This window comes from Trachurus trachurus, assembly GCF_905171665.1.
Source record: "Trachurus trachurus genome assembly, chromosome: 17".
Taxonomy (NCBI): domain Eukaryota; kingdom Metazoa; phylum Chordata; class Actinopteri; order Carangiformes; family Carangidae; genus Trachurus; species Trachurus trachurus.
The window spans coordinates 10,069,345-10,213,523 of record NC_139900.1 but is presented as its reverse complement, the minus strand read 5'-3'; the positions used below and the strand labels follow the sequence as shown (position 1 = coordinate 10,213,523).

Below are 144,179 nucleotides of genomic sequence, written 5' to 3'. Positions count from 1 at the left end.
CATCGGGTTTAAACACTCTGTCTCTTTTTCTCTGGTTCTTTTTTCTGCCTCCCATCAAAAACTCCAGCCTGCTTTCTTCAACAGCATTCCTTCGCTGAGAGCTGAGACTGTTTCGCTCTGACATTCCTCCATGGCCATGGCCTCGGAGATGGGCGTGGCGCTGCAGCCTCCACAGACCCCCACAATGTGTCTGTCATCATGATCTACAGTAAACACACCCCGCCCCCCTCCTTCGAAAGACTGTCACAGCTCTCTTTCTCCTCTGAAATGTGTTCCTTGGTCACACAGGAGCTTGTGGGGCTTTCCACGTCGGGTGATGAAGTGTCTCAGAGCCATCAGGAACGTGTCAGTGTCTATACTGCTGAGAAGATCTACATGAACTGCTCGGGTTGTCATACATTTGAACAGTATCCCCTACCATTTCTCATTTCTGCGACCAACCTTGATGACATTTGGCCCGCCGGTGGATTAGGAGGCAGGCTCAAAGGTGCCCTCTCTAGCTGGGTAGAGGTCAGCCATCTTGGGTGGATCTGATCTCTCTCTCAACTTCCTACACTCTATTCACTTCCTTTGGTGTCGACGCACTGCTTCACGTCCCCTCAGTATCCAATACCTCCTTCTGATTTTTGCAAACACTCTCTAGATGATGCAACCCACTGGTTTGCTTGCAGTTAGCAGAGAAGACTCCTCTGGGAACGAGTCTCTATGTGCCTGTTTCAAGGCTTCAGCAGCAGCATAGTCATTGGCGGTCAGAGGGGTTGAAAGGTCGGCCGCCCCATGCCGTTGGTGGGCAATGACCTTCAGATAGTCACTCAGGGTTTGATGCTGTTGTGGATCTGGCGTCAACAGCACAGCCAGAGTAGATTGCCTCATCTCACTCTCTGGCTCATTATGGGGTAAACATGGGGGCTTTGGCCACTCCTCTGGTCGCTACTTCAGGAATGGTGGGCCATGGGTCCACCTGCCACAATTAGCCAGATCCTGGAGAGTGAGACCTCGAGTGATGTCGTCTGCTGGGTTGTCTCCTGATGGCATGTATCTCCATGTAGCAGATCCTGTCAGCTCTTGGATTTCCGCTACGCACGTGCCTACAAAAACCTTGTAGTGGCATGAATCTGATGACAACCAGGTAAGAATGAATCAGACCATAGGGTGAGACTATGGATGGTGAGGGTCAGCTCTGTGGTAATGAGTGCGTGTGAGTGCCTGAAGCGCAAGCCTTGTGCTTTTTTCGTCTCTCTGTGGTAATGACCTTGGAAAGCTGCGCACCAGTGAGGACCGCACACAATTCCAGAAGAGGGATGGACTGCTGTTTCTTGGGGGCTGCATGGGACCGTGCAGCAAGGAAAGAGACCTCAACCGTGCCCTGCTGGTTCTCAGTCATGAGATAGGCCACGGCTCCATACGCCTGCTCTAATGCATCAGATATGGACATGGATATCTTTCACACTGTAGGGATGGTGCATATCATCACTGGAGTAGCACCTGGGCAGGGTTACCTTTGGCAGGTGTTCAAGCTCTGCCTCCCACGAGCACCAGGAATGCAGCAGGTCCCAGGTCACTACCATGCATTTACACATGGCAGCAATTTTGCACTTGCACTTGTACAACTTTTGGTGTAAAGTGTCTTATCAGTGTGATTGAACCACCAACCTTCTGATAAATGGATGATCCACTCTGCATCCTGAACCACAGCGGTCTATGTGAACCCTGTAATTTGAATTCATGTTAAAGTTTGAAATCTTTACATGGACTCACCAATGTAAGACAATATTCAAATCGTTACTGTCAGATCAGATGACCTCAGTAGTGATAGTAAAGAGGTAGTTGTGTACAGTCAGCTTGTCTTTGAGTCTGTCCTGTTTTGGTTGTGCTCCAAACCATCAGCTATTTTCTTTACTAGAAATATGTTAAACACAACATCTTTGTATCACTTTTCAGAGACAGTGACTATAGCCACGTAGGAGCATTAGCAAATCAGGTGGGAGCAGCATCACGGACAGCAGGCATCTTAGCATAGGTATGGAAGCTCCCGTTAAACTCAGCAGGCTAACGTCACAATGACAATGCTTACATCCTCTACACTCAACTTTTTAACTTACTTTATATCTTATAGTAGACAATATGCATCATAAAAGAGGTTAGAGAGGCTTCAGTTATTTCGGCGGCTCAGTCTTAGTGAGCTCACTGCCATGCACACATCTCAAATTAATATCGTTATCTTGGGAAAATTGAGGAAATAAACTGAACTATTAGACAAATTAAATCTAGTAAGGTAAGTAAGTTGTAAGTCTAGTGAACTAGATGTGAATGTCAGGGCTTCTTTAGGTCATAAAAAAGTATTTGACCGATTAAAATCCTTTCATTACTGGTTGAGGTCTTTGAGTTGATTTCAAAGTGGTGTGCGGACCAACACGCCTCCAGCCGCGCCCCCACTGTGGTGAGAGACTAAAAAAGAAAGTTTATTAAAGTTGATCATGTGACACCTTTAATCAAACCAGAAAATAACATGACACACGACACACACATGCACACAGCAACATCTGTTTACCATGTGGCTTTATTGAAACCCTGGGTTATCTTTTCCTACAACACTGATGTGGTAAGCACACGTAAAACATGAACAGTGAAATATAAAAAAGTTAGAGAATATAACAACATCTAGAGAGAGAGAGAGAAAACCGTCTTCTGTGGTTTCTCTCCCTGAGGTTTTGTCTTTTTTGTATTTTATTTTACAGCAGTATAAAAACCAATAGACCCAATCAACATGTGCGTGTAAATTTAATGGTGTGAGTTTTGTGTTAATAGATGCTTTGATATCTGGGGGACACCAGGCACAGAAAATACACAACATTAAGTGCACTTGAACCATACATGTTTTGCAAATCCTGCTTTATGTTCTTTTTCCACATATATATATTCTTGCTATATGATTGTAGCTTGTAGCAGATACAGATACAAATACCTCATAACAGGAGCAAAAAAAGGAAGCAGGCCATTAGCATTCGTCTTAACGTCATGTAAACCTTTTTTTTTTTTTTTTGCACTCCTTCAAGTCTCAAATCTCAAAACCCCGGAGCAGAGTTAAATGCACTAATGAGGGGCACAACCCGCGCAGCTGCACCGGGAAACCGAAACAATCAATTACATTAATGAAACCATGAAAAATAAACTTTCTGTGTAGTCTTAGATCTCCAATTGTTAATTTTTTCTCGGCTCCATACAGCTTGTATTCAAATTTATTTTTCTACATTTCATCCACTAGAAGAAAAACTTAAGGCAGAGCATTGACATATACATTATGCAAAAATAATAATAATAATCAGAGATAACAATATAGAAAGCCGCCATTTACTTTGGTTTTTCATCATTTGTCATTATGGACTATGTTTACATGCACATAGTATTTTGATTGTCAGTTTCTCGTCTTCTGTTAAAAAGTTGCTCATATCCAGACATCACAAACGTCCCATGAAGTATAGTAATCATGTAATTATTTGAAGTATTATGATGGGCACTGGATAAACAGCTACTTTGATAGTAATCATCATGGCTAATATCAGCATGTTCCAGCAATCACATTCATGGTCTCTCATAGATAAGATAAGATAAGAATCTATTCAGGTCACCGGAAGCAACGTTACAGGACAGTTACATGCTCCAGCACGTGAAGCCTCAGGAATTTAAGGGGATATTGTTGTACGTGTAAACATAGCCATTGACCTCTTCCTCTTTCTCCTCTCTTTGCCTTCTCTCTCTCTCTTTAAGCTCCTAAAGCTGGCAGGATACTTCACACAAAATCAAATCTGGCAGGTTTGCAAGTGAGTTTTTGACACAAGGAATTACAAAAAACAGAAAACAAAAAAAAATTGGATTTGTGTTCACTATATCTCATCAGATACACCTTCAGTCAACCATTACTCAAGTACTAATAAACAAATTTCAGAGCGTATTTCAAACAGAGTGACTGTGATCATGTCCCTCAAGCTTTTTCTATCCGGTGCGTGCACCATTAAAAGTGCGACAGCGCCATATTTGATTTTATTTGGAGTATACTGCTGGCCTGTAACGTCCGTTCTCCTCCCTCAAGCGCTGACGAACACCAGGCGAGTGGAGTAGATCAGGTCAGCCAGGTAGAGGACGAAGTTCACGCCGGTGAGCACGGCCACCGCCATGCACCTATCCCATTTGCACAGCCCCTTAGAGGAGCTGCAGCCGTACGGCCTTTGTTTGTCTCCACCGTGCTTAGTGTCAAAGTTGAAGATTGGCCAAACGATGGTCGCCGACAGGTAGAGGATGACAGCCAGCATGGCGTAGCCAGACAGGAAGCGGGCGAACGGGAAGGGCAGGCAGCTGGTGCACTCGCCTATGCACAGCAGGATGATGGCTGCGGACAGGATGAAGCAGATGCAGTAGACGGACATGCAGTACTTGAGCGCATCGTGGCGGTCGTAGAGCACGGGGTCGCTGATGAAGACGAAGATGATGCAGGCCACGAAGGTCTCGCAGACCTTCAGGAGGCCGGGGGCCGTGGCCATGTAGCCGGCCACCTCGCCCGGACGCGCCTTGCTGATGCTCACCTCGCTGATGTAGGCGATGGTGGCCAGGCAGGAGAAGACGGTCGACACGATGCGGAGGTTGCGCGTCTCGCCTTGGTCGCTGTTTCCCTTGAGGAAGATGAGGGGGAGGATGATGGAGGCGGACAGGCAGAGCAGGGCGGCGTAGCAGGCGAACGTGATGGGGAAGTTTTTCCAGGAGACGGGGGCTCTGGTCTGGAGGCCGAACAGCTCCACCAGGATGACGAGCAGAGTCCCGGCGAAGCTGAAGGCCCAGCAGAAGATGCACCAGTCTCCGGTGCCGTGCCCCAGTCTGCCGCCGTGCACGGCCACAGAGAAGGCCACGCAGGAGAAGATCAGGGCCGCCAACCGCGTCCACAGCAAGGGGCTGGAGTGGAAGACGATCGCCATGATGCCAGATGTCGTGGGTGATGTCTTTTATCTTCTTTTGGAGAGTTGCCTCCTCAGATGTTCACCGTCTGCTGCTCAGAGCTGCAAGAAGAAACAACAAACGATCAGCTGGGCAGGTCTAAGGGCTATTTGTCATTTGTTGTGAAGAAAACCTGCATTGCAAGCTACTGATGGTCTTCTACCGCTCTACCATTGAGACCATAATCACATACTGCCTTACGGCGTGGTACTTATTAGCTGAGCTCTGCAGAGGGTCATAAGATCTGCACAAAAAATCACTGGCTGCCCTCTTCCCACACTCGAAGACATTGCAGACACCCGCTACGGTACCTCTCCAGGGCAAAAAACATCACTGAGACCCCCCCCACCCCAGACACGTCCACTTTGAACTCAACAAAACTCCAACAGGTTCTTGCACAGTTTTTCCCCCAAAGCCATTCAGACTCTCAACAAACACACACAGTAATTCCACAACTCCATACACATTCACCCATATCATGTCACCAATTACAAGTGCACTCACAAGCACTTTATCCCATGTAACCTGCCATGTTGTGTTCATCTCCTTATTTTAATCTACCTTGTTCCTTGTTTTTCTGTTTCCTGCTTTTATGTTGTGTGATGATTGTAATGTATGCCACCATTGTGATGGGCAGTTGCAATTTCATTGTATTTTAATGCAGTGACAATAAAGGCCTCTTAATCTTAATCTTAATTTACATCTGGTCAAATCATCTGTCTCCTTTTCTCTGGTCCTTTTTGGCTTTTTGGTATTGACTCACCACTTACGTAATACTTTGAGCATCTTACTCTAGACTACTAGAATACTAGAATATTTAGAGATTAAACTTTAAACAAAACATAATACTACAGGACATTGTTTAGGTCAAGATAAGCACAACACAAACAACAAAAACACATTTTTTTCCATCTTGTACGCTGATTTATTGGAGTGGAATTTCTATTAAATTACTATTTCATTTGCTGAGAAGTGGCCACAACAGCCACTATTGACAATACGTCTCAGTCAGGACAATGGTAAATGCTTAAACGTGGTGTAACAATGCCACACAACTATGTACAGCAATATCTTCAATTAAATTAACTTGAATTTGCCAACAACAGCCAGAGTGGCTACGAGTCACGAGGGTGTAGCAGTTAAACCAATGAGTATATTGCGTTGAGCAATGGTGCGTTTAATTGCCCAAGAATGCGGCTTTTCATTTACAATCGAATGACTGTGTGATGATTGCGTATGTACTGAATCATTAACATCACTAATACCAAGAGCAAAATAGTAAATAAGATTAATGCTTGATCAAAGCTTTGTTTATTGATAGATATTGGACTATACTACTCTTTATACACTGATGGATCTCTTCTCTCAAAGCTAGATTTTTAGAGGCGACTAAAAAACCTGAGAAAATGGTGTCTAACTCAGCTTCAGACTTTAATGACGCACTTTCTTAAAAAGTCCAGGTGACGTCATGTTTTCAACAAGGGCCCAGAGGCGAGCGACCAGGTGTGGACAGCTGTGTTCAGCGAGGCGGAGGTGAAGGGTATTTCCATTTGAGACAAATTAGTCAAACCACAACTCGTTCTGCAGATGCACCGACCGCTCTGACTTAACAACACGATATGAACGATACGACAATCATTTACACACTGCAGCTCGTGTCTTCCTGCTCCTCTACAATGGCTTCGTATTGAATGTTTGAGCATAATGGCATCTATAAGGAAGGATGGACACTGGAACAACCAACATTTGTTTGATATCAGCATCAGAATGTCAAATTTGCTTGTTTTAAAATAGAAAATAACATCTTTACAAGTCAGAGTCATCAAAATACCAGAAAACTTTGAACATTTTCAGGTGTTTAAATCCTTTCTGCTTGCGGCCATAATGATCAATAGTGTGCAATAAGTTGCTCTTATCTCAATTAGAGTTTTTAATTATTATTATTTTATTTAATGGTTGTATTTAATGGTTGCTGTTTTCTTTTGTGTCTGAGATACTGCTGCTGTGATACTACAATTTCCTTTATGGATTAATAAAGTATCTTGAATCTTGAATCAGTTGCTGGGGCGAGAACCCTTTTCTCTCCATGGCTGACAAATCCCAACTCTATCGAGACCCATAAAATGTGGTTAGGAAACTTTTTTTCAATTTAAGTGACTAGTGTATTAAAATTTTAATGGGATTTTCTGTCCATTTCCAACACTTATCTGCACAAATGAACTGTTCCCAAAACTAAATCACAGTTGTATATAACACACCTGCACGTACATAGCCCAAATGTAGCAGCCACCACCATGAGGACTGGTGATGGCAGCAAAGACAAACACACAGTTTAAAACCATCTCAACACTTACAAATGTTACATCTTAACGTAGACGTCTAAATAAACACTTTGGACCAAACGGTGCTCAATAAATTTGGTCGCCTTCCCAGAGAACACGTATTGCTTTTCAGCAACAGGTCACCAAGCCAACGCCTCTCACCTAACTACAAGAAGCTCATTTTCTGTTTTCAGTTTGTTCGTCATGGCTGGAGAGACTTAAGAAAGAAGTTGGAAGAAGAGAGAGGAACAGAAATCTTAGACTGGATGTTACTCGTTGGCGAGAAAGGACAGGATGTAAGACTGACGCCGTCTTGTTGCTCGACTAGAAAGTACCCCAACGTCTTTAACGATGACTAATGCTGCCTGTGAGTGAGGCTCAATTCACAACTTTAATTTTTTGGCAATACTGTAAAAATCCTAGAGAAGAAACAAAATAAAAAAGTCAGAAACATTTTTGTCAAGATTGATGTTTTTACAGTTGAGAAACACCCCGACCCGTCCGCCTGTCCTCCCTCCCATCGCCCACCCTGCTCAGCCAACGCTGCAGTGCTCGTTCCCAGTTTACACAGAGAGACAGATATAAACATGGAGAAAATGCCTGTTTACATTAGTCTCTTTAAACACCTGTGAAACAGTCGAAGACGGCGGAGAAGGAGGGAGGGAGGAGGAGGGAGAGAGGGAGGGAAACGCCGCTCTGTGTCGACTATAGGAATACAAAGAAAGAGACAGATTTGGGGGAAAAAAAGAGAAACTCTCAAAAAATCCTGCAGGATGACTCACATGAAGCCAAGAGGGAGGAGGAGGAGGAGGAGGAGGAGGGGTGAGGAGGGGGAGGGACACGGGGGAAGCCCTGTGCCTCGGCCGCAGAAGAACACACAGTTTAAACACAGTGATGGAGTGGAATAGCAAAAGAGTGAGTCACCAGCGGGCCCCTCTGTCTTTCACCACTCCTCTCTCCCTCTCTCTCTGACCCCCACCTCCCCCTCCTCTTCCCTTATTTCTTGTAAGATTTTCCAACTTACTGATGTGTTCCAGATGTGCTACAGTCTGGCTGTTGCCGAACAACTGGTAACTTTGTCATATTTGCCAGCTCCTTTCCTTTCCTTTCCTTTCCTTTCCTTTCCTTCTCTTTCCTTTCCTTTCCTTTCCTTTCCTTTCCTTTTTCTTTCCTTTCCTTTCCTTTTTCTTTCCTTTCCTTTCCTTTCATTTCCTTTCCTTTCCTTTCCTTTTTCTTTCCTTTCCTTTCCTTTGTCCTGTTACCTTTTCACATCTCTTCTGTTTTCCTTGTCATCCTCGTCCATCCATCCTTTCCTTTCCTTTCCTTTCCTTTCCTTTCCTTTCCTTTCTTTTCTTTTCCTTTCCTTTCCTTTCCTTTCCTTTCCTTTCCTTTCCTTTCCTTGGCCCTGTTACCTTTTCACATCTCTTCTGTTTTCCTTGTCATCCTCATCCATCCATCCATCCATCCATCCACCCATCATCCATTCATCCTTTCCTTTCCTTTGTCCTGTTACCTTTTCGCATCTCTTCTGTTTTCCTTGTCATCCTCATCCATCCATCCTTGTTTAACCATCCTTTCGTTTCCTTTCCTTCTCGACTACTCCCTCTCTTCTCCATCAACCCTCCACCTCCGCCCACCCCCGCCCACCCACTCACTCCAGCCTTAAACTCAAGGTACCAATTATACCTCGTGTAAACCACTCAAAATAAACGTATATACAGAGCGCCGTAATGGAAAAATCAATCGCGCCACTCCTGCTGCCACCATTACTCTGCTGCTTATGGAATCAAGTCAGGAAAGAAACGGGAGAGGAAAATGGCAAACGAGCGGAGAGGAGAGGAAGAAGAAAAAAAGAAAAAGAAACAAGAGCTCAGTGTGGAAAAAAGTGTCTTTTCACAGCACAGCATGGAAAACACGACACGATCTCACAAACAGGGACACACTTCCCCAAATGGAAGAGGTGCTGAAAATAGGTTCACCCATCAGGCATTGCAGCAGGACAGCAAACAGGATGTGACACCATCGTGCTCCTCCACACAGTCGCTCAAACACACACACACACACACACACACACACACACACACATACACACACACACACACACACACACACACACACACACACACACGTGCAACATATAAGGCCAACAACAGTACACACTCAGGAAACAGTGTTTGTCTCAGGCTGAGAGGTCATGAGCGCTGCGTTGTTTGGTTGTCATGACACAACATCACTAACTTAATTTTACCCATAATTCACTTACGGGGGATCCGTGGGTCGGAGCACAAGACGAGCTCTGTTGGGAAACCATCCCAACATGTGTGTGTGTGTGTCAGGAAAACCTTAATTCACCTATATTAGCTTATTAAGGTACAACTCTTGTATTTTCGAAAGATTTCACACATTTTTTTCACCTTTTTAAGACAGAAAAATCTAAATATTAATAATTGTTCCCACTGAATGCCAACGACATGAACCCACCATAAAATACACACTGATTATTTCTTAAATCATCATTGCCTTTCTTTCTTTCTTCCTTTCTTTATTTTGCAAGGCAGACTGACTCATCACATCTAATCTACAGGACGAAAAAAAAAAACTTGATTTAGTTCCTCTTTCCAATAAAGAACAATGTGGGACTAAGAGTCTAAATCATTATCTTGATTAAGTCAAGTAAAGAGTAAAAGTCCTCTCTGAACTGCAGTGACAGCTGAGCTGTGTTTCCAGGTTCATGCAGAGGTTCATTCATTGACAGTGAGGGTGGGTGTGCCGCCTGCCGCACCCAGCTCCCACCACACACACTCTCCACAGAAACACACTCACACACGTACGATGCATTTAGAAAAACATACTGCACACAGTCACACACCAAACATAACTATGGTGGAAAATCATTTTGAGTAGTATAAACAGTATAATAAAGTTGCTGAACTCTCTGAGAAGCAAATAAGAAATAGAGTATTTTAAAGATACATTTAGATTTTTTTTTTTTTACATGTATAATCACTTTTTTGGGTTTGGTCACAATAAAATCTCTGTAGCTGTAGCTGTAAAAATAGATTTTTTTTAAAAATGTTGTCTGATTTGTTCCCATAAGGCAAAGATGCAACAAGTGGATGCAGAAAAAAAAAAAAAAAAAAAGAAATCTCTTCCCCTTGTCACAAGTTTTCACTGAAACTTCCCTGACACATAAATAATCTCTGTAGTCTGTATGAATGTGAGAGTTGGTTTGTTACCTTCGTGCTGCTGCTGCTGCTGCTGTGGCTCGTTTCTCTCCTTCTTGTTCTCCAGGTCGCAGACAAGTCGTAGTTTGCACCTCCTCAGCTCCCTGACTTGGATTTACTAGCAGCTCCGAGGAGCAGCTCCCCGCCCAGCAAAACCAAATTAGGCATCAAATGTCCGCACCGTTATTCACATCTGTCTGGATTCCTCCTCCTCCTCCTCCTCCTCCTCCCAACACCCAGCCCACAGCCGAGGTTCACCCTCCTTTACACATCACATTTCTGGAGCACTTGGACACAAGTCTCCAGGATGTAGAAACAAACCTCGAGTTACACTAATGTTATTATAATTCCAGTCTACATTGATTTATGCGTTAAATATTCACGCGGAAATGTGAAAAAGAAGAGAGAGGGGGGGAATAAAAACAAAAAAAAAAGTTTCCCCCTCCCGCCCTTTTGTTGAATTATTAATGAGGATGTCGTCATTTTTTATTTTAACGCCTCTCCATCAGCGTTACTATCGATACGGGCCGGATAAGCTAAATATTTGTCATCGTTGCGGCCTCGTGTCATCGCACTCCGAGAGAACTGTTGTTATGTGTGTGCGCTGCTAAGCAACGGCAGCAGCTGTAACCCCTGGCAACCATATTTATTTCCTGAGAGTTATGAATCGGCGCGTTTCCTGTGCGCGCGTGAAACAAGAAAACCTGAGAGAGAGATGGAGAGAGATGCAATGTTCTTTAATGCGCTTAAACTGCACATTTCACTGAGTCATTATTATTTATAGGTGCACAATAATGTAAATTTGTGCTCCTGTAAATACATTTAGATCTATTATATTCTTTATTTATGATGGTTCATTCTCAAATGTGCTTTTATAAAGTTTTATAAAGTTGGTTTTGGTTTCTCAAGAAGGATTACCGGTATACTTTTTTTTTTTCCACATCCCTTTGGCAAAGATAAGATAAGATAAAAGTAACATTGCCACACACTGAAAAATACACAGAGAAGGTATGTAGGCTGAGAATTGTCCATGTGTGATTCTCTGTTGATCTTTAACCAGCTAAATAAATAAATGAAAAAGATCCGAGATGTTAATAACACTCCTAAATCCTCACCCTTTTTAGCATGTCTGAAATTAAAAGCCCGTAACACTGTAGCCTATATTATAGTTTAAGGAATATTTTTGAAATTTTTCTTCGAGCAAATTATAGGCTTTTTTTGTTTGTTTTTTTCGCCGATATCCATATAAGTTTGTCGTCTTGTCGTTGGTCTTTCACAAGGTAGCTACATTTTTATGTCTCATACCAAGGTCACATTACTCTCTCAATATCAGTTATAACACAGTGTTTTATAGGCCTACTATATACACATATACATAAAACACAGATAACAGATATACCTCCATAAATAATGGTTCTATAACTTTCCCTATGTGATTGAATAATAATGTATTATTTCAAGTGTGTTTTACTGCTTTTTAATACATTATTTGTTTGTAAAGTCAACTGCTCAGTGTCCACTAGTATCGGAGCAGTTAAAGTTGTCAGCAAATACATGAATAAATTGTGAGGGTGGGTTCAGGTTGAGTGTGACACTTAATGGATAGTCCACTGTGTGAGTGCTGATGGCTGGTCACAACAACAGCTCCTGTGTTTTTTGCTGAATGCCTGCAGCAGGACAATAAACAGAGGTCCTGATTGGTGAAATGTCACAGCTGTGGAAGTTATTACCCAGGAAAGTCTCACGGTGAGCGGGCCGACAAATCTACTAGAGTGATGAGACCCTGCAAACAATTTAGCAATATTCTAATTTATACTTTTAATATTCAGACTCTTTGTGTGTGAATATATTAAAAGGCTGATGAAGAACATATAAGAAAGAAAAATACAGCGTCTCACTGAACATGTGATAGATTAGATGGTGTTGTGATTAGATTACATGGGACTATGGGGATTTCAGGTTGAGCGTGACTAAGCAAAAAAACAAAACAAACATTTAAAAAACTCATAGAGTAATGATGTGTATATTTATTTTCATAGTAACATTTATGTGTAACTATCGGTAACTATGCACACGTAGAGTGTGTAGCTATGTGTATGTAAATGTGTATTTATATATTTATATTTATTCTTTTGACTTAATCATATTCTTAATGATACTCTATTACAAAAAAGTATAATACTTTATACCAGTGATTAATTAAAAGCTAGAGTATAAAAATAGGTCTTCAAATAAATAGGCTAAATGATTATCTTATTTTATCTTATCTTTTATATTAGGCCTATTTATCCTTCAGGGAATGACATACACATTGCAAAAAGTGAAATATTAATACAATCTTAATAGAGGAAGTATAGTGTATGGACTATATTCTTATGTAGTTAGATGCTGTATTAAACAAGTAGTGATAAGTAATCGTTATCTGCGTAATGATATGTGTGATGCTGCTGCTGCTACATTCTGTATCTATGGTAACATCTTCTTGTGCTGCAGACTGGTCCTGAGTAAACATCTGTGAAGTGGAGCCTCAACATTGCGTGCATGCACCGCTAGGCTACTTCCTTTTAAATATATGTTGTTAAAGACACAACATAGAGATAAGATTAAAAAAGAAAAAAGAAAAGAAAACACAAAGTATATATTAGCCCACTTATAAATGCTAAATATTGTGGTAATTTTGCTGGTGAAATTATGTAAATGCAAATATTTAGGTAGGCCTACTACAATGGCATAAATAGTCACACAACTATAACATCTGGCAGAGAGTATCTTGACACATAGGGGGAGGCATGAAAAAAAGATTCTGGGGTTTGTTGCAACTCAATTTTAAGATATCACCCTCAACATCCCAAAAAAGACAAAAAAAAAGTACTGTTCGCCTGACAAATTCTCATGAAAATTATTATTTTTCAGCACTTTATGGAGAATGTCTATGCTTAACATGTATATAGAACATTTCCTTAATTCATAAGCTTCCATTTGAGTCCAAGATGCCTTTCTACTAGCTACTGGAAAGCTACAGGCTGTCTCCAAACAATGCAACACCTATGGTGAAAAACTCCATGTTAACTGACATGATCAGAAACCATTCTATTTCTGGTCTCCCCAAAGTGAACAGATAGATAGAGAAGACCGTTGGCCACAGCAAGTGGGGCTTTTGAGATAGAAAGGCATCTTGGACTCAAATGGAAGCTTATGAATTAAGGAAGTTTTCTATATGGGTAGCATAAATATTCTCCATAAAGTGCTGAAAAATAATAATTTTCATGAGAATTTGTCAGGCGAACAGTACTTTTTTTTGTGTCTTTTTTGGGATGTTGAAGGTGATATCTTAAAATTGAGTTGCAACAAACCCCAGAATCTTTTTTTCATGCCTCCCCCTATGTGTCAAGATACTCTCTGCCAAATTTTATAGTTGTATGACTATTTATGCCATTGTAGTACCTAAATATTTGCATTTACATAATTTCACCAGCAAAATTACCCACAAAGAGGGGTTTTGGCCCAGGCTGTAGCTTTCCAGCAGCTAGTTGACCGGGTTGTCCACCCAGGTTTTAATCCTTGAAGTTCCTAGATATCATTTCTGGTGTGTCTGTTTTGTTTTCCAAAAAACTGGGATTTTGCCCCCTGGGTTGTGTATAAATAAAGTTGTACCTCTGTGATTCTCGCCGCTGCCACCAGATGACGCCACGTCAGAGTTCCAGAACGTCCGGCCAGCTCGTAGCTATGACGACCTAGATTCCGCGACGTTGTCGTCAGTTTTCGGGGACTCGCGCTCGGCTGCTCGGTGTTTGTCGGTGTTCACAGCAGAAGGAAGGTACCATCATGGCGTCGGGAGCAGGAGAGCCGTCCGCTGGACACGACGCAGAACTGGACGAATTACTGGACAGTAAGAGATGACACCCAGTATTTACTCCCACTTAGACGTTACCGACGTTAGCACGGTCGGTTGCGGTTTGAAAAGAAAAGAAAGGGCCCTGGCGTCGTACTGGGATCCCCACATCTCTCTCTCTCTGTGTGTGTGGTTAGCTTAGAGGCTCAGGGGGACCTCCGGATTGAGTCCCTAAAATCTATAGATTATTGCCAATATTCACTTAAATAAATAAACGAATAGGTTACGAGTAGCGTTGCAATAAAACCCCGTGTGTGGACAATGATAGCTACCGTAGCTGTGATCCAGCTCTAACGTTACACAGCGATTTTTATACATGTTTTATCTTTGCCCTTGAATCAAGTTGCTCAACAGAGAGTTGTTGTATAAAGTTCATTAGATCTGCTAATGAATGCACCAGTGTTTCTGTTTGAGCTCCTGTATCTGCTTGATGTGTTTTTGTGTTTTTGGCTGCAGGTAATGGTTTTTACTTACTGTAAACACGTTGCAGTGAACGCCTCATGGCTCCACTGACAGTGCAGGAAGAAATGCTCACTCCAGCCCTTTACTAAAACACATACCAATACAAAAACAATGTGAAAGTACTTTATTACAAGTACAAGTCCTGCCTTCTTAATCTTTCTTCTTTTTCTTTTTTTTAAGTAAAAAAAAAAGATCTGTATTTAAACATTTTCAAGTAAAAGTGAAGCACCCACTCTGCAGAAATCAGTGAATGTACCATCTTTTATGATGCATTGTTGTGTTGTAGCTGTCCCATATGCAGTGATGATCCCTCCAGAGACCCACAAGATAAATCTGAGGGATTCAGCAAATTATTATTGAGGCTTTGACAGATGCAGATTTATTGTCATTTTATGAATTATTTGTCTGAGTTGTAAGGCTGTTTGGACATTGGACTGCAGTTGGTTTAGTGTTGTGCCTCTTGAACTGACATCTGAGTGCATTTCATGAGATACTTTTGCTGTATAAGAAGTGAAAATCATTATAATAGCCTATATGTTTGTGCAAGAGCTGAAATGATTGTTAATCATCAATTGATCATTAGATGAAACAAAAATGAGAAAAACTCACTGGTTCCAGCTTTGAAGCATATTTTCCAGTTTTCTTCGTCTGTTCTGAAAAATATTTGGGTTTTTGACTATTTGTGAGACAAAAACAAGCAGCTTGAATGTGTCTGAAATTATGATGGGCATTTCCTCTATTTTCTTACATATCAGAGACTGACAATAATCTGTAAAGTTATCTTTTTTATAAAAACGATTCTTAGTTGCATTCACCTCTCAACTTCTATTTCCTAATATTGAAGGAAAGAGTCATAATGTAGAAATCATGTGTAGAACTGTTTCTTAGGTGGCCCCAAGGCAGGAATGAGGACCACCACACTATAAACTGTATTACTGTATCATACTGTATAGGGTTAATGTTTAGCTTTAGGCTCAACTGGAAACCAACTGGAACATGCTGCACACGGCGCTATAAAATGGAAATGAGTAGAAGAGCCGGTCTGGTTTCTGGCTGTGGTTCTGATGCTGTGTGTTTCTTTCAGGTGCGTTGGATGACTTTGACAAGGTAGCGGCGCCTCCAGCTCCTGAACCTGCAGCTGCTTCCTCCTCTGCCAACAGCGGTGCTGAGAAGGTCTGTATGTAGGAAAATGACATAATCATCAAACAACTAAACTTTTCTTTGACTTGTTGCTTTGTCATTTTGTTGCTTGAATTTATCTCAAAATATCGTTAGTTAAGTGTCCAACGTCATTTCATTATGTCAACATCAGGCGATTCTCAACCCAAAGATCAAGGGGGTGTGAGTATAGTGAACTGTGTAAGGGAAAGGTTTTGTTATTGTTGTCAGTTTTTATGGTCTTAAGTTTCTAGCTGTGCTGTCTGTGCCTCATTTTCATTAGGAAACAATAGATTGTTTTTTTTTTAGATCATGTCATGTTACTGTTTCCAGCCCCGACTGATGGACAGTATTAGTGTTTGTCTGTTGTCGGGAGAACTTGACTTGGTCGGTTCCTTGTTCTCTTTTGGTGTTTGTTTTCTAAACTTGCCCCTGCCATATGTTTAAAGGGATAGTTCAAAATTTTGGCAAATTGGCCCATTGCCATAATCCCTATAGTTTTAGGAGTAGGTTCGTTACCTTTAATTGTCGGTGCAAGCTATTTTTAGAACGGCAGAGCAGAGCCGTGAGCTGCAGAGTTGTTTTCGAGGCAAATGCAGAGACTGCTTGCGGGAAAAGCTGCCCCCGACGGGAACACGCATCAGCAGTTTTGCATGAATTTACCTCTAAAACAACTCTGTCTCGTAATGTTCATTATTATCTCATAGCGTGGTGAATGTGCAGGTCATAACTTGTCCTCCAGAGCGTTTTGGAGTTGTTGGATTGTGTATTTGATGAGTTTGATGAGGGAAACCAAGAAATCCCATGAGCCTCCGTAGCGTAGCTCTGAGCAGCTCACGGCTCTGCTCCGCCGTTCTAAAAATAGCTTGCACCAACAAATAAAGGTAACGAACCTACTGCTGTGACTAATGTGTAATGCTGTAACAAAATTTCCCAATTGGAAAAAACTGAACCTTTGCAACATCTATGGAAAAGTGCAGCTTCCTCCAGGTCTTTAGAGAGACCCTCATCTGTCCTGTCCCTGTGCAGCCCCCCCTGCTGGAGGACTGTAAGCTCTTTGAGAGTCTCTTCGAGGGAGAGATGGCCTCTCAAGCCAAGGAGGAGTGGGAGAAGGCCATGACGGAGCTGGCCCAGGAGGAGCCGGAGCTGCTGCAGCACTTCCAGAAGCTGTCGGAGGCTGCCGGGAAAGTCGGTGAGGGCTTCCTTCTTCATCTGCATCGCTGTTGTTAGGGGCGTCGTCGTGTTGTTTTTGTGTTTCCGCTCTCAAACCGTTGCCTGTGTTTTCTGTGCAGGCAGCGACACGGCCTCCCAGCAAGAATTCACCTGCTGTCTTAAAGAAACCCTGCGTGGCCTGGCCAAAAATGCAGACAACCTCCAGGTGGGTCAAAGGTTTAATGCAGTGGTTCCCAACCTTTTTTGGCTCGTGATCCCATTTTGACACCAAGATGCGCCAGCTGAGATATTTATATATGCTGCATTTTATTTGAACTTGATTTATATTTGAGAAGGTGAAAGTATAGAATACTGTTGTTTAAGATTGTGTGTGGTGTTTTTAATCATCATTTTAAAAAGAAGAATAATTAGTAAAAAAAAAAAATGTTATTAGTAATTTTATTTTATCAATTACTAGACATTTCAGGCGACCTTATTTGAATTCCAGGTTGAAAAACACTGGTTTAATGTTTTGAATCTCTTCACTGCAGTAATAGACGATACAGGGCCTCATCCCGACCGTCATAATGACCTTGAACAAAAGATTAATCTTAAGATCGATTGTTAGAGTTGCCCCAGTGTTAATGGATGTGAAATGAAGAGGTCCTGTGAAAAAGAACTTTCTTAAAGGGACAATTAAAGCCCAAACTAAAGTCTCTTGTCTAACCACATGGTCCTGTTGTGTCACAGTCAGCGGGACTGGCCGGGGACGATCTGGTCAAGGCTCTGGAAGGCCTGGGATTGGAGGAGGGAGGTGAAGCAGGCGGCGAGGAGGGAAACATCCTGCCCATCATGCAGTCCATCATGCAGAATCTTCTCTCTAAGGAAGTGCTTTATCCGTCTCTCAAAGAGATCACTGCCAAGGTTTGTCCTCACAGCGCTCGCTTTACTCTAGGATTTACACAATCAGCTTTTTTGGGGCTGATCACCAATCACGATCCGATCATGTGAGGGAGCAATATGTCTATTTAACTAATGTGTTTATTTACTGTATATATACGTATCTACTGAGTATCAACAATGAGACATGTCTATTTTGCTTTGTTGGTTTGTTTAAAGCAAAACAAACTCGTCTCATTGGTTTAAATGTTTGTTTTATGTCTTTGTGGCGTTTATGTTTTGATCCCTGTCACTATGTGATGGACAATAAAGCTTTTTGAATCTCGAATCATTAGCTAGCAACATCATCACTAGTAAACAAACATGTCGGTGCTGTGGAACTTCTTAAGGTGCAGCCACATTATACCCGACTAAATTGCAGACTGTCGCTCTCATTGAAAATACATTGGGTTGCACCTCCGGGTGTCGCCGTCGCTGCACTAAGCATGCTGGGATACCCGAAGGCACGACTCAATGTATTCTCAATGAGAGCAAAACGACACTCCACGATTTAGTCAGGTTTAGTGTGGCTGCACCTTTAGGAGTAAATGGGACAGATTAAACACAACTGTGAGAAAAACACGCACATCAGGTAGGCCCAGTTGGGATGGGTGCTGGATAAAGGAAGAATCAATGAAATAAAGAAAAAATCCGCACACCATAGGAGCTCCCTTCAGAGGATTTGATAGCGTGACGTTTCGAGCAGCAATGCTCTTTTTCAAACTGCTGTGTAGCTGGTACAGACAGGAAAAGTACAAACAATCATCATTCTGTAGAGAATAAATAAACATTCTGTAGAGAATAAATAAACAGGGATTGTTTGTACTCTATAGATTTATGATGCTTTTGTCTACAAAAAAAATGTTTTTCTCCACCATGTACTTACCTCATGGAAAATGTATTTTTGCTTGTATTAATTTTTTCTTTTATATGGATATTTTGTGGAAGTCACACCCCCCTTTTTTCAAAATGGTTGACTCCAAATTGGTTGATTGCTCACCTGGGCGGGGTCACTTTGTATTTAAGCAGTTTCCTGTCTGTACCAGCTACACAGCAGTTTGAAAAAGAGCATTGCTGCTCGAAATGTCACGCTATTAAATCATCTGAAGGGAGCTCCTATGGTGTGCAGATTTGTTCTTTATTTCACAGATTAAAGCAGAAGTGAGTGATCCGGTCGTTTTCGCTAATGCTGCGTTCCAGGCAGGCTTTTGAAATCGTAAATTACAGCTTCAAGTCACAACTTACGACTTTGTAGCGTTCCAGGCAACCCACTCGTGTTTTTCCGACCTGTTTTACCGGTGAAAGTCACTATAACGGCCACTCGTAACTTCCGACCGGTGAACTCGTACCAGATCGAACTGGTACCACTTCACGGTCGGAAAAATACGAGTTTCCTTGAACGCACCATAACAGTCCTCGTCGCTACGTCACCACATTCACGGCGTTCCTTGGCTGCACACACAGCCCTGCATGCCGTTCTCTCTCCTCATTGGATAAAAACTGTAGGATACGATAAATGTTTTCTCTTCGGCTCAGAGCAGAGCAGAGTGACTGACAGACCCGTGTTTCAGTCCAAACACTCTATGTAAGTGATTGCTGTCGGAAGATATAACTATTTAAGACTTATATTAACACAAATATATCACTCACTTCTGCTTTAAACACAAGCTACCTGCAATCGAATCTGCAAAAAGTTTCAACAGGACAATGACGTCATTGATCGAATCGGTCACGACATTTTCCTAAAATAAAATCTCAAAAATATTAAGGGAATAGCTGTTGGGGTATAAATTATATGGCATACGGCCGATCTCACGAATTGCGTAAAGTGCAAAATATCGGCCGATCCCATATAGCCGATCAGATCAGCAGAAAGCTACTTTACTCTTTATGTTACTGGAGCTCCTGTAGTAACTGTCCCTCACCCTCTCAGTACCCAGACTGGCTGGACGCCAACAAGCCGAGCCTCAGCGCCGAGGACTACCAGCGCTACGAGCAACAGTCCAAGATCATGGGAGAGATCTGTAAGCAGTTTGAGAAGGAGGGGGAGGGGCCCGAGGAGAAGGAGAGGACGTTCGAGGGCATCATGGACCTGATGCAGAAGGTAGAGACGACGCCAAAGACGGTTTATAAACCAAGACCTTCCATGACGAGTCAGCTTCCTGTATTATGTCACTAGGCTTCTGCTCGGCCACGCCCCTTTAGGGAGACCAGAGGCAGCATAGAGTGTATTGACTCCAATGGGAAAACTGAACGTGAACACAGATTATGGTCGAGTCTTTCTCCCCACAGTCACTGAAGTAAATTTTGGACTCATTTTTCACAAGCCACATCTCTTCTGAACAGTTTGACACCAAAATGGCAATTTTCAGACGGACACATCAGGAGAAAATCCACTTTGTTCCAGACCTGTCTCTGTCTCTACGACACACTCTCGCCAGATTTGGCACAGATCTCCTAGGCAACGTCAAACAAACGGCCGCGAACTCCCGTGAAAATGATTTAAATTATTTTTGTCATGCTAAATATTACTGTTAGTAGTGTAAATATTTAATGTTATCATAAGAAAATATAAATATCTCACTTTCATCTACCTACAAATTGTATAAATCCACACACACGTTCACAGACGAGGTGGGGTGACGGTTGGCCACGCCCCCTTTTAGAGAGACAGGAAGTGTAAACCATTTCTATCACTGGAGCAGCCGCTCATGGAGTATCTTTCCATTTATTGAATATCTTTGACGACGCATCTCACTTCCTCAGTGGTTCATTAGGGTTAGGTTTGATACACGTGAGTCTGTGTCTAATCAATACTGTGATGGATCAAATACTGATATGATACAGATACTTACATTAAAGGGCATTTCCAGTTGTAATCAATGTTTACCTCAGATATCATATCACCTATGATCAGTTAATTTCATACCATCCATACTCCTACCTAACTGCATAACTGCCATCTATATTTTTTTCAATATTCTTTAATGGGCTCCGGACTAATTTTAAAATTGTTCTGTGGTCGCAACTAACGTCCTTTTGACCATCATGTACAATGTACAATTAAATTAAATCAAAATTCGGACCTACCGCGGTTTCTGCATTGTTCTTTTCTGGGTCAGAGAACAAACAAACGACACTGTGCCTCAAATTCAGCGGCTTCAGCCTTCAGTCTGTTGTGTTCTCTGACCCGGCAAGGAACAATGCGGAAGCCGCGGTAAGTCCGAATTTTGATTTAATTTAATTGTAAAGCAAATTTTAAAATGTAAATGATGGTCAAAAGGACGTTACTTGCGACCACAGTTTAAAATTAGTCCGGAGCCCATTAATGAACATTGAAAAAATGACAGATTCTTGAACAAAAACAAATATAAACGTCCACACGCTGCAGTTGGGAGTATGGATGGTATGAAATGAACTGATCATTGGTGACCTGATATCATTCTGAGGTAAACATTGATTACCACTGGAAATGCCCTTTAAAAAGCTGTTAGTGTGAGAGGAAGCCCTTTACATTGACAGTGGAGGGCATCGGCTTACAAACTGTTGTACATGATTGAACCTTAAAGCAGATATCAGCTTCACGGCCGTTTCGGCTAATGCTGCGTTCAAGGCAGGCTTTTGAAACCGTAAGTTACAGCTTCAAGTCACAACTACGACTTGGTAGCGTTCCAGGTAACCCGTAGCTCGTGTTTTTACCATCCTGTTGTCTGTGAAAGTTCCCTATAACGCCCACTCGTAACTTCCGACCCGTGAACTCGTACCAGATCGAACTGGTATGACTTCACAGGAAGGAAAAACACAAAGTACGAGTTTCTTTGAACGCACCATGAGTTAGCAGCCCCCGCCCTTGTCAGGCATCAATTGGTCCTCGTGCTACGTCACCACATTCACGCGCATCCCTTGGCTGCACACACAGCCCTTCATGCCGTTCTCTCTCCTCATTGGATAACACTTGTATCCCACAAGGAAAATTTTCTCCTCGGGTTACAGCAGAGCAGAGTGACGGAGAGACTCGTGTTTAGGCTGAAATACTTCATGTAAGTGATTGCTGACGGAAAATAGGACTATTTAGGACTTATATTAACAAAAACATTCCACTGATATCTGCTTTAAAGGGATAGTAGCATTTTTTTAAAGTGTAAAAAAGTAAAGTATAGCGAACAATGGAACTGTGTATTTTCTTTTCAGGTAAAACCTCTTTTAGGCCACGAAAATGGGTTGTTTCATTGGGTCTGTTCACAACACTGTATGTTGTAAATCTCTGGGCAGGGCTATGGGCTGGCGTTGCTAACGGGAGGAGTGCAGAGCGTCTTCTACTGCAATTAAAGTACTTGGGGGCTATTTGTAGATCATACAACCCCACTTTAAAAAAAATGCTACTATCCCTTTAATGTGAAGAGACTTTGTCTTGTTGAGAATGAAACGCATCAATGTGTTTGTTGTGTTTTTTGTTCACAGCTGCAGGACCTGGGCCAGCCACCCAAAGAGCTGGCAGGGGATGCGGTGAGTTTTACTGTTCTCAGTCAACAACAGCAGCAACAACAACAAAAACTGTTCTATGTATATGACAATTCTTGAACAACATGACATCACTTTTACAGCATGTCTGTGTTTTCTAACCTCATTTCGAGCAAAGGAGTTGTTTTTTTTCTTTTCTCTCACCACATGGTTTTAGTTGGACACATTCCTCTGTGGGTATTTGGTCTCAGCTACAGACTGTGACAGAGCTCAGGCTCCACAGAGGACGGTCATGTTGACATTTCAAGCAAAGAGTAGATACGGTCGCGGACATCCAGTTTAAAAGGCGCTGGCCTCAAAATTGTAGACAGGAAAGGCAAAAAAAAGGAGACCGCACACATCAGCTCCCTTATGTGCAGATTTATTAGCACATCAACAATAGTAACGTTTCGAGCGTTGCATTGCTCTTCATCAGACTAACTCATACAAATCAGACGCCCCATTTTTGAACCTTCCCCTGAGGGTCACATGATGAGTCACATGGTAAAGGGAATGTATAAATCAGAACACACCTTGTGCAAAATAAAAACATACAAAACTATATCAGTCAAAACTCCATCATAATTTAAATAGATCAACACCCATCAGGCCGACTGGCCGTCATACAGATCTAATAAATTAGAGGTGCCTCTTAGTAATAGGATGGCTAATTTTCAAAGTCTAAAACAAGGTTATCACATTTTTTACATTTTAATCATGTTTAGAGATTTAACATATTTTAGATTTAATCATATTTTAAAGTTCAATTTCCTATAACCTTGAGCTAGATAAAGGACCAATCCAACCACAAAAAAATGGAAAAGTTAACATTATATAGAAGACCAAACATGCATATAATCCAACAGTAGGACTCCCTCATGATAAGTATCAAGAAGCAAAACATGAGAAGTAACTACTACAATGATCATACGCTACGACATTTCAAGCAAACACATACATTATACAGTATATCCCTGGATCAGGAATCATACTTATGTTCACATCCATGTGTCCCAGTCTTCACCTTTTATTGTTTTGACCCATTCTCAAACCATTTGTACATGTAGGTATATTGCTTTTTATATGTTTGTTGTTTTTACAGCCACTGGTTTTTTTTTATTTCAAAACATCACACATCTTCGGGAAAGCTTTCACTAGTGTTTTTTTTTAGTTTTTTTTTTTTTTTAGAACAATTAGTATAAAGTTTTGTAATAGTTTAGAGTTGGGAGCTACTGTGAACTTCAGATTGGACTTGCAATGTGCTTGATTGTTGATATTTGTTTGCATAGATCAGGACTGTGTATGTTCAGTTAATAGGTCAAGGTCACAGTTTATTCAAATAGCAATAACCTTCTCTGCCCAAGCTTGAAATTAAAAACAAAACAAATATGAAATATATAAATATATATATATATATATATAAATATATAATATATAAAATTGCAATTATTAAAAACCTACTAAATAAATAAATACTAAAGCAAATTAAATATCCAACAAACACAGGTATTAAATACCATTAATCTTAAATGTATTTTCCCAAAAATATAATCTTATATAATATTAAGGGAATAGCTGTTAGTGTATAAATTATATGGCAAAATTGACAGTTTTGATGATTTTCAGGGTATATAGGAATTTTGAAGTTCATTTTAATACCTTTTTAAGACTTTTTCAAGACCTTCTCAACATTTTTCAATACCTCACCGCCACTTCAAGCTGTAAACATTTACATCAGTGACACTTTTAATGTAACAGTTTTAGTTTGTGATAAAGATTATAGACCAATGTGATGCTACAGAATTCAAAATAGGCTGGGATAAAGCAAAGTTTATCAAAAAAACAAAACAAACATTGCTCCACTCTCAAAAAACAAAAACAAGCATCTTCTTTTCTTTTTTATGTACCGGTTCATCTTTGTTTTTTAATAAAATTAATAAATTCACACACTTTTACAATGTTTTTTTGGACTCTTGGACAGCTAGGCTAATTCAGAAAAAATACCTTCAAAATTTAAGACTTTATAACGTCGTGAAAATACTTTTTAATACTTTTTAAGGGTCTTAATTTCCCCCAAATTGATTTATCACCTTTTAATACTTTTCAAGACCCCGCGGATACCCTGATTTTGTTTTTGTTATTTATATATTTTTATATATATATCGATTTTTATATTAATCGCGATTTATTTCTGGCGATTTTTTTTTTTTTTTTTTGGACGACCAATCTTTATTGTACGATCATGTATTCTGTGCCATTACACTCGACAAAGTCAAACCGGCTTGTTGTGTTCGTTTGTTCTATATCTATGTGAACAAATGAACACAACAGACAAACTGATGTGATGTGTGTATTGTTTTTTGTAAATATGACTTATGATGTATTGTCAAGTGTTTGGTTCAACCTGCTCTTGTTTAAGGAAAGAAAATCACAATAATTGAAATATAAAATCGCAATACTTGGTAAAATCGAATCGCAATACTTGGTAAAATCGAATCGCAATACTTGTTTAATCAGAATCGCAATTTAAATCGAATCGGGACCCAAAAATCGTTAGAGAATCGAATCGGCACAAAAGCATATCGGCCCAGCCCTACAGTATATGTAGGTATTGTAATGTTGCCCCACTCTTAGTGTGTTGTTCCTCTTTCTTCCTCCTCCTCCGCAGCCTCCTGGATTTAACTTTGACATGGAGTCACTGAACCTGCCTGGAGGGCCGGGGGCCGGTGCGGCAGAGCAGTGCTCCATCATGTGATGATGATGAGGCGGCGGCGGCGGCGGCGCGGTCCATCAGAAGCACTGGAGCCAGAGGGTCACTCTGTGTGTGCGTCAGCGATGAAGAGGAAGAGACAGAAGCAGAGAGTCGGGCAGGAGTGTGACCAGACCGTCGACACTGTTCTCTCCTCAAGCAGAAGGTGTGTGGACGGCAGCAGCAGCATCATCATCATCATCATCATCATCAGGAGGAGGAAGAGGAGGCACGACAAAACCACCAGGAGCCACAAATACACACACCAACAAACCAACAACAAAACAAACACACTCTACTCTGTAAAAATCACTTAACGCACAACTGAGAACATCTTAACATCTCTGCATTAGTTTGTCAGCAGCTCCTCCACGGTTTAGGTTTAACTGCATTCCTTCAAAAAACAAAAGAAAAGAAAAGAAAATGCCACTGCCGTTTCCATTTCGTTTTCACGTACTGTTTAGCCTCAAGGTAAAAATCTATCAAACCACTTCACGGGTATAAACGGTGCCTTTACACACAAAAAGAAAAAAAAAAGACTTTAAGTTATTATTTTAAGTCTCATGATGAAGTGAATACTCTGCTGTCACTCAGCTCAGCACCTCAGATCATAGTTTTAGAGTAGAGTGATATCATCCACCAACGCTCATGATCATTCATTGGTATTTTAACGCACCTCTGTCTCTCTGTGCAACGCGGACAGGAGCCAACGGTTTATAGACATGTAGAGAAACTGGAAGAAAAAAAGAAAGAAAAAAACGTGTGTACATGTGTTAATTATTTAAAGAATTAAAAAGACTAAAAAGGATTCGTGACGAGTTTCCCAGCACTTACTGTAATTCAGCCAACTAATAACGACAAGAAGACCCATTCCCTGAGTGTTATTCCCTCATTCCCAGGTGTTCATTTGAAGTGTTTGAGATGATTGATTGATTCCCGGATGCCTTTGCTGTGGTTACAGTGATCATTATAGTGTAGAGTTTCCAGTGCAAAGTGCTTCCCTTGTGATTTTCCCCCCATGTTTTTAATGTGCAGAGTGGTGTTTTCTTTGCTATGGGGTCTCCCCCCTGCTAGGAAAGAAAAAACACTTTGAGTGGCGTTCAGGAGCGTTTACGTATGTAGATCCTCGGTACCCTCCATTTTAAAAGTACATCATGTTCTTTCCTGAAAAAGCTGACCGACAAGAGGAGGAGAAACACGACTGTAATCGATGCTGATTGATAACTCTCGATGAACCACGCTGGGCTGTGGTGGTCGCCGGGTTTGTTTACTCAAAGCGGCCGCTACTATTTTGCCAGTGAACAAAAGTTAAACCGCAGAGAGAGAGAGAGAGAGGTCTGGAAATCACACGACCATCAGCTCATCAACAACTGTATAATAAAAGGGGTACTACTACTGTGAAAGGATTCAGTCAGCCGTGCACTGAAGAGAGATCAGATTTACTTCAAACACAGCTAAGAGGAGGGGGAGAGGGGGGTGGGGGTGGAGGGTGCAATCGTTTGAACTCTCAGGGCCGATGCAAACATGCCCAGAGCACCGTTACAAAAATGCAGCCTGTCGTTTGACACTATTTTGTTTTGTTTTGTAAATATGAAATAAAATAACGATATATTGCAAATTAATTTTGTTGTTGTTGTGAATTATTATTATTCATGATTGCTTTGATGTTTTATCGTATTCATAGTATCAAGTGGAAGAATATAAGAGGTAAATTTATTCACATACACTACTTACAAAAAATTAGGGATGTTTGGCTTTTGGATAAAAATTTCAGAATGCACCTGAAATGCACTATAACCTTTACAGGTGAACTTAATTTAACTTTCTCTAAACTTGTTTGAGTTGTTTCAGTACTTATTGAATAACGTGCTGTTCTCTAACAAGGTGATTAACCACAAAAATCACAAACACTATATAGGATATGTGCAGTTTGGTGGATTGGTTTGTGTGTTTGTTTTGTATTTCATTATTACGATTATTTATTCTAGCTTTTTTTTAATGCTCTTTTTCAGTTTATTTTTTATTTATCTTCATGGTTGCACCGTTTGGTTTGGCATTTATACCTTTCTTTTTTTTTCCATTGTAGAAAAATTTAATAACCTTTTTTTTTCTCTCAAAATAAAAGGGTTAGGGTTACTAAAAAGAATTTAACCAGCCGGTGGTAAACCTCTAAAAACCTGCGGGTAAGTTAATTAGCAACCGTTTTCTCCGCCGGGATCGACGACAGAGGTACGCCGACCGAGCACGTCAGCAGACCGGCTGCTGCCGCTGTGATGTCCCGGTCATTGCTCCACAGGTGGAGCTTCACTTCTCCGAAAACATCGGAGCAGACTTCTAAACAGCCGTCATTTGGATAAACTGACCGCATATTGGGAGACTAAACAGTTACTTTCTCGCTTGAAAAAATATTAAAAGTTAATAAAGTGCATAATAACAGCGTTACAGAAGAAAATAAAACTGCTTTTCGCCCGTTTTACAGCTATTGTGTCATCAGGTGGGATCTCTGGTCGTAAATAGTCGCAAGTCCGTCACTGACCAATCAGCATTCATTAGCAGAATGCTAGCGTTTTATGGGCAACAACAGCCCAACCTGTAGGAAATTGAAAGGACGAAACTTCTCAACAATTTCACTTTTAACCTATAATCCATATTGATCTTGCAGAAAAGACAACAATATTTGCGATTTTTTTTTACTATTACCAGGTGAAAGGGACAAATGTAGCCTTCTAGCTCCATAGGGCCCCATTCATTCTGCACTCGCCCGCGAGCACTCCTAGTGGAATTCTGGTGGAACTGCAACCAAGTTCGATACAATGGGGCTAATGGAGAGTGGCAAGGCTCGTCAATAGGACGAATCGCCTTGTTGTTTACAACTACTTCCGGGTAGAAAACCAGCATTCGAACAATAGTGACGGACGAGAGTTACGCCATATATATCTACATATCAGCTTTTCTATTTTCAAAAAATCTGTTTTGTTTGTGAAGGTGCATCAGACGGTTCATGCCTCCACATCGTCCATTAATTTCTGATCAGTCAAGTTAAAGGAGCCTCTGTGTTGTCTCTGACCACTGGGAGCACTGTGGACAAGTTTGGGCTTTTTATTTTTATTGTCATGTGTGAACCTTTCTCTAGTTTGATGCATGTGAACAAGAAATTAAACCTGGATGTAAACTAGTCAGGATTTTATTTCCTTGTTAAATCAGCTTCTAAAATACATGAAACTCTTTTGTAAAGCTTCAGTGATTCTCAGCTTTAACCCAAATCCTGCTCATGATTTGATATATAATTTATATAATGAGAAACAAATGAAATATTCTCTGAATGCAGCAAAGACACAAGATGCTAACAATGATAGCTGGATCAATGAACCACAATTATCAGCAAAGAGCAAGAATAAAATCAACTGCTGGCTTCTGCAGAACCTGAGGCTGAACTGTGTGATTTTTATGCACATAAACATTATAGAATATCTTTGAATTTAGTTTATACATCTTTAGAAACTTTTTTTTAGTTTTGTTACTTTTCAGTTTGGACTCTGAAGCAGGTGAAGATGGTTTCTAGTATTTTATAATATTGATTCTCTACAGAGTGATGTCAGCAGAGGACACTCCAGTGCTGCAGGGATGATGTATGTTAGCATCATTCAAAGGTTATGGCATTTTTTCCACTGGCTTTTTGATCATTGTAGTAGGCTAAATAAGGTCGGTGACAAACAAAAGTTCGGCAACATAATCTTCACAAATGAATAAAGATAAAACTACAAGAAATACCAAGGTAATATGTCATGTTTCTCTAGAAATTAAAATGTTCCACTGCTGTGATGAATGTGAAACTAAGTGTAGGAAGGAAGGAAGTTTAAAGCAGTAACTTACCCACCACCTCACACTGGTTCAGTTTAGTCTGAGAGAAGTCAGAGAACATGAAGTCTGTCTTTGTGATACTGGGACTGCTGGTCTGCACCGAGGCTGAAGGTAAGACATGAACACTGTTTGATGAACTGATATTGATGATAGATCAATGATAATGGAGAGAGATAGGAAATGTTGAGACAGAGAGAGAAAATGACATGTAGCAAAGGGCCGCCGCAAGTGGAATCGGACTGGGACCGCTGTGGCGAGGCCTAGCCTCTGCATATGGGGAGCCTGCTCTACCCACTGAGCTAAACAACAGATTAACAAATTCAACATTCAACAAATATGCAAATAATACAGATCAGACAGATACTGAATTAAAATAAATGGTGTACTGTTAAATGAATTCATAGCAATGGAGAGGAAGAGGTGGTGTGGTTGTGGAAAAACTTGTGAACAGGAAACTGAAAACTGCCCGCAGAGACCTTTAGAAGGGTGGGTGCTTTTCTTTTTTTTGAAAGGTCTCTGCAGGCGCCCGGTCTTCAGTTTAGTTTAGTTTCCTGATCACAAGTTTAAGTATTATGCTCCTCTTTGGTGGAACATAGTACTTGATGGTCTGCATTTCCATTGAGGTGGTGAAGGGTGGAGGTGGGCCGAGAAATGTCTTGTGCTGGATGAGGGTATAGAGAGAGAGAGAGAGAGAGAGAGAGAGAGAGAGCACTTTTAAAGGGATAGTTCACCCAAAATTCAAATTTCATTCACTCATTTTCTACTGACCCTCATGTGGACTAAGGGCTGGGAGAAGTTTCAGAGTCCTCCGCGCCTTCTCTGAGTTACAGCGGGGCTCCGTGCAGCACTGCATGTCCATATGACGGTTGCAAATTGATTTTCTTCATCCAAAAAGACACACCAAAAACCATCCAAATACCTCCACACAGCTCGTCTGTAATGTCCCTCTTGTATTGAAGCCCTGATATGAGAAATTGTTCAGAAAAAATTTAATTTAATAAGTCTATATTTTAAGCTTGTTTGTAGCGGAAGCTCCTCGTGTCTCAGTTCACTGCTCTGCCTGTGTCAATTTGGACGGACACAGGAAGAGCAGTGCTGGGAGCTTCCACTACAAACAAGCTTAAAATATAGACTTATTTAATTTTTTTGGGAACAATTTCTCATGTTGGAGCTTCAATACAAGAGGGACATTACAGACGAGCTGTGTGGAGGTATTTGGATGGTTTTTGGTGTGTCTTTTTGGATGAAGAAAAGTGAGCCTCGTCCGCTACCGTCATATGGACATGCAGTGCTGCACGGAGGCCCGCTGTAACTCAGAGAAGCCACGGAGGACTCTGAAACTTCTCCCAGCCCTTAGTCCACATGAGGGTGAGTAGATAATGAGTAAAATTTGAATTTTGGGTGAACTATCCCTTTAAATATTGACAGCTAAAGACTGATTGGTGAGGGAGAGGAGGTGGGGGATTGTGATTGGATGAAGTCAAGTGATGAGAGGTGGAGCAAGAGGGAAGCAGGAGAGTTGGATTGAGACTCAGTTCAGTCATGTGTGTTTTGTTTTCACAGGGTCCAGAGCTCAGACTCCTGTGTTTGTGAAGACAGGAGAGGATTTACACCTGGAGGTCAAGAAGACTGATGTACCTGAGGATTATGATGATCTCACCTGGCTACTCAATAAAACTGTTGTTCTAGTCAAATTTTTTTCAGCTGGTAGAGATCCAAGAGTTTTGCCCTCTTACAGAGAAAGGGTTGAGGTCACTATGGAAAATTTCTTTGTGAAATTGAAGAATCTACAAAAGTCAGACAGTGGAGTTTATACTGCCCTAGTGACTGGTGATAGAATTGATCAACTATCTGAATACGTCGTCACAGTTGAAGGTGGGTTTGTTAACTCTTCAGACGCTGCCAGAGAGAATCTGCTGCTGTTTCTAAAACTCTTCCTGTAAACTCTCCCCTCAGATCCAGTGTCTCCAGTGAAGCTGACAGTCGACTCTGTGACAAACAGCTCAGACTCCTGTGACCTCACTGTGACCTGCAGATCACTGGACTCACATCAGATCAGCATCAGCACCACTGTTACCTGTAACACCACCACCTGCAGTCAGGGGTCAAAGGTCACAACCTCTGATGCTACTCTCCATCATGTTTACCTGCTGAATGACACGATCATCTGTAACCATAGCAACCAGGTCAGCAGGACCAATGACAGTATGATGATTGATCACTTTTGTCCCCGGCACATTGGTAAGTCTGACAGAGAAAACATCCTGTTGATAATATTACACAGTCAATTTAGAACAAATAACAAAATTATTCATCATCATATTAGATAGAACCTATAAGATAAGTAATTCAAAGGGACATTAAGTTAAAGCAGAAGTGAGTGATCCGGTCGTTTTTGCTAATGCTGCGTTCCAGGCAGGCTTTTGAAATCGTAAATTACAGCTTCAAGTCACAACTTACGACTTTGTAGCGTTCCAGGCAACCCACTCGTGTTTTTCCGACCTGTTTTACCGGTGAAAGTCACTATAACGGCCACTCGTAACTTCCGACCGGTGAACTCGTACCAGATCGAACTGGTACCACTTCACGGTCGGAAAAATACGAGTTTCCTTGAACGCACCATAACGGTCCTCGTCGCTACGTCACCACATTCACGGCGTTCCTTGGCTGCACACACAGCCCTGCATGCCGTTCTCTCTCCTCATTGGATAAAAACTGTAGGATACGATAAATGTTTTCTCTTCAGCTCAGAGCAGAGCAGAGGGACTGAGAGACCCGTGTTTCAGTCCAAACACTCTATGTAAGTGATTGCTGTCGGAAGATATAACTATTTAAGACTTATATTAACACAAATATATCACTCACTTCTGCTTTAAAGTAGTGAATTTATTAGTCAATAATCTTCAATTTGGCTTCAATATTATGACTGTCATCATTTTCCTCGGTCCAGTTGACCCTGGTAAATTATGGGGCACATTATATTTAAACCATCTCTTTCGTGAATTTTTGAACACCCATTTATTATTATTATTATTATTATTATTATTATTATTATTATTATTATTATTATTATTATTATTATTATTATTATTATTATTATTTAGATCTTTTACCATGAAATTTGTGAAATCTGTCAATAGCACAAGATGTGTTGGTAGAGTAGGACGCTTTAAGAACAGGTGCACATTTCTAATCAGGTTTTTATCCTTTATCACAGGTCCTGAACCACTTCGTCTCTACGACTCTACTCTTGTTGTTGTTGCAGTTGTTGTTGTTGTTGTTGTCGTTGTTGGTGCAGTCGCAGTTGCAGCTGTTGTTTTTTCAAAAAAAGCAAAAGGTGAGTAGGAATGTGCTCTGTAACAGAATACACTTTTAAATCTCCAAATCCATAATGTCCACAGGAATTCAGCATCCTCAAAGTATGTGTGCGTCATTTTCTTTACCTATACATTTAGTTGTGTAAAACAATAATTACATGATTAACAACTTTTCTTACTACTTACAGGATCGATAGGACTAGTGTTGTGACGAACGTCTGTGTAACTCAAAGCACCTATTTTAGTACAGTACATGTGGGTTTTACAGTATATCATTGATTATTATATAATTTAAATTATTCTGTTTAATGAACTGTAGCAGAACAAGTCAATGTCAGAGTTGGTGCCGTTCATTCATTCTGCGTCTCCAGGCTGCATCGCAAATTTAAAATACTAGAAATAGAGGTTTCAAGTGTGATAGGTGCAGTTTGTATAATGTGAATATTAATGAACTTACACAGTAGAAATCCAAAGGTAAAGAAAATCTAAAAACATTCTTTATGACTAACTTGCAGGTAACAAAGAGAGCATCGAAAATACAATTTATGCCGAGGTAAGTTTTTCCAATCTGTATCCCAGAGTTCAGTCAGACAAAGAAATCTGAGAAATGTAATAACAAAAACCAGATTTGAGTAAAGAGGAGGAGTAAATAAGTGTTTTTTAAAAATCAATAGGCCTACCTACCACATCCCTGTGTCCCTGCTCCATCAGCTGTTCCTGGTTCTGCCACATGTTACGTCACTGGTCTCACTGCTTGTTAAACACTCTGCATCAGATCAGCCTGTTGCGTTTCAACATGTGCAGTAACTGCATAGGTTTCTGATAATTATATTACTTCATATGTATCATAAAGGCACCTTTAAAACTCTCTGTGGTTTATCTTCCAGACTGGAACAGTCCGACCAGTGGATCAGAGTCAAACCAATGATGCTTCAGGTATTTCTACAACCTATGATTCACCAGGACCTCACAATGTACCCTGTGTGTTCATTCCTCATTGCACAAAAAAGTTACAATCTGTAGAAACAAGACAAGCATAAAGCTCTGTGTCTCTTAACGGAAAATCATCGACTGTACATTTTATTAAGTTCTTTTGAACACACTAATCGGATTACAATAATAGATACAGAAAACAATTAGGCTATATAAATATACAATACACAAGAAAGAGCTATTTCAGAATGCAAATGAAGAAATAAAAAGTTCCTGATGTAAAAAATAGTTGAACTATGACACATATTTCACAGCTTCTGCTCTCAACACCTTCATCATAACAAAAAGCATCAGTTATCATCATTTTCAGATTTTCTTTCAGACCATTGAAGGTTTATCTACTGAGGCTTCCCTCCCTTGATGTAGCGGGGGAATGTAATTTGGTTCAAAATGTTTGGTTCTGATATGTTCGTGTTGTGATGATACGTCAATTTTGTGTTTGACGATGACAATGTGTTTTTTGATTCTGCTATATTGTTCCTGTTGGTATCAGGAGAGCTGTACACATGTTGCCCACATTTTTGCACATTTTACGTTGAGTAGCATGGTCATGTTTTTCTCTATGGCTGAAATGGTCGTGTATCTGCACGTATGATTGATGAAAAATTAATAAACAATGCAAATACAGTACAGTGTAAGTGTGTTACAGTTCCTGGTTAACCTCAGCATATGGGTTTTCTGGTGGAGAGTTTCCTCCGGTCTCAGTGGATGTTGTGTAAAATGTTTTGGTAATTTGTTAGATATTAAATACTGGCTCTGATCAGAGTCTATTGACGAGCCTATTGACGAGCCTTGCCACTCTCCATTAGCCCCATTGTATCGACCTTGGTTGCAGTTCCACCAGAATTCCACTAGGAGTGCTCGCGGGCGAGTGCAGAATGAATGGGGCCCTATGGAGCTAGAAGGCTAAAATTGTCCCTTTCACCTGGTAATAGTCAAAAAATCGCAAATATTGTTGTCTTTTCTGCAAGATCAATATGGATTATAGGTTAAAAGTGAAATTGTTGATAAGTTTTGTCCTTTCGATTTCCTACAGGTTGGGCTGTTGTTGCCCATAAAACGCTAGCATTCTGCTAATGAATGCTGATTGGTCAGTGATGGACTTGCGACTATTTACGACCAGAGATCCCACCTGATGACACAATAGCTGTAAAACGGGCGAAAAGCTGTTTTATTTCCTTCTGTAACGCTGTTATTATGCACTTTATTAACTTTTAATATTTTTTCAAGCGAGAAAGTAGCCTAACTGTTTAGTCCCCCAATATGCGGTCAGTTTATCCAAATCCCGGCGGAGAAAACGGTCGCTAATTAACTTACCCGTAGGTTTTTAGAGGTTTACCACCGGCTGGTTAAATTCTTATTAGGAGATAAATGTTGGTCTCATTGATGAAATCTAACAATTGTAGCAGTAGCATTAGTTTATTGTTTGAATGAAAAGTGAAGCTTCATTTGTGTATTGGACAGAGAGCAGTGCTGCCTGGGGGCTCTGTAGCCTCCTACGTTCACCACATTTACATAAATAAATAAATGTTTTACAATGAACCGATCATCTGCATTAAATGTTTTTTTTTTATTTTTATTATGTTATATTATATAACATGGTTACGGTCCGCGGTTCCGTAGACGGGCTGGACAGGCTGTCATCGTGCTCTGAGGTGACTCAGAAATTACCGTAAAGCAGCACCTCTTGTCTGTGACGTCATCATGTTTTTTGAACAGCTTTTTAGAACAGAAAAGTGAACTTAAAAAATCCAATATTCAGCAAAGTGTATTTTATTGCTTCAGTCTTTTGATAATAATCTTCAAATTGCTTGACAAAAAATTATTTCCAGAGAAAAGTGGATTTTTAGGGGTGTATCCCCATTGACTCCCATTCATTCTGCACTCGCCTGCGAGCGCCCCCACATGGACAGAGACGTGTTCCGAAAACCCGGAAGTTGGACGAGAAATTCTTTTTATTTATTTTTTTTATATATATTTATTAGAAATACAAATCTTACAAGCAGCAAATTTCAATATAAAATGCATTTTGAAACTGAGCTTAACATGTCAGCATTTCAATAAAGGTTTAACATAGTAACAGATGGGACAGGAAAGCCATGAAAAAAAATAATAATAATAATAATAAAATAAAATAAAAATAAAAGAAATATATAAAAATTATAATTTGAGGTAAAAATTCAAATAAATAGATATTTGATACAATGAAGGTAAATGAAAATTTACAAATATAGAAAATTAGGATCATATACAACATACCTCACATTAGTTTTCTGGGGTCTGATGGGTCTGATGAAGGGAGAGATCAAATAAATGTTGATATAAACGTTGTGCATTCTTGGACTTAATGTTTTTGAGTGAGTCACAGAAAATAGATAGCTCTTTTAAGAAAATAAAAAACAATGGGGTTACATTTAGAAATTTACATTTATGAATAAAATATTTTGCCAATATTATGAGGTTATTTAAGAGAAATTCCAGCTTCGAGTCTTTAAAAAAAACACCAAACCTTATGTTACTGTACGTTAATTTTGACAAAGACAGGTTGTTATTCAGAAAACAATGACAAAATGCATCCCAGAATAAAATAGAAAAATTACAAGAGAAGAAAAGATGTTCTTGTGTTTCAATTTCATTTTTACAAAATGTACATTCATTTAATTCAATAATAATCTAAGGTGCATTGGACGATAAATTCTCTGCTCTGATCTATCTGACGCATGGATCTGACGCGACGTCGCCGTGGCGATTTTTGCGTCACAGTTTTCACTCCACAACTTTATTGTTCACAACCGGAAGTCACAACGGACTACGTGTCAGGAAAAAGAGAGGAGTCTCGGCTAAATGGGCGAAGGCGATCAGGCCGAGTGACTTCACCCGTTTCTGGAGGATTTAACCTGTTTTATGCTTGTTGTGGAGTTTTATTTTACCGGAGCATTGCAACTAGGAGACGCAGGAGCGCGCAGTGACGATGTTAACGAAGTTTGAGACGAAGTCGGCGCGTGTTAAAGGTGAGACAACGGCTGTTAGCATGGGAGCTAACGTTAATTAGCTGACGTTATCCGGCGCAGGAATATACTGCGATGAACCTGTTTTTGTGAATTAATGCTCATCTTAAATAAACGAGTCGTGTGGCACAAACTCTTTCGTTAAATTATCTCTATCATATCCTATGTCCATATGTTGTGACATTGACACCACCCTGTTATTTCCTAAGCTATATAAGCTAGCTAACGTAACAAACTGGTTAAACTTTACCACTAAACACTGTTGTTGTGGGCTTTTTTCCCCCATATGCGGTTTAGTAAAATGACTTCTCAAACCACCAACGTTATCATAACATAGTAAATGATTATATATTGTATTTTCCAGGCCTAAGTTTCCATCCCAAGAGGCCATGGGTTCTTGCAAGTTTGCACAACGGAGTCATCCAGCTGTGGGATTATCGGATGTGCACCCTGATCGATAAGTTTGATGAGCACGATGGTAAAAGCAGTGATATCATTATTTTATTTATCGTCATCACTACCCTAACATCCAGGCTGTCATCTTGATAGATTTGCATTTGACTGACGTGTCTTCGCCCACAGGTCCCGTCAGAGGGATTGATTTCCACAAACAGCAGCCTCTGTTTGTGTCTGGAGGAGATGATTATAAAATCAAGGTGAGGCTGCTTTTTGTGATGTTTGATACAAACAACAACATGGTTTTATATTAGATGTTAGAGATGATGAGGCTGTAGAGACACATGCTTGGGTTTGTAGTATTGTTAAAGGATGTCTGTGTAAATTCTCATTTGTCCAGGTCAAAGGCATCTCTAGACAATCAAGTCAACTGGACTCAGTTTTGATTGTTAAATGATGGGAAATTATTCACATATCCTGTCAGTGGGCTGACTGTTTAGACAAATGAAATACAGAGTGAAAGAAAGCTCCCCATAAGTTACTATCAATCACAACTGTGTGTGTATGAATGGTGTATAAGTGATACACAAACAAAAATGTCAAATATAGAGCTGATGCAAATTACAAAGATCAGTGTTTACTCACCTCTGTCACACATAATTAGGCAGGAGAATAAACATCACTAGTATGTGTGTAAGTGACTGATTGAAATTGACCTTATTACGCTTTCATCTACTGTCTGTCTCATGATAACATTATTTCATTCAGATCATTGCTAGATTTCTTCAATATATTATACCAATAAGTGCTGACTAAATATTCCTGTTGTGAGCAGGTGTGGAACTACAAGCTGCGGCGCTGCCTCTTCACCCTCCTTGGACACCTTGACTACATCAGAACCACCTTCTTTCACCATGTGAGTTTATTATGCCTCTATAAAATACAAACATCAGTTTGATCACTGATTTGAGATCCAGGGTGAATAAATGAACTGCATCGTCTCACCGTCTCACCGTCTGTAGGAGTACCCCTGGATTCTGAGCGCCTCTGATGACCAGACGATTCGCATCTGGAACTGGCAGTCCAGGACCTGCGTCTGGTAAGACCCACTGTCTCTGGTACTGTTAAAGATGCAAGCTTGATGCTGGTCTTGTTTACCAGACAAAGAACTTGACTACATACAGTATAAATATATTTAAATATATGTTAATTACATTTTCAAGAGATAAAACAAGAACACATATGACAAAACAAACATACATTTGGCTCACACACACATTTAAATTCAAATTTATACAGGCGGGAGATTCAGGAGTCTACCTATACAAATAAAATGAATAAGTAAATAAATAATATACAAATATATTAAATTATTTAAGTAAAATAAACCAAGTGTACGCTGCCATGCATGGTACATTCCCATGATCAAAGAAAGGTACACAGAAACAAAAACATATCAGTTAAACGATAGGGTGAGAGCATCCTCAGCTATGATACAAACCCTCTTGCATGAATGGTAGAAATTTTCAGGCCAATATATGACAAAAGGTTTCCCATGTTTAACCAAAAACATCATCTTTGCTGTGTAGTTTACACGTCAGATAGTCCAAAGCAACACATAAACTAGGGATGCAAACAATTAATCGACTATCGATTAATTGTCGATAAGAATTTAATCGATTAAATTAAATTACTTGCAATTAATCGTTCCTTTTCAATGGGAGTTTTACTGTGAAATGTAAACAAGCAAAGCCGACATAATGTAGCGGATCTCTGTGTAAACGTGTGCAGCGCTGCGCACTGCAGCACACAAGGGAGAGAGGGAGAGGAGGTGAAAAGAGACAACACTGTTACCTGTTGTAGCTATATGGGACTCAGGCTGTACCATCGCTAACACACAGACGACCAGTGAGTAACGAGTCAAAAAGCCGCCGACACGGAGCTGCCTGAGGAGTTGTAATGCAGCCTGAACGCAGCTCAAACCGACCCGGTGCCTCAGCACGGCAACCAAGCTTTGATAAACACACCGGATCCGCGCTGGTTTACAGTATCCTTCCGTAGTTTAGCCGGTCGCTACCGGAGCTTAATTTAAAAAAAAAAAGAAAAGAAAAAAAAAGCGCTCGTTGCGGAGCCGCGGAGAACAGCGCGTGTGTCCAAGCTGTGTTGGTTTATGTAACTTGAGGGGACAAATGAACCACATGTTTGTCATGCATTGCTGACCTGGGCATTGTTTCTCAATAAATTAGAAAAACCTTTCCTATCATTCCCCTTTTCCGTGCATGGTTGAAGGAAATTTGGCTCACATCCACACTCCCACTCCCTCCTGCGCCGAAATGTCACCTTAAGTCACATAAATAAGTACGGGTGTGTGGACACAACCACCTATGTTGTTGTCAGCGCCTCATCACCGCTGGTGTTAAAAGGCTCCGTTCTTTCTGCAGTCAGGTTAAAGCGCACATCCGCCGTGTTGGTAAACAAATAATCCCTCTGTATCAACGGAGGAAACCGTGCTTGAGCAGCTTGGGTTGGAGGTGGTGTGAGTGCGGGCCAGCGGGGGACAGAGGAGGGGCTGAAGCACCGTGGGCACCGTGCTGAAGCGCGGAACAACTGGCCGTGTGAGTGCGTCCTTATCTGTGGCCGCTGCAGCGCCACACGGGCTTTGCCTTTCAGCAATCAAGCGCTGTTTTTGTCAATGTTAATAACAATAACAGCAACAGCTGTCGGCAGCTGAGATCGCTGTGCCGTCACCATAGAAACGCAAGACGCATTACGGCTCATTCGCAAAATACCTTTCAATGGAAACACCCGCAAATAGCAATTGCACTTTTTCTAAGTTTAAGAAATATCGCTTTTATTTTGCGAAAATCTGTAATGGAAACGCAGCGGTGTCTCTCATCTCATCTCATTATGATAGGACTTCAACCTCAGAGCTCTCTGTCCCAAATAACGTGCTACTTAAACATTTTCATTGTGCTGTAAATTAATAAATACTAGTGTAAAGTCCATAAGGAATGTTGATCTTAAATTTTCCCCTTAAATTTAGGTTCTCAGGAAAATCGCCGCTTATCAATTAATCGATCATCGATCGATAAGGTCTATCAACTATCGATTAATGAATTACTCGATAATTTGCATCCCTAACATAAACGTGACTATATTTTAATAAACCTCGATCTTTCCCTCTCATCCGCAGCGTGCTGACCGGTCACAACCACTACGTGATGTGCGCCCAGTTCCATCCGTCGGAGGACCTGGTGGTGTCGGCCAGTCTGGACCAGACCGTGCGAGTGTGGGATATCTCCGGTGAGGGCTTGGGGGATGGTGGACAGAAGGACAGCGAGCTGGGGGTTGTTTTGGGGGGGGGGGGGTTGTGGTAGTGGGGAGGGGGTAGAGTGGTACAGAGGAGAAGGAAGAAGCTGGTACAGGACGAACATTAAGTCTTGAAACCAACGTCTTCCATCTCTTCAACTTGTAGATGACAAATCTCTGTGGGCTGTTTGCAGAAACACTTCTCCAGGCAGAGAAAGGCCAGTAGATGTGATGTCATGTGTGACGTATTTACAGTGTGGTATTTGTTTATGAATGAATTAGGGGTGGGTATTGCCAAGGACCTCACGATACGATACGCATCACGATACTTGAGTCACGATACAATACGATATTGCGATATCCAAAGTTTGCGATATATTGCGATATTCTACGATATTCTACATAGTTCACTGAAAAATGTAAAAGGCATTATGCATCTTAAAATTTGAGTTGTATGTACATCAGATGACAGTGATAATTTATGGGACAAACTGAGTCAAAACAATGTAATTCTAATTATCCATGCCATTTTAGTTATGATGCGGTCTTCCATTGCCTTCAGAAGTTTCTCCATGTCGGCTAACGTTAGCGGCGAGTTGCTAGCATGTTGCTCGTCTTGGCTAGTTAGCATGTCGTCGCACTTCGACGGAGATTGCTCAGGTGTAGGCTGGCTCTGTTTTTTACTCTTGCCCATAGTCCTTGGCACCCCACACCGGTCCACACAGGTTTGCACAGGCTGAGTGATGTACGGAAACACTTATTGCACGGATTTAGACAAGATTTCAACAGAGCTCTCCCGGTGAGCGACCTACTCCGCCATTTTCCAAAACCGGAAGTCTCCATGCCATTTTATACAAGTGCAAGTTACAACAACATATTTGCATGTACAACACACTGTCTGAGGTAGCAGTACAGTGACACCTCGCGGAGCAGAGGTGCGGAAGTCGTACTGGATTTACGTCTGAAACATGATTTATTATTTGAAAAAATAAATCGATATTTAAATATTGAATATCGATATCGTATCGTGATATAAAGTATCGCAATATATTGCCATATCGATATTTTTGCCCACCCCTAGAATGAATACACACTGTAAATACGCATTCTGAATGAAGATACAGACCAGAAAGCTGCAAGACGTAGCACAGAAAAGACACAAACTAGAAATCGGAGAGGTGTTTCTGTGCTTCTGCATGCTCTTACAATTTTTGTTGTTGGTGTTTTGTTTAGTTTTTTTTGCTTCTTGTCTCATGTTCTCTCCTCTGCTCATCTTCTCAACTAACTAAACCATTAATTGGCTCATGTTTCCTCCTGTCACCGTCTCTCACACTGTCACGCCTTAAATGTGGATCTGCTGTCTCCTGTCGTGGGGATTTTATTTATGTATTTGCTGTCACATTTCCTCTCTTTGAGCATGATTGCATCCATTAGATCACATAAGGACGTATCACAGTTTGTCATGGCTACACCTCCATGTTACCTGCACAGCCTTCATTTATATGTTTAAAGAAAGACTCACTGCACTTCAGAGCCCATTCTTCTTTCTATACTGCTATTTGTTTTCGTTTATTTAAAACGCATCAAATATAACTTATAACTAACTGGTTTTGAACATGTATTCTTCACAGACTGAAACTTTCTACTAAAAACTGATGTTAAAATATTCTCATACTCCTCCTGGCATGAATGACGTTTTTGCGCAGCTAGCTTTTACTACTCGACGTATAACATGAAATATACAACAGTGTTTATATATTTCCTGTAGCATTAGCTGCCATATTGTCACCGACTTCCATTTCCTAACCTGTAACCGAGTCTGTTAAAGGGATAGTAGCATTTTTTTTTAAAGTGGGGTTGTATGATCTACAAATAGCCCCTAAGTACTTTAATTGCAGTAGAAGACTCTCTGCACTCCTCCCGTTAGCAACGCCAGCCCATAATAGCCCTGTCCAGAGATTTACAATACAGTGTTGTGAACAGACCCAAAGAAATTGCCTATTTTCGTGGCCTAAAAGAGGTTTTACCTGAAAAAAAAATACACAGTTCCATTGTTCGCTATAATATAATTTTTTCCAGCCCTTCAAAGTGCAGGAAAAACTCAGTTTTTATTTGGACCTAACCAACTGCTGATCGGTGGGCGCTAACCTTGGGCGGAGGGATACGTGAGTTGGTTAGGTCCAAATAAAAACTGTGTTTTTCCTGCACTTTGAAGGGCTGGAAAAAATTATATTATAATGAACAATGGAACTGTGTATTTTTTTTTTCAGGTAAAACCTCTTTTAGGCCACGAAAATAGGCAGTTTCTTTGGGTCCATTCACAACAATGTATGTTGTAAATCTCTGGGCAGGGCTATGGGATGGCGTTGCTAACGGGAGGAGTGCAGAGAGTCTTCTACTGCAATTAAAGTACTTAGGGGCTATTTGTAGATCATACAACCCCACTTTTAAAAAAAATGCTACTATCCCTTTAACTCTGCATGTGACTCTTAAAACTTCCTGACATGCACGAGCCTCTAATAAGAAAAACAAACTTCCAGCTGACATCCAACGCCCCATCAGAGCACGTCTTTACAACAGCAGCCACCAAACCCACCACCACCCGACCACCCAGCCACTCCACGCCCATCAGCCAAGTCCACATGCGCTCCCTGTGTCCTCCTTATCCCATCCTCTTCCTTGGAAACATCCACACCCGCACATGGGTTCCTAGTGCCATCTCTTCCCCCCGCGCTGTGTCATCTATCCATCTCTCTCTCTTTTCACTGTTGAGCTATCTGTTCACCACGTCAGTTTAACGGGCAGGAACCATCAACTCAAGCTGTGTTTTCTCACATTTTGTTTTTCTTGGCCTCATTTGAGTCTGGGAGGAAATCGCTTCCCTCACTCTGCTGATGAGTTCAATCAGTAGTCATTTTTGTGATTTTTTTTTTTTTTCCTCTCGATGCAAATGAATCATTAACCCAATCAACCCGATTGTTTCCAGACTAGGGATGTTGCGTTACTTGTTTTCACAATTAATCATGGTATTAAACGGCAAAATAAATTAATCGTAAAGATTCCTAAATACCGTCACTTTCCAAAAATGATTATACAAATATAAATACAAATAACTTTATTACGGTAATCCCCAAAGGGAAATTCATTTGTCTGTCAGGCCATCTGCCATTTGCAGAAAAATAGCTTCTGCAGATTACGCAACGACGCCACAGATACTGGGTTTAATTACATTAATGTCAATTAATTTTCCCAGCATAACACTGAATTGGTAGGAAATTAAATGTTAGCAGCATGTCATTTGTAATAAAAGATTAAAATAAACTTAAACATTTATATATAGATGACAATTAATGACTGTAATATTTTAAACATTTTCTGAAGGATTAATAATTGGTCCTATATTAATAGAAACTTAAAATATTTTGTGTACAGAATGATTAATGTAATTAGATATTTTTTTCACTATATTTGATTTTAAACATTCATAGTGTTGTAAAATCAATTAATGCATATTAACCGTGATAATCGTGATACCGCGATTGTTTCTCTGACAGTAATTGTACCAAGAAAATCTATAATTGTGAGTCGACATCCCTAATCCAGACTCAAGTGAGGCGGGATCGAGAGAGCAGAGGTTGTGTTTGTGTGTTTCGACCCCGTGTGTGTGTGTTCAATAGTCCAACAGTTCCTCCTCTCTTTAAAATGATCATCTGTCGTCTCTCTGCTTCTTTTTATTATTATATTGGTTTACATCCGATTGTTTTGTTGACTTTTGTTGTCGTGTCTCTCTTCTTCCCTTGTACTCGGGTTGTGCCGTGTGTAACATGAATATGGCTCCTCCTCCTCTTGTGCGCGCGCTGCTCTGAATGTTGGTTCCAGGTCTGAGGAAGAAGAACTTGTCTCCTGGCGCCGTGGAGACGGAGGTGCGAGGCATCACCGGCGTCGACTTGTTCGGTGCCTCGGACGCTGTCGTCAAACACGTTCTGGAGGTGAGCAAAAGCTTTCACATGTATACAGGGTATCCGCGGAGTCTTGAAAAGTATTAAAAGGTGATAAATCAATTTTGGGAAAATTAAGACCCTTAAAAAGTATTAAAAAGTCTTTTCACGACTTTATAAAGTCTTAAAATGTCATGGTATTTTTTCTGAATTAGCTTCTGAAAGAGTTTGAGTCCTAAAAAACATAGTCAAAGTGTGTGAATTTATTCATTTTATTAAAAACCAAAGATGAACCGGTACATAACAAAGAAAAGAAGATTGTTGTTTTTTGTTTTTTGAGTGGAGCAATGTTTTTTTGTTTTGTTTTTTGATAAACTTTGCCTTTGATTTATTATCCTAGCCTATTTTGAATTCTGTTGTATCATAGTGGTCTTTATCACAAACTAAAACTGTTAAGTTAAAAGTGTCACTGATGTAAATGGTTACAGCTTGAAGTGGCGGTGAGGTATTAAAAAATATTGAGAAGGTCTTGAAAAAGTCTTAAAAACTAAAAGACATTAACTTCAAGATTCCTGTATATACCCTGGTATGGCTTTATTTATTTTTATTTTATTGTTTGTTTTTTTTACCTTGTTTTTTATTTTACCTTTTTTCCACTTTTTACAGCTGCACATAATTTTACACTTATAATCAAGAATCTTGTAAGAATTTTGAATTTATATATAAATAGGACAGAGGATCATTTATATTACAGTGAGAGAAAGACAAGAAATAGAAGAAAATAATAATAAAAAAAATATATATTTATTATTTTAACTTAACTTATTTCAGATTTATTCAAAATCCTACATACAGAATAATATTCATCACAACAGCTGTCTTCTCAAGTAGTGCTTATAGGGAGATGATGACAATTACAACAAACAACAATATGATCATTAGACACAACAAAGGAGACTTTAATAACACAAGGAAAAAATAAAATAAAACAAAATAAGATAAAAGAAAATAGAATCAAAAATATCAGATTAATAGTATAGATTGGATTCATATTGTGTATTTGAGTTCCTCAGTGTATAACAGTATAACCATGGCAGAGCTCCACCTTCTAATGAAGATAATTATCTTTTTGAAGTCTCAGGGAGTGTGTTTTAGTTATTTTTGTGCAGATTGCCGTTTGTCAATGACAGGTCAGTGGTGGAAAATGTCTCCTTCTCCCAAGGTGCAGTGCTCACCTGAAGCCTTATTTTATAAAATTAATTATTTATCAATTAGTAAATCACAATAATCTGAATCCAGAGACGGAGAGAGGCAAGTTGGCTTTATACAAAGATTTTCCATTTGGACGCTGACTTGACTTCCAAGTTTCACTCCTGTTTGTGGAGAATACGATGAACATGGTTTAAATTGAATCACATCATGTTCTTCTCGGTTTCCTTTAGTCCTAGATTATATTACTTCTTAAGGACCAGACATGTCTCAGGAAGGAAATAAAATTACAACTCCTCCTGGTCTGGGTTGTACCATCAGTAACAGAAGTCGAAAGCTGTGAGACATTAGGACACAACAGTCAGACTCACTCTCATCCATGGACTCCTTCACCTCTGGAGGTGGTGACGAAGGTGACAAGGGAACAAGACTTCAGCAGCTTAGAAAGTTTATAATTAGATTTTTTTAACATCAACATGTGACATAAATCTAAAAATAAATGAGTTTATTGGAGAATATATAATGGTAAGAGTTTATTTATATTCAAGCTGTTGGTGTTTTAGTTTAGTTTTCATGTTTCTGTTCACTCCGAATTTTGTCTGCATTCTGGTTCCCGTCTTCTAGCGCAGGGGTTCTCAACTAGTCTCACTCTCATTTTCCCATGGTCATTAAGTCGCGACCCACTTTTATAGAATTCAAACCAAGATTTTTTTTTTAAAGCCTTTAAAAACTCATTTAGCTCTTTATTGAGCAAAGTGCATTTCAAGGCACATGAATGAAACTGAGGAGGACCATGACAACTGTACGGAAGTGAATAAAAAAATATCAAACTGCACAAAATGGAGACCAACAAAATGATATATTTGACTTCTAATGCATCTCTGCATTCAGAGCATATTCACAAAAGTGAATAAATATCAAATTGCACAAAATAAAACCCACAAAACAAAACAAGATTCACTGCATTCAGGCCACATTAATAAGAAACTGATATCTTTGCATTCAGAGCAAATGGAGCAAATAATAAGAAACTGAGGAGGAGCATTACAACTGCATGTGTTCACGTGTCTCGTGCCTTTCAAAATAAGTTATTTTTCAAAATAAAAGACATGTCCAACATCAGATGTGCATTAAATATTATTTACTTTTTTGACCAGCTGTCCGCGACCCACCAGTTGAGAACCACTGTTCTAGCGGATCCGGAAATCACCAAATTCACCAAAGTAAAAGTGTTCACCAACATAAAACGTATAAAATAGACAATAACTTGGAATACAATTAAATACAATAAAAGAAAAAGGTTAACTTAATGGCTCAGGGGTTTTCTTGTAAATTATATTCCTTAAATTAAAAAGATTCACAGCATGTTATTAGCTTGGTGCTTTTATTTTGACGGAGAGGCCTGTCTCTCTCTCTCGCCCTGGATCAGCGAGGCAACGGCCCCAGACTAAGTTTTCACTGAGCTGTCAGTGTTTACAAGGTGAGGTGGAGGTTTTTGTTTGGACGTGTGTGAACTGAGGTCGTGTGTCTGTGTGCAGGGTCACGACCGTGGGGTCAACTGGGCGGCTTTCCATCCCAGCATGCCTCTCATCGTGTCTGGCGCTGATGATAGGCAGGTCAAGATCTGGAGGATGAACGGTGAGCTAAAATATATTTTAAAAAACCAGATACTGCTGACAGAATTTATTTAATTTGTGTATTTTTCTGATTTAAAGGGACAACTAGGAGTTTGTATTTGGTTATAATAAAGTCTCACATTAATGTGGATGAATCTACACTAGCCACACTTGCTAATGGCTCTATTTTCGATCAATATATCGTTTTGTCTCTATCGTTATTTTGTTATTTTAATTAATGGTGGAAATGCTGGGCGAGCCGACCAGCATTTCCTTACTTTCGGTTTCGTGGCGAGTCATGAGAATAACGCCGCCGAATCGCCGTTTATGGTGGGAACTACGACGGTATCTGATCGTCTTTGAACCTCTGACTTTAATTCTTGATGAATGAAACCATGAGTCTGTCTTGCGCCGGTCAAAGAATTTCACGGTGCGCGGAGGCTCATAAATGTAGTGTGAAAACGCTTCGCTTTTCCAAAACTCCTCGTTGTCCCTTTAAAATGAAAAGTCATCGTCCATCATCAATCAGGAACAAACGATGAACAAACTTATCCTTTTCCAGAATCCAAGGCCTGGGAGCTGGACACGTGCCGCGGCCACTACAACAACGTGTCCTGTGCCGTCTTCCACCCGCGTCAGGAGCTCATCCTGTCCAACTCCGAGGACAAGAGCATCCGGGTGTGGGACATGTCCAAGAGGACCGGGGTGCAGACCTTCCGCCGCGACCACGACCGCTTCTGGGTGCTGGGAGCTCACCCGAACCTCAACCTGTTTGCTGCTGGTGAGTGGAGGCGCCAGTCTGCGTCATAATGTTGTTTCTGAACGAGGAAAAACCTCTTCTAACCCCTACCTGCAGGGTCTTAAAAACATGAATGTCTTAAACTTGATAACCGTGAAGTAAGGAGGCTTTGAAAAGGTCTTAAATTTTGTTTACAAGTCTTAAATTTCGTTCTTAAAGGTCTTATTTCTTCCCTTTCTTATCTGCATGTTACAGCGCAACAACATAACTGTATACTAAGTAAACTAACAAAAAAATCATGGAACGTTGCGTTGTAAAAAGCTTTTTTCTCCGACTTTTTCGATCGCCGACATGAGGTTTCAACATGGTAGTCAGAGTTTTCTAGAACGCTGACCCACTGAAATTTCATTTAATTTATTTGTAACGGGACTCTGCGTATTCATGAACATCCAAAATGTAAATACACCAGATTTAGCTCTAGGCTAATTTCATTGCTCGCGCGGCAACTTCGAGATGGTCAAGTGCCAATGTAAGGCTGTAGGCTCCATTGTAATGCATGTACACACAGACGTTCACTCATTCACTCACACACACCACAGGCTTCTTCTTCTTTCTTTTTTTTGCCATGGCCCGGCCCCCGCCATAAAAAAAAAACGAAAGAAATCTCACTCCAAGCTAAGTTCAAAACAGTGTTGAGAGATTGCAGCAGAATTTTGAAGGATGAATGCTCCATTGTAATACATTTGCACACAGGCGCGAGCACGCACACACTGTATTGTTTATTAAAGAAAGTTATAGTTATTTGTCCCTGTGTTATTCTGTTATTCTGACAGATTTTTTTTGCATGATTTCATTCATGCATGCCAGAACAGGTGCGAGGCTGGTCTTAAATTCCATTGGATGTGGTCTTAAAAAGGTCTTAAAGTCTTAAATTTGAGTTGAAAAATCCTGGGGGTACCCTGTTCTTACTTTAGCGACTGCCATTAGTGCACAAGACTAGAAGATGCTGATCAGCAAAATCAAGAGAGCAGATATATGTAATGTTTCCAAAAGAAGAAAAATGTGTGATATGTGGATGTTTCACTAATAGATGACTTCTTGTGTCCTTTAGGTCATGACAGCGGCATGATTGTGTTCAAGCTGGAGCGCGAGCGTCCAGCGTACGCCGTGCACGGAAACATGTTGTACTACGTCAAGGACCGGTTCCTCCGCCAGCTCGACTTCAACAGCAGCAAGGACACCGCCGTCATGCAGCTGCGCAGGTTGGGACTTCCTCCTCATTCTGTAAAAGTCTTGTGGAAGCATTTTGAAAGTAAAATATTAATGTTTTGTGTCTTGTTTTGTCCCAGTGGATCTAAGTTCCCAGTGTTCAGCATGTCCTACAACCCCGCTGAGAACGCTGTCCTGCTCTGCACCGTACGTAGCGCTCAGTCCAACACACACACGCTCTTCTCTCACTGCAAACACAAACTCTTGTTTCAGGGTTCTTACGGATCCTTAACAAGTCTTAAAAGGCATTGAATTCATTAATCTAAAAACAAGGCCTTAATTGGCATTAAAATGTCTTAAATCATTTTTTCAAACGTCTTAAAAATGTTAACACTTGGTAAGTGGTATTTTATGGTTGTAATTAGTCTCAAATCTCAAAATAATTGGTAACATTTCGACATAGAGAAGTTAGTGGCGGCCGTCAACGCTAAATTTCTCACCGCCTCCAGCTCCCGAGTCAGTGATTTTTTTTTTTCCCGGACTTTTTATGCATTTATTTTGAAAGGACAGCTGGAAAGAGACACAATCCAATGTTCATGTAGCAGTCACTTTACCTTGGATCACATAGGAAAGTGGGTAAAATTGTCCCTATAACCCTATGTAATTGATGTGGGGGTTTTCTTTTTTTTTCTGCATTTGTGTTTATTATGAAGTCAGTCTTAAATTTAATTTCAAGTGGCTTTAAAAAAGTCTTAAAAAGTCTTAAATTTAACTTGGCTTAAGCTGTAGGAACCCTGTGTTTTCATGTTTTCCTGTGTGTTTAATGTAATGCTGTGTGTGTCCTGCAGAGGGCGACCAACCTGGAGAACAGCACCTACGACCTGTACTCGATCCCCAAAGAGAGTGACTCTCAGAACCCCGATGGTACTGAAACCTCACAACACAAATCCATTAAAACCATTTCCCTCCAATTTTTCTTTTTTTAAATCAGTGATATATTTGTAATTCAAGATGTCGATCACATACAAAGTTGAATCCTTTTTTAAACATCCTGCACTTGACGACTGTAATAACACAGATTGTGTCTTGTCTCAGCTCCGGAGGGGAAGAGGTCCTCGGGTCTCACAGCCGTCTGGGTGGCCAGGAACAGATTCGCCGTCCTGGACCGCATGCACTCTGTAAGTGTATTTACAGGTTTATTAATATATATTATAAGTAGAAACACATCGATAAAGATCAGAGTGACATCATGACCAGGATTTCTACATGAAAACTTAGAAAGGTATAGATGGAGGTTTTGATCTTTCAATAAAATCAAAGGCCTGTGTGCATTCATTCAAGCTGAAATAGGTAACCAGACGATGTAAGTCAAAGGTGTTTTTATCTTTTTGTGTATGATATTTCTTCAGATGCACGTACAGCTAGGGAATAGGGATGTCACAGTTACTTGTTTTCACAATTAATCGCGGTATTAAACACCACAATAAATTGATCGTAAAGATTCCTGAATACCGTCACTTTAAAAAAAAAAAAGATTAAGTCTGAACCGTATCGGCAGATGTGCGCCAAAGTAAAGGTAAATGCACAGATACTGGTCCATTTACCTAACGTAACATTGAATTGGTAGGAATTGAAATGCTAGAATGTCATTTGTAATTAAAATTTTTTTTTTTTTAAATAAATGTCAACATTTGGTATAGATGGCAATTAAAGACTGTAATATTTCAAACACTTCCCCTGGGGGATTAATAATTAATAAACATATTTTAATAGATACTTAAAATATTTTGTGTAAATAATTAGTAATGTAATTATATTTTGACTATATATTTGATTTTACACATTAACAGTGTAATTAATGCATAATAATCGTAGTACTGTGATTATTTCTCAGACAATAATCGTACCAAGAAAATCTATAATCGTGACATTCCTAAGTAGCTAAATTCATGATGAGCATTATGCCAAAAACGAAAGAAAGAAAGTTTTTATTATTCGCTATGAAACAAATTTTAGACACCCGCTCACTAAAAGATGAAGTGAGTTACAGATCAGCTCCTCTAAAATGAACTCCTTCCTTCCTTCCTTCCTTCCGTCCTTCGCAGCTGCTGATTAAGAACCTGAAGAATGAAATCGTGAAGAAGGTCCAGGTGCCGAGCTGCGAGGAAATCTTCTACGCGGGGACGGGCTCGCTGCTGCTGCGCGACGCCGACGGGGTCACGCTGTTCGACGTGCAGCAGAAACGCTCCCTGGCCACCGTCAAGATCTCCAAGGTCAAGTACGTGGTGTGGAGCTCCGACACCAGCCACGTGGCGCTGCTGGCGAAACACGGTGAGTCGACTGGATGGATGGATGGATGGATGGATAAGGAAGATCAGGGTTCTTACGGATCCTTAAAAAGTCTTAAAAGGCATTGAATTCATTAATCTAAAAACAAGGCCTTAATTGGCATTAAAATGACTTACCGGTAAATCAATTTTTCAAAGGTCTTAAAAATGTTAACACTTGGTAAGTGGGATTTTATGATTGTAATTAGTCTCAAATCTCAAAATAATTGGTAACATTTCGACATAGAGAAGTTAGTGGCGGCCGTCAACGCTAAATTTCTCACCGCCTCCAGCTCCCGAGTCAGTGTTTTTTTTTTCCGGACTTTTTATGCATTTATTTTGAAAGGACAGCTGGAAAGAGACACAATCCAATGTTCATGTAGCAGTCACTCTACCTTGGACCACATAGGAAAGTGGGTAAAATTGTCCCTAACCTTATGTAATTGATGTAGGTTTTTTTCTTCTTTTTTCTGCAGTTGTGTTTATTATGAAGTCGGTCTTAAATTTAATTTCAAGTGGCTTTAGAAAAGTCTTAAAAAGTCTTAAATTTAACTTGGCTTAAGCTGTAGGAACCCTGTGGATGGATGGATGGATGGATGGATAATCCACCGCCGCGGGGAGAGGGAGATGCTTATCAGAGAAAACACAACGTCTTTATCTTGTTTGTGCTGCCGAGGCCGAAGCTCTGAAACGTTTCTAACTCACTGAGCTACGAGCCCAGTTCGGACAGACTGATGATAAGCAGAGACAGGAAGTCATTGTAAAAGCCCCTGCTCTTATTATTTGTGCTTAAAGGGATAGTTCAACATTTTGGCAAATTGGCCCATTGCCATAATCCCTATATCCACCACGCTATGAGATAATAACACAACGTTACCAGACAGAGTTGTTTTAGAGGTAAATTCATGCAAAACAGCTGATGCGTGTTCCCGTCGGGGGCAGTTTTTCATCAAGCAGTCTCTGTATTTACCTCTAAAACAACTCTCTCTCGTAACGTTGTGTTATTATCTCATAGCGTGGTGAATGTGCAGGTCACAACTTGTCCACCAGAGCGTTGTGGAGTTGTTGGATTGTGTATTTGATGAGTTTGATCAGGGAAACCGAGAAATCCCATTAGCCTCCGTACCGTAGCTTTGGACAGCTGTGTTGAATGTGTGGAACTATCCCTTTAAAACTAATGAAAGATGATTCTGTGTCATGGAGGAAAAAATGTGGTTTCATTAATTCAAACAAGTGCAAAAACACACATCAAGACGGCACCTCCACCGGATAGTTCAAACCTGACGTTCATCTCTGTATCTATCTAAATCTGAATCTAAATCACCTTGTGTCTCTTCGTATCCTGCAGCCATCATGATCTGCAACCGTAAGCTGGAGAGTCTCTGCAACATCCACGAGAACATCCGCGTGAAGAGCGGCGCCTGGGACGAGAGCGGAGTCTTCATCTACACCACCTCCAACCACATCAAATACGCCCTCACGTCCGGGTAAAGTGCTGCAGAGAAACACTCAAACACACTCACCTGTATTTGACCTTTGATCAGGGAATGCCACATGTAGAGCAGCAAGACTGGAGCTGTAAAATAACTGACTCACTGGTGGTTGGTTCATGTATGGATGTATTTTATTAGTCCACAGATATGATTTAAAGGAGCTATATGTGTAAGAAATGTATGGCAGGTAATAGAGCTGCAACAATTAAACGATTAATCGAACAATAATCGATTTTTAAATTAATCATCAACTATTTCGATAATCGAATAATCGGTTTGAGTAGTTTTTTTCAGAAAAAAAGTCCAAATTCTCTGATTTCAGCTTCTTAAATGTGAATATTTCTGGTTCCTTTGTTACTTTATGACAATAAACTGAGTCTCTCTTTGGTTTGTGGATAAAATAAGACATTTGATGATGCAATCTTGTGGTTTGAGAAACACTGATTGACATTTTTCAACATTTTATTGACCAAACAACTAATCGATAAATCGTTTAAATAATCGACAGATCAGTCGATAATGAAAATAATCGTTAGTTGCAGCCCAAGCCGGTAATCATAAAATCATCCAATATGTCACCAGAGACTCAGGAAACATGTTAATTTAAAATACTGATCTAACAACAATGGTACAGACAGAATATTCACATTTAAACGTTGAGATTTTATCTACAGCACTCAAATCATGTTTATGTTTTGATTTTGTGTTTTGGCCTGTTGTTCACCCACTGCTCTCTATGAATCACTAAGTTAGTAGCATTTGGGCATCCAGGTTGACAGTTACCACTAAAGCATTGAAGATCATGTCTTATGTTACTAATATTAAAAGCTGTCGCTTTGACTCTCAGAAACGACTTAAACAAAAGCAGAAACAAAACCAGGATCTGCATAGGAGGAGATCTTACTTACAGCTCCTGTAATATGAGAGGTGAAACGTCTTCCTAGACAAATAACTAAGTCCAGTTGCTTTCGATTTAACCTCCTTTGAAACATAGGAGGAGATGCGTTTGAAAGATGGTGACGGCTGAAAGCAGAGAAGAATTTCTAATGCTTCTTATATTCAAATTATATTCAAATGTTGAATTCATTAAGCTCATTATATACACCTGTGCCATTTTATTATTATGTACCTCGTTCACTAAAGGGCATTCCAACCAAATCTGTTATGTAGCATTTGCAACACACATACGTTTTATCAACTCAATATAAAACTTCGAGAAAGCCAATCGAAATATATAAGTAGTGGTGCAACGGATCACAGTTGATCCGTGATCGGCTCATGCGTGTAGTGTGGGAACACGTAGACCACCGCCCCAGCCGAATAAACGGGCAATAAAAAAAAAACACGCCACTCATAAATGTTAAGCTGCAGCTCTACTGTACTTCGCACACAGCAACAACAAAATAGTTTGTTTTATCAACATGTTTACTACTGAGAACGTCGCAACGCACTACGTTAATTTACGTTGTTGCGGAAGGCACGTGTCCTGACAGCCCTACTGGACTCACACCTACAGTGGCTTTTTGCACAATAATCTGTTTTCCCAGTGCATGTAAGCAGCTTTATCCGCTCCATTTCCTTCTGTTGCTACCGGTTGCTACATTATCGTGGTTCAAGTGGCGTAGAGACTGTGGTTGTGTCCGAAATCACTCACTCATTCGCTCCTCCCTACTCACTATATAGTGAATTCAATATAGTGACTATATAGTGACTCACTGGTCAAATAAAAAAACACTTTCGGACACTACTCCGCCGCACAGTTAATGACGTATTACGTCGCGTAATTAAAACGTTCCGACCGCGATCATAACGGCCAGTGCAGGTACCATGGATACAACCATGGTAACGGCCGGTGTAGAGGAGTAAAGCAATATATTAAGCGGTAATATATATATATATATATATATATATATATATATATATATATATATATTTAAGCATCAAAGATGTTCAATCAAACCCACATAGTTTGAAACAACATTCAAAACACACACAGCCAGTGTCACAACTAAGCATAACGTCCGCTAGCTTAATGCTAACGTTAATGTAAAACACCATAGACGGGCTAACAGAAATGAGCCTCGCTATCCAGAGTCTGTGGTCAGTTTATAACGCTTGTTAGGAAATTTGCTCTGACGTTTGTTGTGGGAGTCTGTGGAAGCCGCGACCGGACAACTCTGGCAGCTGGACACATTTATTGAGAGGCTGCTGCACTACTGCATAGCTACACCGGTCGTTCTGGGCCGGTGTCTTAACGGCGTCGATCCGTGACCGCAATGCATGATGGGATATCTTGCTCCGGTTAGTGACCATCGGATGCTCACTACATTTCGCGGTGAATTGTGGGATAGATTCAGTGCACTATATAGTGAACATTAATAATCACTAAACATTCGGACACCACTACAAAATGGCCTGGTGGTCACTATATAGTGAGTAGGGGGTGATTTCGGACACAATCTGTGTGAGTGAGTCTCGGGGTACCAGAGCCACAAAGATGGAGGTTAAAGCTCGACTCCAGGGGGGAGGCGGAGGGAAAACAATGTGCTGCAGTATTTTGAATTTGACTGCAGCAACAATTTTGGCCACAATCTTACTTACAGCTCCTGTAATATTATTATGTTATTATATTATTTCCCTAACATGCTGCTTTCCATGGCGTCCCTGCAGTGACCATGGCATCATCAGGACCCTGGACCTGCCCATCTACGTGACCCGGGTGAGGGGCAACAGCGTTTACTGCCTGGACCGGGAGTGCCGGCCGCGCGTCCTCACCATCGACCCCACAGAGTACCGCTTCAAGCTGGCGCTGGTCAACCGCAAATACGATGAGGTCAGTCAGTCTCCGATGGGATTTTTTTTAAAGACATTAGTTGAGTTTAGTTTAGTTTATTATCACAGGACAGTGTACAATACCATTAATCAATTTTAGAACAAAGAAGAGATGGTTGTACCAGATTTAGCCACTAGGGCTAATTTCCATCTGTAGTCCCAACATAAAACTCACAATACAAATCACAATAAAATACAGATCGCAGAAAAATACAGATCACAGTAAAATACAGGAGAAACCCAAGACATAGAACGACACAGGTGAACTCTTGGACGGCACAGAGGCAACACACACACCGCCGCACAAGTAGCCACATGGACAACAGGGGGACAACATAGAAAACACAGACATACATCTCCTCATTCAGAGTGGAGGAACACAGAAGACCAAAAAAGAAATAGTAGGCAAAGTGCTTATAGCAGCAAGATGTTGATTGTCATACACTGTATGTGTGGTGGACATATCAGTGCAAAGTGCTCATAGCAGCATGATTATTCACAGTATTGATAGTAATAAATAAAGTAATAATAAGTAAAACATGAAAGTGGCCACAGTGGCAGATTTTTTTTTAGTTTAGTATGTTTATTTCGGTCTCATAAAAACAAATACAATAGACAAATATAAAGGTATAAATACAAAACAAAACAAATCAGAACAAAAACACAACAAGCAAAACAATTTACTTTGACCGAAAAGGTGTAGGCTGAAGCATCAGCTTATTTTGCCTACCCTTCTTAAATTAACATTTTTCGTTCACTCAATTTAAAATTTTTTTTACAGAGCAACAACAAAAAGAAAAAAAACCCTGCATATTCTACATACAGCAGTTTATAAGCACACTGGTATTTATAAATCAGTTTTATATTTATTAATAATATTATTTTTAAATAACTTTTTGAATCTATTAAGTGTGTTGCACAGTTTGATTTCTAATTCTAGATTATTCCATTGATAAATGTAATACCAACGATGGTAGTTCTCAGTTACAAAAAATAAAAAGTTACCAGCTATGGTAATGTGACAGGTGTATCTATGGATATCAGATGAAAACAGAGACAAGAAGTGCTAACGAAGAAGAGAAACAGCCCAATGAGTCGGGCAGAGAGCCTGACAGCGCCATCTAGTGTTGGCAACTTTGATGGCAAAGGAGTCATTTCTTTGTGGCAAGATAGAAGCTGCGATAGTTTTTGTCGGTCTTCGGGTCATTAGGGAGACTGTTCCATTCACCAATGGCCTTGACCCGAGTGTTTTCCCCCCTTGTGCTTGTTCTGATGTCATCATCCCTGTCTCCGTGGTTTCCTCCAGGTGCTCCACATGGTGCGTAACGCCAAGCTGGTGGGTCAGTCCATCATCGCCTACCTGCAGAAGAAGGGCTACCCCGAGGTGGCGCTGCACTTTGTCAAAGACGAGAAGACGCGCTTCAGTCTGGCTCTGGAGTGTGGCAACATCGAGGTGGGTCGCTGTTAAATTTACTACTTGTGTCTTTTTTCTTTTATGTACGTACATAGGCGTAGGCCCAAGACTTTGTACTTTTAACTTCAGTCGTAGCAGCAACTTATTGTCCCCATGGGGAAATTGGGTTGCAGCAGATCACACGTGGCATTTCATCTATTAAACAACACTAAACAATAAGCAAATTTCATAAATAGTTCGACAACGAAACAGTAACACTCATCAGCAATAAGAATCACACTTGAAGTATCAATATGTTAAGATATTAGTCTCAGTCTTAACTTGAGACTTAACTAGATTTCTCTGACTCTTTTATCTTTTCCTTCTTTTCACATTTTTTATCAGATTTATACATTTTTTTTATTTTATTTACCTGGCTTACATATAAATGTCACATGTTTTTCCTATCCTCAAGTCCTATAGTGCTATATAAATAACTAAAGTTTAAGTTTAAAGGGCAATTCCAGGCAAATTCAATGGAGCCAAGTTGACACGTTTACTGGTATAATAAACATTATCCAGATTTACCCTCACTGCTACGAACACGTCGTTTCTTCTGAGTTGATATTCCTTTGTTGATAAAACAAACGGGAGCTTCAGACGACCTGTAAACATAGTGAGACGTCAACTTGACTCTTGCGTGAGACTTCGAGACTTTGTATTACAGCTCAGTTTACAAACATGTCATCTTTCTTGGAGTGAACAAACCCCTCGTTGTATGTTTGAAGCCATCTGACGTTGTCTGTGGAAAACAATTGCAGTTTTGTGAGATGTAAACAGCCTAAGATCCGTCCGCTCCCATTAAAGGCTGCTGTGGCGATGCAGGGACAGAGAACTACTGCATACATTTTCAGATTCATTCTTTTAGACCTAAAATACTACGAAACTAGAGCCCCAGGTTGAATTTGCCCGGAATTGCCCTTTAACCCTCCTGTTGTCCTCCTAGGTCAAGGAAGGAAGGAAGGAAGGAAGGAAGGAGGGGAAAACGAAGGAAAGATAGAAGGAAGGAGGGAACAGATTGGGTCAATTGGGTCAAAAAGTAAGGAAGAAGTAAGAAGGAAGGAAGGAAGGAAGGAAGGAAGGAAGGAAGGAAGGAAGGAAGGAAGGAAGGAAGGAAGGAAGGAAGGAAGGAAGGACAAAGGGAAAGATGGGACGAAAGAAGGAAGGGGAAAAGGGAGGAAAGATAGAAGGAGGGAGGGAACAGATTCGTTCAAGGAAGGAAGGAAGAAGGAAGGAAGGAAGGAAGGAAGGAAGGGAGGGGAAAAGGATTGTGGAAAGAAAGATGGAGTGGGAGGGTGGATTCGTTCAAGGAAAGAAGAAGGGAAAGAAGGGAGGAAAGAAAGATGGAGGGAGGGAGAGGGAACAGATCTGGTCAATTGGATCAAAAGAGGAAGGAAGGAAGGAAGGAAGGAAGGAAGGAAGGAAGGAAGGAAGGAAGGAAGGATGGAGGAAGGGAACAGATTGAGAAGGACAAGAGGAGGGTTAACAGGGTCCTTACGGATCCTTAACAAGTCTTAAAAGGCATTGAATTCATTAATCTAAAAACAAGGCCTTAATTGGCATTAAAATGTCTTAAATCAATTTTTCAAAGTCTTAAAAATGTTAACACTTGGTAAGTGGTATTTTATGATTGTAATTAGTCTCAAATCTCAAAAATTGTCCCTATAACCCCATGTAGTTGATGTGGTGTTTTTTTTTTTCTTTTCTGCATTTGTGTTTATTGTGAAGTCGGTCTTAAATTTAATTTCAAGTGGCTTTAAAAAAGTCTTAAAAAGTATTAAATTTAACTTGGCTTAAGCTGTAGGTTAAGTTGTTTTTTTTTTCATCATTTCCTGTGCTGCTCTTTACCTCCAGGTGGCGCTGGAGGCGGCCAAGGCTCTGGACGAGCGCAGCTGCTGGGAGCGTCTGGGCGAGGCGGCGCTGCTGCAGGGCCACCACCAGGTCGTGGAGATGTGCTACCAGAGGACCAAGAACTTCGACAAGCTCACCTTCCTCTACCTCATCACGGGAAACCTGGCCAAGCTGCGCAAGATGATGAAGATCGGTGAGCGAGCGGTGGATGAGTTGTTGTTTGTTGTGTTCTCTTAGAGTTTATCTAAATACTAGGGGTTGGGAGAAAAAATCGATTCACATAAGTATCGCAATATTTTTGACGATTTTTTTTTTGTGATCAAATTTTTATTGAGATTTCGAGGACAACAATCATCATTCAACAGCACATAAATAAAGTAATTACCGTATAAACAAGTGCATACCCATGTACACACACACACACACACACACACACACACACACACACACACACACACACACACACACACACACACACACACACACAAATATGCCGAGTAAAAATGATAATAAAATGAAAACATAAAAATAAAATGAAGATATGACTGAAAATAAATAAATAATAGAAATACAAAAGGCAAGTAAGTAAAATACATCAACTGTCACAAATGCAAAAGGAAAAAAGTGCCATTGAAGCATAACTTAGTTAGATCTATCAAATGGTTATATGCCATCCACAGTTTGCAGTACGTAGTAAAAACCCAAACAGGGAACATAAACCAAAGAAAACAAGACCAGAGGGGGGAAGGGGGGTCTCAGCTCACATTTTTTTGACGATTTTTAAATTGATTTTTTTTTTCAAAATCATTTTTTTTTTTTTTTTTTTTTTAAATATTGTGCAATGTGCATTTGTTCGCCTTTTTTACATACAGAGATTCTGGGTTTTGAAAAGGGTTTACGTTCACTTTATAATGGAGTATGTTAATTTATAGGCTCCTACAGCATTTGTGTGCAGATAAATGTTAAAATGTAGCAGTTTACCTCAGTCTATGTCTCATTTTGTCAGAAAGGTTTCTGAAGCCTGTTTTTTCTATACTCTTTTATTTTTGCCTCTTTTATGCAGTCCAGGCTTTTGAAAAGAGAGTAAACATATACGTATATTGCTGCTGAATATATCTTAAAAACTGACTTACATGTGATGTGTATTTTGGGGGGAAATATGGTTCCTGGAATAGTCTGTAGACAATCATAATCATTCAACTGTTTCACTGGTGTTAAAAATGCTAAAACTAAAAATCGAGAAAATCTGCAATATTGTAGAATCGCAATTTAAATCGAATCGGCATCCAAAAAATCATAGAAGAATCGAATCGGGAGAAAAGCATATCGTCCCAGCCTAAATACTGTATGTGTGTGTTGTGTTTGTGTGCAGCTGAGATCAGGAAGGACATGAGCGGCCACTACCAGGCGGCGCTCTACCTGGGAGACGTCAGCGAGAGGGTCCGCATCCTCAAGAACTGTGGACAGAGTGAGTCAGAAATCATTCAGCATTAATAGTTCAGGTTCAGTCGGTGGATATTTTCCTTTCTCCGTTCTTCTTCTGCACCTGTAAACGTGTGTGTGTGTTCATGTTTGCAGAGTCTCTGGCCTACCTGACCGCCGCCACACACGGGCTGGACGAAGAGGCCGAGGCGCTGAAGGAGACCTTTGACCCGGAGAAGGAGACGGTGAGTGTGGGGGGAAGAGGAAACATCCTGTCTCCGTAAAACCACTTCATTATTGTATAAAATAAATACACAACTTTAATGGTGATAATGACGGTGAACACTGTCACTCAGGTGCCAGAGGTTGATCCCAACGCTCAGCTGCTGCAGCCTCCTCCTCCCATCAACCCTCTGGACACCAACTGGCCTCTGCTCACCGTGTCCAAGGGCTTCTTCGAGGGAGCCATCGCAGCAAAGGGTGAGTCGTCAAGACACATAACACATGCACAGATACTGTACATACATGCCTGTGCAGGGTTCCCACGCCTCATGGAAAACGCATGGAAAATGAGATTTAAAAAAAGTTAAATGTCCTGGAAAAGCTTGAGCTGCCCCGGGCAATTATTTATCACACTGTGACATCAGCTACCAGAGCTCAATTTGACTTTTTCAGACCCCACCAAGGATGCATTTTCCAAAATGCTTGATGAGTGTTTCCAGTATTGGACCATGAGCATTAGGTTTTTCTCTCCTCTGCTGAGTGACAGATAGAGGAGCTGCAGTGAGCGTGGTTTAAAAACAAAAACAAAAGCATTATTCTATGATAAATTTGTCATAATTTATCCCTTTATACCCTTATTTCACTTTATCAAATGTAAATTAGCATTTTTATGATGCAACATTTATATGATGATATTATTTCTGGATGTTTTGTTGATATTTTTGTCTCTTTCTGTTAAAATGAACTCACCATAAAAACTATAGACCATCCATTTCTCACTTCTTAAAAAATCAGCGGGGGATCAAATAATTATTTTCCCCTTTCAATAAAGACCATTGGTCAATTGTAATACGTTTGATTAAGTGTTTTCTCTTTTTTTTAATGTGCTGAAAGTCAAAGTAAAGTCAGATTATTTGTGGAAACCTGCTGTCAGAGTGAGAACCGTGTTTTTTTTGTTTTTTTTTCTATTGTAGGGAAGGCAGGTCAGATGGCCGCCGATCCGGACATGGAAGCTACAGGAGGCGAGGGCTGGGGAGACGATGCCGAGCTCCAGCTGGACGAAGGTGAATTACACTTAGAAATATTCTTTAAAACAGGACCACACCGTCAGCACTACAGTACAGCGTTGTATAAATTGAATAAATTAAATAATAATTAATTCTCTCTCCCCCGTGTTTCTCTGTCTCTCAGATGGTTTCATGGACGCCCAGGAAGGATTAGGGGAGGAAGGGATAGCGAGAGAGGAGGGAGGAGGCTGGGAGGTGGAGGAGGACCTCGACCTTCCTCCGGAGCTGGTGAGAGGAGCGACATCGTTACACATCCTTTTGTTTGGTGTTATGGTTTTGCCATATTTGTGTTACTGTGTGGAAGTCTGGGGTAATGCGTATAAAACCAACCTGTTGCCTCTGTACATATTACAAAAACGAGCCATAAGAACAGTTTTTAATGTTAGGTTCAATGATCACACTAAGCCACTTTTTTTTGAAGGCATCTGCGTTAACATTTTTTGACTTGGTAAAATTTAAAACTGCATTAATCATGTATGAAGCAAAAAGTAATCTTCTTCCTTGTATAATCCAAAAATGATTTCATGAGAGGGAAGGTTGTAAAAGATATGACTTAAGAGGAAAACTCAAATTGCAACAGCAAAGTGTAAGATCGACTCTTAAAAGTATGTGTATTTCTGTCGGAGGGGTTATTCTATGGAATAGCTTGGATGTAGAGATTAAACTCAGCAAAAGTGTTAATCAATTTAAAAGTAAGTTTAGAAAAGGAGTGTTTGAAATGTATAGCAGAGAGGAGGAGAGATAAATGATGTAAACTAATGAGATGACTGTGGGGGGGGAGGGGTTTTGGAGAGTGACCTTGTGTTTTGGTTGTGTTGTATGTGTGTTGTCTGGGCTTTGTTTTGAAATAAATATGTAAAAAATAAAATAAAAAAACATCCTCCGCTTTTACCGACGGTAGATGTTGCAGATGTTGTAATGAAACCGTTTCTCTTGTTTCTGCCCCTTCAGGACTTGCCGTCTGGTGCAGGTGGAGGAGCGGAAGACGGCTTCTTCGTGCCGCCGACCAAGGGCATGAGTCCGACCCAGATGTGGTGCAACAACTCTCAGCTGCCGGTGGATCACGTCCTGGCCGGATCCTTCGAAACTGCCATGAGAGTAAGATACTTTTTTGCTTCTTTATTTTCTATAAAATCGGCGCTGGTCATATAATTAAGCAATATATCACGACAGGCCGTGGTATATGCTCATTATACCACGGCTAAGGGGCGTTGTTCAACCCCCTTAGAGTGGTATAATGAGCATATACCACGGACTGGAGTGATATATTGCTTTTATAAAACGGTTACCAATAATGACAATATAAAAGAGGGATACGCAATCAATTTCATGTAGTTTTATTCAACCAGAAATACATATTATCCAATAAAATAGCCTCACTGTGAAAAAAAATAGTCCCACCTCTCCAGACGTTAGCTCCAAGTAGCTCTGCATCTTGTCTTTACCTCCGCTTGTTTTCAGGTGAAAGTCACTGCTCAGTCCCCTCTACCATTGTTAACTCTCCCCGGAGGTTAAAGTTCACCTTAAACATGTGAATTTAACTACTTTAGTCCATTTTTTAACATCGTAAAAACATCAGCTGTCTTTGGCTACGGACTGCAACAGTCCGTTGTCATGATACATGACACCAACTTCCATTCATACCAGTCATACGTGCCTGACGCGGAGTGATAGCCTACGCTGTGATAAGGCTTTAGAATAGTAGCCGTGGTATATGCTCATTATACCACGGTTAACAACCAATCAGATCGCCGGATTTCACCTTTCCGTTTTATAATTTGACATGATTTTTCTCATTGGCACGTTTATACTGATGTTTCCTGTTTCCTCCTCTTCGCTGCAGCTGCTCCACGACCAGGTGGGAGTGGTGAACTTTGGCCCGTACCAGACGCTGTTCATGCAGACGCTGTCCCGAGGCCGCACCTGCTACCTGGGGCTGCCGTCCCTGCCCTGTCTGCGCAGCCACCCCCAGAGGAACTGGAAGGTACAGCTGATAGTTATTGGTCATTTATTAAAGGGATAGTTCAACATATTCGGCAAATTGGCCCATTGCCATAATCCCTATAGTCATAGCAGTAGGTTCATTACCTTTAATTGTCGGTGCAAGCTATTTTTAGAACGGCAGAGCAGAGCCGTGAGCTGCTCAGAGCTACGCTACGGAGACTCATGGGATTTCTTGGTTTCCCTCATCAAACCCATCAAAGACACAATCCAACAACTCCAAAACGCTCTGGTGGACAAGTTGTGACCTGCACATTCACCACGCTATGAGATAATAACACAACATTACCAGACAGAGTTGTTTTAGAGGCAAATTCATACAAAACCGCTGATGCGCGTTCCCATCGGGGGCAGTTTTTCGGCAAGCAGTCTTTGCATTTACCTCTAAAACAACTCTGTCTGGTAACGTTGTGTTATTATCTCATAGCGTGGTGAATGTGCAGGTCACAACTTGTCCACCGGAGCATTTTGGAGTTGTTGGATTGTGTATTTGATGAGTTTGATGATCCTATTAGCCTCCGTAGCGTAGCTCTGAGCAGCTCGCGGCTCTGCTCCGCCGTTCTAAAAATAGCTTGCACCGACAATTAAAGGGTAACGACCTTGGTCTGGTTTTGGACACTGACATACTTTTATTTTCTAGTTTTCTTTAGGATATCTGAGTTGTTGTTGTTATGTTCATCTTCTTCAAATCTAACGAGTCTAATGTGCGAGTTATTTTGTATTGTTTTGCAGGACTGTGGGGCGAAGCAGGGCCTTCCCGCTGTCGGCCTGCGCCTCTCCGACCTCATCTCCCGCCTGCAGCAGTGCTACCAGATGACCACCTCCGGGCGCTTCGAGGAGGCCGTCGAGCGCTTCAGAGCCATCCTGCTGTCTGTGCCTCTGCTGGTGGTTGATAACAAGCAGGAGATCGCAGAGGTGAGAACCAGACCTCGTTTGAATTTAATGTTTTTTGTTTTTTTGGTAGCTCGTTAAATAAAGTATTTCCGCTCAAACGTTCACCTGGTGACTGTGGTTCGTGTTTGTTTCAGGCTCAGCAGCTGATCACGATCTGCAGAGAGTACATCGTCGGTCTGACCATGGAGACGGAGAGGAAGAAGCTGCCTAAAGACACACTGGACCAGCAGAAGAGGCTGTGTGAGGTAACGATCTGTGGTCATAGTCTAATGCTGTGTCCAAGACTCCTCGGGAAAAAAATCTAGCTCCAAGTTGTGAAAAATTAATTGAACTCAGAAGTTAAAGGTCGGAAATTTGGGTATCATCTCAGAGCTCCGACTTTTCCGACTTGACGTCAGTGGCGGCAATAAAACACGGCCGCCCCTCATCGTCAAGGGAGTGACTGGAATTGTAATAAAAGTTATTTGTCAATGTTTTCATGCATTTTCATCTGCTTTCAAAATAAGAATAAATTACTGATGCATATACTGTATTATTCGTGTTCAGCGGTCGGCCACAATATGCAAAACTTTTCTTTTTTTTTTCCTCCAAGTTAACCTGTAAAGTGATGCAGTCAGAAATTTCCAAGTTGGAGTTTTGACTTCTCAGTTACTTCCGAGTTGTCTTAATGCAGCGTAAATGTAGGCCTACACCTCGGTGATAAGTTGTGATACAGTTGTGTCATTCCTTGGCCTGATTTTTTCTGATCTGTGTGTTTTTTTTGTTTTTTTTTCCTCTTGCAGATGGCTGCTTATTTCACCCACTGTAATCTCCAGCCCGTCCACATGGTGCTGGTGTTGCGCACAGCTCTGAACCTCTTCTTCAAACTGCGTAACTTCAAGACCGCAGCCGGCTTCGCGCGACGCCTGTTGGAGCTGGGGCCGAAGCCAGATGTTGCACAGCAGGTTGGTTTTTGCAACAGCTATTGAAGTGTTTTATCTCTTTAAAAAGACGGTTCAAGGCTATTTATTTCATCTTTAATCTCTCTCTCTGTGCCGTTCAGACCCGTAAGATTCTGGCTGCTTGTGAGAAGACCCTGACGGACGCCCACCAGTTGAACTACGACCCCCATAATCCGTTTGACCTGTGCGCCGCCTCTTTTGTCCCCCTGTACCGCGGACGCCCTGTGGAGAAGTGCCCTCTGTCCGGCGCCTGCTACTGTCCTCCATACAAAGGCCAGATCTGCAGGGTCACACAGGTACGTTATACACACAAAAATATTGTTGATTCAATGAACTAGAAGACTCAAATCTATACATTGTCCATTTAAGTAGACACACCTGCATCTTCTAACTTTAAACCTCCAATCTCACCTTGTTTCTCCAGGTGACGGAGATCGGTAAGGATGTGATCGGTCTGCGTGTGAGTCCGCTTCAGTTCCGTTGAAGAGGACGTTGTGGCGGAGATGAAACACATCCACTCTCTCTATAGAAATAATAATACAGTTCTTCACATGAGAAAAAATGAAAGCAGAAATACAGTATATATGTTTGCTCACAGTGATGTGAAACCTATTAAATCCTTTCATTGATCTATTTCCACTCACTCATCTATCCTGCACAAAAAAGCTTCTTCATCTTTTTTTTCTTAACTGCTGCTGCATGAGTTCTGTGCTGTGGCTTCATTAGAGCTGTTAAACCTAACTTGTTGTCTCTTTTTCTGACTTGTATGAGATGAATAACACTGCTCCAATACGTGTATCTGGGTAAAAATAAAAATAAAAAGGCTCAATTATGAACGGAAATATTGTGCGTATGTGTGTTTCTGTGGTTTTCCCCCCGGATGTAACACATTGTGGTTATGACACTGAAGGATGTGGAGGTGTATAAAAGTGCTACAGGATTAAATCAAAGTTCACCACAACAGGGCTGAGTCATCATGGCCATAAAGTGAGGACAAAGTTGACTCTTTGGATAGCGTTACGTTGAAAACTAGGTGGGGATGTGTTGGGAGGAGTTTAATTAGGTTGCTACAGGTAAATATATTAAAACTCACCATTTATGTGTTTGTTTTAGTTACTCCTATTTTATTTGTAACATCATTAGTGGTCATGGTTTTATTTTTCTCTCCTTTCTTTCTCTATTTCTCTTGAAAGCGGGTGGAAAGGCCGTTCTGGCTTAGGCTAAGGTTGTTGTCGTTCTCAACACACCAAACTTTTTCTTCTGTCAACAAGATTACCTCGATATACTGTACACATGTCAAGTACTATTGTATATGAACTGAAAATCTAATTAAAAAAAAGATTTATTTTAAGAAAAAACAAAGAAAAACTGACCATGAAATTATGTTTTACAAATACAGAAAAAAATCCCTGTGTCACTACAGTCATAAAGTGAGGACAAGGTTGACTGTGTGGATAGCGTTATAGATTAAAAAACAAGGTGGGGACATGTTGGGTGGACTTTAATTAGTTTGCTACAGGTAAATGTATTTAAACTGACCGATTATTTTTTTTAAATACAGAAAAAAAAAAAAAAAATCCCTGAGTCATCACAGTCATAAAGTGAGGACAAGGTTGTGTGGATGGCGTTAGCTTAAAAAACAAGGTGGGGACATGATGGGAGGACTTTAATTAGTTTGCTACAGGTAAATGTAGTTAAACTGACCAATTAGTTTTTTTTTTTAATACAGAAAAAAAATCCCCGGTGTTGGAAACTGAAGATGCCATTTTACCAGAGTCCGCCCACCAGGTTTGGTCCGTCTCTTTGCGGGGGCGGAACCAAAGAGCAGCGGACCCCAACCCGCCGGACGTTTATCCCGGGAACACTTCCTGTTGTGTTTTTCAGCCTTTTTTCAAACCAGGAAGATGGATTTGCTGTCGAACAAATGGATTATTAATTTCCTACTTTGTTGGTTTCTCGTCGGTAAGTCGTGTCCAGACGCCGCCGAGCCTGTGGTGTTTTAAACCCCGTATCGATAACGAACAAAGTGTTTTTCGTGTCTGTTTGTTTTTTTCTTTTTCTTGTTGCTTTTCCTCTTTGTGCTCGGAGCTAGCCGGATGCTAAGCTAACGCCGCTCGGCTTTAACGTTAATCTTCCCCATTTGCTGCTTTGACACAAGTTTCACAATGAAGTTCAACATTTACAACAGATCTTAGCCCGTTTCTAACAAATGGCGGCTCAGAAAATGTCATATACATCTTTTTTTTTTTAATATATATAAAGTGCTTTCAGGGACTTTTCTCTCATATGAGCAGCTCGGCATCAGCGTGACTGCGCGTGACCCCCCCGCAGCTAAATAAAGAGATTAAATGTTTGAACTTAATGAGAAATTATAGTTAAATGTTGTAGTTTGGTGTTTATTTTATTGTCACTGGACAAACATACTAGACGAAGTGTCTTTCACGTCTTTGGGTTGCCCTCCTATCTAAACTCGGGACACACCTGGTTCACTCAAAGTGGTTTAATTAAATCCACTTTCAATTTCACATTTGGAGTAGAAAATAAAAAAAGAAGTGACACCAACAGGTGGAACAAGCCAAAAATAAAATACATTAATTTTATAAATTCACAACAGTGGTTGAAAATAGTTCAAATTGAGTCTTCATATTTTGATTAATGTGGTTGGTATAAAATAAAGAAAAGTTGTGTTTTTTCTTTACTCAGTCCATAGAGGGAAATTTTAGACAGTTACTTGTGTTTATTTATTTATTTATGAGTATACAACTCTGAATTATTAACATCAGAGGGGAAATTTTCAGACAGCATTTGAGATAATACAGTAAAAGGTAAGGGAAAAAAAGTCCTACACTTAAGATTTCACAAGATGAAAAATGCAAAAGTTATAATAAAAAGTAGTAAATGTATTTTATGTACTTAAAGCAGAAGTAAGCGATCCGGTCGTTTTGGCTAATGCTGCGTTCCAGGCAGGCTTTTGAAACCGTAAATTACAGATTCAAGTCACGACTTACGACTTTGTAGCGTTCCAGGCAACCCACTCGTGTTTTTCCGACCTGTTTTACCTGTGAAAGTCACTATAACGGCCACTCGTAACTTCTGACCCGTGAAGTCGTACCAGATCGAACTGGTACGACTTCACAGGTCGGAAAAACACGAGTTACAGGTTGCCTTGAACGCACCATAACGTCTTGTCAGCAGATGGAGTTAGCAGCCCCCGCCCTCATCATGGATCTATTGGTCCTTGTCCCTACGTCACCACGTTCACGCGCATCCCTTGGCTGCACACACAGAGAGGACCGCCCCTTCATGCCGTTCTCTCTCCTCATTGGATAAAACTTGTAGGATACGATAAATGTTTTCTCCTGGGCTCAGAGCAGAGCAGAGTGACTGACAGACCCGTGTTTCAGACCAAACACTCTATGTAAGTGATTGCTGTCGGAAGATATAACTATTTAAGACTTATATTAACACAAAAATATCGCTTACTTCTGCGCGTGGCAAGCAAAGACAGGGCATAGGGTTTTGAGCATGGCTGAGCCCACAGATGGATCCTGGGATTGCAAAAACCAATGGGCAGCCGGGCAGCAGGAGAAACAGCAGCAGCGTCCTGATTGGGTGACGAGCATGTGATTGATCAACTGATGAGGGTGGGCACATCTTTGAGATGTCTGCCTGAACTATAGCTTTGCATCATTTACAGAGAGGGTAACTTTCTTACCCTGTATCCTCTGGAATTTCATGGATTTCTGAATCACTGCTGTACTTGTCATCCTCATCTTCCACAGTGGGTGCATATAACGTTGTGTATGTGCTGAGAAATTAACACAAATTAATATGAATTCAAATTGTTTCTTTCAAAATCAATCATACTACCTGAAATTGATCTGAACTGCTTGATCAGTGGGACTTAGATATTCTCCAGCGTCACTGGCACTGATAGAGGTAGTGTCAAATTCCTAGAAAAAAAAACATCACTGTTGCACTTTTGATTTGTTTTGGGGAAAAAAGCACTACAAGAATATAAGAAATGTCAGTATCTCTCATGTGATGAGCATCCTGACACAAACTGGAAACAGGCATAAAATAGTAGAACATAGTTCATTCATCAGTCGCATTGAATTCTGCTGCTTGTAATCATTACCTCCGAGTCTGAGTCCGAGTCGGTGAGTTGCTCAGCTGTGAAAGACAAGAAGGAATCTGAACAATGGACCAATTGGGAAACTATCTCTAAACTATGTAAATAGATAGAGCTTTTCTTGAATGGTTGTTAATTTCAGAATCACTTACAACTAATAAGGAAGTCTTTCAACGTGCACAGGTAGACTGTGATTCGTTGATAGGCCTTCCCCACTCCCTCCTTGTAAAGTTTTAAGGAGAAGGGTGTATCAGTCCCTGGTACATTTTTTATTTTTGATCCATCAGGGTAGAGCAATACGTAAGGGCCACAGCTCAATTTCTGGTTGAAATCCCTCATTTTCTGCTCCGCCGCTTTCTTGAGGTTTTCCACATCTGACTCTGCTGACACTACCAGTGGTAGCACAGACCCTCTGAGAGGTTTGAATACCTCGTCTTTCATAATATACATTACTCCCACTGAGATCTACAGGAAAACACAAAGTAGACTTACTTGATCACTGATGCACTTATAATACACCGCCTACAAAAAGTATTCACCCCCCTCAGATGTTTTCCCCTTTTATTGCTTTTATACATGAAATCATGGTCGATATGATTAGGCTCCTTTTTTTTTTTTTTTTTTACAAGAATTTACCAAAAAAAAAAAGACTCTTTTATGTCAAAGTGAAACCGGACTTTTACAAAGTGATGTCAATATGTCAATGAACTGAAGAGAGGCTGATTAATAGTAGATGTGACCCCAAGGGTGCACATCTGCACTGTGGCTGTGACTGTTGACTCTCTGTTCTGTGGTAAGATGGAGTTTTGGGGTTTTTAGCTTTGTTTTATAATCAGGATGGTATTTTAATTGTTAGGGTAATGTAGGGGTGCATGCACCCTGAGGTATTTATATCTTAATTTTAATTGTGGGTCTGTCATTTGTTTGTAGGACTGAAACCTTGAATGCCTTAAAGTACAGAGGTTTGCAAAATATCAGCATTTACACCTCATGCTATATGTCCTACAAACTAACAGTGCTTCTTTGTTTTTTGGGCACAGCACTGACTGCCGTTTATTTTAGTTTAGTGTTTTATATTTTATTATTATTTTAGATTTAGCACTTCCTGTCCCGAGCGGTCTGACACTGGAGGTCTACAACCAGACCGTCTTGACATGTGTTGCCACTTTCACACCTGCAGCAAGACCCCAGATGTGCAAGCCTGATTGAGACCTATCCACACAGAATCAGTGTTATGATTCAAGCCAAAGGTGCATCTTTTAATTGCTAACTTGAAGGGGGTAAACATTTATGCAATCATTCATTTTATACTATATAGTTTTGATAAATTTACATTACTTAAAGAATCCAGCTTCACTATAACATTAAAGAGTTTTTTTTGTGGAAAATGTTGTCAAGAATTCAAATGTTATTAATCACAATTTCCTTCAAAGGAAAAAGCATCCAAGAAGGGTGAATACTTTTCATAGGTAGTGTACATGACAGAAAAAATACCGGCACAATGAGTAGCCTATTACCTTCACATGTTGGTCATAACAGTCCTCGTCCCTACGTCACCACATTCACGCGCATCCCTTGGCTGCACACACAGCCCTGCATGCCGTTCTCTCTCCTCATTGGATAAAAACTGTAGGATACGATAAATGTTTTCTCTTCGGCTCAGAGCAGAGCAGAGTGACTGACAGACCCGTGTTTCGGTCCAAACACTCTATGTAAGTGATTGCTGTCGAAAGATATAACTATTTAAGACTTATATTAACACAAATATATCGCTTACTTCTGCTTTAAGATATGACGGAGCAGAAATACTTTTTTACCAACTTTATATTTAATCAAAGGCCATATTATGTTATTTTCAAACTGAGAAAACTGTTAATTTTGATTAATGGCAACAACAACAACAACATCAAAGTCAGAGCTACAGAGTAATTTCACTTTCCCTTCCTCACTGGGAGGTCAGAGGTCACGGTCGGCTGCACAACAACAAACCTGGAGGCAACGGAGCTCAGATATCTGGTTCAAGGACACGAGGGCCCAGTTTCTGTAACGCTGCCGCCGCCGCTGTCGCTCTGGTTACAACGTGTATGACGAACTGATAGAGAAAAGTTTAACAAATCACACAATCACAGTTTGTGAAAATGAACCGCGTCTGAGCCAGAAATTATAGATGCATGTTTTTACTTGTGAGAGATAAAAGATAAAACTTTAACTCTTCAGGTTTTAACCTCTGTGTCAAACTGATCTCTTGTGGTTTCTCTCTCTCGCTCTGTTGCAGGTGTCGGCTGTAACTCGGTGGAGAAGAAGATCTATGTGGATCTGAACAACACGGTCCCGTGTGTGCGACTGCTCAATGCAACACATCAAATAGGCTGCCAGTGTGAGTAAAGCTACAGCAACACTTCTTTTATTAACTTTTATTTACATGTATTTATTATTGGGGAGTTTTTAGGCCTTTAATTGATAAGAGATCTGTAAAGTGTTTTCCTTCCTTTCACTGTACGACATAATGAACTTTTACAGAGTTTTATTTGTAGGTTTTTTTTGCTGATGGCACTTTTTTTTTCTTCGTCTTTGTGGCTTTGAGGGTTTGTGGCAGAAATGTCCAAAGAAAGAAAGATAGAAAGAAAGAACATCACATCAAAAGGCCACGAGATGCAAATAAAATCAGGCGTTTCCACGACACACTTAAGTGCTCATCAAAAGCTGTGAGAATAAAAAGCGTAAACTGTTGTCACACCACAACAACAACCGCAGCAGCAGCAGCAGCAGCAGTAGCTTTTCTGTCGTCGCTGCATCAAAACGTTTCTTCATCTCAGGACTGAACCAGCAGACGACGACTCTCTCTCCCTCTGAGGACGGTTTTTAACTCGGTTTTAACTTCCTCTTTTCTGGTTTCAGCCTCTCTGTCAGGTGATGTGGGCGTCCTCCACGTGCTGGAGTCGGAGGAAAACCTCGACTGGGTCCTGCGCTCCGGTCTCAACCCTCCTTACATGGTCATACTGGAGTCTGCGCTCTTCACCAGGTGCAGTAGTAGTCCAGTAATTTTAAGCCAAAGGGGTCAACGTTAAACAAATTGGAACAGAAGCAAACTCAACTGATTTTGTATCCTCAGCATGTCCTGACTGAGTGAGGGAAAAATTTCAAAAAACTTGTAATACATTTTTTGTTTGTCTCTTTGTAAGTAATCAACTCAGTAATTTTCATGGAGATATCTAAAGGTTAAAAATGTTACCCTATTCATGTGAAAAAAATTTTTTACATGCGTATAAATGGGATATGTTTGGGTCTTTTTCTAAACTTTCCCCTAATGGGATTCTTCGGGGCTTTTTTTCCCTCACTCAGGACATGCTGAGGATACAAAATCAGTTGAGTTTGCTTCTGTTGCAATTTGTTTAACCTTCTCATAAAATGACTGGACTATAGTGGACGTGTTTCTCCCTGCAGGGGGAGCAGCACCGGCTCCTGCTTGGGACACACTGACACACACCTACTGAATTCATTTACACAGTGGATGAAGGATAATATTTGACCATTTGTTATCATGTTAATGTAATAGGAGTTCATACCAACACCTCATGTAACAGCACCTTCAGTTTGCACATTATTTATTATTATTACATGCATGTTGCACATACAAAACCTTCTCTACTACTGTTTACAACTCTTACTGTACCTCTATCCGTGTTTAGCTTTTACGGTAGTTTTGTCTTTTTGTCTTTCTATTTTTATACTTTCAGGGCTCCAGACTAGCTTTTTTTACTCAGAGCACAGTAGCCCCTAAGTTTAAATTTGAGGAGCACAAGCAGAAGAATTAGGGGCACAAATCGTAAATTGACTTGCAAAGCAAATATTCACATTTTATTTTCATTCATTGATCCTCACAGAAAAACCTGGCAATTTTACTGGTTGCAAAATGAAAATCTTACTTGCTCACTCTCAATTTTTAGGGGCAAAATGGCTTTTAGTTTTTAATTTGCTTACGCTGGCATTTGTGTCTGGACAACAAAGAAAGAATTTCACTGAACAGGGAAACATGTTTCCTACTCTGCAAATTACAATAAACCCCAGTATGTCCAAGCAAATTTCTGGGAATAAAGGTTGAATTCATACAATACATACAAACTGTCACAACATTACTATTTATTGTACTGAGGTAAATTAGCTTGGACACACTTTATCTTGAATTTTGAATGTATAAATTAAAAATAAACTAGTTAATGGGTTATTAGTTGGTTTTAGTTGCACTGTTTTCTAATTTTTCTCTTTGGCCCTGAGAAAAGAAGCTTGAGCCACGTTTCAAACCCACGTCCAGGGCCGGCCGCTGGTATAAACCCTCTATGCGGTTGTTTAGGGCCACAGCCGTTAGGTGGGGGGCCACATGATCAGAAAGGTACCGGGGTTCAATCAAGTCATTTAAACATCCTGAGGTCTGCACATGCACGCTATGAGCTTTATATGTAGTGTGAAGTCAATATTCAGCTTCTTTTATCTCACATTTAAGACATTTGGTGAAAATAGAATGGCAGAATGACAACATTTGTGCTCAAAAAGTAATCTTACTGAATTTCATTTTAGACTAGTTTTCTACAGTTCTATATTAGTGTATTCATATCCTATTTCAAGCACCAAAAACAGTTCATTCTCATGACTGAAGGAGTGTTTTCACAAGGGATTTGAAATTGTTCAAAAAGCAGACCTCAAATTTCCAGCATTTGGCCTAAATTATTTCTTTATACAGTGTTCTAGGAGAAATTGACCTCAGTGTGCTTACAGCGGAGGTTCTAATATTTATACATAAAACACTTGAGTATTGTTACATCTGCAAGTATCTTAAAAAGATAAATTTAAGAAAATATGTAAAAGTCGAGAAAATGGCCTCAAACCTCAGAGGGCATAAACACGTCTGTATTCAGTTTTAACCAGTGATTTGGTGTTTGCGCTTAGAGTGCAGGGCCACAAACAGAAATCTTGTTTAGGGCCACCAAAATCCTAGGGCCGGCCCTGGCTATATCCACTTATAGTTTTTAATTTGCTTACGCTGGCATTTGTGTCTGGACAACAAAGAAAGAATTTCACTGAACAGGGAAACATGTTTCCTACTCTGCAAATGACAATAAACCCCTCGTTAAGTGTGTCCAAGCAAATTTCCATCAGTAGAATTTCATGAAAAACTGTATTTTTATTTATTTAAATTTTATTTATTTAAACCTTTATTTTAACTTGTTGGTCACTGAGGTTTCCCTCATTTACAGGGACGACGAGTTTACAAGCAGCAGCAGAACATAACAATTACATTTAATAACAGTTGCAGGATGATTTACAAAGGTCAGACACCATATGTTTAAAATCAGCAAGAGTAGGAATAATCTCCAGCCCCAAAGTATGTTGGAGAATATCCCATGAGTTGGGAGCATCAAAGGAAAAGGCAGATTTACCAAACTCTGAGTGCACAAAAGGGACTTTAAGAAATAATAAACCACTAGAGCGAGTAGAATAAGATCCAGAGTGCCATTCTAATAAAGATGAGAGTATGGGGGCTGTTTACCAGTAAGGGCCTTGAAGATGAACATATACCAGTGCTTCATGCATCTGTCAGAAAGGGAGGACCAACCAACTTTTTCATAGAGTAGGCAATGATGAGTGTCATATCTATCCCCGGTTATAAATCTGAGAGCAGAGTGATAAATGTAATCCAGAGGTTTGAGGGTTGTAGCTTCTGCATGTCTGTAAATGATTTAACATTTAATTTCTAACTTTTCTCTTTGGCCCATGAGAAAAGGAGCTTGAGCCACGTTTCAAACCCACGTCTTTGTATCTTGTATTTGTCCTCACGTCGCCTCTGTCTCCGTCTCTCCCGTCAGATCCATCATGATGAAGCTGAAGAACGGCTCCAGTCGAGTGGCAGGCGTCGCTGTCGTGGTGCCAAACTCCAACCCGGCCGAGGCTTTCTCTCCCCACACGTCCTGCCCCAACGAGAACACAGGTGGGTGGGGATCTGCGAGCTGCGACTCGTCCTTTAGTTTGGTTTTGTTTTGTTTTGTCTTGTCTTGTTTTGTTTTTATTTTAACCCGAGTTACAGGAGTAAAATAAGTTTTATGATCCTCTCGGGTCACACGCTGCTGCTGTCGACTCAGGTTGGATGTTAATGTGAAAGATTTCTGAAACGTATAGCGGCGTCGACACTGATTCGTGTTTCGTCCTCACGGCAGAGATTTAATGTCTCAGTGTTTTTATGTTTCATCCGAGCGTGATGAAGTATTTACGGCCTCTTTACTCATGTGGAAACGACTCACACACAATATAAAAACACTTCCTGACAAGTCGAAACACTGTCAGTTTATATTATCTATTGAATTATGATGATGATGATGATTTTTTATCAGTATCACATTAGGATGTAAGCAGTAATATAATATATCTGTTAATTCTGTCGGGCAGTGACAGCATCTATTATGTTTTTTATTACTGCTACCTATATATTATTAAGTATTTTATAAAATCTTAAAGGGATAGTTCAACATTTTGGCAAATTGGTCCATTGCCATAATCCCTATAGTCATAGCAGTAGGTTTGTTACCTTTAATTGTTGATGCAAGCTACTTTTAGAACGGCGGAGCAGAGCCGTGAGCTGCTCAGAGCTACGCTACGGAGGCTCATGGGATTTCTTGGTTTCCCTCATCAAACTCATCAAATACACAATCCAACAACTCCACAACGCTCTGGTGGACAAGTTGTGAGCTGCACATTCACCACGCTATGAGATAATAACACAACGTTACCAGACAGAGTTGTTTTAGAGGGAAATTCATGCAAAACCGCTGATGCACATGGCCTTCAGGGACAGTTTTTCAGCAAGCAGTCTCTGCATTTACCTCTAAAACAACTTTTTCTGGTAACGTTCTGTTATTATCTCATAGCGTGGTGAATGTGCAGGACACAACTTATAGGGATTATGGCAATGGGTCAATTTGCCAAAATGTTGAACTATCTCTTTAAATCTGAGAAGTGTGTGTAACTGTGCTGTAGGTCACATGAGCTGTCAACAATATGTAGTGGAGTAAAAACTAAAATATTTCCAGCTGAAATGTGTCAGAGGGGAAAACGTCAAGTTCCTCTAAATTGTTCTCAAGTGCAGTTTTTCTTTTTTTGTGATGACGCTTCAGTTTCCACCCTGGTGTTTTTCCATAGTTTTGGTTTTAAATTCAAAGTTGCACGTTTGTGTGTTCATAGGTTTTACATTTTTTAAGATTTGCATCAGGCACAAAAAAAAAAGTCGGAGCATTGCCTTTGAAAGAGCTTCATGGTTTAATATTTCACCGTGTGTGAACATATGTTGTTTTGATCCTGATCAACAGAAAGAATGAATAATTAATGAGGCAGAATAAATCTTGACTCGTCCCGGGGGGGGGATGTCGTCGTGTGTTACAGACGCTGTAAGATGCATCACGACTGATTTAATTTCCATGAAACTAGAAACGAGGAAGCTTCAGTTTGTGGTCGTGACTTTGAAGAGACAGAAGCGTTTGATGCTGATGATGTTTCTCTGTGTTTCTCTCCGCCAGGTGTTTATTCAGAGACCTACGACCCCGCCTTGGCCAACTGCAAGGCGACGATGTGGAACCCCCTCGGCAGCGGTTTGTCCTACGAGGAGTTCGACTTCCCCATCTTCTCGCTCAAAGACGACAACGACACTCAGGTCATCAGACAGGTGAGAGTTCATCTCGGTTGCTGCGTCGTTGAACTTTGTGGACTTTGTCGTCTGTCTGAGGTCCGCCACATGAATACAGGTTCAGGAGTATCTGCCAAAGTCTTCTCTCTTTTTTTTGTCTTTTTGTCGTTTTGGTGTTTTGGGAGCCCTAAAACGTTTGTGGAAACTGTTCCCAGAGTGGGTCAATCTCAAAACAACGACGATGGTGGACTAGCGCCTGAAACATGTCCATTAAATAGTAGGGTTGGGTTTAAAAAAGTCGATTTTCTGATTCATATCGATCTTAATTTGAAAGATACAATATCGAATCATAAAATCCTTGTTGGTCATATTAAATAAATGTGCATTAATGCAACTGCTTTCGGGTCAATCTTTAATGTAAGCATCAGTTTTTTTAAATAATACACCAGGTTGGAGAGTTTCATCTTTGTACAGTTTGCAGCCTTAGTTCTGTGTAAATCTCTTTCATAACCAAGCAAAATTAGTATTGAAACTGAAATTTCTCAGAATGAATCAATATACAATCGAATCAGGTAAATTCATGCAAAACCGCTGATGCACGTGGCCTTCAGGGACAGTTTTTCAGCAAGCAGTCTCTGTATTTACCTCTAAAACAACTCTGGTAGGCTAACGTAGAGGCAAATGCAGAGACTGCTTGCTGAAAAACCGCCCCTGAAGGCCACGTGCATCAGCGGTTTTGCACGAATTTCCCTCTAAAACAACTCTGTCTGGTAACGTTGTGTTATTATCTCATAGCGTGGTGAATGTGCAGGTCACAACTTGTCCACCAGAGCGTTGTGGAGTTGTTGTAGCCTCCGTAGCGTAGCTCTGATCAGCTCGTGGCTCTGCTCAGCAGATCTAAAAATACTAAAATTAAAGGTAACGAACCTACTGCTAAAACTATAAGGATTATGGCAATGGGCCTATTTGCCAAAATGTTGAACTATCCCTTTAAATAGCCACATTTTGACAGTCAGGAGTTTGTTTACAGCACAAAAATCTTCCCACGTCTTCTTCTCCGTTTTTGATGCCTGTGTGTGTGTGTGTGTGTGTGTGTGTGTGTGGCAGCGTTACAGCGCCACACACAGGCCTGACATATGTACTACAGCGCTTTGAGTTGTTTTCAGTGGATTGAATCGTGTGTACGCAGACGGTTTGTTGAAACGATGCCGTGTTTACAGAAGAACAAACAAGAAAAATATCTGTTTTTTTGAGGGAGAAGCTCAGTTTCTCTGGTGGTTCCCCGTGGCGCCGGAGAACAGAGGAGCTTTTCATGGATCTGCAGAATCTGATCTGAACTTGTCCCGGTTGGTGCTGCTGTGCTGTGCTGGAGGAGATTATAGGACTTGATGCCACTCGAGCTGCTTCAGCTGCACTGAGACTCGTCTTCACGGTGCAGCCGGGCGTGTTGCGGCACATTACAACAGGAGGAGGAGGTGGTGATTTATCGGTAGAGCCACGGAGCATTTACTGCTTTTCCACTACTGTGTGTGTATGTGACAAAAAAAAAGAAAAACTACACAGATCGTATTTCACACGGTTTTCAGGCGTCCTCCTCTGAGGTAATGTTCCTGTGTGTGTGGGCGTTATGTTTTCACAGATTCGACCTGCAGCTTTCAGTTCCGTCTTTTATCTCCGCTCACAAACGACGACTGTGCTTTTTAAAGTCCGGTGTCCACACCAGGGCCGTTGTATAGGGGAGAAAGGTGATGATAATTCTAGGGGCCCAGCGCCCAGTGGGGCCCATAAAAAACCCCAGTAGTCTAATCTTTGTATGACTGATTTATTCTGCGTAAGACCCTGACTAATACTCATAGTACACTGTAAAAACTCAACATCTTTCCAAGAATATTTGTCTTATTTCTTGTCCAAATGTCTCATTTCTAGTCAAAGCTAGTCTCTTTCCACTTAAAATAAGACTCATAACCTAAAAATGTACTTGTTTTTAGATAATTTTCACTTGTTTCAAACATATTTTAGTAGAAAAATCTGCCAGTGAAAGCATGTTTTTTGTGCTTGTAGTAAGGAAGAAAAACTTGTTCCACTATCAGATTTTTTCTACTTATTCCAAGTGAAAATATACTTGAAAGAAGTAAAAAGTGTCTAAAAACAAGCTACTTTTAATATGATGTGTCTTATTTTATGTATAATGAGATTTGTTTTGACTAGAAATTACATTTTGACTAGAAATAAGACAAATATTCTTGGTAAGATACTTGAGTTTTTGCAGTGTAATGCTGCATTAGCATCAAAACAAAGTAGGCTAAATAAAAAATGATAATACATACGTAGTCTAAGAAAAAAAAACTGGAAAAGTTAGGCGGAGGGGCCCACTTTAGTATTCTTTAAGGGGGCCCAGAATTCCTAGCAACGGCCCTGGTCCACACAGGTCGGATCGTGTTGTAGTTTATTTAAGCGGTCGATCTCCTGCTCCTGATAAAGACAGAAAGCTCTATGTAAACGCAAAAGGTTCAGGTTCGATTCCCTGAAGCAGCTGCTTTGTCTAAATGATGAATTTTAGATGTTAGATGGTTGAAACCAGATCCACCCACAGACACTAGTGTATGGGTTCAAAAGGCATTATAGACCTTTTTATGGAGGAAATTACATGTTATTCTACTTTTACTAAACAATTGAGTCCTGTCATAACTTTATTGATTATGTTAATTATCAAATTACACTCAGTCAGTTCCATATAGTCTATGTGCTCCTGTTTAAGTTATTTTACCTCAGAGTGGATAAATCTTTCTCTTTCTCATCGATGAGTTTGTTTAATAGATATTTCTGAGTTTTTTTCCTCTGTCTTGGTGTTGTTTTCTTGCTTAATACTAGGGATGCAGCGATTGTGAAATTCTGGGCTGATGCCAATACCGATGTTTAGAATAACAATTTGGCCGATGTCTATGCTTTTCCTCTGTTGTTTAATCATCTTTTGAGTAAAGGAAACCAAGAAATCTTCATTACTCACAAAAAAATCTATAATTATTGCCATAAAAACATTTCTCAGAGGAAGAAAGAAAGAAAGTCTTAGAAAGTTTATTTTTATATTAATTATTGTATTTTTATTGAAGAGGCTACAGTTTAGTTTGAACAGTAGGCCTAAGAAAAAGACCTTATTATTTACAAAGCACCTTTTAAAACACAGGTCACAGAGTTCTTCACAACAGCATCAAATAACAACGTCAGGCAGAATAAAACACCAGAAACATAATACATGCATCAAACCACCAGGTCACACCCAGGAATAAAGAAAGAAGAAGGTGTTTTTGATTATTTTTTGAAACTCGACTGTTAAATAAAAGAGGGGGAGTGCCATCTAAGTGCCTCTGTTGTGATGTTAGGGGTCAAAAGTTTGCAAATATGTGTTGTGTCTTGTCCTTAAAATGCCTTGAAAGTAATTAAAATACAATGAGGATGGAGAGATTAACTGCAGATGTGAATTACAAGAAGGACTTTTGTTTGTTTCACATGGGAGGAAATGGATTTAATGAAAATACATCTGATACAGGATTTAAATCCTCTACATCAGACTCAAAATAATGACAACATACAGAAAATGAACACAAATGTACCATTAGAAATATCACTTAAATACATGGTTGGCCTATATAACACCACGCAGGCCAGATGTTGACTCTGTTAACTCTGTTAGATAACGTGTGTGTGTGTGTGTGTGTAGCAATAACCACACCTCACTCCTTACGTGTTCATGTGTTTGTTATGATTTTCTTTATTTATGCTCTTTTAGTCCTAGAAAAAGGACATTCATGCTGACACTCTATGACTAATAATTGAAATCGGTTGTTACATGTGTAACATAAAATGTATATTTAAAAAAAAAAAAGAAGAAGAAAGTAATTAAAATAAAAAACTTGAAATTGATCCTGAACTTCACCGGTAACTAATGCAGTGAAATCAGTGTGTGATCTGCTCTGGTTGCAGCATTTATAGTGGCGGCTATTGTTGCTAAAGGGAAAATAAAGTAGAAATAAAGTTTTAAAAAAAGGAAAAGGAAAGGAAACCTTCAGTGCTGCCTGTCTCTCCTGAGGAGCAGGAAGTCGGATCCACTTTATAAGTTTTAACTTGATCGAAGGAATGAAAACTATTTTAACCTTCATTAAAGTATCACACTGTGATCCTGGTTCTGTGGCTGTTTAAACAAACTCACTCTCGTCTGTTTTCTCAGTGCTACTTGGACCACAACCGGCCCGTGAATGGTAGCGGCGGCGGCAGCAGCCCTCAGTACCCGCTCTGCGCCATGCAGCTCTACTCCCACATGTCCGCCGTCACCGACACAGCGACGTGCATGAGGAGGAACGACATCAACTTCAGCATCAGCCCAGGTATTTACACAGCATCAAATCTAATCAAATCAAAGTTTATTTATAAAGCACTTCACAGCATCACAATGATGATCAAAGAGCTTCACATAAAATAATAAAACTTAAACTCAAACTATACTAATTTCCATTAACAGGGCATGAGGGTTAAAGGGATAGTTCAACATTTTGGCAAATTGGCCCATTGCCATAATCCCTATAGTTTTAGGAGTAGGTTTGTTACCTTTAATTGTGGGTGTAAGTTATTTTTAGAACGGCGGAGCAGAGCCGTGAGCTGCTCAGAGCTACGCTACGGAGGCTAATGGGATTTCTTGGTTTCCCTCATCAAACTTTGATTGAACGGAGTTGTTTTAGAGGTAAATTCATGCAAAACAGCTGATGCACGTTCCCGTCAGAGGCAGTTTTTCATCAAGCAGTCTCTGCATTTACCTCTGAAACAACTCTGTCTGGTAACGTTGTGTTATCATTTCATAGCGTGGTGAATGTGCAGGTCACAACTTGTCCACCAGAGCGTTGTGGAGTTGTTGGATTGTGTATTTGATGAGTTTGATGAGGGACACCAAGAAATCTTATAAGCAATAATGAACCTACTGCTATGACTATAGGGATTATGGCAATGGGCCGATTTGCCAAAATGTTGAACTATCCCTTTAAGATTGGACTTAAAGCAGAAGTAAGCGGAATATTTGTGTTAATATAAGTCTTAAATAGTTATATCTTCCGACAGCAATCACTTACATAGAGTGTTTGGACCGAAACACGGGTCTCTCAGTCACTCTGCTCTGCTCTGAGCCGAGGAGAAAACTTTTCTCGTATCCTACAAGTTTTATCCAATGAGGAGAGAGAACGGCATAAAGGGGCGGTCCTCTCTGTGTGTGCAGCCAAGGGATGCGCCTGAATGTGGTGATGTAGGGACGAGGACCAATAGATCCATGACGAGGGCGGGGACTGCAAACTCCATCGGCTGACAAGACGTTATGGTGCGTTCAGGGCAACCCGTAACTCGTGTTTTTCTGACCCGTGAAGTCGTACCAGTTCCATCTGGTACGAGTTCACGGGTCGGAAGTTACGAGTGGCCGTTATAGTGACTTTCACAGGCAAAACAGGTCAGAAAAACACGAGTGGGTTGCCTGAAACGCTACTAAGTTGTGACTTGAAGCTGTAATTTACGGTTTCAAAAGCCTGCCTGGAACGCAGCATTAGCCAAAACGACCGGATCGCTTACTTACATGGTGCGAGTTTAAGCAGCTCCGTATCCGACGACAACCCAAACAATGTCCTGATTTCTTCTGTTGTGTTTTATTTTATTTTATTTTATTTCATTTATAGAAATGGTGTGCGACCCACTGGGCGACTACAACGTGTGGGGCGCGACGCGGCCGATCAACAACACGGCCAAGGGCCACAAGGCCGGGGAGAGCGTGGTCATCGCGGCCGCCAGGGTGAGTCTGAAGTGACAGAAACAAACAGGCTCATGCAGATGTTTCACCGCTGTCCAACATCTGTTACACATCAGTTTACAGATGTTCACGTTGAACTTTGTTTCTCTCCTGACGGTGAAAATAATCATCTCAGAAACTAAAAGAGGAGGCGGTTCATGTTTGTGGATGGAGCTGAACCTCACTGATGGATTATCTCCTCCTTTTATGACCTCCTCTCTCCTTTTCTCTCCTTCTTTCTCCTCCTTTCTTCTTCTCCCTTTTCCTCCTGTGTCCTCCTCCTCGTCTCTCGTCTCTCCTCGCTCCTTCTCTCCTCGCTCCTTCCCTCTCCACTTCCTCTCTCGTCTCGCCTCCTCCTTCTCTATCCTCACTCCTCCTCACCTCCTCTTCTCTCTCTCGTCTAACCTCCTTCTTCCCTCCTCTCCTCCTCCTTTCTCCTTCCTTTCTTCTTATTTCTCCTCCTCCTGTGTCCTCCCCTTCTCTCTTCTCCTCTCTATCCTCCATCCTCCTCCTCTCACCTCTCCCCTCCTCTCTCATTCTCTCCTCCTCTTCTCATCCTCCTCTCTCCTCTCTACTTTCTCACCTCTCCCCTCTTCTCTCATTCTCTCCTCCTCTCTCCTTCTCTATCCCCTTTTCTTTCCTCACACCTCCTCTCCTCTCCTCTTCCTCCTCCTCTTTCTCCTCCTCTCTTCTCTCCTTCTCTATCCTTACTCCTCCTCTCTCCTCTCCTCTCTCTCTCCTCCTCCTCCTCTCCTCTCCTCTCCTCATCCTCCCCTCTCCTTCCTTTCTTCTTCTTTCTCCTCCTCCTGTGTCCTCCCCTTCTCTCTTCTCCTCCTCTCTATCCTCCATCCTCCTCCTCCTCCTCCTCCTCCTCTCTCCTTTCCTCTCTCCTCCTCCTCCTCCTCCTCCTCCTCCTCTCTCCTCACTCATCTCCTCTCTCCTCCTCCTCCTCCTCCTCCTCCTCTCTCCTTTCCTCTCTCCTCCTCCTCCTCCTCCTCCTCCTCCTCTCTCCTCTCTCATCTCTCATCTCCTCTCTCCTCCTCCTCCTCTCTCCTCTCCTCTCCTCCTCCTCCGCAGATGGACAGCCGCTCCTTCTTCTCCAACGTGGCTCCCGGAGCGCAGAGCGCGGCCTCGGGCTTCATCACGCTGCTGGCCGCCGCCCACGCTCTGCGTAACGCCACGCAGTCGGCGCCGCCCGACCGCACCATCCTCTACGCCTTCTTCCAGGGGGTCAGTCAATAAATCTGATCGATCAATAACGTTTAAAGGGGACATGTTATGCAAAACTCACTTTTTCATTGCTTTAGTATGTGTATTTGTGTATATTTACCGTTTAGAGCAGGGCTGTGAAACTGGTGTGTAGAGAACCCAGCTGTGCTCAATCTTTTGTTTTTTCTGACCAAAGCATGTTACTAACATTACTTTTAGACATCAAGGTACCATGTCAAGAAGCAGAAATGAGCAGAATATGTCCCCTTTAAGTCCTGAGCGATCGATCGATCGACCGGCTCTTAATCATCATGTCTCGACTGTTTGACCACAGGAGGCGTTCGACTACATCGGCAGCTCGCGGATGGTCTACGACATGGAGAACGGCCAGTTCCCGCTCGACCTCGACAACGTGCACTCGGTGCTGGAGGTCGGACAGGTGAGTGGGTGTCGCAAAACTCGACCCTAACCCTAACCCTAATTTTTCTAAAATTATTTATTTTTATTTATTTTGTTGTTGTTAATTTGCACAATATTATAATAAAGCAAGCAAAACAATTAAAATCCGGTGAGCAGGATGTGTGGAGAGGTTTCTAAAGGCTACACCTCACCTCAGTTACATGAAAACAAAAGAGAAGGGATCACAGCAATAAACAAAACAAGCAAACATAGAAACATAAACTCAAGAGGCAAGAGTAATTCAAAAATCATAATATAAAGCAAAAAATATCCCAGATATATAGATAGATAATTTCTTTAGTGACCCATCAGAAGTTATTGATGGGTTTTGGTACAAAAACCAAAATTATACAGTTGAAAATTGTCCCAAATCACCTTTTAAGAAATTATATGTATGTATATAAGAATGATCAGTGTTGGCAGAAAACGGGGTTCAACAAATATTCATTCATCAAAATTATACTTAAAAAAAAAAATTGAAACTCTTTCTTTGTACCAAAACATATTTAGGTTTGATAAACAACTCTTCTTAACAACTTTAAACTTACATTAATGACCTGAAACAACTCTTTCCGATTGGTTTAAAGTTACGGTACAAACATGTTGATGCCTGAATAATTGTCGCTTCACCTTGTACCTTTTACATCTGTTAACAGCACGTGTTTGATCTTTTTATTACTGTATGAGCTGTGCATCATATTTATGTGTGTTTTTATAAATTGTCACATGTGAGTTTTTCGACTCTCTCACCGTAGGTCGGACTTCGTCTTGACAAGAAACTGTGGCTTCACACCGACCCCGTGTCCCGGAGGAACAGCAGCGTCGATAAAGAGGTTTGGATCTGTTTTAGCACGGGAGAAAGAAAGCTATAGTTATAAAACTTAGTAATAAGAACTGAAAATGACTCCAAGAAGCCAAGATCATCATCATCAGATTCGATAACTAACAGTAAAGACACCACAAATCTGAATAGTAGGGTGGAGTAAGTATAGTTGAGACATGTGTACAGTTGAAACACCCTTAATATCTTGCCAGCGCTGCAAGGCTGAGCCACCATTTTTACTCAGCAAATGCATATTAGCATCCTCTTTGGTTGTGGGAAATTTGAAGAGTTTTAGCATCTCCAGTCCAAAGATATCAGCAAAAGTCTTTTTACTAGAGTAAGAATTTCACTTTACCATGTCCCTTCCACAACGAATAGCTTATTATCCTTTTGTGACCATCAAACATAACTTACATCATTGCAAACGTTATTTTGTTACATCACATCACTGTTAAATTGTGCAGTGTAGGCTACGATAGCATGTTATAAGCCATAATAAGACCAAAAACACAAAGAAAATGGGAAAAAAAACTAATATTTGTGATACCTGAACAGTGTTATATTAATATATACTATTAATATTATAATTTTATGTGATATAATAATATTTATATTAATAATACAATAATATTCCATTGTTTTTAGGAATACATTTATTTTGAAATATCTTGTCAAATTGTCATTTTTTTTTAAGTTTATTGCATTTACAATTGATGTTCAGTCATCATCAATGGGTTTCAATGGTGTCTCAACTGTACCAAGGTACCGTCTCAACTGTACACGTATGGGGTTATAGGGTTGAGACGGGACCATGGTAAAAATGCACCTCATGTTTATGACCTGATTGTGGAAAAAATAAACAAATAATAAATTATATTCTTCAATAATAACTTAGTATACAAACAAATTAAACAGCATATGAAAAATCACTTATTTTCAGTGTATAGTTTTTTTTGCAATATCTATTAAAAAATGGAAAATCAAAAAGTGTCTCAAACGTACTCGGTCTACCCTAGATCACAGATTAAGACCGAGATATGAAAGAGGAAACTATAAAAACAACTTGTATATAATGTGCATTTATTTTATTAATATTCTTTGTTGTTTCAGGTGGAGGACCTGATTAACAACGTGCGCTCCGTGGCCACAGAGTTAAACATCTCGGCTCAGGCGCCGGCGTTCTCCCAGGCGCTCCCGCCCTCGTCCTTCCAGCGCTTCCTGCGAGTCCGTCAGATCCCCGGCGTCGTCCTCGAGGATCACGAGTCTGCGTACATCAACAGGTGATTGTTGCCACCAACAGAGCTGAACGCTGTAACAGGTTATACAGGGTATCCGCGGAGTCATTAAAAGTATTAAAAGGTGATAAATCAATTTTGGGAAAATTAAGGCCCTTAAAAAGTATTAAAAAGTCTTTTCATGACTTTATAAAGTCTTCAATTTTGAAGGTATTTTTTTCTGAATTAGCTGTCCAAGAGTTTGAGTCCTAAAAAACATTGTGAAAGTGTGTGAATTTATTCGTTTTATTAAAAAACAAAGATAAACCAGTACATACAGTGTTGTTTTGTTTTGTTTTTTTGATAAACTTTGCCTTTGATTTATTACCCCAGCCTGTTTTAAATTCTGTTGTATCATAGTGGTCTATAGTCTTTATCACAAACTAAAACTGTTACGTTAAAAGTGTCACTGATGTAAATGGTTACAGCTTGAAGTGGCGGTGAGGTATTGAAAAATATTGAGAAGGTCTTGAAAAAGTCTTAAAAAGGTATTAAGATTAACTTCAAGATTCCTGTATAAACCCTGTTATAGACTCTTTCTTTAACCTGTGGTCCGTCTGCTCTGTGTGCAGGTTTTATGAGAGCATGTACGATAACGGAGAGAACCTGAACCTCACCTACTCGCCCGACATGACGCCAGAGGCGAAGCTACGACATATCACTCAGACCGCTATGGTATTTCTATCGATCGCCACTTATTACCAGTGTTCACACAAAGCCAAACCTTTCTTTCAACTTTGTTTATTATCAGGGTCCCCACTTGTCCTGGAAAACCTAGAAAAAGGTTGACCAATTTTCCAGTCATGGAAAACACATGGAAAATGAGAAAAAAAAAGTCAAATGTCCTGGAAAAGCTTCAGTTGTCCTGGAAAATTATTTACCACATCAGCTACCAGAGCTCTATTTGCCGTTTTCAGACCTCACTAAGGATTTATTTTGAAAAATGTACAAAATAAGGTACAACTGTCGAAAAGAACACGTCTCCAAATCATGAACGGGACAGAGGATGTATAATAACAAGTCTGTCAGACTGTAGCCGCTGAAAATGTCCTGGAAAATGGTTTCAAGGATAGAGTGGGAACCCTGATTATGGTTCAGACATTTAATCGAACGGCTCTGATGAATATTTTATTTATATTTATTTGTCCTCGTGCTTCCTTCCTTCAGGATTTGGCGGAAGTCGCCACCATGGTCGCTCAGGCTCTGTACAAACAGGCCGGAGGAGCAGAACCGCAGCTCAGCGACATAAAGGCAGATCCTCAGATAGTAAGTTTGATTTTTTTTTATCTGTTGTGTAAATCAACTTATCCTCAGTTCATTATTTCACTTCCCCCTTTTATCTTCTATCTCCACCTTTTCCCTCTCATTAAAATATTAGAAGTGTCACAGCCAACATGAAGAACGTTTCTGTAGATTGTCTCTCTCTCTGTTGCTCCGAGTCAATTTACCACCTTTGCTTCACTTCACACATGAAAATGTCTTTTAAAAAAATGTTTTATTTATTCATAACAGTAACATGACATATACATTTCCTTTCTTTTACATTTTTTCCCCTTTTTACAGCTGCATATAATCTTTACACATATAATCAGGAATCGTGTAAGAAAACAGTATAAATACATTGCTATAAGTTTATGATAAGATAAAATAATATAAAAACAGAAAAAAAGTCTTTAAAATTTTGTTTTTTGTCCTTCTGAAACTTTGTTTTTTATTGATTTTATACCTTTTTTTTAAATACAAAGAGTGAAGAAAAAAGCACAGACAAACATAGGACTATAAATTTATCCCAAAATGAGACAATGTGTCCCATTGGTATCGCTAATAATAAATTACAGAGAAATAGTTAAATTTAGGAGTTGTTTAATTCCACACAACTTCTGTTTCTTTTATACATGAAATTATTGTTTTTACTGAGAATGAGTGTTGTAGATTTTCCTCTTACTTCTCCAAAATTAGTTTCACTTTCTGTCGTAATTGTCCTTGAAATAAATGAAGTTCTTTTCCCTTCATAGTAAAACTCTCTCTCAGTTCATTCAGTTTTTCTTCTTTGTGCTTGTTTTTGATTCATTATTTATTTATTTTACTTTCTGATAGTTTTTTCTCTCTTGCTGAAGTGACACTGACGTTTCTGTTTCTGTTTCTTCCTCTCAGGTCACTCAGCTTCTGTACGGTTTCCTGTTTCAGTCGAATAACTCCTGGTTCCAGCAAATCGTCTCCTCAGACCTGGTTGGTCACCTCAGTAAGTCTGGACAAAAGCTCATATTTAAAATAATTACATTTGACTTTTAATTACACTCAAGAAAATCACATTTGTACTTGAAATGGGGCAGTCAGCTCCTGTTTATTATCACCCATGTGAGCAGGGCCGTTGCTAGGAATTCTGGGCCCCCTTAAAGAATACTAAAGTGGGCCCCTCCCCCTAACTTTTCCTTTTTTTTTTTCTTAGACTACATACTGTATGTATTATCGTTTTTTATTTAGCCTTCTTTGTTTTGATGCTAATGCAGCATTACACTGCAAAAACTCAAGTATCTTAGCAAGAATATTTGTCTTATTTCTAGTCAAAATGTAATTTCTAGTCAAAACAAATCTCATTATACTTAAAATAAGACACATCATATTAAAAGTAGCTTGTTTTTAGACACTTTTTACTCCTTTCAAGCATATTTTCACTTGGAATAAGTAGAAAAAATCTGATAGTGGAGCAAGTTTTTCTTCCTTATTACAAGCACAAAAAACTTACTTTCACTGGCAGATTTTTCTATTTATTGTGAATTTAAGTGAAAATGATCTAAAAACAAGTTAATTTTTAGGTAATGAGTCTTATTTTAAGTGGAAAGAGATTAGTTTTGACTAGAAATGAGGACAATTTGGACAAGAAATAAGACAAATATTCTTGGAAAGATGTTGTACTATAGTCAGGGTCTTACGCAGAATAAATCAGTCATACAAAGATTAGACTACTGGGGTTTTTTATGGGCCCCACTGGGCGCTGGGCCCCTAGAATTATCATCACCTTTCTCCCCTATACAACGGCCCTGCATGTGAGGACAAAATAGGACCGGCTGATGAACTTCCCGACACAAAAACTTAATTTTCCTGTTTCTGTTTTCTCGCTCTCAGCCGACCGACCTCTGAACTTCTACGTCGGCGTCGTGCAGCAGTCGAGCGAGCCGACTCTGCTGGTCCAGTACCTGCTGGCCAACCTGACGGGCAGCACCGTCAACGTCACCCAGGAGGACTGCAAGAACCAGAGGCTGGACAAGGACGACGCGGAGAGCAAACACGTAGGACACGTCTCTCTGCCCTGTTATTGAGTTACTGTGATTGGATTTGGTTTTTTACCCAATGAGAGAAATTATATTGCAACAAAAAGACGAGTCAAGGACACGTCTGAGGAAAGGGACCTAAAAAAGACGGAAAAACATGATGATGAAGGGAAGAAGAGAAGTTGTGATGGATGCAACTGATTCTGTTCATTCATTAATTCATCAAGTGATCATGTATTTTATTAGAGACTCATTTCCTAAATTGTTTCAAACAATAAAAAGTCAGAAAGGCGAGGAAAAAATGCCACAAATTTCAAGAATGCAGGATGGAGTCCTGAAAATTACGAAAGATGTGAAATTTATTTTCATTTAAACCAATGAGAAGCAGCAGGTTTTCACATTCGACACGGTGAAACTTGTAAAACTTTGATTCCTTAGCTTGAAAACAGATTGAAGTGATTGATAATCTGTTATCAAAATAGTTTCTGACTCATTTTGATGAATTAAATTCAGCTCTGGAAATGTTTTTCACCAAACTGAATTAACTACAAACCGTCACAACAGTTTAACAGCTGGATTTAAAGGGACAACGAGGAGTTTGTATTTGGTTATAAAAAAGTCTCACATTAATGTGGATGAATCTACGCTACCCACACTTGTTAATGGCTCCATTTTCGATGAATATATCGTTTTGTCTCTATCGTTATTTTGTTATTTTAATTAATAGTGGAAATGCTGGTCGAGCCGACCAGTGTTTCCTTACTTTCGGTTTCGTGGCGAGTCATGAGAATAACGCCGCCGAATCGCCGTTTATGGTCGGAACTACGACGTTATCTGATCGTCTTCGAACCTCTGACTTTAATTCTTGATGAATGAAAACATTCTTGGCGAGACGTCCGTCTTGCGCCGGTCTAAGAATTTCACCGTGCGTCCGGAGGCTCATGGTAAATGTAGTATGAAAACACTTTGCTTTCCAAAACTCCTCGTTGTCCCTTTTAAAGTGAAATTATATTATATTTTAAATTTCTTGATTAAATACAGAATAACCCACTTTCACCTATGGATGATAATAATATGTTAATCTCCTCCTCCGCCAGATGTTCTCCTACTTCTGGGTCCAGGGGGCGGCGCCGCCCAACAGCACGGAGCGGGAGGGTTACTGCGTCCGCTCCAGCGCTCGTCTCTCCAAAGCCGTGTCGCCGGCGTTCGATCTGCGGCAGTTCAGCTCCAAAGATTACTCCACGTGGACGGAGTCGCGGTGGAAGTTCATCAAAGGACGCATCTTCCTGGTGGCCAGTCACGAGCTGGAGGTGAGGGACAGTGAAGCTGCTGCACGACGTGTATTTATATGTTTACAGGGTTCCTACGCAAGTATGGAATTTGATTTTACACATTTCTAGGTCTGGAAAAGTATGGAAAATGGAAACTATTATTTGGGTTAATTATTTTGCTATTGTGCCTAGCTACAATCTCCTGGAAATTATTTGGTGACATAAAATAGGCATACAAATTCAGAATAATGAAAACAAATGATGATTTATTTACACGATATACATCTATTTACTCAAATGTCACAAATTATTTGAAATTTTTTTACCGAGAAGTATTGAAATTAGGGTTTGGAAAAAGTATGGATGACTGAAATTTCAAATGTGTAGGAACCCTGTATTTATATAATTGATTATAGTTTATCCACAGGTTCACTATGACGTGTTCACAGCTTGTTCTACTGACCCCAAGTTGTCAAAAAAAGAAATATAAGAAATATGAATAAGAAAAACAACAAAACATTTGTTGTTGTTTTGGGGAAATAATATAGCTGAAATCACGTTTTATCACGCGAGATTCTGTGAGATCTCATGTCACTTATCACCAACTCTCACCAGAGGCTCCATGATGACACGATCTTATTGTGATTTAAACATTTATTGATATCCTGAGTATTGCGGTAACATATTGTGATACTGTCTTGATTTATTACTTCACAGTCCTGACAGGAAAACTTAGTCAACATCTGTTTTATGTAATGAGATAAAGTTCTCAGGCTCTAATGATTTAAATGAGATGAACAGACTGAGAGCTGTTCGTCATTAATATTATTTTACCTGTTTGAAGTAAATCACCCCTATAGAGGCTCTACGACGCCTCCGCATAGGAGTTATTTTGGAGTAGGTGAATGAAATTCGGTGAACACATAGAAGATGTCCAGACGCACAAAAAAGTCTCCGGCAGCCGTGGTCTAAAACAAACAGGAAGTCGGCCATTTTGGTTTTTTAATTGGTCAATTTTGATGTCATTTGGGCGATTTCCACACCGTGTTAAAATCAGACTCACCAACGCAGTTATAAAAAGTACTCTAGTATTCTAGCGCTAAAAACAATAAAACTTAAAGGGATAGTAGCATTTTTTTTAAAGTGGGGTTGTATGATCTACAAATAGCCCCTAAGTACTTTAATTGCAGTAGAAGACTCTCTGCACTCCTCCCGTTAGCAACGCCAGCCCATAATAGCCCTGCCCAGAGATTTACAACATACATTGTTGTGAACAGACCAAAAGAAACGGCCCATTTTTCGTGGCCTAAAAGAGGTTTTACCTGGAAAAAAAATACACAGTTCCATTGTTCGCTATAATATAATTTTTTCCAGCCCCTCAAAGTGCAGGAAAAACGCAGCTTTTATTTGGACCTAACCAACTGCTGCGGCGGGCGCTAACCCTGGGCGGAGGGATACGTGAGTTGGTTAGGTCCAAATAAAAACTGTGTTTTTCCTGCACTTTGAGGGGCTGGAAAAAATTATATTATAGCGAATAATGGAACTGTGTATTTTTTTTCAGGTAAAACCTATTTTAGGCTGCGAAAATAGGCCGTTTCTTTGGGTCCATTCACAACAATGTATGTTGTAAATCTCTGGGCAGGGCTATTATGGGCTGGCGTTGCTAACGGGAGGAGTGTAGAGAGTCTTCTACTGCAATTAAAGTACTTAGGGGTTATTTGTAGATCATACAACCCCACTTTAAAAAAAATGCTACTATCCCTTTAAATTCACATTTTCAATTTAAATAATAAGAGAGTGATACTTTTTTCCGTCTCTAGTGCATCGTCACGGTTACACATATCAATACTTTCCTGTATTATTGATCCGTCTGTTTCCCTCCCGTCTTCCTCCTCCTCCAGATGTTGACGCTGGGCGTGGGCGTGGCCGTGCTGCTCACCTCGCTCCTGATGACGTACTTCGTCAGCTCGAAGGCCGACATCCTCTTCAGCTCGGGGAGGGAACCCACCAACGCCACCTACTGATCCACGCGGCGGCGGCGGCGGCCATGACAACGACGATAATGATGATGATGATGATGATGATGATGCAGCTCCACGACCACTAAACTACATCACTACTTCTTCTTCTTCTACTTCAACCCCCGACACAGACAGATCCTTTTTTTTTTTTTTTTTAAACTACACGCCACGAGTAGAGTAGGTACCGACAGGTTAGACACAGCTGCAGCAACAACGACAACAACAAACGACAATAAACAACGACGACTCGGGTGTTGATGGACTCACTCAGGTGAGGCGTGACGACGACGTACATGACGACCGGACTGGACTGGACCGGACTGGACCGGATCGGCCTGGATGGATCTGGACTCATCAGGGTCAGAAACCACTGGGCCTTCACCAGTGGGGGAAAAAAAGATGTTTATATTTCTTTTATTTTAATTTTTAGTTTTTTGTTTTTTTGTTTTTTTCCCTTTTTATTGTCGAAGAATGTTTTGTTTACTGTGTCATGGGATAGTAACTAATCAATGAGCATTATTATTGGAGAGCGTGCGTGTGTGTGTGATTGTGAATATGTAAATGTGACAAGAGTGAGCGTGTGAACCGGTGTGCACGAACAATGATGTGTGTGTGTGTGTGTGTGTGTGTGTGTGTGTGTGTTTGAGGTTTATATGAGGATTGCGATGGTGCAATACTGTAGCTGTCTTCTCTGTCGTGTAGTTAACTTATCACTCAGCTCTAATGATGAGAAACCACTTTATGAGTCGGTGAACAAGTGAGAAACATTTAAAAATTAAAGGTTATTGCAAAAAAAAAAAGAAACATCTGGAACACATGTGGTGAGGTTTTATTTTATTTTTTTATTTTTAAGAAGTTCGAGCTCCAAATGGAAAAATGAATTTTAGGAAAAATATTTATATAAATCAAAGCCCAGGCAACACATAACTACACTTGTATATAGTTGTTAGACCCACCGCAGGTTCACATTGATTTTTGATTTTTGATTTTTGATTTTTTTTTTTTTTTTTTTTTTTTTTGTGGAGAAGAGGAAGTTTCCCAAATCGACGCGAGTCTGGAGACAAACACTCCACTTTCATATCGATCAGCTGCCAAAAACCTTTTCGGCTGCAGTCAGGACGTTCCTCCTGTTGTGACTGTGAACTCGTGCGCTGGTACTCGGACTGTGCACGAGGTTTAACTTCTGAGAAAAATAATAAGGAAAAAAAAAACTAAATAGTGACAAAAACACATAAGAAGGTTTTCTTTTTTTGTTGATGATGTAATGGCTGGAATCAATGACCAATTGTGATGCCTTGATGAAGAAATAAACATTGCTTCTTTTCCAGTTTTTTTTTCTTTATTTCAGTGGTTTAACGCAAACAGAAAAACAAAGGAGGAGATATCTGAGAAATGTTCCTGCTAAAAAAAAAAATACTAGGTCAGAGTGGCCTCGGCTTATTTTGTTTCATATTATTTGACAAGTTCTGGCAAAACAGCAGAATGATGATGTCATCCTGCTTTTATAGAGGATAAGTAGAGGAGGAGCTCATGTCTGTTCAAGTTTCCTCGAGGCTGAGATAGTTTTCACTTTGCACAACTCGCTCACAAACACTGAAAACTCCCAGAAAAGGTATTTTCTATTCTTTATACGTAGCATTATGTATATATCAGCATTAGAAACAAAATGGTGAAGTGAGGCAGAGATATTAGTGTTTTCACTTTGCACAAATCGCTCATAAACACTGAAAAATCCCAGTTTTGTAAGTTTTCTATTCTTTAAACGTAACATTATGTATATATTATTGATTTTAAAGAGGAGAAACTAAGCAGAATTTCACATAATCCACAAAGCAAAAAGAAAAGACGGTGGAGTAATGTTTAATTTACATATTTTTTGTTATCCAGCTGATTTCCATGTGATCCCCTGGGAGCCGTCCTGACCTTCAGGCTAATCTGAGCTAAACCCCTGGTAAATACTGTAAAAGTATTTAAATCAGCACATTGATATTTAAAATGTTACATTCAACTCTTTCAAGTCCAGGTCTCAGTCAGCTGATCACACAGAGAAACACTGATGAGAGGCTCAATTTATTGTTTATTCTCATGCTTTTCTCTGGGAGGTTTCTCTCTCTACTGTGTAAGTCTGTGAATGTGTCTGAACAAAGAAGGGTTAAAAAAGGACAAAGGGTCTGACCTGAGAGCTGCAGCAGTTTTTTCGATACAAAATATCATAAATCAGAGGGAAAATGAACGTTAACTAAAGAAAAGTATGAACATAAACAACAGAATCTGTGAAAGTGGAGCTGAGATACAGAACGGTGCAAAACTAAATGTTGCATATTGATGTCGAGTGGTCAGAGGATCATGTACAGTTTCTTGATTTTTTTTTTTTTTTTTTTACTTTTTATCATATTTAATAGTGATTTCTTGATTCAACAGGTCTGGCAGTGATGAGGCCTCGGTGTGGAAATAGTGAAATTGATGTCAGCGTTCAAAAAAATTTGGTTTATCACAGTTAGTTCATGATTAACAAGGGGGGGCGGTTACTTTTTCACATAGGGCCAGGTAGGCTTGAATAGCTTTTTTTTCTCTTTATAAATGAAATCCTCATTTAAAAACTGCATTTTATATTTAGTTGGGTTATCTTTGTCTATTATCAAAATGTGTTTGATGAAGTCTGACAAATAGGCTATGCAAAAAAAGGGGGCAAACACTGTAGGAAGTTTCTCTTGGTTAGAAGTCAAAATGGATTTAAAATCCTCATCTTTACATTATTTTTTGCTATTTATCTTTACAGTCTCATAAAAAGTCAGTGTGAATTTCAAAACACTTTAATGATGATGACGGTTTTTGGCTTCATTTGTTTTATGAACCAGTGACACACACAGAGATCCTTTTATTTACGAAATTTCAAAGACCATTGAATAGAAGTCCTCATAGGGTTAGGGGCGAGAGAAACAACAAATACAACAAAGATAGACAGACAGATAGACAGATAGATAGACAGACAGATAGATAGATAGATAGATAGATAGATAGATAGATAGATAGATAGATAGATAGATAGATAGATAGATAGATAGATAGATAGATAGATAGATAGATAGAGTTAGAGTTTATTTATTTAGCACACAAATTTCAATGGTGCAAGGAGGGAACGAAGCCTGTACATAGGTTCCACCCCTATAACAAATTACAGCAAGACAAATTTCAATGGCTAACAAATGAACATGGAAAAAAAAGAGATAAAGTGCATACATAATCAATGTTATATGAGCAAAATGAACAGAAATTAGAAAAAAATAAAGAGATAAAGTGCAAAGTGATTCGGTAGCAAATAGAGACAATAGAGATAAGGTACAAAAAAATGTTATTAATTAAACTCATAAAGAGACAAAGTAGATAGATAGATAGATAGATAGATAGATAGATAGATAGATAGATAGATAGATAGATAGATAGATAGATAGATAGATAGATAGATAGATAGATAGATAGATAGATAGATAGATACTTTATTGATCCCAAGCTGGGAAATTACAGTGCAGCAGCAGCATTACACACAGTGACGATAACAACATAAAGGATAAGAATATAAAGAACAAACTATACCTAATAAAATAGCAAATGAAATGTAATGTGCAAAAGTACAGTATATACAACAAATTGGCAGTGTTGATTTTAGTGCAAGAAGAACAGAGAGTTTACATAAAAGAAAATATGAGGAAGATAAAAAAAAAACACAAATCACGATCAGGTCCAATTAAAACAGCCACAGTCCAGTGATCCTGACATTGTGTGTGTATACAGTCAGGGCCGTTGCTAGGAATTGTGGGCCCCCTTAAAGAATACTAAAGTGGGCCCCTCCCCCTAACTTTTCCTTTTTTTTTTCTTAGACTTCTTTCAAGCATATTTTCACTTGGAATAAGTAGAAAAAATCTAAGTTTTCTATTTATTGTGAATTTAAAGCAGATATCAGCTTCACGGCCGTTTCGGCTAATGCTGCGTTCAAGGCAGGCTTTTGAAACCGTAAGTTACAGCTTCAAGTCACAACTACGACTTGGTAGCGTTCCAGGTAACCCGTAGCTCGTGTTTTTACCATCCTGTTGTCTGTGAAAGTTCCCTATAACGGCCACTCGTAACTTCCGACCCGTGAACTCGTACCAGATCGAACTGGTATGACTTCACAGGAAGGAAAAACACAAAGTACGAGTTTCTTTGAACGCACCATGAGTTAGCAGCCCCCGCCCTTGTCAGGCATCAATTGGTCCTCGTGCTACTTCACCACATTCACGCGCATCCCTTGGCTGCACACACAGCCCTTCATGCCGTTCTCTCTCCTCATTGGATAACACTTGTATCCCACAAGGAAAATTTTCTCCTCGGGTTACAGCAGAGCAGAGTGACGGAGAGACTCGTGTTTAGGCTGAAATACTTCATGTAAGTGATTGCTGACGGAAAATAGGACTATTTAGGACTTATATTAACAAAAACATTCCACTGATATCTGCTTTAAGTGAAAATTATCTAAAAGACAAATATTCTTGGAAAGATGTTGTATTAGTCAGGGTCTTACGCAGAATAATTCAGTCATACAAAGATTAGACTACTGGGGTTTTTTATGGGCCCCACTGGGCGCTGGGCCCCTAGAATTATCATCACCTTTCTCCCCTATACAACGGCCCTGTATATGTGTGTGGTGGGAATGTGTTGCGGCTGAACCACACAGTTTCACAGACCCCCCCCCTCTCCTCCTCCTCCTCCTCCCCGCGGGGGGAACCGGAGGAGGCGGGGCCAGTCCGGAGCGGAGGGAGGCGGGGCCACGCGCGGTGCTACGGCGGCTGAGTGGAAAGAAAGTGGAAAGTGAGAAAATACCTGAATGGAGAATCTGGAATAATAAGTAAGTAGTATTTTATTTCTCTACAGTGCGTGTGTGTGGGTGTCGTTTGGAAAAGGCCGCCGGTGGAGCTGCTGCTGCTGCTGCCGGTGCGTGCCGTGCGTCGTGCGTGGTGTCTCTGTGTAATGTGTGTGTGTGTGTGCTGCGGAGACAAGAGGGGAGGATTTGGGGCGCCGGAGATCTCCGGTTTCCCCAAACAATAGTGGAGAGGACGCGATGGTCGCCTTGCCCTTTTTTTTCTCTCTCTCTCTGAAGCGCAGGGAAGTTTAGGACCCTCATTGGCCCCTATTGTTGTCCCCCCACCGAGGCCACGTAGCTGCGTGGGGCGATTTTAAACGTGGGGAGGAGGAAAAGGGAGAAGAAGAAGAAGGAGGAGGAGGACGAGGACGGTCGCCGCGTCTCTTCTCCAAATGTTTCCAGAGGATTTACAATTTTGAAAATAAGAGACGGATGATGATGATGCGTCTGGAAGGAGCGAGCGCGTCCTGCGTGCGCGTCTAGGCCGAAGGAAAGAAGGAGGGTTTGAATTTTTTTTTCTCCCTCGGTGGAGAAATTGAGAGCGTCCATTCATTTGCAGCGAGGAGAGAGAAGGAGAGAGAGAGAGAGAGAGACGAAGGAGGGGAGAAAAAAAAAGAAAAAAGGTGGAAACGAAACGGGCGTTTGGATCATTTGGCACCAGGACGCGACCACCGTGGGGCCTGGGAGTCTCCCCCCATTGTCCACTACAGCAACTCCTTTCTCCCCTTTTTTGTTTTTTGTAGGTCGCACAAACTCCGGCTGCTCGCAGTAAGTTGGCCTGGTGTTCATGGCTCTTTGTGCATGTGTGTGTGTGTCACTGTGTGTGTGTGCAATATCCTGCTTATGAATTATAGATGCGAGGTTTTCTGACTGTTGATCCGCGCTCAGGCTGAGAAGAAATGTGTTGATCCAGAGAGAAACAGTTGAACATGGAGGTGTAAAAGGCCCAGATCCCCACCAGGCTTCAGCTGCTGCTTCACCACAACTTCTCAATGAAACAGTGTAGGAAGCCACTACTGTGTTACACTGTAAACTGCTGCTGCCATTGTTATTATAGTCATAAAACATACAGTATAAGAACAGGATATAAAACCCTTTAAAAAAAAGAAGAGCTGTAACAGTTGAAATCACAGTGATGCCATCAAACATGGAGAACTGTAAAAAAGAAAAAAGAAAAAAAAAAGGTTTTGTTGACACATGCTCAGAGCAGCCTGCAGGGACTCCATTAACTCTGACTGTTAATTATAGTTCAGCTTGTTTATGCTTTCATCTCCAAAATGTCAGAAAATAGTGAGAAAAGTTTCAACCAGATTCACAAAAACTGCTTCTTTTTGTCAAACCAACCAACTCAAAACAGAAATATACGCAATTTCTAGTGATATTTTGCATGAAATTGTCTTGTTATAGAAGTTTAAACCAGTAAACATTGGTATTTTATAGAGACTATTAATAATATATTATGACATTTAATCCATCAAAAGTTTGTATTTCTACCTAATAAATAACTAATAATCACTGGTGGTAGCATTCAATCCATCAAAGTTGGTATTTTTACTCAATATATGACCATTTATGAAAGATAATACACCATTATTGACCATTAATCACTGATTACAGCAAGTAATCAAAGTGAAAGTTGGTATTTCCACCAAATAAAAGACAATAATTGTAGATGAAAGCATGTAGTCCAACAAAAACTGCTATTTTTTTTACTTCATAAATGATAAATAATATCAATACAACTGAGTTTCAGCCAGTTCCTTCAGCCCTGCTGTCCAGGCAGCTTAACAAAATCAAACAATGATAAATATATTCCAATCGGTGTCCCAGGTGTTTTCACAGATCAACAGCCTCCATCAGTGCAGACACATCTGATGTCTGTCTGTAGATGTATTATTAAGTAGCCGTATAAATGTGAAAGCTTCAACCACGCGATCAATACAACGTGTTTTTAGTGGTGATGGGAGACGGAGAGCAGGCAGGACAGGCATCCCTCCTTAAATCTACTGTGTCACATACCAACTGGAACTAATGGATGTTTCCCATTAGAGCTGTGTCATCCATGAGATATAAAAACAGATTTATGAGTTTTTTAAAGTAGAATGAGATGTTTTATAGAGTCATATATCCAAAACACAGTCATTTTTTAAACCAGACCAAAACAGCAGATCATCACACATGAGACAACTGAACCATTTGATGTTTTTGCTCAGTCACAGGAGTTAAATGACTGATCAGTGGTTAAATCTGTTTCTATTCGATGTTTTAGTTTCAGCTCTGGTGCAAAAGTTAAAGACTGAAACATGAATTCAGACGACCACAACAATATGTCTCTGTATGTGTTGTGTAGAGTTTGTGTGGATCATCTAGAGAGTCACTGACAGACAAGTTGTTGTTGAGTTTTCAGGTGATATTTCTACAATGCAGTTTAATTTGTGTTGAATTGTGGGTAGAAATCTGAAAACCAGGGTCACTGCACAATGAACAAAAATGGACAAAAAAACATTGTTGCAATGTTAGTGAACAACCAAACATTTATTATGTTTAAAGCCGAGGCAATTGGTTGATTGATCAGAAAGGATTTTATTCAAGTAATGTCCTTGTTTCAGCTTCTCCTTTGTTAATATCCACTGTTTTATTGTTAATTTATCACGGTAACCTCTATATCTTTTGTGTTAACAGACAAGAAAAGCAGATTGAAGACGTCAGCTTTCAGTATAGGAGCTTGTAATAAGTATATTTCCTGATCAATCGATTAGAAAAGCAGCGGATGAATCGATGGTAGCGGTCCACTTCCTGTCCTCTCTGAATCACAGCGCTGAGCAGAGGAGAGGACGGCCTTGTTGATTCAACCACACCCTGTTACAGTTGCACACACACACACACACACACACACACACACACACACACACACACACACACACACACACACACACACACACACACACACACACACACACACACACACACACACACACAGGGACACACACACCTGCTCTGGTTCTCTGGCCATGTGTGTGCATGACAGCAGCAGTTGTCCTGTTTTTCTCTGTTTTTTTTTTTACTGATGTCGTCGCAGGCAGCAGCAGTGGGTGGTGGTCACTCAGCCCAGTGTGTGTTTGTGTGTGTGTGTGTGTGTGTGTGTGTGTGTGTGTGTGTGTGTGTGTGTGTGTGTGTGTCCCTGGCACACTGATGAGCCTCTTCCCCTGCTGGAGCCTGCATGGGTGTGTGCACGCTTATTTTCACAGTTGGTATATCAGGCCTCAAATGGCTTTTGAACGCAGCTCGGTCATTTCGGAGATGGCCCAGATTGCTGTTCCACCCTGACAGCTGCCGGCGCAGCGCCAGCGGCTCACACCGTCTGATGACGACGGCTCGATTTCTTTTGTGTCTCTTTGGGAAAATCGACGCTGTAAAAATCCCACATTTTCCCGTGTTTTTTAAAAAAAATGTGTTATTCTTTTTTTTTTTCTTTTTTTTTTTTAACGTCTCGTGATTTGATTCGTATTTGCGGCAGAATCCTTGATTGAATTTGTTTGGTTTCATTAGGCATACATTTAATGGTTTGTTGAGCGTGAATTAAGTTAAACTTGGCTTTTTTGGGGGGGATTTAATAACAACATCTTCACAGTTTTAGAAGAAATGAGACGGATTCAAACAGAAACTGATGCGCAAGTTCAGAGGAAGAGATGAACAGTTGTTTAATTTTCCAGTTTTCACCAGAACTCATGAAAGCAATTAAATAACTACTAGCTCTTATATGTGTGTTAACATTTAATGCTAAAATCAACAGACTGGGGTGGATTAAGGACATTTAGCTACAGCACCTGGTTTTTGGTTCTTGAATAAAGCAAACACTTGTAAACACAAACCAGCCGTAACAGAACTTTTCCTAAACAACACATATGCAAAAACACAGTTTATCATTTAAATAAAGAAATATGTGGTCAGAGAACAAGCAAACAACATAGTTTCATGGCCAATTTTGAGTTTTCAAGATAGTTCAGCTGATACTTGGCCCTAAGTATCTTTAATCACGGCTGTAATTTCCATCAGTGGGACGTTTAATGACGAGATCAAGAGCAACGTGTATGTTTTGTGTTGTTGTTTTTGGTCTAAGTGAGTTTGTGTTTGGAGTTGAGACATTTGCCGAGAAGCTAAATACCTAAGACGTAAAATACTCAGTGTTGTGTTAGTTGTTGGACTTTGAGACCCGTCGTGACCTCTGTGTTGAAGGACTCTCGTGTAAGATTGGAGGTGTTTTTGCTTTGTTTTGTTTCCAACAACTTGACCAGCAGAACGCCGTTGTATGTTTGCTATCGAGTTAATGATGTGAAATGTTTTTTACACTCCCTCTCTGACCTGAGCCGTGAAACAATCCAACCGTGGCGGTAGTAGGCCTGGAGCCCAACGTCCTTACTGTTAAAAGCCTCAGACCACACACACGCTTTACTGGATTACCCGGCTGGCCTGTTGTTGATTCCAGTCAAGACCTCGGTGAACAAGGGTCATTTTCTTTTTTTAGAAATCAGACTTTCACTTTGAAGCAGGAGGCTGCGACTCAGGAATTCACAAATAACCTGAAGAGTCACACGACTGTTTCTGGGAACAATGGCCGCCTGAGAACAATGGAGGAGAGAAGTGAACCTGAGCACCGACGGAGCAGCGTTTATCAGGTGTCATCCATGTGTGCTTTTTACAGAACAGGCTTTTTTTTTTTTAGTCAAGGTGTTTATTTAAAGGGATTGTTCAACATTTTGGCAAACTCTCCTCTCACCATAATCCCTATAGTCATAGCAGTAGCTTCATTACCTTTAACTATCGGTGCATGTTGTTTTGAGATCGGCGGGGCAGAGACGTGAGCTGCTCAGTGAACGGTACAGGCCCCCTGTCCCTCATCGAACTCATCAAATACACAATCCAACAACTCCAAAACGCTTTGGTGGACAAATTGTGACCTGCACATTCACCACGCTAGGAGATAATAACACAACGTTACCAGACAGAGTTGTTTTAAAGGCAAATGCAGCCAGAACTACTTTCCAGAGTGATTTCAAAAGCATAAGTAGTTCTGAGTATTTGCTTCTTGTGTCGTAATGTTACATTATACATGATTATCTCATAGCGTGGCGAAGGTGCAGGTCACAACTTGTCCACCAGAGCATTTTGGAGTTGTTGGATTGTGTATTTGATGAGTTTGATGAGGGACAGGGGACCTGTACTGTTCACTGAGCAGCTTACGTCTCTGCCCCGCGGATCTCAAAACAACCTGCACCGATAATTAAAGGTAATGAACCTACTGCTATGACTATATAGGGATTATGTTGAGAGGAGAATTTGCCAAAATGTTGAACTATCCCTTTAAAGCTACAGCCGTTGACTGAAGTTTGATGAGGAGATCCCTGGTGGTGTGGCGGCTCATTAACTAGGCCATAGGACACTGGGATGAATAGGAAACCTTATCCATCTCAGCGCTGGACCACACCTTTTGTAGCTCAAGTGTTCTGCCATATTCAGAGAGAACAGGCCGACGGAGAGAAAGACGGCGACGACGAAGATGACGACGGGCTCGTTACAAAGTGTAAGGGTCAGAGATATAACACTGAAGGGAGAGATGTGAGGAGGGTGAAGGCAGCGGCTGCACCGGTTTAGTTACTCCACAAGTCCTGACGTCATGAGACTTTAAGACAAGTACATTTACTCTATAACTCAACCCAAATGATCGCACATTGAAAAACAACCTCAGTTGCCCCAAAGTGCTGCACAACATAAATACAATCCAGTGACAGTAGGAAAAACAACAGAAAATACCAACACAATAAAAGTTAAAGCAGATATCAGCTTCACGGCCGTTTCGGCTAATGCTGCGTTCAAGGCAGGCTTTTGAAACCGTAAGTTACAGCTTCAAGTCACAACTACGACTTGGTAGCGTTCCAGGTAACCCGTAGCTCGTGTTTTTACCATCCTGTTGTCTGTGAAAGTTCCCTATAACGGCCACTCGTAACTTCCGACCCGTGAACTCGTACCAGATCGAACTGGTATGACTTCACAGGAAGGAAAAACACAAAGTACGAGTTTCTTTGAACGCACCATGAGTTAGCAGCCCCCGCCCTTGTCAGGCATCAATTGGTCCTCGTGCTACGTCACCACATTCACGCGCATCCCTTGGCTGCACACACAGCCCTTCATGCCGTTCTCTCTCCTCATTGGATAACACTTGTATCCCACAAGGAAAATTTTCTCCTCGGGTTACAGCAGAGCAGAGTGACGGAGAGACTCGTGTTTAGGCTGAAATACTTCATGTAAGTGATTGCTGACGGAAAATAGGACTATTTAGGACTTATATTAACAAAAACATTCCACTGATATCTGCTTTAAGACAGAAAAAAACAATCATTAAAATAAGGTAAAATACAAATAAAAGCTACACTTATAAAAGGATAAAAGTCAAGGTGTCCAACAATAACATAACAAAACAAAACAAATGTTTCATAAGAAAATGCATCAATTAATTCATAAATCAGCTGAAAATCAAGTCCAGAAGACAGATAGTGACATAAAACCATGCACTGATAATTAAAGTAAGTAGCTTTAAGGAGGTAAAAATGTTATTATCATTAAAAAAAAAAAAAAAAGTCATCTCCTCCAGAGCTGGAAACTCTTCAAGCTTTTGTTTCCTCCCAGAGCTTCATGGAGGCTCTACCTTTTAATAAAACACAACCCTCTCTAGTTGTGTGTAGTTTTTCTTGCAGCATATGTGTCTCATTATGTGAATAAGAGGAGGACGAACACAGGGCGTCTTCCATCTGAAAGGTCGACGCTCAGAGTTGATGTCAGTCCTGGAGAATGAACACGAAGCTCAGTCGTCCTGCAGAGACGGAGCTCCGAGCCGAACCAGTGAAAAACAGACAAAGCACAGTAGTGGAGTTGATTCAAATGCCCATGATGCACTGCAGCGACATGATTGAGTTGTGTTTAAGTGAATAAGACGCTGTTGTTGTGTGTTTTCACCATTTTGTTATGTCCAGTTTTGGATTTATGAAGCACGTGAACTGATGTGATGATGAGTCTGACGTGTTATTCAGTGGATTTTTATTCCTGAGGTGAATATCTCAACATCACAGCGTCGAGATGAAGCAGCGATGATTATTTTAGCACTAACGTCATTTAATTTAATGTTATTTGGTCAGAAAGAAGCACAGATTTTATGTTTAGTCACTTGAGTGTGATGTCTGAAGTCATTTACAGGAAGTTCATCATGAGACAATTTTAGCTCTAAGTGAGAACACCAGTACGGTGGCCTTGAAGGCTCAAAGCACGGACAGTGGAGTTCACGTTTGTCTAATGCTTCTGTTGGTGCAGTTTGGTTTATTATAATGTCAATAGCCCATGATTCAGGCTTTATATTTATATTTTATTTGATATGAACTGTTAGCTTAGCATCAGTCTTTTAGCTGGGTGTGTAACTTTTTTTGTGTCCCTGGAAACACCTCTATCATGTTGAGTTTTTGCAGCACATGGCGTTCGTTTTCTGAATTTGTAGCACTTTTGTGTCTTTGCAGTTGTTTTCTGAAGTTGCTGTGTGTTTGAGCCCTCAGGGCCACCATACATCCGCAAAGAAAATTAACATTACAGCATAGTAAAGTGAGCAAACATATTGATTGTCTCCGGAGGATAAACCAATGCGGCTTTACCTGTTGTGACCTAAATTCAACACGTCTCTGCTCATTTTTTAACCTCGTGACCTTTTTCACCCACGTGAGGCTGAAATATTAACTTTGCAAACAGCACTTCTCCTAATCTTAAACTGATAAACCTTCTTGGTTTTAAGGACTTTTTTTTTTCTTTTTAGTGCCGCCGCCTGTGTTAAACTTTAAAGTTACCACTGCAGTGTTTGCTCAGTGTGTTTGTTGTGCATTAACACTGATTTAGACTGAATTTCTTGGTCCTATCGTTGCTTTCTATGGCTTTAGCTAATGTTTCTAATGACATAAAGACTCTATGTGTGTCTGTGAAGCCTGTAAGGACATGCCGCTTATCATTACATGTATTGTTAACTGTGTGATTTTCATAGTGGAGGGGAAAGTTGCTGACAGTCTTTTTTTAAATGAGTCATCTTGTGGTCTAATTACTTAATTGTTATTTTTTGAAGGTTGGGGCCAGTGGTGAGTTCAGATTATTATTTTGGCCAACAATTCTCTGTCTGCCTGGGAGGACAAGTCTCAGCTAAACTTCCTCGGCCATGAGATAAAAAAAAAAAAGAAGAAAAAAAAAAGGCACTGCTTATTTAGATTTGGTCTGTTGCCAGTCAGAAAAAAAGAGGAAATCTGCTGCAGTCTGTCTGGGAATCTTATTGTCCACGTTTGTGCAGGGTCCAGGGATACGCCACTTAAATCTGCTCCTCCATGTGAATCTAGATGCTTCAAAGCGTTTTGAGGAGGACGAAGGACATCCTTTAAAGTTCTTCCTCAGTGTCGACTCATGCAACTCACATATGAACATGTTGCGTGACATTTACGTGGCCTCAGTCCGTAATGATGGAGGAGCAGCAGCAGCAGCACAACCATAACTAACTCACTCACTCCCCATTTCTGTACCATTACTGCGGAGAACAGCTCACGATGATGATGATCCACCAGGAAGAGGCTGTTAGTCATTGCAGTTTTGTGGTTTGGACGAAGCATGTTGTTGAGTTTTTACACATGGCTGCGGGGGCTGCAAAGTCTAATCTACTCTGGTCTGTCTGGTAAAAGTTAGTGCAGTTGTTCTGTTACTGGATGAGGAGGAGGAGGGGGGGCACTTCCTGTGAAACAGAAATATGAATGTTAGTCTATAAAACAAAAGAGGGAGGTGGTTTTCTGAGAGGAATCCCACAGTCTGTCCTCGCTGGCTGTCATACAGTATTTGGCTTGGAGGGGAGAGGGAAGGAGTGGATTTTAGGGACAATGGCGCTGACGGAGCAGAAAAGGCCACATTAAAGGGATAGTTCACCCAAAATTGAAATTTATCTACTCACCCTCATGTCGACTAAGGGCTGTGAGAAGTTTCAGAGTCCTCCGTGGCTTCTCAGTTACAGGGGGTCTTGGCATAGCAGTGCATGTCCATATAACGGTTGCAAATGGATACCAACTGTCTTTGTAACAAAAAGACACACCAAAAAACATCTAAATACCTCCATGCTGCTCGTATGTAATGTCCGTCTTGTATTGAACCCCCGAAATGCTAAATTGTCCCAAAAAAATGTAAATAAGTCTATTTTTCAAGCTCGTTTGTAGTGGAAGCTCCTCTTCACGGTTCGTCAAATTTGGACGAACCAGGGTCTGTCCAACGAACTGGGAAGAGGAGCTTCGAGGAGTTTCCGCTACAAAACAAGCTTGAAATATAGACTTGTTTAATTTTTTTCGGGACAATTTCGCATTTTGGGGCTTCAATACAAGACAGACTTTACATATGAGCAGCATGGGGGTATTTGGGTGTTTTTTGGTGTGTCTTTTTGTTACAAAGACAGTTGGTATCCATTTGCAACCGTTAATAATATTGACATGCACTGCTACGCCGAGACCCCCTGTAACTCAGAGAAGCCACGGAGGACTCTGAAACTTCTCCCAGCCCTTATTAGTCGACATGAGGGGGAGGAGATAATGAGTGACATTTTCAATTTTGGGTGAACTATCCCTTTAACTTGGAGCAGGAAGGCTGTAAAAATACAAGTGACGGCGGCTCATCATGTCATGTCCCCCCTTCAATTTCCCACAGAGGTCCAATCAAAACCGCCACGGCCACGCCCTTCCCTTTATCGATTAACCCGGCGTGTGACAGTCCGACATCCGTCATGTCATCGCACCAGGGCTCGCGCGGACTTTTATTTTGGAGGGTTCTATCGAGAGGGCGGCGCGAGGTCACGTTTCCACGGCAACTGTCAACCTCCAATCCCCGTCCAGCTGAACACTCTCTTTCATCACCATGGCAGCGGAGAGAGCCCCCCCCCCCCCCCCCCCACGTTTCCCGGGGGACGAAGGGAGTGCGGGAGGGAATGTGAGACGACGGAGCGAGAGAGAGAGAGGGAAGGAAGGAAGGAGAGAAAGAGAGAAAAGGGAGGGGAGAGAAGAGGTAGAGATGGAGAGAGAGAAAGGGGGGGGGGGGAGAAAAGGAGAGAGAAGAGGGAGGGAGGGAGAGAGAGGGGGAGAGGGCAAACAAGTTTAGTGACAACACGGTAATCCAATATGGCCGCCATTGTGTTGCTGCCCGGCGAGAGGAGCTGTTTAGTCTTGTGATGATTAACCTCGGTGTACGACCAAGAAGAAGGAGACACACAGCCTCGGTTCAGTGGGTTAATGTGTTTCAGCGTGGATAGATATACTGTAGATCACAACAGCGGGTCAGTGTGCCAACCAGGGTCCGGTGGCAGCAGGTTCGATTCCCACTTTTACTTTACAAACGGGCCAAATGGACTCCGTCATACCTGGGCAGTTAAAAGTTGGCCGACTGATTCTTTTTTTTTTTTTTTTTTTTTACCTTTTTCCTGAAACTTGATACTAATCCTGATGGACATGGACAGACTATTTAAAGTGCTAAAGTTTCTCTGAACAAGACAGTTCTCACACTATGACAGATAGATCGATCGATAGATAGATAGACAGACAGACAGACAGACAGGAGGCAGAAAAAGGCATGAAAAAGAAATCATAAAAAGTCTGAGCAATTATAATAGTGACCTAGTGACTTTATTCTATCTCACAAAAACATGATGCTATCTCAAAACAGTATTTTGACCTTGGTGTGCTATCAAGAAGCGTGATCATCTTTCTGTCTCGGGTCTAGAGGCTTTAGTTTTAATATTTTATGAGTTACGAATCCACTCTTCATTATTCGGATGATAAAAGTCATTATGTTCCATAATTTCCTGTCCGGGATCAATGAGGTATATCTTATCTTAAGAAGATTTTATACTATATTGACTTACATGATTTTTCCCCCCCTGTGACATTTGTGAAAATGGGGCTCAAGATGGATGGATAAATTTAGTCCATTCATGATCCACCTCATAACAATAAGTCTGTCTTACACTCAAAACACAGTTGAATTAATTTCATCAATACTTTTGTTTTCGTAACTGCTTTTGTGTCTTAAACTTATTTTGCATCTTAGGTATAAAGTTGATTGTTCCCAACTTTTTTAATTTTGAGTAAAACATGGTGTAACAGAAGCACAGTTACAAAAAGCTGTTCAGGCTACTGTTCAAACCAGGGAAAGTAAGAGTGGGTAGAAGTGAACAACAGTGTGTTTTATTGCCTCTGAATTGAACTTGTTGCGTAATTTCTTCTTTTGATTGTTAACATAGTTTAGCTGAAAACAATTACTTTCCTTATTTAACGTTTTTTCTTTCTTTCTGCCAAACGGTGAGTGAATGGCTGATATGGAGGAAGTGCTGCCGAGTGATGTTTATCTTGTAGATTATGCCCAGGACAGGATGCATAATATGAAAAGGAAGTTTTGCCAAGTTCACAATAGACTCTGGGGAGCTGCAAGTGTATCCATCGAGATGGTTCGCTGTGATAAAGTGTTTGGAAATGTGAAGCAGGAAGTTCAACGCGAATGGTTTGTCAGAAGAAAGGATGCATACGAAGCCTCCTGTGTGTGTTTAGTGAAGCTCATTCACTCAACATGTGTTTAACCAGAGACTGATGGATGTTCAGTAACAGTGAAACACAGTGATATAAAGCAGATAAACATATGGATGATGAGATCCACAGCAGACTCTGATGTGGAGAGATCTAACTAGTGATCGACTGATATGGTTTTTTCAGGGCTGATACTGATACCAATCATTAGTAATCAAGGAAACTGACGAATGATATTTAGAACCGATATTCATTTGCAGTTAAAATGAAAACTTTGGTGTCAAAATTTAGAATAACACACCTGACATTAGACTGAATATAGTATACTATAGTGGTTCTCAAACTTTCTTGGTCATCATTCCCCACCTTGGACAAGGGGGGATTTTCAAGCCCCACCGTAGGGAGGGTGGGGGTGGTATTTAGGTCACGTCATAATTTCATAATCAGAAACTAGGGCGTATGGTGCTCAGTGTTTATAATCAACATATGACTTTTTTTTTTTACAAATTTAACGTCTTGTTTGTCCAATACGAAGTCTGTGAAGTGTCTGAGAAAAACTTCTGTCTGCCTGTCTGTCTGGGGCTGCTGACAGCTGACAGTGACAGTTTCCTCATTACTAAACCTTTGCTATGGAGAGAAAAAAAACTATACGCTGACACCACGAAATGGAAACATGATAATTCCTGTGACCAGTGATCATAGCTGGCCCCACCTGTCATATCGCTATTCCCCACTAGTGGGGCGCGTCCCATAGTTTGAGAAGCACTGGTATACTGTTTGTTTCTTGCACTGTAAAAAAAAAAAACAGTGAATAAAAAAAAAAAGACCTTAAATTTTTGTAGAATAACACAAACTCCAACACAGATCTTGGTTCAGTGGCGACTTCAGGCAGAGAGGCGGCTGCATCTGACTTATTTTATCAGTTATCTGTGAAAAGAATGGCTGATACCAATTGTCTTAAAAATGTCGATATTATCAGTCTATGCCTAGATCTAACCGACTCTCTCCTTTCACGTCTCTTCCAGATCACGGCCCACCTCAGCTGCGACTCTCCCCACCGCCATCCTCCTCTCCCACCCCTCTCTTCCTCCGTAGCCTCCCCCGCCGCTCCCCCGCCTCCCTTCTCCTGCTGCTCCCTCCTCATCGGCCTCCAAGATAGATTCCCTCAGGAGCAAGGTTGACCTGCTCAAGCTGCCCCTGGCTCTCTCCACCAAGTCCATCTCCGAGCGCAAGAGCCAGCTGGGAGGAGTCGGCGGCGAGCAGCGCGGCACGGGGGGAGGAGGAGGAGGCGGGGCTCGTAAAGCCCGCTCACCGCCGACCCGAGACATGGACAACGAGTCGCAGTACTCGGGCTACTCATACAAGTCGTCCCACTCCCGGAGCTCCCGCAAGCACAGGTGGGTCACAGAGGTCACAGAGGTCACGTCATGATGACGTCATCGCTGCTGTTTTACTGTTTTAGTTTAATTATTGCACAGGTGCATCTCAATAAATTAGAATATCATGGAAAAGTCACACAGTGGTAACACTTTATAATATGTACACATTAGTTAAGCATCAATGAATACTCATTAGTATGTCGTTTATAAACACAGTTAGTGCTTATCTATGATGAGTAAAACATTTAACTGTGTTACTACATACTAATGAGTATTCATGATAAATGATGAATTCAGTATAAAATGCTTCACTAATGCTTAATAGTGTGAACTTATTATAAAGTGTCACTGTCAATTTCCAGTAGTTCAAGTCAAATAGCCCCAACCACCTATAGAGAATGTGAAGCGTTCGACGTCGGCGCCATCTTTGGAGGAACGCAAACGTAAACAGAGTGGGGAAAACGGAGGAAAACGAGCAAGAAGTAAAAGAGAAAGAAAAAGAGATGAGGAAGACGGACAAAAATAAAATAAAGAAAAGAAATGGAGAAGGGGAAGGGAAACGAAGGAGGAACATATCGTGATAAACTCAAATTTAACGAGAAACAAAGGTACACAGAAAAACTACAACTTATTAAGGCCCAGATTTACTCCCTCCACTGACTTATCCAGACATCGTGAATCTCGTGATCTCATTTTTGGTATTAGTGCATATACTACTGTGGCATTTTTTTACGCAGCAGTACTGTCCCACCATGATTACTTTTAAGCGACTTTGGGGAACTTTTTTTAGGGGGACGAGCAAGTGTTTACATCCGCGATCCTCCAAAGATGGCGCCCAACGTCCCACAGCGTGACGTAACTTCACATTCTCTATTGAGGACATATAGATGGTCATACTTTTCAGAAAGCCAACATTACCATATTACATTTTTTTTTATTGTTTTTTTTTGTGTGTAATATTTAAATATTTTAGTTTTAGTTTATTACAATCCCCATTAGCTTTTGCAAAGCAGCAGCTATTCTTCCTGGTGTCTTTTCTTTTCACAAGTGACTATACATACCAAATATGACACATACTTGATACATACAAAATGAAAATACATATAAAAGACACATACTTAATACATACAAATACACACAGAACACCTGAGACGAACACTAAGCATCAGAATTACAAGCTCCTACGTTGAATCATCCTGTCACACAAAGATGCCATGACCCAACACTGACAACAGGTGTTTACAAATCAACTAATGGTTGAGATACTGAATTTTAGGTCTTCATTAAATGTGAGCCATAATCATTACAATTAAAATAAATTAAATAAATAAAGACATGAAAGTTAGTTTCACTTATTGAGATGAATTACTGACATTACTTTTCCATGATATTCTAATTTATTGAGATGCACCTGTGTATGTGTTGGTTGGTTGGAAGCATCATTGTCATCATCGTTATTATTATGCTGCACCGAAACACTGAAAGCAATCCTATATCTGTGTGTGTGTGTGTGTGGTTCAGGGATCGGAGGGATCGTCATCGCTCTAAAAGCCGAGACAGCAGCAGTCGTGGAGACAAATCGGTGACCATCCAGACTCCTGGTGAACCGCTGCTCGATGCAGAGTCGACCCGCGGAGACGACCGGGTCAGTCATGAACTGTTTTATTGTGTTATATTGAAATTTTCTGTGTAATTTATTTAACCTTGTTTTCACTTTTAGCACTCCCCTCCCCCTTCCCCTTCAGGCTGCACTTGAAAATAAGAATTTTGTTCTTAATTTGCTCGCCTGGTTAAATAAAGGTTAAATGAAAATAAATAAATAAGTCACACCGTCTGCTGCGTGACTGTCCATTTAAAACTCACATTTATTTATCAATGACCCAACGACGGCCAGCAGCTCAGATCTCTGGTGTTGACAACTGTTGCTCCAGAGTTCAAGTCTTTGTTTAAAGCATTTTATACAATAACACATGAACATGGGCTGTGTTCTGTTATAATAATACAATAAAATTAACAAAAACTTAATCAAGTACATCTTAGTGTATATATAAAAAGAAAAAAGACTCAAACAAAAGAAGGGCGTTTCAGGGAAATATACATTTTAAATTGCTCCCAGATGGCTTTGATTTAGATTGTTGAAGCCGTATTGAAAAAGTGATTCTTTCCATTACAAATACATCGTAAATGATATCATACTTTTGTCAGTAGATGGGATGTCTGGCTTAAACCATTTCTTTGCAATTGCTTTTCTAGCAGCTAAGCTCCGTTTTCCAAATAAGTATTTAGTTTTCACACTTAAAGAATGGCTTAAGTTCGTCCCAGTTAAATGTGATGATGTCAGTTCTGAATATAGTTCCTCCAGTATCTTTAGTGGATGTAAAATATTCATCATCCATCCAGGAAGCATTGTTCTCCTGTAGAGAAATGTCTTAACACTCCTCTGCTGAGTTGAGTGTGTTTCTCAGGAGCTGTCAGTCATCTCCCTCCAGCCCTCGTGTGTCCTGTTAGTCGCTGGGAGCAGCAGCTGTTGACATTTGTATAATTGAGTCTTGAGACATTAAGAGGCAGCACTTTAAGTGAAGAGGCATGTTTTCATTAAGGAGCCTTAAGGTGACGGCATTGTGCCTCAAGGAGGCGTCCGCCTTTAAATAGTCAAGAGGCATTTATATCCCAGCCTTTAACTGAGCAGCCACTCGAGCGCTGGACCGTGAACGCATCGGTGACACTAACGACATAAATACAGAGGGGTGGAGGACACGCAGGGGGCGATTACTATCAGAACAAACAAAACAAGACGTGGAAAAACAAATCAGTTGTTAATTATAGAAAAGTATAAATAAATAAAAAAGAATTTGAATTGATTATTTAAAAAGTTATGAAGGCCTATTTTCTAGCTTCACGGTCGCCTCTTTACTGGATGTTGTCTAACGATATTTTCTTCTCATTACCTCATTTAGACTTATGTTTAATTAGGTTTGAAAATGATTCTGCTAAACAAACCTGTCTTTTATTCTGACTTAATTCAGGAGAGTTTTTCAACATTTATTTACTGTAAATCTGAAAACTGTGACAAAGTCCGAACACATCCACCATGAGCCTGGGATAATTCGTCTTTAATCGAACAAACAGAATTAAAACACACACACAGGTATTATATATTTTATGAATATAAAACAATCTTCACATTTGTGTAAAACTACAGTTGGTGAATATCTTTTCTCAAAAAGTGAGTAAGATGATGAGTTACTTAGAATAGAAACGTATTCGTCTGAAACCAAAGGGTAACAGAAATTTGTCTTTGACAGGGCTCATCACCACCTTTAAATACATACAAGCCGTTAAAAAAATACCTAAAAATATGTAAAATCAATATCAAATATCAAAATGATTGTGGTTTAATTAATTAAACACCAGTCAGATCTGATCTAAAAGCTTAAAAGCTCCTTTGTTCATATTCATTTCTTGCATTTTAAGTAGGGCCCGACCGATATGGATTTTTTGGGGCCGATGCCGATTATTAGGGGGGAAAAAATCCGATAACCAATTAATCGGCCGATTATTATTGTTTTTATAAAGTTTTAAAATTGTATTAATTTAAGTAATATATCTACATATATTATATAATATATGAATTAGGGCTGCCAAAATTTAGTTGGTCAATTGGTTGCAGGAAAAAACAACAACATTTGGAGCCCTGTCTTGTCAAAATTAAGTCAAAATCAATATGACTGAACTGTCCCCCCGTCTACACAGCCTGAGCTCAGTCACTCACCCACCTCATCCAGGTACTGCGTTTACTGGTGATAAACGGGCATACTGCCGGTAACGGTAAAACCCGACCAGCTTGTTGAATCTCGGGAGTCACGAGCATTAATTAATTAATTCACCCGACCGTGGGCAAAAAAAGAAAAGGAAAGGAAAGTCAGCAGCAACACTGGTTTTGAGACAGTTAACAGTTAATCAAGTTGTTCATAAGCTGTGTGTGTGTGTGTGTGAGTGAGTGACTATCATAGACTGTAAAAGGTGACTATGCGGAGCGTGTCCTGCTGCAGATCAGTCAGTCTGTTGTGTGCTGTGAGGTGGTTGGAGTTGGATGCGCCCTCTACAGCATAAATAGCCTAATGTCAGGGATCTTTTTAAATGGGGGAACATTTTCAAAGTAAAACCAAGTCTTATTCCCTGCGTCGGCGAGTTTTGGCCGATTACCGATTATCTCAAACGGGCTATAATCGGCCGATAAATCGGTCGGGCCCTAATTTTAAGTTGCAACTCAGTGAGCGGTTTGTGTTATTTGTGTTTATTTTGAATGCACTTTTCATAAATACAAATCTCAAAGTGCTACAGAGTTAATTCTGTCTCATAAAATCAGCAGTAAAATGCTCCTGAACTCACTCTGCTCTGTCTCCGTCTCGTCCTCCGACAGGATGACAACTGGGGTGAAACCACCACGGTCGTCACCGGCACCTCGGAGCACAGCATCTCCAACGAGGACCTGACGCGCGTCACCAAAGACCTCGAGGAGTCGACGCCGCTCGAGTGCAAGCGCTTCGTCGGCCCGGCGCTGGGAGGCTGCCTGAGCTTCTTCGCCCTCGTCACGCCGCTCGCCTTCCTCATCCTGCCTCAGGTGCTGTGGCGCGACGCCCTGGAGCCCTGCGGCACGCCGTGCGAGGGCCTCTACGTGTCGCTGGCCTTCAAGCTGCTGGTGCTGCTCATCTCCTCCTGGGCGCTGTTCCTCCGCCCGCCCCGCGCCACGCTGCCGCGCTTCTTCGTCTTCCGCTGCCTGCTGATGGTGCTGGTGTTCCTGTTCGTGGCGTCCTACTGGCTGTTCTACGGCGTGCGGGTGCTGGAGCCCCGGGAGAGGGACTACAGGGGGATCGTGGAGTACGCCGCCTCGCTGGTGGACGCGCTGCTCTTCATCCAGTACCTGGCGCTGGTGCTGCTGGAGGTGCGGCACCTGCAGCCCGCCTTCTGCCTCAAGGTGGTGAGGAGCACGGACGGAGCCAGCAAGTTCTACAACGTGGGCCACCTCAGGTGAGCGAGGCCGGGCCTGGAGACTCGTTAACATGGTGTTCTTAAAGGGATAGTTCCACATTTTGGCATAATCCCTATAGTCATAGCAGTAGGTTCGTTACCTTTATTTGTCGGTGCAAGCTATTTTTAGAACGGCGGAGCAGAGCCGTGAGCTGCTCAGAGCTACGCTACGGAGGCTCATGGGATTTCTTGGTTTCCCTCATCAAACTCATCAAATACACAATCCAACAACTTCAAAACGCTCTGGTGGACAGGTTGTGACCTGCACATTCACCACGCTATGAGATAATAACAGAACGTTACCAGACAGAGTTGTTTTAGAGGTAAATGCAGAGACTGCTTGCTGAAAAACTGGCCCAGACGGGAAGGTGCATCAGCGGTTTCGCATGAATTTACTTGCTTTTCAAGTCGATTTACAGTGTGCGCCCCTAAATTTTCTGTTTGCCCTTCTATAATTTTAAGTACGGGGTCGCTGTGCTCCTAAAAAGACGTTGGTCCAGAATAATACAAACACCTTCACAAACACATACACATTTGCACATACAGGCTTGCCGCTTACACATAAAGCTCCATTATAGTTAAATTGAATTATCTCAAAATAAAAATACACATAAACAGGTCTTAATGATGAAAGTAGGAGAAAATACAGAATATGAATATGTTATATTTTTGACAAGAAAGTTACCTGCTAGAAACACAATAAAACTGGTTACAAATCCCGACCTTTTGACTTTAACTGGTTCATGTGGCACAAGTTGGTTTAGCTACAACTCAACCAGACACATTCCTGCATTTGTACCTAAATTTAACTGGTCTACACTTTGATTCATTGGTTTCCTTATTCTCTAATGTCCTGTCCCAACATGTCATAACACGAAGGTATGTGTGAACATTAGTGATGTGCGGGCTGGTTTTTTTTTTTTTCTCAACCTGCGGGTCCCGCATTCATGAAATAATTTGACCCGCCCTGCACCAAAGCACCAGAGAAGAAGATGCTTGAAAACAGCCCTGAGAGAGAGACAGGAAACCGTCTGTAGTCTCCCTCACATCTCCCACACCAATAAAGTGAACATTTCTTGCCTCGACATGTGGGTTGCCCCGTGCATCACCGGTGTATATATCTGCTTTTCTGTTTCATAGCAAGTGTGTCTGCATTTTTAGATAACAGATGGTTTTTGATTTTTCCTCTTCAAAGACACACATTGTTCTTTTTTTGTAACATTTAGTTTGTTTGACAACCTGGACATAAATAGATGTGATAAATTTGAGATGTCAGAAGAAAGTCTGTCTTTTTTGATGTTGTTACAGAATGAATGGATGATATCCAGGCCTGTTAATGTTTCTCCTGTTTGCTTATGGAAAAAGGTGAAGGCATCTACTGCCCTTCCTCCAAGAATTAGACATTTCAAGGGATAAAAAAAAAAAAAGAACGTTACGAGACAGAGTTGTTTTCGAGGTAAATGCAGAGACTGCTTGCTGAAAAATTGCCCCTGAAGGCAACGTGCATCAGCGATTTTGCATGAATTTCCCTCTAAAACAACTCTGTCTGGTAACGTTCTGTTATTATCTCATAGCGTGGTGAATGTGCAGGTCACAACTTGTCCACCAGAGCGTTGTGGAGTTGTTGGATTGTGTATTTGATGAGTTTGATGAGGGAAACCAAGAAATCCCATGAGCCTCCATAGCGTAGCTCTGAGCAGCTCACGGCTCTGCTCCGCCGTTCTAGAAATAGCTTGCACCGACAATAAAGGTAACAAACCTACTGCTAAGACTATAGGGATTATGGCAATGGGCCAATTTGACAAAATGTTGAACTATTCCTTTAAGACAAAAGACAAAAGTTTACATACATACATATACAAACATATCACTTCTCGTAAACATAATCCCTACTCCTACTCCCTCCCGGAGTTTTGATGTAGAAATCTATTGTCCTGCGTTTGCTTGTATAGTTTACAGTCACCAGCTGAGCTTTGACCTGTTCTTACTGTGTCTCTCTCTCCGTCTGTGTTTTAGTATTCAGCGAGCGGCCGTCTGGGTGTTGGACCGTTATTACAACGACTTCCCCGTCTACAACCCGGCGCTGCTCAACCTGCCCAAATCCATCCTGTCCAAGAAGATGACGGGCTTCAAGGTTTACTCCCTGGACGGTAAAAACACGGTCTCATGATGTCTCAGATTCCTCTTCTCTAATCAGTTTTACTGCGTCGACTCGTCACCGTCATGTGGTGACGCATTCAGCGCGCGAGTGTGAGCAGTGAAATACCTGAGCTGCACATCCACTAATGACTCTGTTTGTGTGTGTGTGTGTGTGTGTGTGTGTTTGTGTTGTAGAAAACACCACCAATAACTCCACGGGTCAGTCCAGGGCGATGATCGCAGCCGCCGCCCGGAGGAGAGACAACTCCCATAACGAATTCTACTACGAGGAGGCGGAGATGGACCGCAGAGTCCGCAAGCGCAAGGCCAGGTCAGAGACACGCTCCTTCACTGTGGCGTGTGTGTGTGTGTGTGTGTGTGTGTGTGTGTGTGTGTGTGTGTGTGTGTGTTCATGGGAACCAGACAATACGTACTACTGTGTGTGTGGAGAGAGAGTGAGGGTAAAGAAAGAAGAAGACCGCACACTAGTTTTGCTCCCGTGACAATTTATTGTCACACACCGAGTGGTAACGTTTCGGGCTCAGCCCTTCATCAGACATGAAGACAGTATTTAAAGCAGAAGTAAGCGATCCGGTCGCTTTGGCTAATGCTGCGTTCCAGGCAGGCTTTTGAAAGCGTAAGTTACAGCTTCGAGTCACGACTTACGACTTTGCAGCGTTCCAGGCAACCCGTAAATCGTGTTTTTCCGTCCTGTTGCCTGTGAAAGTCATTATAACGGCCACTCGTAACTTCCGACCTGTGAAGTCGTACCAGATCGAACTGGTACGACTTCACAGGTCGGAAAAACACGAGTTACGGGTTGCCTTGAACGCACCATAACGTCTTGTCAGCCGATGGAGTTAGCAGCCCCCGCCCTCGTCATGGATCTATTGGTCCTCGTCCCTACGTCACCACATTCACGCGCATCCCTTGGCTGCACACACAGAGAGGACCGCCCCTTTATGCCGTTCTCTCTCCTCATTGGATAAAACTTGTAGGATACAAGAAAAGTTTTCTCCTCGGCTCAGAGCAGAGCAGAGTGACTGACAGACCCGTGTTTCGGTCCAAACACTCTATGTAAGTGATTGCTGTCGGAAGATATAACTATTTAAGACTTAAATTAACACAAAAATATCGCTTACTTCTGCTTTAACACACCTGCTTAAATAAATGCACAGGTCACCTGACATGTCATGTGATGATTGGGAAAAAACAAGAAGATAGAGAAGCAATATACACACTGGGACTGAACAAACAGTCTACATTATACAAACAAATCTCCAAATAGCATATGTCCACTAGAAAAATCACATGGCAAAAGCATCAGGCATCACCGTCATAATGCAATGTAATTTCAAGTAGAAAACAAATGTAAAAAATAAGGAGGTGCCTAAACCATCCTGAAAGTGGTGACAAGAAAATAATTCAGGTATCCACAGCAATAAACCAGTAGAAAAAAAGTAGTTGTGTGTGTGTGTGTGTGTGTGTGTGTGTGTGTGTGTGTGTGTGTGTGTGTGTGTGTGTGTGTGTGTGTGTGTGTGTGTGTGTGTGTGTGTGTGTGTGTGTGTGTGTGTGTGTGTGTGTGTGTGTGTGTGTGTGTGTGTGTGTGTGTGTGTGTGTGTGTGTGTGTGTGTGTGTGTGTGTGTGTGTGTGTGTGTGTTCATGGGAACCAGACAATACGTACTACTGTGTGTGTGTGGAGAGAGAGTGAACACATGACCACAACACGTCTTTGTCTGAGTGTGTGTGAGTGTGTGTGTGAGGTGTGGTTTACGCCCTGAGCCAGAACAGTGGCAGCAAACAGGACAAGCACAGAAACAGACCAACACACACACACACACACACACACACACACACACACACACACACACACACACATGAAGCCAGTTCACTAATGATTAATGGTTTTGTCCGTCTGATCCCGGTCTCTCGTTTCCTCCTCCGACACGACCCATAAATCAAAACAGCTGAGACGACACCGTGTACATGAAGATCTGAGGAAGAACTATTTACCGATGACAGATATATGTTGTTGGTGACGTAGAGGAGCCGCTGACGAGTGAAACGTTTAACACCTTCTTTTAAAACACGGTTGAGTGTTTGATGAGTTATCGCCGGCTCAGAGATTTAATGTGTCTGTTCTGTGTCTAATTATTATTATAACAACTATTTCTACTATTTTTACTACAACTTCGATAACTACAGTACAGTAGTAGTTTTTTACCCTTTTACAGATGCACATTATCTTAACACTTATAATCAAGAGTTGTGTAATGAAGCGATACAATAAAATAATAATAAATAGAACATAGGATCAATTACACAGATTTAAAGTGAGAAAAATAAAGGAAGATAAATAATTGAATATAATAACAATAATGACAATATTGTTAATAATAAAAGGATTGATGCCCAGAGGGGAAATTAAAATGAAAATAGTCACCATCGCATTAAAAAACACAAACACCTACACAAGTGTGCAATAATTAGACATAGTATGCGTTCTCAAGTTACAATCCACGTTGGCAATAAAGTGATAATAATAATCATTAAATACCCAGTTAAGTAAATTCAGGAAATGCTTTTCAATAAAAATGAGTGACACTGACTCAGACGATCTTATTCTCCCAGGCAGATTAATAAATGAAACCCTTATTTCAGAAAGAAAAGGATGTTGTGTGTGTGTGTGTGTGTGACATTATATCAGGTGTCAGACATGGTCATCTTCGTGCTCCTGAGCAGCCGGTCGACTCTGACCTGTGTCGATGTCTTGTCCTCTGAATAAACCAGCAGCTGTTTGTGAATAAATCAAATCACTGGTATTAACTGACCCGTCGGGGTTTCGGCCAATCAAGAAGCTCCCGGGAAACTTTGCAGGGCGACGGCTGCTGCATAAAAACGACACTGCTGACAGATTTTTTAACAGATTCTCAAGGTTACATGTAAAAAGTGTGGTGTTGTTGCTGATGCTTAAAGGAGAATTCTGGTCATTTTCTAAACAACGCTCTACAGCTCTAGGTCCCCGAGTGCGACCATAGGAAAAAATCGGAGGAAAATATGTGCAGTATCAATATGAATTTCCTCCTAAATCCATGTTTTCCTTGCGTTTTTGTCTTTGTTGATTTGTAAACATAGCTACAGTACGTGATAAAAACACACGTTAACACTGCTCTCTCATATTAACAGAGTTATACACAGTCTGTGTTGTGTGGTAAGGAACTGGTGGATGTTGCAAAGCATGTGTAGTGACATTTTGAGCATTGTATAGAGGCCAAAGTCACGGTTAGAAGAACTGCCCCCATTACTTTGCTGTTTAACTGCAGTGTAGCACAGCTAGCAGGAGGAGAGCTAGGTTCGGGCTGCACATATCTTTCTTGGATTGTTTCCTATGGTTGCACTCGGGGACCTAGAGCTGTGGAGCGTTACTTAGAAAATGACCGGAATTGTCCTTTAACTCAAACAGACACCGTTGAAACCGAGTTTACATTCCTGATGAGGGAAACTGAGGTTGTGAAATTCAGAATGAAATTCCTCCCGACTGGAAGCGTTTTCCCACAGGATGTAGTGTTGTCACGATACCAACATTTTGGTACCGGTATCGGTACCAACATGTTTTTCGATACTTTTCGATACTTTTCGGTACTTTTCCACATAAAAAGAGAACACAAAAAATGTCATTATTGGCTTTATTTTAATAGAAAAATTTTGGACCATAAAACAGGAAATCAGTAAACAGTTACTGCTGCTGCAGGATTAACATTCCATCTATATTAATCTGAACTCTTCCTAAATTAAAAAATGTCTGTTTAAAAATGAACATCAACTTGTTTTCTTTGCATTATTTGAGGTCTGAAAACACTGCATCTTTTTTTGTTATTTTGACCAGTTGTAATTTTTGGGAGAAATTGTTATCAGTAGTTTATAGAATGAAACACAAATGTTCATGTTACTCAAACATACACCTATTGTTTCCCATATGTAGACCAAATTGATTATGTTCCCCCCACCCCCATCAACGCAATATCGTTCCGTTAATTCATCTCTGCGTAGCGCTGCTTCGCCGTGCTCACTCACTCACAGAGAGAGAGAGAGAGACAGAGAGAGAGAGAGACAGAGAGAGAGAGAGAGAGAGAGAGACAGACAGAGAGAGACAGACAGAGAGAGCATGCAGCCAGTGGTGATCCGCGGTAAAAACAAAACTTATTAACGAGGCTGTGGCGGCCGTCACTCTCTCGCGCGCGCGGCGCACACACACAGACACACACACAAACACAGGCACATGGACAGGTGGCGCTGTAACGGTAATGATAAAAAGCACCTTGCTTCGTTTGTGACTCGCTCTCTCGCTCCTCGCGGCTCAAATTACAATGCGGCGACTTCACGCGGCGACGTCACCGCTGCCGGCGGCGCAGAATGAAAGTACCGGTCCCATCTAAGCGCAGTATGGTACCGTTTTAAATGCGTTAGTACCCCGGTACCAATCTAGTACCGGTATACCGTGCAACCCTAACAGGATGTGTTTACCGGAGCGCGGCCGACATATGGTGGTGTTTACCTCCTCCTTGTCGTCTGAGCTCCACCATCAGTCCGTTATGATTAAACAGAGCGTTTCGTTGTTTACACTCTGTTGAGAAATAATCACAGCGTCTGTCCAACCATGTGTGTGTGTTTCTTCTTTCTTTAAAGGGAGTAGATTGCAGTAGAAGACTCTCTGCACTCCTCCCGTTAGCAACGCCAGCCCATAGCCCTGCCCAGAGATTTACAACATACAGTGTTGTGAATGGACCCAAAGAAACGGCCTATTGTCGCGGCCTAAAAGAGGTTTTACATGAAAAAAGTTACACAGTTCCATTGTTCGCTATAATATATTTTTTTCCAGCCCTTCAAAGTGCAGGAAAAACACAGTTTTTATTTGGACCTAACCAACTCACGTATCCCTCCGCCCAGGGTTAGCGCCCGCCGATCAGCAGTTGGTTAGGTCCAAATAAAAACTGTGTATTTCCTGCACTTTGAAGGGCTGGAAAAAAATAGATTATAGCGAACAATGGAACTGTGTAATTTTTTTCACGTAAAACCTCTTTTAGGCTGCGAAAATAGGCCGTTTCTTTGGGTCCATTCACAACAATGTATGTTGTAAATCTCTGGGCAGGGCTATGGGCTGGCGTTGCTAACGGGAGGAGTGCAGAGAGTCTTCTACTGCAATTAAAGTACTTAGGGGCTATTTGTAGATCATACAACCCCACTTAAAAAAAATGCTACTATCCCTTTAACATTTCCTCCCTTCCCCTGACTTCTTCTTCTACTTCTCCAGGTTGGTCGTGGCCGTCGAAGAGGCCTTCACGCACATCAAGCGTCTCCACGAGGACGAGGTGGCGTCGTCGCCCAAGCACCCGCGGGAGGTGATGGATCCGCGGGAGGCGGCTCAGGCCATCTTCGCCCCGATGGCGCGGGCGATGCAGAAGTACCTGAGGACGACGCGGCAGCAGGCGTTCCACAGCATGGAGAGCATCCTCACACACCTGCAGTTCTGCATCACACACAACATGACGCCCAAGGTGAGAAACAGAGAGAGAGAGAGAGAGAGAGAGAGAGAGAGAGAGAGAGAGTGTGTCATCACTGTAGCCATGGCAACCAGACTTCTGTCTAGCAAAGCAGCAGCCACACAAATAAACGTTTCCATGGTGATTTTTTCCAGATGTTATGATACTACACCACAAGAGTGTGATGTTTCATTGGAAGGTTTTCTCTGGTCTGCAGCTACTGCCCTTTTTCTAATGCACTCAAAAAAAAGTTTTAAATAAGCATTGGCATATTCTTAAAGGGAAACTTCACCCAAAATCAATAATTCACAATAATTTTCTACTCACCGTCATGCTAAGGAAGGGTTTGGAGAACTTTCAGAGTCATCAAAACACTTTTGGAGTTCCAGGGGGGGTCCGGCTGGCAACGGATTTTCATATAATGGCGGTGGATAGAGTTCACTTTTGAATTGTCCAAAACACACACTATGAAACATCCAGATACCTCCATACTGCTCGTCCGTACTGACCCAAGTGTCCTGAAGCCGCCACATGGAAAAGTTGTTGGAAAAAAATAATTTGATCTCTGTTTTTATCCTTGTTGTAGTAGTAGCTCCCAGTGGCGGCACAAGATTTGCTGTGAGATGTTCTTCCGTGTTTACATCATACATCCAATTGTTTACAATGACAAACTAAGGAAGAAAAGGGATGTGGCACACCCGTAGCCTCAAATGCAAAAATATTGATGAAGACAGCAGTACAGCAGTACGTTGTTGTGTATGAGGGACTATTAATCGGCGTATTTTCACCACCTACGAGAAGTCCCGTCTCAAAATAATACACCAGTTCAATAGTAAAAGTAAAAAATTACAATGCATCAGCTGGTCAGAAAAAAAAGTTTGGTTTGTTTTTATCTGGAACCAACCAACTCACTCAGTGCTCCTCCACACAGGCAGTTGTACCTCATACAACCCCACTTCAAAAAAGCTGAACTATCCCTTTAGTTGATCTTGACCTGGTTCCTGGAATAATGCTGTTTTTTCATATATTTAGGAGGATTAAATGCTTTAAAACTGTGTTAAATCTGTGTTTCAAAGCATTTTTATGTTTATATAGAAAGAGTGTTTTTTTTCTTTACTCTTCTCTTGTTGCTGCGTCAGACTGATCAGTGATTTCTGATAAATAACGTGTGTGTGTGTGTGTGTGTGTGTGTGTGTGTGTGTGTGTGTGTGTGTGTGTGTGTGTGTGTGTGTGTGTGTGTGTGTGTGTGTGTGTGTGTGTGTGTGTGTGTGTGTGTGTGTGTGTGTGTGTGTGGTTTTGCCTGACAGACGCTGAAGAAGGGTTTTTCCCCAACGTTTGTGTGGCAATAATAAAAACTTTAAATTGTGCTTCTTTGTTCATTTTCTTACTTGGTGATTAAACTTCATCTCTTCTTCCTCAGGCCTTCCTGGAGCGTTACCTCAGCCCCGGCCCCACCATGCAGTACCAGCAGCAGAGCGGCAGGGGGCGCCAGTGGACCCTGGTGAGCGAGGAGCCGGTGACCTCGGCGCTGCGCCAGGGCCTCGTCTTCTCCCTGCGCCGCCTGGACTTCTCCCTGGTCGTCACGGTGACGCCGCTGCCCTTCCTGCGGCTCGGCGAGGAGTTCATCGACCCAAAGAGCCACAAGTTCGTCATGCGGCTGCAGTCGGAGACCTCGGTGTGAGGAGGAGGAGGCGGCGTCTCCTGGGACACGTGGAGAACCACATGTGGTCTCGTCCAATCATTTCCCTCCTCCTCCTCCCTCGTTTGTTTGTGACAGAGAACAGGAGCGTTACACACCTGACGCCTCCTCCTCAGATCCTCCTCCTTCTCCCTTTATTGTTTTTTTTGATCATCACAGATGCTCTGATATCAAACTGTGATCAGCTCAACGATTGTCTGAACCTGGAAACAAACGGATGCCTTGACTTTTTTCTCTCTGTGTTGTTCAAGTCTTTGTTTTTACAACAGGCTGTAAAAAAAAAAAAAAAAAACAGAAAAAGAAAAAAGAAGAAAAGAAAGAAAAAAGAAAATCCTTTTTTTTGTAAAGGGGACTTTTTTTTTGTCCTTTTGTCTCACTGTAACCACTGGACTACTTTACTGTGCTGATTCAACACACGAACACCAGAGGAGGGGGGGATGACATCATGTTTGTCACTTCCTCTTGTCTTGTGTCTGAACAACAGACTGCAACGCTGGAGTACCACTGCCTCCTGGTTCCCTGTCGGGGTATTTGTTTCGTTCGACGTGACTGGGACTTTTTTTTAAAAATATATATATATTAGAGGGCGTGACTTCTTTTTTTTTTTTCTTTTTTTTTTTTGTACTCACAGAATGTAGCATTAATTATGTGCATTGAATTAACACGTTGCTTTCCTGTGGCCTTCAAGGCCCAAATGTGTTTTTATCTGACTGTAAAGAAGAGTGGAAGTACATTCCTAAGCTGTCGTTGTTGTTGTTGCTACTCCAGACTCTGTACGTTCATGATTGTCTAAAATATGCAGCTTTAGTTTCATTCTACACTGGCAATTTTATTTTATTTTTTAATTTTTTTTTACTATTAATATCACAAGTTTTAACAGGAATTTTAAAAAAAAAGATCCGGTTCACACCTGGTTATCAACATGCGTGCTAAAGTGCTTTTATTCTGAAATCCTCAAAGGGTGAGATGATCCCACAGATACAGTAGAAAACCCAACAACACATTAGCGTGTAAATAAATAGAGCTCAACAAAAATAAAATTCCTTGTGGTCGTCCTCAGAGGTTGGCGCTGCCCTGTTGCCATGGTGAAATAGGTTATCTGTCTGACAGGAAATTGATTATCTGACACCAATTTTATTCGTCAACCACAGAGAGTGAAGGAACTTGTAGTTGCAGGATGTCGGCGGGGGTGAACGTCTGTGTTCAGGATTTTCAAAATAAGACGTTTAAGAAACTGGGACAGACGTTTTTTTTCTTTTAATGTTAATAAGGAATTACTCAAGACACAAATTTGCAGATCAATAAGTACAGATCGGTCAAATGATGAGAACGTTCCTGCAGCTGGACCCTCTGTGTTTTTACTTTTGGTCTGGTAAAAAAAAAAGAAGAAGAAAGATGTCATCAAACATGTGTCATCTTTTCTTCTGAGGAAATGTGTGTGAAATGAAATAATGAAATGAGATCATATTCTGGTCTGTGTGTGTATGTGTGTGTGTTGATAGCAGATGTGAACGGGGTCTTTTCAACACTTTTTTGTTTTGTTTTGTTTTTTAACATTGTGCATATCAACAAATCAGTACTAAACCGGCAGCTGTAGTGAAACTATGAACTGCCTCATTATGGGTTTAATTTTTATTATTATTTTATATTATTTTACTGCATTTCTGCAAACAAACAACAACAAAAACTCCCAAACCCAGACGTGTGATTGTAACTCGTCACTGCAGCCTCCTGCAGCAGTAGCAGCATCACCGCCTTCGCCTTGTGCCACGAGCTGAACCAAGCACAGTGACCACGCTGCCTCCTCCTCCTCCTCCTCCTCTTCCTCTCTCTCTATCTCAGCCTTACTCTCCAGATGTGGAGGAGCAGCAGCCATCGGGCCACATCTGTCCCTCAAAGTAGCTCCTCTCTTGTTTTTGTTTTATAGTTTTATTCCGCAGCTCCTCTGAAACTCACTGTAAAACCCTGAGAGTCGCCCGATGTTGAGACTTGAACCTCCCACTACGTTGAGCCACAGCACGACTGACTGTTCACCTTCCTCCTCCTCTGTGCTTTAAAAAGCCCTTTATGTCCTGAAACGAAACCAAGTACCAGGTCCGATGTGTTTGACATTTCACGAGTGATCAAAATGCAGATGTTTGGGTTTTTTTTTTTTTTTTTTAAATGCATGCTAGAGTTATTTCAGGCTCCCAAACTTTTTTATAATAACTTGTTTTCTATCATTTTTAAAGGTGCCTAAGTTATGACGATGCAATTTTCTGAATGTTTTTACTTTTGAAAAAAACAAACAAGTGGCTTGTAAAAAATTTGTAGATTTTTTTTGTCTTGTAATTTCTTCTTCCTCTTTGGTAACTGTAGCCTGTATAGTGTGTTAGGCATTTTCCCATTATTATTAAACCATTTATTCCTTATACGTCCTCTCTGTTGTCACTTCATTTTCTTTGGTGTTGTTGCTGTTATCAGGAACTTGTCTCTTCTCATGAAAAGGTGACCAGATGGGTTTTTATTGTGGTGTTTGATTGCGGCTTTTTGCTTCTGCTGCTGCAAACTTTCTGGTTCCCACTGGTCTGACTGTAGAGCAGCTGCTGCCGCTGGATCACGTCACCAGACAGAGAGACAGAGAGAGAGAGAGAAGTGAAGAGTGTTTTTCACAAGAGCTTTAGAGGAACTGGAGGTGAGGGGAGGATGGCAGCGCGGTAGGCGTGTGGTTTCACAGCTTCAAAACGGACAGAGAGCCCCGGACTTCCTGCTTTTTTGCTGATCTGAAGAGAGCTTCACTTCACTTCTCTTCACTTCACAGAGAGAAAGAGAGAGAAGCGTCCGCTGTCGACAGCCTGACGAAGGAGCAGCAGCCGTTCAGACCCTCCGTCGTCTTTTCTCCAGATGGTGCGAGCGTCGTCGCTGCTCATCGCCGCCTTTCTCATCCTCTGTCCAACCTGCGCTGGTGAGGATTTTTTACTTTTACATGTCACCTCTCTGTCGCTCTGGATGATGATGAAGAAGATAATGTTGAATAATGTTGAATGATTGTGATGATGATGATGTGTTTTGTCCCGTGTGCAGAGGCCTTAGGAGACATGGGCGTCTGTTACATCCTGGACGGGATCCTCATCCTCTACGGCATCGTTCTCACCGTCTTATACTGCAGACTGAGGGTAAGACAAACAGGAACAACACACACACACACACACTCAGAGACACAACACGTTAGAGAGTGTTGAACTGATATTTATGGTTTTACAGTGACAAAAACACAAATTTGGAGACTTTATATAAAGTTTCTCTTCACTTTTGAGTTTTTGAAAATCGTAAAAATCTTCCACCACTTAGTAAAAATCCGTGTCACCATGTTACTGTGCTGCGAACTTCCTCTATACTTCATGTTTATTGTGACAGCATTGCTCACAACTGTTTGTCAATTGTTGGTGTAAAATCTTCTATTGCATCACTGCATTGCGAATTGAACTGCATGATGATAAAATGTTAATATTCATGTGTATTTTACTTTTTTCTGACAGATACACTCCACCAAACCGCCGCCGCCTGCTCAGGTAAAATTCAACTTTCATTTTCTGCATTATTGTGAAAAACAAATAGAGAAAAAACACAAGAGGCAGGATCCAAAACATCTTTTTTTTTTTAGAGAAACATGCGCTCGAGTTCATTATTAATTCTTGGGTTTTATTTCGTCCTCGAGCGCTGTGGTTCTGCTTTTACAGCCCCAGCTGATCATTTCCTGTCAGCTCGAGCTGACCACCGACCTACATTATTTATACACTCACACTGCTCACACTCACAGTTTCCACCATGTTCACACACACACACACACGTACCCAACAAAAGTGTCAGATCCTGCTTCCTGCTAATCGTTTCACACATGACAATCGACTCTAAATTGATCCTCAAAGCTCACAGACTAGATCTATTTCAGACGTTTATTACTGAGAATCGATTTGATCATCTCTCTGGCCTGTTTCCATCCCACAGAAGCAGCCCGCTGAGGGAGGCATCTATGCGGTGAGACTTCTCATTGTAATGCTTAAAAAGACATTTAAAATGGCACATGATGGAAAGGTGACAGCTAACGGCACAGCCAATGGTAAAGGACCCTTTTTTTTTTTTTTTTTTAATAATAATAATAATAATAATAATAAAATTCACCTACCTGGCTGTCACATTTAGTCTTAGTGTAGGAACAGCTCATATGCAGCTTTTAGATGTTTTTGCATGTATTTATTTATGTTTTTTACATCAAGTATTTTCATATGAGTGTGTTTGTCGATGGTCTGCAGGGTCTCTACTCGCCAAGTAACGACACCTACGAGACCATCGGGAAAGATAAAAAGCCCATCGTCTGATGAGAGGAGAGAGGAGGCAGAGCCCAAAACATACATTCAACCTTTTACACCTTTATAATCAGTGGTGTAGTCTAATCTGTCGTAGTGAAATCTTGATGCTTTTTCACTGTTTATACCTGTATCACATAGACTATAGTACAAAATCGTTTTGTTGTAGTTGGTATAATTAAATATTAATGTTCATAGCTGTATCACATAGAGTATAGTATATGATTGTTTTGTTTTAGTGGGTATACTTAAATATTGATGCATTTTAAGTGCGTATACTTCCTATACCTGCCTATCACGTAGACTACACCACTGTTTTTACTGTATTTGAACTTGTTCAGTACAGATCTGTGCATAGTGTGCATAATATGCTACATTAACATTTTCTCCCTTATTTTTTGTTAAATAAAAAAAAAGATATTTTCTACTTTTATATTCCCTAAACCTTCAGTTGTGTGCATGCATGTAGTATTAAATCTACTAAATTAAAAAGAAAAAGAAAAAGCCACATCACTGCGTGTTTCTGTGTTGGTGTTGTTTTTACCCAAATCATTGCAAAAACAGAAGTTTCTTTTTTATCTCTTCTTTCTGTCTATGTTCCTCTTTTTTTTTTTTTAATCCTGACCGTCAGACAGCGTGAAATGTCTTCACCTCACAAACAGTCAGAGCTGCAACTTAAAGAGTGTTTCTTACCAAGAATTAATCTGTGATTTTTCAGTTTATTAAAGGTCAGAAAAAGGAGGAAAATGTGGTGTCAGAGTTTCCTAAAAGTCCGGTGACGTCTTCAGACCCCAGAACCCAAAGATGTTAAATTCACAATAAGGTGGGACATTCATTCAACTGAAAGCATTAGCAATAGTAGGCCTATTAATAATAATAGTAATAATTTACATTTGACTTTTATTATAAACAATAATATTTTAACATTTAACAATTTACTTTTATGAACTTAATTCAATTGTGCATAATTTTAGGGGAATGTCCAACACTATAACAATCATTTTGAATCTTCAAAGCAAATATAACAATCAAGAAGAGATAAGTTTTCAGTTTGAGGATCAACACAATTAATTCAGTGTCTCAAAAACTGTGTCATTCACTTCCTCCCGTGCGACAGCCTCACCTACGTATTTACATAGAAACATAACTGGTAATGTATTCAAAACACTCTGTGCTCAGTCTGCAGCCTCAAGTGTTTCTGTGCTCCACCTTTTACAAACTGTTGCAACACACTCCACCTGAAAAACAAAAGAAGAAATTGGGGTATAAACACATTTTAGGGCACAACAGTTGTTTTTTAAACACCTCATTTATGAGCCAGTGGGATTTTGTTTTATTCATATGTTCATCATCACTGATTCCCATTAGTCATCATCTTACAATTAGTCAGCTGAGATGACAGGGACCTCTTGAAAAACAAACAGGTTATTATGGAAAAACTGAGTTGACCTGAATTTCATAAGAATCCATGCTGCGTTCAAGTCCTCCTGGGAAATTAGACTTCTCCGAGTTGTTCCTGTATCATACAAGGAAATTATGCAACGGTACTACAGTACTAGATGTTATGGGGACAGTAATCCTGCACTTATGTTATATTTAGTCTAATTAGTTAGGTATTTTATCACCAAACACCTGGTTTAAACTACTTAAACAGAACTGAAAGGAGTTTGACCATTAGGGAAGGAACTGGTTTATCATTACAGGACCTCATTAAGGCATTAAAACTAAACTGCAGCAGCTAAACTTTTACACACAGTGTAGCCTACAATACTGATATAAAACCATGTAAACTGTTTCAGCTGTTTCACTCGGTGGTAACCGCAGCACTTTCAGAACATTTATAAATGTGCATGCACCATGAGGTTATCGATGTGTTTTCAAGCCGCATTTAGAGCTGTACAATTTTAGAGTCAAGATAAAAAATAAAAGAAACCTCTAGGTAGGGAGGCTACACACAGTGGTGCGAGAAAGACGTGCAGCTGCAAGGCACATTTATAGATAGATAGATAGATAGATAGATAGATAGATAGATAGATAGATAGATAGATAGATAGTAGATGTAGCCTTTATTAATCCCAAGGGAAATTCAAATTTGTTCAGCTGCTCACATAGAACCAGTCACACACAGCACGCCAATAAAAACAGATTATAAATAGCTATAAATAATAACAAGAGGTAGAACTTGTCCACTCCTCAAGGCCTACGTCGTGTTAACAGCTCGTCTGTTGAGTTTGTCGTCTCATTGTGAGTTGAGTTTGTGGCATCATTAGCTACTTTCTATTAGTTTATTTTTATTTTGTTTACCCCTGTTTGTTTTGTTTTTTTTATCTCTCAAGCCCTTAAACGGCCTATAGGAGGTCAATAAAGTTGATTTGAATTCACCCATTTATCACAGTTGTTAACATGTGTAATTAAATATCAATAAAAAATTGTTGACTCACTTTGTTTTGTCTGTTTTATTAAAAAAAAAAGAGTAGAAGCTCCAGTTGGACTGCAACTTTAGAAAACACATGGCTAAGATACAAATGCACAACAATTTCAGAAAACAATCAATTTTACTAGTCACATGAGGCATTTCAAAGACTCACAACACAAAGCAAGTGTTTTTGGGGACACAAAAAAGTGACGGACTTGGACTGAGTGCTTCTTGACTTTATGAATTATGATAATTATTGAACATAAGATGAGTTTATTTTAACATCAACATGGTTAGCTTAAAGCAGAAGTAAGCGATCCGGTCGTTTTGGCTAACTTCCTGTCAGCCGATAGAGTTAGCAGTCCCCGCCCTCGTCCCTACGTCATCACATTCACGCGCATCCCTTGGCTGCACACACAGAGAGGACCGCCCCTTTATGCCGTTCTCTCTCCTCATTGGATAAAGGTTGTAGGATACAAGTAGAGCACTGGAAAAGAGAGTAAGCGCCTCCTGATGGAGGAATATGGGTATTGCAAAAGCGCCCAAGAACTGACATCTCTGCATTGTTGGTGAATGAGCAAGTGTGGTATTTTCAATAATTTAAGGACATTTATAGATCACCCACGTTAATAGCATCATTGAGGATCCTTTACAGATAAATATTAACACATAGGCGAGTAAAAAAAAAAACACACAAAAAAATAGTCTACATTAATGTTTCAATCTACATTTTGTAATAAACAAATTATAAGTATAATTTGATATGACCAAGACACCTAAAAACAAAAACACGGCCGTTTTCATCAATTTACAAGCAAGTGGGCAACACACACACATACACTGGAGTGAATGAGTTTTCTGGGCGCTTTTGCAATACCCATATCCTGCCACTAGGGGCGCAAAACCCTTACCACGGGAGTCAATGGTGGTGTCGCTACCTTATTTTTTACAGTCTATGGTCGCTACTCTCTTTTCCAGTGCTCTAGATACAAGGAAAGTTTTCTCCTCGGCTTACAGCAGAGCAGAGTGACTGACAGACCCGTGTTTCAGACCAAACACTCTATGTAAGTGTAAGCAGACAGTGTGTTGAGCTCTCAGGGCCACCGTAGCCTACTAAAACCCCCAAATTCCCACATTTCCGACTTTTCTCCAGCATCACCTGAACGCGGCATTCAATAGTGGGCGTGGCCACGGCAGGCAGGTGTAGAGAGGTAAACCCAGGATAGTACCGAGGTGTTTTCTCTCCGAGCGCGTTGACAAGCAGGCAGGCGGACAGGTTGTCTTTTTCATCTGTAGAAACTTAGCTACATTTTTGAATCAAGTTCCTGTGTTTTTTATTTATTATTTAATCTTTTCTCACCACGGAATCGTTGCTGACTCGTATTTGTGGACTTTGAGACGTGCACTGGGAGTTTAAACACACTTTTAACCAAACGAACCTGCACTAAAAACTAAACACCGTCCAGCGGAGCGAGTCGGACGGTGTTGTTGTTTCTTCACCTGTGTGAAACCACGAGCTCAGTGAGGAGGAAACACCTGCCGCACCTGCAGAGCAGAGAGGACACCTGTGGAGTTTCCTGTCTGAGCTTGAAGACACATATCGATAATGAAAGTTTGAAGAAAGAAGGAGTGGATCCATTGCAGTTTTTTTTTTTTTTTTAATGATTTATTTTTTTATTGATTTGTTATCAGTATTTTTGGGATCAAAGATGGAGCTGTCCGGCCGAAGGTCAAAGAGTCTGGCTCTGATTTTTCTACTTGGTGAGTTTCCTGTTACATTGATTTGCATGATAGTGGCACTGCTGTAGCTATACAACCCCTGCTGTACTTTTTTTAATTGGATGTGTTAAAAAAAAAAGGAGTAAAATACAAAATTTCGAAAAGAATATATTAATTCAACAGAAAATGAGTGTAATCTTGGTAAAAGGTGAAAGTGGGATGTGTAGCTAGTTAATTCAGGTTGCTATAATAACATTATAATGTATTTTTGTGCACCTGAAGTGAGTCCACATTCACTTTCTTGTGAGAGTCTGTAGTGTTTATAACATAAGTCTACAGGCCTGACATTGTTCTCCTACAGAAATGAGTCACACACACACACACACACACGCACACACACACACGCACGCACACACACACACACACACACACACACACACACACACACACACACACACACAACTGTCTGAGTTGGTCTCCATCCATTAGCTATATGGACAGAACAGAAGCATGTGGACAGACCAGATCGTGATGACTCACTCTACATTTCCACTTCCTTCCTGTGCGTGAATTAACCCCGTTGATGATCATTAATCAACTGGAGAATGTATTTTATAATTATATGATATGTCATCAAAGCATTATAGGATACACAGCTGGTTTTCATGGTTTCACTCGGGGCCTAGTGAGGTGAAATGTTGATGACACAGCTCACTAAGTTACTTTTAAATCATTGTTTCTAATCCTGTGGGTCGTGTCACCACCAAGGAATCACTGAGTCGAGATTTTATTTAGATTTTTTATCAAAGTTTTGCTTATTTTTGATGAGCTTCTTTGATAGTTGATAGTTTTTTGTTGTTACCTCTCTGCCAGCCAGGCCACAAAATCCTTGGCCACATGCCAACGGGACTTCATGCCAAAAAAAAAAAGGGTTGGGAGGGACTCAGCCTGTGTTTTAGAGATTAATGTGCTTCCAACTTTTCTTGTTTCAACGGCTGTTCTTGTTTCAACCCCTGAAATGTTTCCTCCCTCCAAATCACAACACACTGAGGATGAGCTGCTGGACAACAAAAAGAACAACAGCTGGTTTCAGAGTTGGATCTGGTGCCAACGTCTTACAGTAAATCCCCAAAGAGGCCGTGATGGAGGGATATGATGATGATGATGATGATGATGATGATGATGATATTACAGTAGCTTCTGGGTGCAGTGTTGAGGCGATTTGCCTGTCGGTGCAAGAAGCAGAAGCAGCGCGACAGAATGCAGCTCCGTCACATTCTTACTGTTAGTAAACATGAATCAGAACTTATTGCCCAACCCTTCGTCGTCTTCGTCGTCTTCCTGTTGGACGTGAGTGACTATTAACTCTGTCCAACCTGGTGGAGATTTACTCTTAATGCTGTTCCTGCTGCTGCTGCTATTAAAAAACAACCAAACAAATAACTACCCCCCCCCAAAAGAACTAATTCATTTGACTATATGATTGTTACCTGCAGCTACAGGTGTGTGTGTGTGTGTGATGCATTTACTGACATCCTGAGAGAACAGGAAAAGCCTGACTGGCAGCCTTGTGACGTCCAGGTGAACTCGTGTTTGTCTAACTGTGCGGTTCAGCTTTTCTTTCAAGTCGACGTTTATCTCTCTTCACTCGTGCTCTCACCTGCCTTCGTTGCTCTTTACCTGCGTCTGTGATCAGCTTCACTCTGTCTCTACCTCCTCCTCTTCTTCTTCCTCTTCTTCCTCCCCAATAATCAAACTGATCATGATTTAACTTCCAGAGATGGACAGAGTACTCGACCCCAGTGCTTGAGTAAGAGTACAAAATACTACTGGTCAAAATTTACTCTGTTACAAGTAAAAGTAGCTCAGTCAAGTAAAAAGTAAAAAAAAAAAGTACTTGCTTTCAGTAGCCTATCCAAAAGTAAAATTCTTTTAAATTTACTTTAAGTAAAAATAAGAGTAAATTTCTTATTTTTCACATCAATGAATTACTATATTTTTTTCTAGATTAATTTAAAGCAGAAGTAAGCGATCCGGTCGTTTTGGCTAATGCTGCGTTCCAGGCAGGCTTTTGAAACCGTAAGTTAAATTACAGCTTCAAGTCACGACTTACGACTTTGTAGCGTTCCAGGCAACCCACTCGTGTTTTTCCGACATGTTTTACCTGTGAAAGTCACTATAACGGCCACTCGTAACTTCCGACCTGTGAAGTCGTACCAGATCGAACTGGTACGACTTCACAGGTCGGAAAAACACGAGTTACGGGTTGCCTTGAACGCACCATAACGTCTTGTCAGCCGATGGAGTTAGCAGCCCCCGCCCTCGTCATGGATCTATTGGTCCTCGTCCCTACGTCGCCACATCCACGGCATCCCTTGGCTGCACACACAGCCCTTCATGCCGTTCTCTCTCCTCATTGGATAAAACTTGTAGGATACAAGGAAAGTTTTCTCCTCGGCTCAGAGCAGAGTGACTGTTTCGGTCCAAACACTCTATGTAAGTGATTGCTGTCGGAAGATAGAACTATTTAAGACTTATATTAACACAAAAATATCGCTTACTTCTGCTTTAAAGGGATAGTTCAACATTTTTGAAAATTGGCCCATCGCCATGATCCCCCTAGTAATAGCAGTAGGTTCGTTACCTTTAATTGTTGGTCCAAGCTGCTTTTAGATCGGGGGAGAAGAATACCGAGCGGCGCAGCTACACTACGGAGGCTAATGGAATTTCTTGGTTTTGCTCATCAAACTCAGCAAATACACAACCAAAAAACTCAAAAACGCTGTGGTGGACAAGTTGTGACCTGCACATTTACCACGCTATGAGATAATAGCGGAAAGTTAAGAGAAGTGAAGCAAATACTCGGAACTACTTTCTTCAGTGAACCACTGGTCGGAAGGACACAGTGTGCGCACCTCAGCCAGTGCCGTAGTATACGGACGTATCTGCAGTAAACAGGCGCTTTTGAAATCACTCCGCCTAGCAGCTGTCTAGTGTAAAGTCCGACTTTGCCTCTAAAACAACTCCATCTTGCAACTTTCCGCTATTATCTCATAGCGTGGTAAATGTGCAGGTCACAACTTGTCCACCACAGCGTTTTTGAGTTTTTTGGTTGTGTATTTGCTGAGTTTGATGAGCAAAACCAAGAAATTCCATTAGCCTCCGTAGTGTAGCTGCGCCGCTCGGTATTCTTCTCCCCCGATCTAAAAGCAGCTTGGACCAACAATTAAAGGTAACGAACCTACTGCTATTACTAGGGGGATCATGGCGATGGGCCAATTTTCAAAAATGTTGAACTATCCCTTTAAGGAGCTTTTAACTCTTGTTTCTGAGAATGAACTCTTTGAAACCAGCTGCACTGATGTGCTGCTTTTAGGGGTTAGGGTTTCCTTCTCTGACAAACACAGCTTGTGTCCAATAGGATTTTAGAAAAAGACCTGAAAGTAACGAGTACTTTTCAGCCTTCCTAGAAATTAACTCGAGTAAAAGTAAAAATATTTGTCTTGGAAATGTATTCAAGTAAGAGTAATAAGTACCAAAGAAATCTAATACTCAAGTAAAGTACAAATCCTCTGGATATGTACTTAAGAACAGTACTCAAGTAAATTTACTTTGTTACTGTCCACCACTGGTAACTTCCCGAAGAAGAAGAAGAAGAAGTTTATTTGCCATTTGTGCACAAACCAAACCGTCCAGACACATAGAAGTTATTGTGCAGGGCTCTTTTGGAGTCTAGTAATACGTTTAAAGACACATAAAGTCACATAGTCAGTAATAAAAAGTGCTTAAAACACTATCCAAGAAAAGAAAAGTATATAATGAAATAGAAGTAAGTAAAAAGATAATTAAAAAGTTATATATTATGAGTACTAACACAACACAAGTGTGAAAAGTTGAGTGAACAAGGACCTAAACCTGAAAACATATGAAAAGGAGAAAGATATGGGCGGTTATTGCACGTGTCGGAGAGTATATCATCTGAAAATGAAAAATATATATATCTGTGTCGCCCTACATGTAAACTTCACACGACCTGTTTCCTGTCACACCTCCAGTCGATGCGTCCTGGCACCGACTGAGTGGGGTTTTCTCTTTTTTTCTGTGGGAACCTGCGTCTCCTATCGGCTCCTTTGTAATCATTAATACAACTCATGAATCAGTAACCACAAGGGAAAAGAAAAAAAAAAAAAGTGTTCACCCCCAGAAACCAAAGGGCAAATGTTTGGTTTGTGTTGTGTAGTCGATGCGTTGCGCTCTCACACACCGCCTTTTCACTTCTTGCATATCTGTTCGTGTCCCACGGTTGGATGTCGACTCACAGCCAGGTGTGATAAAGGTACAGTCAGCCTTTAGTCATTAGTCGGCACTGATGTGTTGTTGGAAAAGCTATGATGGCGAAACACCTCGTTGGTGTGAGTCTGCCAAACCGGTCGATGGAAAAACACAGTAGAAAGTTGTTGTGTTGTGTGAAATGTCGTCACGTTTTCCAAAGTTTTTCTTTCTCAAAATAAGACAAATATTGAATAAAAAGTTGTGTTTTTTCTACACTCAGAGTTCATTGAAGCCACGACGTTCGTTTGGGTCGGTGAGTTCACAATATGAAACAATAACATGTTGACATCCGTGCCAACGAGGTGCAAGAGCAAATCACAACACAAAACAAACATGGAGACGCCGAGGAGAGTGGGTTTGCTTTGGTTTTTATTCTGCTGTAAAAAGAAAAAGAGAGAAAAAGACCCACACACATACACACACACACACACACACACACACGTGTCACATTTGTCACATCAACGAGGCCATAAAAAAAACAAACAGAGATAAGAATCAGTCTGACATGAAGTGTAGACACACAAAATACAAAAAGAAACATTGAATAAAAAGTGACAGATTATAAAACAGTGAGGTAAAACACAATAGAATAAAAACATTAGTGATTTAGATTAGATTTTAGATTAGAAACCTATTGATCCTGATAGGGAAACTGGTTTTCCAGGACCGACTGTACATACCAGACACACAGCCACTGAAACATGATTCAAAGCCATTAAAACCAGATTAAAACATCAAAGAGCAATAAAAATACACTTCAAATCAAGAGAAGAGATGTATGTAAATGAATAAATAGATAAAATCCCAGCAAAACTGAACAGGCAGTGCACCAGACTGCATCTTAAATGTTCATAGACAATCAGTATATTATTAGTAACAGAGGCAAAAGCATCTGTTAGTTTGTTCAGATCAATCAATCGTCTCTATCACCGATCGATGCAGCTGATTGGATGAATGTGCGTGTGGACAACCAGAGGGAACCAACACAGGAACAGGGAGAACAAACTGCAAACTGCACAAACCCAGAACATCCTCTCTGTGAGGTGACATTACTAACCACTGTAGCACCGTGTCACCGCTCAGATCTATTAGATATAGTAGTTAAAACTTAAAAAAAATGATGTGAAAATACAAAAAAAACAAAAGTCAAATGGGGAAAAGGAGGAAAAGATACGACAATGACCAATAATCAACACTATAATCTATAAATCTCCTGGACAAATATCAAACATAAACTCATGAGGACTGAATCATCCTCTTCAGGGTCACCGCTCAGATCTAGTCTTGCTGTTGAATGACTGCTTGTTTATTGTGCAGCTGAGAAACTGAATTTCCTTCGGGATAAATAAAGTATCTATCTATCTATCTATCTATCTATCTATCTATCTATCTATCTATCTATCTATCTATCTATCTATCTATCTATCTATCTATCTATCTATCTATCTATCTATCTATCTATCTATCTATCTATCTATCTATCTATCTATCTATCTATCTATTAGATTTAACAATTAAAACTGAAAAAAAGTGATACACTTTGATGGAAAATACTTAAAAAAAACAAAAGTCAAATGGGGAAAAGGTGGCGCAGATACGACAATAACCAATAATCAAAACTATAATCTATAAACCTCCTGGACAAATATCAAACATTCAGGGTCACTGGGAGGCCGGGGCCGAACCCAGCGGGTCACACCCTGGACGTCGGGCCGTCGGTCTATCCCAGCGTTGACACACAGACACACAAACAACCTCACATGCACACACGCACAGTCTCCAACCTGCATGACAGTGTGTGTGTGTGTGTGTGTGTGTGTTATGGGAGGAAACTGATGCGGGCAGCAGCAGCAGCATCACACTACAGCTCTGCTATTATTAGCCCGTGTTGCTGCAGCTCTTTTCTCTTCATACACATCAACATATTTGCTTTTTTAACCGAGAGAATTAAGTCACTTAAAAGCTCCATTGTCGAGGGTTTTAAGCTGTGTGTGTGTCTCTGTGTGTGTCGTCTGCTCAGTCGGTGCGACGGCGATGATGATGATGATGAGTTCGAGACCCGCCCACTGCCGTGTGTGTTGTCTTTGTGTCTGTGTCGTGTCAACAGACGAGCAGGTTTGGCGAAGTGGTGACAGCTACGACTGTGAGCTTGACTGTGTTTTGTCTGTCCGAGTGTAAACCTCATGAGGGGTAAACAAAGTGTTTTATGGCCCTGCTGCGTTGTGCAGGTCGAGCACTGAGTGTTTTAGAATTGACATTGCTACTGAAGGGAGGTTTACTTTGCCTAAAGCGAACACTAATGTGATCCTAGAGTGGAATTCGTTCCCACTTTTGTGTTAATAGATTCTAAAGACAGGTATGCAGGGTTCTTACGGATCCTTAAAAAGTCTTAAAAGGCATTGAATTCATTAATCTAAAAACAAGGCCTTAATTTGCATTAAAATGTCTTAAAGCAGAAGTAAGTGATATATTTGTGTTAATATAAGTCTTAAATAGTTATATCTTCCGACAGCAATCACTTACATAGAGTGTTTGGACCGAAACACGGGTCTGTCAGTCACTCTGCTCTGCTCTGAGCCGAGGAGAAAACTTTTATCGTATCCTACAGTTTTTATCCTATGAGGAGAGAGAACGGCATGCAGGGCTGTGTGTGCAGCCAAGGGACGCCGTGAATGTGGTGACGTAGGGACGAGGACTGTTATGGTGCGTTCAAGGAAACTCGTAACTCGTATTTTTCCGACCTGTGAAGTCGTACCAGTTCAATCTGGTACGAGTTCACGGGTCGGAAGTTACGAGTGGCAGTTATAGTGACTTTCACCGGTAAAACAGGTCGGAAAAACACGAGTGGGTTGCCTGGAACGCTACAAAGTCGTAAGTTGTGACTTGAAGCTGTAATTTACGGTTTCAAAAGCCTGCCTGGAACGCAGCATTAGCGAAAACGACCGGATCACTTACTTCTGCTTTAAATCAATTTTTCAAAAGTCTTAAAAATGTTAACACATGATAAGTGGTATTTAATGGTTGTAATTAGTCTCAAATCTCAAAATAATTGGTAACATTTCGACATAGAGAAGTTAGTGGCGGCCGTCAACGCTAAATTTCTCACCGCCACCAGCTCCCGAGTCAGTGTTTTTTTTTTTTTTTCGGACTTTTTATGCATTTATTTTGAAAGGACAGCTGGAAAGAGACACAATCCAATGTTCATGTAGCAGTCACTTTACCTTGGACCACATAGGAAAGTGGGTAAAATTGTCCCTATAACCCTATGTAATTGATGTGGTGTTTTTTTTCTTCTTTTTTCTGCATTTGTGTTTAATGTGAAGTCGGTCTTAAATTTCATTTCAAGTGGCTTTAAAAAAGTCTTTAAAAGTCTTAAATTTAACTTGGCTTAAGCTGTAGGAACCCTGGGTATAAATTCTTGCTCAAACAGTTTCTTCTAATGTTGCAGCTGCAGTAGTAGTAGTTTTCCCCTTGCATGTATATATTTACTGATTCTTAATTGTATTGTACAAGTGGTGTATTATGTCTTAGCTGTTTTTGTTTTGTTTTTTCCTTGATGGACTTGGAAGAATATAATAGACAACTTTGACGTTATGTTTGGACTCCAGGAAGAATAGCTATGCTAATGTGCTGGTGCTAATGGAGATCCAATAAATGAAATGAAATGAATGGATAAAATGAGAACATATCCATATCTGTAATACCCCAGATGGAAGCTGCATCGCTTTTTTTTTTTTTTTTTCAGAAATATTGCGTTTTTTCCAGAAATTTCTTGAAATGTTTCCCAAAATTCATGCCATTGGCAGTAATTTGAATGTACATTGACTAAAAAAAGTAACGTTATTCCGTCTCAGAACAAATGTTTATGTATTTGTGGTGTTTGTTTCAAAATTTTGTCCAATGGGGGGGTCCGTGGTCTAATTTGTGTCAGTTTAGGAGTCCTATTTTTTTTTTTAGTTCAGTTTATTTGAAAAGGGACAATGTACATTAATATAACATTGTAAAAAACAAACAAATGTAAATGCACCCGAGTGCTATCTTAAAAAGCTAGTTTTCATCGTTAGTCCCTCTGCCTGATTGTAAAGGGCAACCTTTAAAAAGTGCAACAATGAAATAAAATACCACATGGAAAAGGACACATTCTATACACATTAATAAATAAATATACATTTGGAAGACAATAACACACATTCGCGATGACACGTAGCGACAAACTCAAAGTTTACATGGCTTAGTCAGTGCTCACATCTTTGGGGTTTTTCAACAAGCCAGTTCTTTGCTTTTGCTTGGAATGATGTGATAAAGTTTGAGAACTACTGCTCTGTTGTTACTAAGACTTAATAAATTAGTTGAAGTCTCTAAAACGGTTCAAAACGAAACATATTCAATGAAAAAAGCAGCAAATATCCAAAGTTAAAAAAGCAAAAAAGAAAAAAGCAAAAAAGAAAAGAAAAGATTATGATATGATCTGTATACTACCTACTGCTGTAACATGTTATGTCAAAATGTCATAAGTAAAAGAATGTTATATCAAAATGTAAAAAAAAAAAAAGCAAAAAGAAAAGAAAAGATTATGATAAAGATTTTTATTCTGTGGGTAATGGGGGCGGGACTAGATAAGCTTTTGCTTCTCCCGCTTTCCCTTTCAGCCATGTGCATTGTATTATTGAACTAAGATGAAGTGTGATGATGATGATTTAAATTGACATGCCCGAAATAAACAAATTGATTGATTGATTGATTGATTGATTGATTGATTGATTGATTGATTGATTGATTGATTGATTGATTGATTGATTGATTGATTGATTGATTGATTGAAAGACATCACTGTCACTTTTGCACTTTAATGGACCGTACATACAATCTCTGTGTATATACAGTAACATATTTTGGCAGCTTTATCTGTGTTTTATTCTTCAATGTCATTTATCTATGTTATTTATTGATGTTTTCTTTATCTTTTTTGCCTTGACTTATTCCTTTAAAATCATTTTTAACTCAGTCTGACACCTGTGATTCCAGCTTGTCTGTGCACAAAATGGTGAAATAAAATACATTTCTTGACATGTAACTGTAACTCCCCTGTCTTCCTCCTCCTCCTCCTCAGCGGTGTGTGTGCAGAGCGACTTCGTGGAGCCTCCGGACACCGACGCCTCGCTGCGCTCCATGTCGGAGACCCAGACCAGGCTGCCCTGTCGCTACGCGGTGCAGGGGGAGGAGAAGGTGGTGCAGGTCACATGGTACAAGGAGGTGGACGGCAGCAAAGACCAGATCATCACGGCGCACTTCACCGACGGCCACACGGGTAAGACGAGTCCAGCTGTCCTTGAACTACACACACACAGAGGTTTTTTACACTTTTACACCTGCAGCCAAATGTCCTGATACAGCTGTGTGGAAGAGAGCACATAGTTTCATCCATTGATGTTTTGGCTGGTTTGAGTTCATGAATCACTCAGTGGGTGTGTTGGCTCAACAATTAACGTCTGGGCTTCAATATAAATTCTCAATGGGGGGGAGAAAAAAAAGGAAAATCCACACTTAAACCACAGTGAGATCATAGCAGGAGTCTGAACTGTGCATCTGGATTATTTGTCTGCAGGGTGTGGTTGTGATGTCACAGGATAA

The 144,179-nt window shown here is 40.6% G+C and overlaps 7 protein-coding genes across 9 annotated transcripts in view; 6 read left to right on the top strand and 1 right to left on the bottom strand.

Moving 5' to 3' along the window:
- Positions 1 to 2,576: 2,576 nt before the first annotated feature.
- On the bottom strand, positions 2,577 to 10,670 carry LOC311000397 (myeloid-associated differentiation marker homolog). The gene is made up of 2 exons (XM_083991105.1): positions 10,544 to 10,670; positions 2,577 to 5,048 (listed from the first exon to the last, which is right to left on the bottom strand). Exon 2 carries the CDS (start codon positions 4,965 to 4,967, stop codon positions 4,086 to 4,088), a length of 882 nt encoding a protein of 293 aa, XP_083847231.1. The 5' UTR covers positions 4,968 to 5,048; positions 10,544 to 10,670; the 3' UTR covers positions 2,577 to 4,085.
- Positions 10,671 to 14,318: 3,648 nt separating this feature from the next.
- On the top strand, positions 14,319 to 27,005 carry pex19 (peroxisomal biogenesis factor 19). Its single transcript, XM_083992133.1, has 8 exons — positions 14,319 to 14,420; positions 15,970 to 16,058; positions 17,073 to 17,235; positions 17,336 to 17,421; positions 17,946 to 18,119; positions 20,068 to 20,238; positions 22,596 to 22,640; positions 25,303 to 27,005. Exons 1-8 carry the CDS (start codon positions 14,357 to 14,359, stop codon positions 25,387 to 25,389), a joined length of 879 nt encoding a protein of 292 aa, XP_083848259.1. The 5' UTR covers positions 14,319 to 14,356; the 3' UTR covers positions 25,390 to 27,005.
- Positions 27,006 to 36,337: 9,332 nt separating this feature from the next.
- copa (COPI coat complex subunit alpha) lies at positions 36,338 to 66,323 on the top strand. Its single transcript, XM_083992126.1, has 30 exons — positions 36,338 to 36,565; positions 36,927 to 37,040; positions 37,145 to 37,218; positions 37,794 to 37,874; positions 37,981 to 38,057; positions 40,152 to 40,261; positions 44,147 to 44,256; positions 46,953 to 47,052; positions 47,593 to 47,811; positions 48,881 to 49,031; positions 49,119 to 49,185; positions 49,827 to 49,902; positions 50,074 to 50,156; positions 51,084 to 51,309; positions 52,654 to 52,792; positions 55,469 to 55,631; positions 56,937 to 57,083; positions 58,938 to 59,127; positions 60,307 to 60,402; positions 60,513 to 60,601; positions 60,713 to 60,836; positions 61,553 to 61,642; positions 61,770 to 61,873; positions 62,597 to 62,743; positions 63,489 to 63,629; positions 64,379 to 64,561; positions 64,675 to 64,785; positions 65,323 to 65,484; positions 65,583 to 65,777; positions 65,906 to 66,323. The coding sequence occupies exons 1-30, from the start codon at positions 36,526 to 36,528 to the stop codon at positions 65,963 to 65,965; spliced, it is 3,669 nt and encodes a 1,222-aa protein (XP_083848252.1). The 5' UTR covers positions 36,338 to 36,525; the 3' UTR covers positions 65,966 to 66,323.
- A 1,050-nt stretch (positions 66,324 to 67,373) lies between these two features.
- On the top strand, positions 67,374 to 94,709 carry ncstn (nicastrin). Its single transcript, XM_083992127.1, has 17 exons — positions 67,374 to 67,443; positions 71,889 to 71,990; positions 72,512 to 72,635; positions 75,475 to 75,596; positions 77,176 to 77,321; positions 81,508 to 81,664; positions 82,991 to 83,103; positions 84,178 to 84,330; positions 84,644 to 84,748; positions 85,524 to 85,601; positions 86,702 to 86,871; positions 87,438 to 87,540; positions 88,033 to 88,131; positions 89,020 to 89,107; positions 89,992 to 90,155; positions 91,235 to 91,447; positions 93,310 to 94,709. The coding sequence occupies exons 1-17, from the start codon at positions 67,386 to 67,388 to the stop codon at positions 93,430 to 93,432; spliced, it is 2,118 nt and encodes a 705-aa protein (XP_083848253.1). The 5' UTR covers positions 67,374 to 67,385; the 3' UTR covers positions 93,433 to 94,709.
- Positions 94,710 to 111,198: 16,489 nt separating this feature from the next.
- On the top strand, positions 111,199 to 125,717 carry LOC311001142 (vang-like protein 2; the record flags this gene model as incomplete). Of its 2 annotated transcripts, none has more annotated exons than XM_083992131.1 (7): positions 111,199 to 111,344; positions 112,848 to 112,971; positions 115,750 to 116,357; positions 118,374 to 118,507; positions 118,692 to 118,827; positions 123,808 to 124,051; positions 125,457 to 125,717. In XM_083992131.1, exons 1-7 carry the CDS (start codon positions 111,274 to 111,276, stop codon positions 125,715 to 125,717), a joined length of 1,578 nt encoding a protein of 525 aa, XP_083848257.1. In that variant the 5' UTR covers positions 111,199 to 111,273. The 2 variants fall into 2 exon arrangements, with proteins under 2 accessions (XP_083848257.1, XP_083848256.1); XM_083992130.1 differs by having other exon boundaries at positions 111,224 to 111,344; positions 112,848 to 112,968.
- A 2,717-nt stretch (positions 125,718 to 128,434) lies between these two features.
- On the top strand, positions 128,435 to 130,579 carry fcer1gl (Fc receptor, IgE, high affinity I, gamma polypeptide like). 2 transcript variants are annotated; one of them, XM_083991577.1, is made up of 5 exons: positions 128,435 to 128,679; positions 128,799 to 128,890; positions 129,254 to 129,286; positions 129,723 to 129,752; positions 130,028 to 130,579. In XM_083991577.1, the coding sequence occupies exons 1-5, from the start codon at positions 128,619 to 128,621 to the stop codon at positions 130,091 to 130,093; spliced, it is 282 nt and encodes a 93-aa protein (XP_083847703.1). In that variant the 5' UTR covers positions 128,435 to 128,618; the 3' UTR covers positions 130,094 to 130,579. The 2 variants fall into 2 exon arrangements, with proteins under 2 accessions (XP_083847703.1, XP_083847702.1); XM_083991576.1 differs by having other exon boundaries at positions 129,723 to 129,834.
- A 3,182-nt stretch (positions 130,580 to 133,761) lies between these two features.
- The window catches only part of nectin4b (nectin cell adhesion molecule 4b), a 28,869-nt gene continuing 18,451 nt past the window's right edge, over positions 133,762 to 144,179 (top strand). The window contains exons 1-2 of the mRNA XM_083992129.1: positions 133,762 to 134,258; positions 143,659 to 143,856. Coding sequence (XP_083848255.1) covers positions 134,159 to 134,258; positions 143,659 to 143,856 — 298 coding nt within the window. The 5' untranslated portion in view covers positions 133,762 to 134,158. The remainder of the gene's footprint in view (positions 134,259 to 143,658; positions 143,857 to 144,179) is intronic.

Coding starts and splice junctions, on each gene's coding strand:
- ncstn (XM_083992127.1), top strand. CDS start 67,386: ATGGATTTGCTGTCGAACAAATGGATTATTAATTTCCTACTTTGTTGG. Junction 71,991..72,511: donor ACATCAAATAGGCTGCCAGT/GTGAGTAAAGCT, acceptor TTCTGGTTTCAG/CCTCTCTGTCAGGTGATGTG. Junction 75,597..77,175: donor CTGCCCCAACGAGAACACAG/GTGGGTGGGGAT, acceptor TCTCTCCGCCAG/GTGTTTATTCAGAGACCTAC.
- LOC311000397 (XM_083991105.1), bottom strand. CDS start 4,967: ATGGCGATCGTCTTCCACTCCAGCCCCTTGCTGTGGACGCGGTTGGCG.
- pex19 (XM_083992133.1), top strand. CDS start 14,357: ATGGCGTCGGGAGCAGGAGAGCCGTCCGCTGGACACGACGCAGAACTG. Junction 17,422..17,945: donor AAAATGCAGACAACCTCCAG/GTGGGTCAAAGG, acceptor GTTGTGTCACAG/TCAGCGGGACTGGCCGGGGA. Junction 18,120..20,067: donor TCAAAGAGATCACTGCCAAG/GTTTGTCCTCAC, acceptor TCACCCTCTCAG/TACCCAGACTGGCTGGACGC.
- fcer1gl (XM_083991576.1), top strand. CDS start 128,619: ATGGTGCGAGCGTCGTCGCTGCTCATCGCCGCCTTTCTCATCCTCTGT. Junction 128,891..129,253: donor TCTTATACTGCAGACTGAGG/GTAAGACAAACA, acceptor TTTTTCTGACAG/ATACACTCCACCAAACCGCC. Junction 129,287..129,722: donor AACCGCCGCCGCCTGCTCAG/GTAAAATTCAAC, acceptor TCCATCCCACAG/AAGCAGCCCGCTGAGGGAGG.
- copa (XM_083992126.1), top strand. CDS start 36,526: ATGTTAACGAAGTTTGAGACGAAGTCGGCGCGTGTTAAAG. Junction 44,257..46,952: donor TCGTCAAACACGTTCTGGAG/GTGAGCAAAAGC, acceptor GTCTGTGTGCAG/GGTCACGACCGTGGGGTCAA. Junction 64,786..65,322: donor AGCAGAAGAGGCTGTGTGAG/GTAACGATCTGT, acceptor TTCCTCTTGCAG/ATGGCTGCTTATTTCACCCA.